Genomic DNA, 144,179 nt, shown 5'->3' with positions numbered 1-144,179 from the left:
CAGGAAGAATCCTTCAATTTGATATTCCTGGTAGACAACCACACAAAGTCATTCACACTTAGGTCCGGACCTGGCAAACGTTTCCTGTCAGCCATACGTATCTGTCTCCCATTATCTTCAAATTACTTTGAACCCCTCGCCACACAGAAGAGAGCGATGAAGCAAAACGTTCCTCTTCAGGATCTCCCGAAGCCCCTCCCCCACTAAAGGACCAAATTGTGGATGGAAACCGTATGCACCAAAGAAAGGTGACCTGCCAGTAGACTCTTGGCGATGGTTATTAATAGAAAACTCGGCCAACGGTAAGTTACCCAATCCTCCTGGTTCTCGGAGGCAAAACACCTGAGGTAAGTCTCCAAATTCTGAAAAAATGAGCTCGGTCTGTCCATTCGACTGAGGATGGAAGGCAGAAGAAAAAGACAACTGCACCCCCAGTCGAGTACAGAAAGCTTTCCAGAATTTAGAAACACACTGGGTCCCCCGATCTGACACCACATCGGAAGGAACCCTGTGAAGCTTCACAATCTCATTAATGAATACCTGAGCAAGAGTCTTGGCATTCAGAAGTGCTGGTAATGCGATGTAATAAACCATCTTACTGAACCTATCTACAGCCACCAGAACCACAGTCTAGCCTGCAGATACCAGTAGGTCAGTGTGAAGACCCGGGGTCTTCCATGGGCGTAACACCACTCAGACAGGGTGAGGGTAAAACAGCGTGGCAATACTTTATTGAACCATGAAGTGGACAATAAACACATAGAACAGTCCCAGCAAATACCCAAGATGGTACAACATTACACAGTCTCACCGTTCCTTCTCCGCCCGCCTGGGATAGAACAGCTGCGACTTTGGAGACTTCCAGGGCTGACTACCTCAACCAGTGGTCCCCCGCTTCTGGCGAGCCCCCACAGAGAGAAGGTAGTGGCAAGCTTAGGAAGCTAGCAGTCCATCGAGGTACAAGGCCAGGAGCCCCCAGGATCCCAACCTGACCTCTCCGAGAGCTTCCTTGGTGCCAGATGACCAGTGGGTCCCAATCTGGCTTCTCTGAAAGTCTCCATGGGATCCAGGCGACCGGTGGGTCCCTCCTGGCAACCCCAAACAACATATCCATGGGGCCAGGTGACTTCCTCGTTCCAACCTGATCTTCCCAAAATGTATCCATGGTCTCTCTAATGGTCAATGGAGCAGATCTGTATCTTTCCAGTCAGGGCCATACCCTTAGGCCGGAATCATGTAGAATCCAGATCTGTGTCTCTTTGGATGCCATGTTATCCATCTACTTCCCTGAAGGATGTCTCTCATTCTCCTTGTAAAGTCTTTCTGATGCTCCTTGATTCTCCTTGCAGCACTACAGACATCCCTGTTTAAAGTCTCTCTACTACAGAAGCACATGTCCTTTTTAAGTACACATCCACAGGTCATTGGTCACAGGTAAGAGGTAAAGGTGCAAGGCTCACCTATCATTGTTTGAGCTAATCTATTTACATAGTTGGTATCACAGGGGCTATTGTAAATACACATCTAGCTGACTTTTAGTACAATTTATCATTAGCATAGTAAACATGATTGTTTCCAAAGGAATAGAATTCAACACTCAGGGTTATACAAATACTGGTCTGTTCTTATTGTCACACACAAATACACAGAGATTATAATAGAGTATTTCTCTTGGATTAACAAACCTAAATGTCTGGCTTATTAAGATTTTAGGTTGTATCGTCACAGTCAGTAATAAAATCCATGCACAAGTGTGTCCATGGTCTGCTAGGGATAGGCAGCGACAGAAGAGGAACAGATGGACAGGCATGTGATACTTTAGAACGTGTGCAAATACTGCAAGTTGACACATGTTCAACCACATCCTGATGCAACCCCGGCCACCAAAAGCGATGAGAAAGGAGGTTTGCAGTTGCCTTACCACCTGGATGACCAGCTAGCACAGAGTGTTGATGTTCCCTAATTACTTTACGGTGAAGATTATATGGTACAAATATCCTCCCGAAGGGCAGGGGGCAGGGGCATCCCCTTGAGCCTCCAACACCTCACCCTCTAGGTCAGGGTACAAAGCCAAAGTGACTACCCCCTTCTGCAAAATAGGGGCAGGGTTCTCATGGTCACCACCACCAGGGAAGCTCCAGTATAAAGCATCAGCCTGATGTTTTTAACCCTTGGACGGTGGACGGAAAGTGACAACAAAATTTAACCTCGTAAAAAATAGAGACCATCTAGCCTGCCTAGGGTTGAGACGTTTAGCAGACTGAAGATATGACAGGTTCTTATGGTCCGTGATAACAGTAATAGAATAGACTGCCACCTCTAACTAATGTCACCATTCTTCAAAAGCCAATTTAATCACCAAAAGCTCCCTATTATCCACGTCATAATTTCTCTCGGCCGAAGACAATTTTTTGGAAAAGAAAGCGCATGGACGCCATTTACCAGGGGACTGACCATGAGACAACACAGCCCCAACCCCCACCTCCGACGCATCAACTTCTACGATGAAAGATTGAGAAACAAGTGCTGTGGCAAAACATCTCTTTAAGGAGGAAACCGCCTGCTGGGCGACATTCGATCATTTACAAAGATCAGACCCTTTTCTTGTCATGTCAGTAAGGAGTTTCACAAATACCGAATAATTTTGGATAAATTTCGGGTAAAAATTAGTAAAGCAGAGAAAGCGCTGTAATGCCTTCAGGTTCTTGGGGTGGTCCGAATGAAATACAGCACGGATCTTCTCCGGATCCATCCAAAACCCGATGATGACAACAGGTACCCCAAAAATTGCACCTCCTGGACAGCGAAAACCCATTTCTCTAGTTTGGCATATAGTTTGTTATCTCTTAATATCTGTAGTACCTGTTTAACATGACCCTGATGCGTCTCAAAATCAGGTGAGTAAAACAAAATATCAGCCAGATAGACCACCACAAACCTGCCCACTAAATGATGGAAAATATAGTTCATGAAATGCTGGAATACCACAGGTGTTCTGGTCAGACCAAAAGGCATAACCAGACTCTCGGAATGCCCCTCGGGGTATTGAACGCCTTTTTCCATTCATCCCCCTCTCTGATTCTAACCAGATTATAGGCTCCCCTTAAATCCAGCTTGGAGAATACCTTAACTCCCACAACCTGGTTGAATAAATCTGGAATCAGAGGAAGAGGATAAGGACCTCGGACGGTAATTTAATTCAATTCCCAGAAATCTTAACAGGTACGGAGAACCCCATCTTTCTTCTAACAAAGAAGAACCCTGGCACCACGGGCGAAGATGAGGGTCTGATATGTCCCTTCTCCAGACTCTCTCCAATTAAATCGTTCATGGCTTGTATCTCAGGGCCAGAAAGATTATACAGTCTGGACTTGGGTAGTTTAGTTCCGGGAATCAGGTTAATAGGACAGTCATATGCATGATGAGGAGGCAAATCCTGACACCCCTTCTTGGAAAATACGTCCTCAAAACCAGACAAAAATGCAGGTAAGGTCTCCGAAGAGACTGCAGAAAGGGAAACGTTTAAGCAGCTCTCATGACAGTAATCTCCCCATTAAACAATTTCCCTACATTGCCAATCCACTATGGGATTATGTTTCACCTAGCAGGGTAGACCCAGAACAATCAGAGTGGGAAGGGCCTCCAGGACATAACAAGGAATTACTTCATAATGAAAAGACCCTCAGTCTTATATTATATACAAACTGAGTCAGAGATCTCTGTGAAAGTGGCGCTGAGTCGATGGCATAAATAGGGATGGGCTTAGTTAACGTACAGCAAATAAGTCCATGAGTTCTCACAAATCCATCATCAACCATGCTGACTCCAACTCTGCTGTCCACAAACACAGAAATTTTCTCAGTCCTGCTCTCTAGCACCACCTCTGCCATCAGGACAAACCGAGAACTGCATTTTGAAGACAAACAAACTCTTTGATTAGCCAACTCCACACTACCAAAGGTTATTCGAGTTTCTTTCTGCTTAGGAACCGAGGAACAGACCCCAATAAAATGTCCCTTTTTGCCACAGAAAAACACACCCTCCCTTTCTCTTGCAGATTTAAGGGGAAATATGCAACGCAGTATCTCCTCCTAACTGCATGGTTCCTCCAACTCCATAAGTATAAGTTCACCCCCAGACCGCCTCCCTGGAAAAAGGCGTTGCCCCGAAACTCATGAGGAGGTGGTCTCACCCAACTATCGCCAAGGCGTCTATCCATGCATATAGCCAATGACATGGCAGCCTCCAAGGACCCCGGGGTTTCGTAAACTGCCAAGGCATCCTTTCTGAAAAGCCCTGACAAAATTGGCTTCTAAGAGCCGGGTCATTCCATTTGGTATCGTTTGCCCATCTACGGAATTCAGAACTATAAGTCTCCAATGACCGATTCCCCTGCTGAAGGCGACGCAGCCTGGATTCAGCCAAGGAGATTCGGTCAGGATCATCATATATGAGGGTCAGAGCCCTGAAAAATCCTTCAACTGACTGGAGACAAACAGAGCCCTGTGGCAAAGAGAAAGCCCAGGATTGAGGATCTCCTTGCAACAGTGAGATCACAGTCCCCACTTGCTGCTCCTCATCTCCAGAGCAGTAAGTTCGAAACTTAAAATACAACTTACAAGCTTCTATAAATACAAAAAACTTGTCTCTACCTCCTGAAAACCTGTCCAGGAGGGCAATTTTGGGTTCAAGCTGGACCTGCATACCCGCAGCGTCCCCATCATTAGGAGTCTGCGGCCTCTGCCATTGCTGCTGAACCTCTAATCGAAGGTCAGTCACCTCCAGTGACAAACTCCGGAGCTGCTCTACCAGCACCGAAATTTGATCCCTAAACCAGGAGAAAAAAAAACACAAAAAAAACATCCAAAAGTCAGTTTTGTTTTTTTCTTTTCTTAAATGGCTGGTGATAATGTCATGCTAGGTATGGGAAGCACCCAGCGTATGATGACGGGAAAAGGGGAGAGCCCAGCAACTAGAGAAAGGGGAAGTGTAGACCCCCAAGTAGAACTAAACAACACCTTGACTCCCTTATCGTCCCTAAATACGTTGCGCACCTATCGCCGAGCAGGATACCTTAGCCCTGGCTGACCCTAGAGCTAGGCCCTAGGTAGGAAGGAGGGAAGGGTCAGCACTTGTCAGTCCCACTGCAACTAAAGACAAACAAGGGAAACAGACAAGGGGATACATTTAGCTTTGAGAAGACACCAGAGAGATCATGACTACAATCCACAAAGGAACTCCAAGGAGAATCTAGCCGGCTGCTAAAATTCCAGACCTGAATAGAGGAATTAACTCTATCACCTGCAACTCTCTGGAGAAACTGAGTGTATTTAAAGATCCAGCAAGGGTGTGTTTATTAGCAGCAGAAGGTGGACATCACCGCTGGGTCCTAGAGAGGGAAGGATGATGAAAGGATCAAGAAGGTGTCTGCAGGGCCAAAGCGCAGCAACCTTCTTCAGCCAGATCCAGAATGACTGTCTGTCAAACCTGACACAACCGTGACACTTCTACAGTTAAGACTCTATGGGCTCATTCAGTTCTTCGGTTAACTGCAGGTATTAAAATTGCAGTCATGAGGACTGGCAACTGAAAGAAAGCAATCTCAGAAGTACTACCCTTGTCCCTGCATGTGATATAGTGAAAAGACTAAGGCTATGTTCAAACATGTTGTGTTTTTTTCCTGCAGCTAAATCTGCTGACAACTTGTCTCTGGCAGGAAAACAGCTGCGTCAAAAAATTAGGTTTTCCTGCGTTTTTTGCTGCGTTTTTACAGCATTTTTTCATTGTCTTTCTGTCTCTATTTAGGCATGTACATAAAGTTCCGTGAAAAAAAAGAATCCTATTCTATTATTCCATCAAAAACGCTGCAAATACACACCAAAAAAATGCTGAAAGAAGTGACATGCTCTATTTTCCAAGAACGCAACCAAGGCACAAAATACGCAGCAAAAAAAACACAAGATGTGGGAGCAGAGAATTCTGGTTTCGCATAGACTTTGCTGGTACTGCTAGATGCAGCTGAAAATTTGCATAAAAATCTGCTGCAAAATATGCAGCAAAAAATGCTGAAAGAAGTGACATGCTCTATTTTCCAAATATGTAAACAAGGCAGCCAATACGCAGCAAAACACATCGTGTGTGAACATAGCCTAAGAAGGAATGGGAGAAGTATATTTGCAATTGGGAAGGATTACAGAAAGATACAGTCATATGAAAAAGTTTGGGCACCCCTATTATTCTTAAGCTTAATGTTTTCTAAAAATTGGTGTTTTTGCAACAGCTATTTCAGTTTGATATATGTAATAACTGTTGGACACAGTAATGTTTCTGCCTTGAAATGAGGTTTATTGTACTAACAGAAAATGTGCAATCTGCATTCAAACAAAATTTGACAGGTGCATAAGTATGGGCACCCTTATCATTTTCTTGTTTTAAATACTCCTACCTACTTTTTACTGACTTACTAAAGCACTTTTTTTGGTTTTGTAACCTCATGGAGCTTTGAACATCATAGCCAGGTGTATGCAATCATGAGAAAAGCTACTTAAAGTGGCCACTTGCAAGTTGTTCTCCTGTTTGAATCTCCTCTGAAGAGTGGCATCATGGGCTCCTCAAAACAACTGTCAAATGATCTGAAAACAAAGATTATTCAACATAGTTGTTCAGGGGAAGGATACAAAAAGCTGTCTCAGATTTAACCTGTCAGTTTCCACTGTGAGGAACATAGTAAGGAAATGGAAGAACACAGGGACAGTTCTTGTTAAGGCCAGAAGTGGCAGGCCAAGAAAAACTTCAGAAAGGCAGAGAAGAAGAATGGTGAGATCAGTCAAGGACAATCCTCAGACCACCTCCAGAGAGCTGCAGCATCAACTTGCTGCAGATGGTGTCACTTTGCATCGGTCAACTATACAACGCACTTTGCACAAGGAGAAGCTGTATGGGAGAGTGATGCGAAAGAAGCCGTTTCTGCAAGCACGCCACAAACAGAGTCGGCTGAGGTATGCAAAAGCACATTTGGAGAAGCCAATTTCTTTTTGGAAGAAGGTCCTATGGACTGATGAAACCAAGATTGAGTTGTTTGGTCATACAAAAAGGCGTTATGCATGGTGGCAAAGAAACACAGCATTCCAAGAAAAACACTTGCTACCCACAGTAAAATTTGGTGGAGGTTCCATCATGCTTTGGGGCTGTGTGGCCAATGCCGGCACCGGGAATCTTGTTAAAGTTGAGGGACGCATGGATTCCACTCAGTATCAGCAGATTCTTGACAATAATTTTCAAGAATCAGTGATAAAGTTGAAGTTACGCAGGGGATGGATCTTTCAGCAAGACAATGATCCAAAACACCGCTCCAAATCTACTCAGGCATTCATGCAGAGGAACAATTACAATGTTCTGGAATGGCCATCCCAGTCCCCAGACCTGAATATCATTGAACATCTGTGGGATCATTTGAAGAGGGCTGTCCATGCTCGGCGACCATCAAACTTAACTGAACTGGAATTGTTTTGTAAAGAGGAATGGTCAAAAATACCTTCATCCAGGATCCAGGAACTCATTAAAAGCTACAGGAAGCGACTAGAGGCTGTTATTTTTGCAAAAGGAGGATCTACTAAATATTAATGTCACTTTTCTGGTGAGGTGCCCATACTTATGCACCTGTCAAATTTTGTTTGAATACAGATTGCACATTTTCTGTTAGTACAATAAACCTCATTTCAAGGCAGAAACATTACTGTGTCCAACAGTTATTACATATATCAAACTGAAATAGCTGTTGCAAAAACACCAATTTTTATAAAACATTAAGCTTAAGATTAATAGGGGTGCCCAAACTTTTTCATATGACTGTAGATAAGAGCAGACTTGAGCTGCATAGGATGTGGTTAGATGTAGTTAAAGTATCTCTCAATGAGTGAACATAAATCAGAGGAAATAGAAATAGAACTGTGTATTTAATCTACGATACATGAAAACACAGAGACCCATGTAGTCTCTGTACTTGATGTGAAACTTGCATTCTTTGTGACACACCTGCCTTATGCAGGAACAATAGGGTGGGTCCTGTGGGTCCCCATGTTCAAGGATGCCCAAGGTGTCTCTTCTCCCCATTAGGACCACGAGACATGTACACTACCTCCTAGGATAGAAAATAATCTGCTGGTACATGATCCAACATAGGTATAGCCAACAGCATAACAATGGTCCTGGTCCCCTAGTGAGCTCATCGCTCTCATTACCCAGCTGTCATAGCCCCTAACATTTAGAATGCGTCTCCATGGTGTTGAGGAGGTATATCGGGCCACACTGGATGATCTAGTCTCAGTCATTTTACAGTGTCCCCTTATTATTGCTGCAGTGTTTCAGAACGGCATTAGACCTATAGTCCAGACTGAAATACGCACTAATTACCCAGGGTGGCGCAATATGCAATGGGTTGATCTGAAGGAAATAGCCCAGGGTGCTGAAGTAGAAAGCATGTCAAAGAAAGAGTTAATTGGGACCCTGCAGCAAGAAAGGGAAGAGGGAGGATGGAGATATTTCCCTGTGCAGGGACAAAACTGTTACATTCATGATAGATACTGGAGCAGACTGTACAGTATTAATGCAAGCACACAAAGCAGAAGACATAGTGTCCCCCAAATATGTAACTTGTGAAGGGGTAGGGGATGAGCTACTAAATTAGAAATGACGCAGCCCCTCCGACTGAATTTGCATGATTCAATTTCAATTGTAATCCAGGTTTTAGTTTCCCCTGATGTATCTTTTGATTTATTAGGGACAGAAGTGTTGCAGAAAATTGGAGCCTGCATATGGCCACAAGATAACTACCTCCTTAGATGAAGGCACCCTGTGTAGTCTCTTGTCCCTGACGCTTCCTACAGCCCTGGACAGCACACGTGCTGAACCCCATTCCCTAAATACTTGGTTCGAAAACATAACCAGCCAGCTGTGGGCACGTAGCAAACTTCATTTGGGAGAACAACCCATTCCCTAGTGACAGTAAAACTTAAACCAAGTGTCCATCTCCTGCATAAAGTAGTACCCTAAAAGTACTGTCCAGAATGCAGCAATACATGATAATGTCCGACAACTCCAGAGAGGAGGTCTTATTATTCCTATAATCTCTCAGTTTATTACATACCCATATAACTATTAAAGGCTGTAATGTTCTAAATCCAGCTACACTATTACCAGTGGATTTAGAAAAGGGAGGAGAATATCAGGGTGGGGCAGAGGGGTGGACTGTGAGCCAAAACCTGCCTTTTAACCCCTTTACACCCTGGGACATATTAGTACGCACCAGGCTGTAACCCCTGGTTCAGTGAGGGCTCCGGCGCTGAGCCCGCACTGAATTGGGCAGTACATGTCAGCTGATTATTACAGCTGACGTGCCCGCAACAGCCGTGGGTAGAATCGCGATCCACCCGCGGCTGTTAAGATGTTAAATGCCGCTGTCAATCTCTGACAGCAGCATTTAACATTGCTGCGCCGGAAGCGTGTCACTTACCCCCCCCATCGATGACCCCGTCATGTGATTGCGGGTCACCGATGCGTGGGCATGACAACCCTGGGTCTGCAGCAGACTCCAGTGGTTGTCATGTACTGCTCGCTATGAGAACAAGGGGAGCAATAAATGAAAATACAAAAACGGAAAATCCCAGGGTTGCGAAGGGGTGTTAAACTAGCAGATGAGTAAGCTCAGTTTGACATTGACACATGAACATGACTGTCAGGCATTGATGGAGGCAGACACATAGAGCTTGTTAAATATCACTGATGTACCCCTCACTAACCCCTCTGCTAAGTATTTTGTAGATAGTTCCAGAGCTTGGTACAATGATCAAGGACGGTTCATCACCGGGTATGCAGTAGTCCACAATAGTAAGGCAATAATACAAGAATCACTCTCCTCCAGCGGCTCTATGACAGAGGCTGAGCTGAAGGCACTCGCTGCAGCGTGCAATCTGGGAAAAAGTAAAGAGATTCATGTATTTTCTGACTCAAGATATGTTTTAAAGCGTCGCACATGACTTTGGGGCCATTTGGCGGATCCGTAATTTTCTGGCCTATGCTGACAAACCTATGAGGTGGTAGAACAGCTACTCACAGCACTCACCCTTCCCGAAGGGCAGCTTTCGGCGCACACAGGAACAAACTCCCCTTGCAGTAGGAATTGCCTTGGCCAACCAGGTGGCTAAGGAAACAGCATGACTACATCTGACTGGAATACTGGCCATAGCAGACACTGCCCTGCTAGGGGACTCTGTGACCGAAAGTGTAGGAGGCCCCCTTTTCACAGAGGAGACTGTCACGGCACCGGCCCCAGTGGCCGTTGATTGTGAACTACTGCTGGTCTTCCAGACCCATGCTTCCCCACACGAACAGAGAGCATGGGACAAAGCGGGTGTTGTACGGTCAGAGTCAGGGGTAAGGCAGGTAAACACCAGGATTTGCGTCCCACGCTGCCTGTTACCCATGAAGGCCACCCTAGCACATTCCCCCGGTGCACAACTCAAAGTGTGTTATGTGTGCAGTGGTGCTACAAAACTGGTGCGCCCCAGGGGTCCAGAATGCGGCTACAAAGCATGCCTAGTTTGCGAAACATAACCCTGGTAGATCTATTAGAGTCTCACAAAATGCACACCAAAACCAGATTACCCGTTTCAGAGACTGCAGGTGGACTACATACAGCTACCTAAGGTGGGTACTTATAATTACGTCCTGGTATGCACCGATCTCTTCCCTTGGTTGCCTGAAGCTTGGACCGTGACCAAAGTTAACACAGAAAAAAATTGATAAGTGAGGGGGTTTGCAGATATGGGGCAACCAAAACCATAGAGAGTGACAGAGGCACACACTTCACTGGAGAACTGATGAAACAGATCATGGCCACTCTGGGGATAGAACAGGTTTTCCATGTTCCTTATCACTCACAAAGTAGTGGGAAGGTGGAACGCCTTAATGGTACTCTGAAGTTAAAAATCCAGAAGTGCATGGAGGACACACACTTATCCTGGGTAGATTGCTTGCCCATTGCATTGCATTCAGTGAGGACCGCCCCAAGGTCTAGAGAGAAGCTGTCCCCGATGAAATACTGTTTGGTAGTGTCCCTAAGACAGGGTTGTATTTCCCACAGCAGCTGCAGCCTCCTACAGTTCCCTCACTGAATATGTCTTAGAGTTGCACAAACATTTGACTATTACTCATAATCGTGTTCTTTCCTCCATCCCAGACCCTAACTGCATAAGCGACACACATACTTTTACCAGCAGACTGGGTCGTAGTCAAGAGACATATGAGGAGACCACTGGATCCCAGATACAGTGAGCCATTTTAAGTACTACTGACCACTGCTATTTGTCAACCTTCAAGGTAAAGATACTTGGATCAACGCCAGCCACTGAAAAAGGTCCTGATCCCCAGCAGCAGCAAATACGATGACCATGCCCCTTTTGTACCATGCTAATGGCAATTGCATCCCTTGCCCTAACTCAATGAGGTACTAAAGGAGGAGAGGACTGGGACAACAAACTGATAAGTATCAACAAGTCCTGCTGTGAAACATAGTTTCTAAAGACATTCCTGAAAGCTGCTGGATATGTACCCACAGACTAATATCCTCTGATACTATGTCATATCTCGCAGTGCCCCTAACCCTATATGATACCTATATGGCTATTTCCACAAAGAGACTTTTGATACTGCCCGTTGCGACGGAAGAAACCTCACCAGCAGCCATGTGGTACCGGTCTAGATTGTGGGGTGGGTGGAGAGTCCATGGTCACAGATAAATCTTACGGGTAGCTTAAAATGTTGGTATGAGCAGGAACTAGTACAAGGTAAATCCTCTCTCCTCCTGTACCAGTTGCTGTTGCATTTTTGTTCAATATTTTTGTAATTGTTTTTGCTATGTATTCCCCCTTTCTCACATGTAAAGCGTCATGGAATAAATGGTGCTATAATAATAAATAATAACAATAATTTATAACACACAGGGCTAAGAAGTTCCCAATAGGTGAGATTCCAGTAAAGCCTGCGATGCCCACACTCTGAGGACTAGGAAAGGTGTGAGAACACTTCTATGAGTCGGGATGATAGATGTTTTCCAGGAAAATAACCATGGATATTTGGACAATATCGAGTTGTAGTTTACAGATTCTGCCCAGACTTGTGAACAATTTGACCCATTTAATTACCATTCTGAGTCTAAGACATCCGAAGAAATGAAGTTGGTTTCCAAAACAACCGAACTTGGTGTGCCGAACCTCCAATGCAAGGACTTTTGACTTATATACATTGTCTTGGGAGACTCACTGACATCATACCCTGCATACTGCCTAAGGATTTATATCTAGTATGTGGTCACCAGGCCTATAAATGGCTTCTCCTGGGTGCAGAAGGAACCTGCACCTTAGCACACTTTACGCCTGCTACCTTCATACTTCTGCGTAGTGAACTAGATATAAATGCTGTCCCAAAACATTCCCTATATACATGAGCTGCAGACAATCGCCCCAGACCAAATGGTGGACCTCATATAGTGGAAATGGAGATAGGAAATAAGAGTATATTTATTTACCATTTCAATACATAAATGTTGGTATTACTAGCGTATGTAACTGCTAGAACTGGTATATTTGTTATGACGACACTATGTAAAGAGATACGTAAGATCAGCCATCATAGACTGTCAGTTAACACATCTGCAAAATATCATAGTGCTCCTCCAGTAAACATATATGACGGATTTATAAACAAGGTATCTGTCGGTGAATGGGACTCATCCCCTCCAGGCTCCCATAGCATGGGGAAGTAGCTGATGGATAAATTGTCTGTAAATAATAAAAAGGGAGGAATTGTTATGGTAAATATTTATACTTTGCTGTTATTATTATTTAGACAATTCATATATCTTTGATAATTTTGTATTTTAGTATTAGCTTTATAAGTGTTATTCATAAAGAAATAACACAGGGTGTTTCCTCTAATGAAGTGTATTTGTGTAAAGCTTTCCTTGTTTTTAAAAATATAGTTAATTGGACAGAGCCATCTTTCAAGGATTTCTGGAGAATCCATGATTTATGACCTTGTTATTTCCAATTAAAATACTTTCTTTGTTAGGTAATGCTAGCCATTCCCCTTTCTTCTGGGGATGTAATAAAATATTTGTTGCTTGGTATCTGAGGGCAGACAAGAATTGTACACTCAGACACTGGCTGTGTGTTATTTTCTTTTCTCCGATGCATCATATTTATTTTATTCATTTAATTTGAACCAAAAATGGCAGATTTGGAGATAATTTGTATCTCAATCCAAATTAGCTCTTCTTGAAGGGTCTAGTGTGACAATACACACAGATGTTTGTGGTCCAATAAGTACTCGAACTCCTGGAAAGAAGAGATATTTTCTCACATTTATCGATGATCATTCAAGATATACAGTTGTTTATCTGCTTCACAGCAAAGATCAAGTTCCAGAGAAACTTGAAATATATCTCGCTGAAGTATATAACAAATTTGGGAGAATGCCAAAAATTCGGCATGCAATATTGTAACTGAATATACAAGTAATGAGACACAAAATGTTTTAAGAAAGAATGGAATTGTGTTTCAGACAATGGTACCATACAACTCTGAACAAAATGGTGTAATGGAGAGAAGGTACTGGACACTTGTGAAAGTGGAAGATGTATGTTATTTGACACAGATTTGCCAACAACATATTGGGGTGAAGCAATCATGACAGCTTGCTATCTTCAAAACAGACTACCAAGTAAAGCTACTGAGAAAACTCAATTTGAGCAATGGAACAGCAAGAGGCCTGAACTACAACACATAGGAATATTCGGAAGTAAAGTACAGTACAGACCAAAAGTTTGGACACACCTTCTCATTTAAAGATTTTTCTGTATTTTCATGACTATGAAAATTGTACATTCTCACTGAAGGCATCAAAACTATGAAATAACACATGTGGAATTATATACTTAACAAAAAAGTGTGAAACAACTGAAAATATGTCTTCTATTCTAGGTTCTTCAAAGTAGCCACCTTTTGCTTTGATGACTGCTTTGCACACTCTTGGCATTCTCTTGATGAGCTTCAAGAGGTAGTCACTGGAAATGGTTTTCACTTCACAGGTGTCCTGGCAGGTTTAATAAGTGGGATTTCTTGCCTTATAAATGGCGTTGGGACCATCAGTTGTGCAGAAGCCTGGTGGATAAACAGCTGATAGTCCTACTGAATAGACTGTTAGAATTTGTATTATGGCAAGGAAAAAGCAGCTAAGTAAAGAAAAACGAGTGGCCATCATTACTTTAAGAAATGAAGATCAGTCAGTGCTAAAAATTGGGAAAGCTTTGAAAGTGTCCCCAAGTGCAGTTGCAAAAACCATCAAGCGCTACAAAGAAACTGGCTCACATGAGGACCGCCCCAGGAAAGGAAGACCAAGAGTCACCTCTGCTTCTGAGGATAAGTTTATCTGAGTCACCAGCCTCAGAAATCGCAGGTTAACAGCAGCTCAGATTAGAGACCAGGTCAATGCCACACAGAGTTCTAGCAGCAGACACATCTCTTCAACAACTGTTAAGAGGAGACTTTGTGCAGCAGGCCTTCATGGAAAAATAGCTGCTAGGAAACCACTGGTAAGGACAGGCAACAAGCAGAAGAGACTTGTTTGGGCTAAAGAACACAAGGAATGGACATTAGACCAGTGGAAATCTGTGCTTTGGTCTGATGAGTCCAAATCTGAGATCTTTGGTTCCAACCACCGTGTCTTTGTGCGACGCAGAAAAGGTGACCGAATGGACTCTACATGCCTGGTTCCCACCGTGAAGCATGGAGGAGGAGGTGTGATGGTGTGGGGGTGCTTTGCTGGTGACACTGTTGGGGATTTATTCAAAATTGAAGGCATACTGAACCAGCATGGCTACCACAGCATCTTGCAGCGGCATGCTATTCCATCCGGTTTGCGCTTAGTTGGACCATCATTTATTTTTCAACAGGACAATGACCCCAAACACACCTCCAGGCTGTGTAAGGGCTATTTGACCAAGAAGGAGAGTGATGGGGTGCTACACCAGATGACCTGGCCTCCACAGTCACCAGACCTGAACCGAATCGAGATGGTTTGGGGTGAGCTGGACCGCAGAGTGAAGGCAAAAGTGCCAACAAGTGCTAAGTGCTAAGCATCTCTGGGAACTCCTTCAAGATTGTTGGAAGACCATTTCCGGTGACTACCTCTTGAAGCTCATCAAGAGAATGCCAAGAGTGTGCAAAGCAGTCATCAAAGGAAAAGGTGGCTACTTTTAAGAACCTAGAAAATAAGACATATTTTCAGTTGTTTCACACTTTTTTGTTAAGTATATAATTCCACATGTGTTAATTCATAGTTTTGATGCCTTCAGTGTGAATGTACAATTTCCATAGTCATGAAAATACAGAAAAATCTTTAAATGAGAAGGTGTGTCCAAACTTTTGGTCTGTACTGTATTTGTACATATTCCCAAAGATAAACATACCAAGTGGGAATCTTATGCAAAAGAAGGTATTTTGGAGGCTTCAGTGAAACCCAGAAAGGATATAGAATCCTGCACCCAGAAAAGGACAAGGTAACAATACGAAGATGTAATGATTGATGAGAACTTTGTGTCGCTCAACTGACATCACACCAGTAGTCCAGCTAAAGCAATAACAATCTCAGTCTCAATTTCAAAATAACAAGGAAAAGGATGTAGAAGTTTGGTTAGGTTCTTCAACCACTGAAGAAGAAACAGAAAAATCAGGTGAACTTGAAGTCAAGAGATTGTCGAGATCAAACAAGGGTATACCAGCTGAGCGTCTATCCTACTTTGTGAAAACACTACTTGAGTCAGAGTCGCAGTCATGGGATGAGATGCAACAACTACCTGTCCATAAAAAACTGAAGTGGATTAATGCTGCTAATGAGGAAATGAAGTCCCTTCAACTAGTTCAAACTTGGAAACTCACCAAACTACCACAAGGCAACAAGGCATCAAATGTAAATGTTTTTTTAAGACTCTGAAGGCAAGGTTCACAGATTTAAAGCAAGATTAGTTGCAACGGGGTATTTTCAGAAATATGGTGAAGATTATGATGCCACATTTTTTCCAGTTGCTAAGCAGACCACATTCAGGACTCTGATGCCTATAGCTGCTGTAGAAAAGATGTTTGTCAGACATTTGGACATCAAAACTGCCTTTTTAAATGGTGACATTCAAATGGACTTGTATATGACTTAACCTGAGGGTTATTTCAAAGAGGGTGAAAAGAATCTCCTTTGCAAACTACAAAATGAACAAAGTCTTATTGGAAGAAAGATCTAAAAGAGTTCAAGCAGATCCGTGTTTACACACAAGATGTACCGATGGAAAGTGGATGTATATTCTCTTATATGTGGATGATGTGATTATGGTCCATCAAGAAGAAACAGAAATTGCAAAGATGACTAAAATTCTGAATCAGCATTTTAAAACTAAAGACCTTGGAAATGTAACATATTATCGAGGAATCCAGGTCCAAAAAAAAGAAGATGGCAGCTTTCTTCTAACCAGAGTGCAAAAATCAACTACCGTATTTTTCGGACTATAAGACGCACCGGACCATAAGACGCACCTAGGTTTTAGAGGAGGAGAATAAGAAAAATAAATGTGGTCTTGATGCACTGTTATGGAGGGAGGGGATCTGCTGCTAACACTGTTATAGGGGTAATGTCCCCCAGTTCTGTACTAATATCTCCCATCCTGGTATATATGGCCCCCCATCCTGATATACATGTCCCCATCCTGGTATATATGGCTCCCAATCCAGGTATACATAGACCCCCACCCCCCATCCAGGTATACATAGCACCTCATCCTGGTATACATGGCACCCCCATCCTGGTATACATCGCACCCCCATCCTGGTATACATGATCCTCCTTCCTGGTATACATGGCACCCTATCTTGGCATACATGGCCCTCGTCCCATCCCCATCCTGGTAAACATGGCCTCCATCCCATTCCCATCCTAGTTCATACATGGCAGAGAACCATAGACAGAAAAAATACCCAATAAAAATTAACTTTTAATAATTATTCTTAAAAGTGTACTCTATAGTACAAGTGAGAAAAAACTACACATATATCTCAAAAACAGGATACCATGTAAGGAGAATGTAATATGAAATTAGCAATTAATTCAGACAAACTTACCCTGGATAGCACCTAATAAGATTGCTCTCCCTACCTAACAGCGGAGTGTTTTTCACCCTAAGGTTCAGATGGTGTCCCCGCTCCTCGGAGGCTGTCCCTCTCCTTTCCCTAGGTATCCCTACACAGTCAAAAGATGCCACACACATACATATAAATGGACCAATTGTAGACTATTCATGTCATAATTGACATGCTCAATATAAAAAATTACAACAATACCATATCAGTGGGGAGTGGGCAAAAATAGATATAGTTGCACAAATAGAAGGTTTTTGATTTACAGTAGCCCACTAATATAAATAGATAGAAATGTGTACCAGTCAGAGCAAGTCCGAAAAAAATATTAAGAATATTTTCATCCCCAATCAAACTAAGATTCAAGCGATGCCATAAATGATATCAATTAGTTGGCATTTAGTACAATAACTAAATGTAGTCAATCCACAATACAAAATTTCCCAAAGCTATAATAGCAATATTCCAGACATCAATATTATAAGATTCCTCAGACTGGTGTAAAGTCATCCGCAAATAAGGTTATAATTAATCCCTTCGTCCCAACCCACTGGAATAGGTAGAAATGTGTACTAGTCAGACCAAATAAGAAGTAGTAAACTTATCTTAATCTCTAGTCCATCTGAGATTCACACAGTGCCTTGAGTGGTGTCCATTAGATGTCCTTTTTTGTACATCACTGAATATAGTCAATCCACAATTCAGAGCTCCCCAAAATAGTAACAGCACTCCAGGCATCAATTTTTCAAGGTCCCTCAGACTGGTGTAAAATCATCAGCAGTAAAGTTATTCCTTAGGATAAGTCCCTTCGTCCCTACGCGTTTCACCCCCTCCTCAATGTGGGGCTCATCAGGGGACAAGAAATATTAGAGGAGATGAGCCATAATAGATGCCCGCATAATAGCTCCTTGTATACCGGAGTCCAACCGCATGTTCAATGGTGGGATTCATCCCTATATATCTGTGGAATGCCATGTGCCACGAGATTAATTTCACCTGTGATCAATCCCAGCGTTACCCTGACTACGAGACGCAAGCTTTAAGGAACTAGCGTACCACCGTGTTTAACGTCACTTCCGGTCCCAACGTAATACGTCATTTCCGATTGCGTAGCCCAGGGTATTAGCTAAGGGATCGTACGAAGAATGCGTACGCAAAGTACGTATCCTCCCGCTTTTTACTTCACTTCCTTCTACCACCAGGTGGAACGCAGACTGCGTTTCACTATCTGCATGGAGGATACCGCTACTCTCAGTTCAATGTGAACATGCAAGAAACAATCACTACCACAAAACAATAGACCCGGAAAATCACAAGATGAGCTGAATATTGCACCATAATTAAAAAGATGTGCATCCATCCCCAAAGAAAAGGGGGGGTAATAGGTAGCATATTATCCACTTATGTGTGAGTAACTAAGCCAGTATTAAAGTCCACCAGTATGGTGAATACACACACCGGGACTATCTATAGATATATAAAAAAGGCTGATCATGATTTTTGTCCGTAAGGCTAATTGAAACAACAGTAAGGCTATACAAAGCTAGAAAAGCTTAACTGTTCATTAATACCCCCGGGATTCAGAGATTCGAGCCAGAAAATCCATCTGGACTCCCGCTGCAGAATTCTTTTATCCCAGTCCCCCTGTCGCACTGAAGGACTCACCACTTCAATAGAACGAAATGTAATAGAATTTAAATCACCTCCATGGTGTGTATTGGCATGTTTCGCTAGAGGAGTATCTCGCTTGTTTCGGATGTCACCTAAGTGTTCACCAATACGTACTTTAAATTGTCTTCTGGTTTTTCCCACATAGTCTTTTGGGCAAGTGCACGTACATACATAGACGACACCTATTGTTTTACAATTAGCAAAATGTTTGTTCCTATAGGTGCGTCCAGTTACAGAGCTCACAAATGTATCTGAGATGGAGACATAACGACAATAAGTGCACTGTCCACATCTAAAAGTACCAGTAGACCTCCTATCCAACCAGGTCCCCTCCTTCTTGGGGGGCACAAAGTGACTATGTACTAAGTGATCTTTGACAGATCTGCCTCTCCTAAAGGTGACAGAGGGATAGTCAGCAATCCATTTGGAAACATCCGGATCTGTCCTCAAGATACCCCAATATTTTCTCAGGATTGTCATAATCCTAGGATGTTGATCATCATATGTTCCAATTAGCCTAGTAAGGGAGGTCTGTTCGGGCCTGGAGTGAGACACCAGTAATTTAGATCTATCCTGTTTAAAGGCATGATTAAATGCTCTATTGATCACCCTTGTTGGATAGTCCCGATCAGAAAAACGGTCCTTAAGGTCCCTAGCCTTATGAAAATAGTCAGAGGTAGAGGAGCAATTTCTCCTTAATCTTAAAAACTGGCCTTTAGGGATCCCTTGTTTCAAAGGAACCGGATGATAACTATCCCATTTTAATAGGCTATTTGCTGCTGATGGTTTTCTAAAGATAGATGATCTCAATGAGCCAGATTCTTCAATTGATATTATAACATCCAAAAAGGCAATCTTTTTACCTCCTATCTCATAAGTAAATTTAAGGCCCAAATCATTTTCATTGAGGCGCTGTATGAACCCAATGAAGGACTCCTCCTCTCCAGTCCAGAGGACGAGGATGTCGTCAATGTATCGGCCCCAAAATTGAATGTGGGGGCCCCCGACGACATCCCCGTCCCCAAAGACTATGTTGTCCTCCCACCAGCCAAGGAGCAAATTAGCATAAGTGGGGGCACAGGGGCTCCCCATCGCTGTGCCCCTAAGCTGGTGGTAGAATCTCCCATGAAAAAGAAAAAAATTATGCGTAAGAACATAATCAAGCAACCGAAGAATGAATTTGTTGTGTGGGATCAAGTGGTTTCCCCTTGTTTTCAAAAAGGACTCCACTGCCATCAGACCAGCCGTATGGTGGATACTAGAATACAATGCCTCCACGTCTATGGAAACCAAAATAGTACCAGGATCAACTGTAATGTCATCCAATTTTGTTAATAAATCTGTTGTGTCTCTCAGATAGGACGGGAGAGCTGTAACAAAAGATCTAAGCATCTGATCAAGATAGATGCTCGAGTTTTGACTCAATGCATCCACACCTGAAACTATTGGCCTCCCTTTCAATGGTGGATAGCCCTTATGAACCTTAGGAAGGGCATAAAAAGTTGCAATCACAGGAAATTTTGGAAGCAGAAAATTCAGTTCACTCAATGAAATCAGATTATTTTGTCTAGCTTGTTGCAGAATGTCAGATAAGGTCCTCATAAAAGCAGATGTAGGATCACCTTGTAATACCTGATATGTCATGGTATCTGAAAGAATACTCATACACATAGAAACATATTGATCACAATCTAGAAGCACTATGTTCCCTCCCTTATCGGAGGGTTTTATGATAAGGGAGGTGTCACCACTCAAATCCTGTAATGCTCTCCGTTCATCAAATGTAAGATTGGGGTTCACCCTATGTGTCCTTGGATTTATTCTCCTGATTTCCTCCGTGACTAACGACGAAAAGATATCTATACTACCAATATCTCCTACAGGTGGCATTTTACTACTTTTAGGTTTTAAATCCGAGAAAGGGCCCTCTCCTAATCCACGAGTGCCCTCGTTTTCAAGTTCAGCTAAGAGATGAACATCCTGGAGATCCTCCATTGAGATGCCCAATTGTAAACATTTATTTTTGTCATTGAGTGCAAAAAACTTTCTCCATCTCAACTTCCTCAAGAATAGGTGAATATCTTTAACCCACGAAAAAGGGTCAAAGCGAGTCGTTGGTACAAAGGACAGTCCTGTCCCTAAGACCCTTCGTTCAGTCTCTGTAAGAGTGTGTGAGGACAAATTTATCACATTCCTATCATTACCTGCGTGTAATCGATGTGGTATTATCTTATTGGCTAACGATTGTAATTCACCATTCTTTCCCACAAATGGTAGCGTGCTTCCCTGTTCTCTAAAAAAGAGGGTGCTGAAGAAGAGGATAATCCCATAGATGGTGATGTGGAGAAAGATGGACCCTGGCCTGAATAACCTCGATTTTGCCATCTTCTACCAAACCCTCTCCTTCCTTGCCCCCTAGATCTACTAGACAGTCTAGGAGTTTCCTTCGGAGTACGTTCAGTATCAGAGGACTCCAGATCAGAGGAGGAGATGTCCGTCGTTGGGCCACCCTTACTATTTAGGGCATGATATGCTCATTTTTACCTAAAATCAGTCAAATCTCTAGTGAACCGTTTATGTTTTCTATCTTTCAGAACGAGTTGATATTTTTCTACTGACACCCTCAGTGCTTCTTCTCTTGTGGAGAAGTCCAATGCGGACTTGAAGTTAAGGGCCCTATCTATCTGCTCTTTAAGGGTGGCTGCAGACTTCTCAAAAGTGACCTTTTCTTCCTCTAGTAGGATTTGCATAAACCTCAAAGATGAGGCTGTAGATTCTTTCTCCCACTTAGATAAAAGTGAAACTGACCTGCTCCTATGTGCTGGTAACAAGTTAATCCTTAGGCCACGTGGCACTATCCCTTGTTTTATATAATTGTCCAGTGATTGGACCTCCCACCATGACTTGATATTTTCCTTATAGACTTCTAATAAATCCGCAAAAACATTCTTAATACTGGGCTCTGTTGAAATATTGACCCCACACTCAGTCCTTGAAAAAACTTCCTTAGCCTCGTCCAACCATCTGTTAGTGCTTAAAGGTCCCGACAAAAATCCAGCCATAATATCTGAAGTAAAACCAGAAAAATATTCACCAAACTAAATTGGTAATAGGGTATATATATTTACCAGAGAACTATAGACAGAAAAAATACCCAATAAAAATTAACTTTTAATAATTATCCTTAAAAGTGTACTCTATAGTACAAGTGAGAAAAAACTACCCATATATATCAAAAACAGGATACCATGTAAGGAGAATGTAATATGAAAGTTATTCACTTTTGAGAAGTCTGCAGCCACCCTTAAAGAGCAGATAGATAGGGCCCTTAACTTCAAGTCCGCATTGGACTTCTCCACAAGAGAAGAAGCACTGAGGGTGTCAGTAGAAAAATATCAACTCGTTCTGAAAGATAGAAAACATAAACGGTTCACTAGAGATTTGACTGATTTTAGGGAAAAACAAGCATATTCTGCCCTAAATAGTAAGGGTGGCCCAACGACGGACATCTCCTCCTCTGATCTGGAGTCCTCTGATACTGAACGTACTCCGAAGTAAACTCCTAGACTGTCTAGTAGATCTAGGGGGCAAGGAAGGAGAGGGTTTGGTAGAAGATGGCAAAATCGAGGTTATTCAGGCCAGGGTCCATCTTTCTCCACATCACCATCTATGGGATTATCCTCTACTTCAACTCCCTCTTTTTTAGAGAAAAGGGAAGCACGCTACCATTTGCGGGAAAGAATGGTGAATTACAATCGTTAGCCAATAAGATAATACCACATCGATTACACGCAGGTAATGATAGGAATGTGATAAATTTGTCCTCACACACTCTTACAGAGACTGAACGAAGGGTCTTAGGGACAGGACTGTCCTTTGTACCAACGACTCGCTTTGACCCTTTTTCGTGGGTTAAAGATATTCACCTATTCTTGAGGAAGTTGAGATGGAGAAAGTTTTTTGCACTCAATGACAAAAATAAATGTTTACAATTGGGCATCTCAATGGAGGATCTCCAGGATGTTCATCTCTTAGCTGAACTTGAAAACGAGGGCACTCGTGGATTAGGAGAGGGCCCTTTCTCGGATTTAAAACCTAAAAGTAGTAAAATGCCACCTGTAGGAGATATTGGTAGTATAGATATCTTTTCGTCGTTAGTCACGGAGGAAATCAGGAGAATAAATCCAAGGACACATAGGGTGAACCCCAATCTTACATTTGATGAACGGAGAGCATTACAGGATTTGAGTGGTGACACCTCCCTTATCATAAAACCCTCCGATAAGGGAGGGAACATAGTGCTTCTAGATTGTGATCAATATGTTTCTATGTGTATGAGTATTCTTTCAGATACCATGACATATCAGGTATTACAAGGTGATCCTACATCTGCTTTTATGAGGACCTTATCTGACATTCTGCAACAAGCTAGACAAAATAATCTGATTTCATTGAGTGAACTGAATTTTCTGCTTCCAAAATTTCCTGTGATTGCAACTTTTTATGCCCTTCCTAAGGTTCATAAGGGCTATCCACCATTGAAAGGGAGGTCAATAGTTTCAGGTGTGGATGCATTGAGTCAAAACTCGAGCATCTATCTTGATCAGATGCTTAGATCTTTTGTTACAGCTCTCCCGTCCTATCTGAGAGACACAACAGATTTATTAACAAAATTGGATGACATTACAGTTGATCCTGGTACTATTTTGGTTTCCATAGACGTGGAGGCATTGTATTCTAGTATCCACCATACGGCTGGTCTGATGGCAGTGGAGTCCTTTTTGAAAACAAGGGGAAACCACTTGATCCCACACAACAAATTCATTCTTCGGTTGCTTGATTATGTTCTTACGCATAATTTTTTTCTTTTTCATGGGAGATTCTACCACCAGCTTAGGGGCACAGCGATGGGGAGCCCCTGTGCCCCCACTTATGCTAATTTGCTCCTTGGCTGGTGGGAGGACAACATAGTCTTTGGGAACGGGGATGTCGTCGGGGGCCCCCACATTCAATTTTGGGGCCGATACATTGACGACATCCTCGTCCTCTGGACTGGAGATGAGGAGTCCTTCATTGGGTTCATACAGCGCCTCAATGAAAATGATTTGGGCCTTAAATTTACTTATGAGATAGGAGGTAAAAAGATTGCCTTTTTGGATGTTATAATATCAATTGATGAATCTGGCTCATTGAGATCATCTATCTTTAGAAAACCATCAGCAGCAAATAGCCTATTAAAATGGGATAGTTATCATCCGGTTCCTTTGAAACAAGGGATCCCTAAAGGCCAATTTTTAAGATTAAGGAGAAATTGCTCCTCTACCTCTGACTATTTTCATAAGGCTAGGGACCTTAAGGACCGTTTTTCTGATCGGGACTATCCAACAAGGGTGATCAATAGAGCATTTAATCATGCCTTTAAACAGGATAGATCTAAATTACTGGTGTCTCACTCCAGGCCCGAACAGACCTCCCTTACTAGGCTAATTGGAACATATGATGATCAACATCCTAGGATTATGACAATCCTGAGAAAATATTGGGGTATCTTGAGGACAGATCCGGATGTTTCCAAATGGATTGCTGACTTACCCTCTGTAACCTTTAGGAGAGGCAGATCTGTCAAAGATCACTTAGTACATAGTCACTTTGTGCCCCCCAAGAAGGAGGGGACCTGGTTGGATAGGAGGTCTACTGGTACTTTTAGATGTGGACAGTGCACTTATTGTCGTTATGTCTCCATCTCAGATACATTTGTGAGCTCTGTAACTGGACGCACCTATAGGAACAAACATTTTGCTAATTGTAAAACAATAGATGTCGTCTATGTATGTACGTGCACTTGCCCAAAAGACTATGTGGGAAAAAACAGAAGACAATTTAAAGTACGTATTGGTGAACACTTAGGTGACATCCGAAACAAGCGAGATACTCCTCTAGCGAAACACGCCAATACACACCATGGAGGTGATTTAAATTCTATTACATTTCGTTCTATTGAAGTGGTGAGTCCCTCAGTGTGACAGGGGGACTGGGATAAAAGAATTCTGCAGCGGGAGTCCAGATGGATTTTCTGGCTCGAATCTCTGAATCCCGGGGGTATTAATGAACAGTTAAGCTTTTCTAGCTTTGTATAGCCTTACTGTTGTTTCAATTAGCCTTACGGACAAAAATCATGATCAGCCTTTTTTATATATCTATAGATAGTCCCGGTGTGTGTATTCACCATACTGGTGGACTTTAATACTGGCTTAGTTACTCACACATAAGTGGATAATATGCTACCTATTACCCCCCCTTTTCTTTGGGGATGGATGCACATCTTTTTAATTATGGTGGAATATTCAGCTCATCTTGTGATTTTCCGGGTCTATTGTTTTGTGGTAGTGATTGTTTCTTGCATGTTCACATTGAACTGAGAGTAGCGGTATCCTCCATGCAGATAGTGAAACGCAGTCTGCGTTCCACCTGGTGGTTGAAGGAAGTGACGTAAAAAGCGGGAGGATACGTACTTTGCGTGCGCATTCTTCGTACGATCCCTTAGCTAATACCCTGGGCTACGCAATCGGAAATGACGTATTACGTTGGGACCGGAAGTGACGTTAAACACGGTGGTACGCTAGTTCCTTAAAGCTTGCGTCTCGTAGTCAGGGTAACGCTGGGATTGATCACAGGTGAAATTAATCTCGTGGCACATGGCATTCCACAGATATATAGGGATGAATTCCACCATTGAACATGCGGTTGGACTCCGGTATACAAGGAGCTATTATGCGGGCATCTATTATGGCTCATCTCCTCTAATATTTCTTGTCCCCTGATGAGCCCCACATTGAGGAGGGGGTGAAACGCGTAGGGACGAAGGGACTAATCCTAAGGAATAACTTTACTGCTGATGATTTCACACCAGTCTGAGGGACCTTGAAAAATTGATGCCTGGAGTGCTGTTACTATTTTGGGGAGTTCTGAATTGTGGATTGACTATATTCAGTGATGTACAAAAAAGGACATCTAATGGACACCACTCAAGGCACTGTGTGAATCTCAGATGGACAAGATATTAAGATAAGTTTACTACTTCTTATTTGGTCTGACTAGTACACATTTCTACCTATTCCAGTGGGTTGGGACGAAGGGATTAATTATAACCTTATTTGCGGATGACTTTACACCAGTCTGAGGAATCTTATAATACTGATGTCTGGAATATTGCTATTATAGCTTTGGGAAATTTTGTATTGTGGATTGACTACATTTAGTTATTGTACTAAATGCCAACTAATTGATATCATTTATGGCATCGCTTGAATCTTAGTTTGATTGGGGATGAAAATATTCTTAATATTTTTTTCGGACTTGCTCTGACTGGTACACATTTCTATCTATTTATATTAGTGGGCTACTGTAAATCAAAAACCTTCTATTTGTGCAACTATATCTATTTTTGCCCACTCCCCACTGATATGGTATTGTTGTAATTTTTTATATTGAGCATGTCAATTATGACATGAATAGTCTACAATTGGTCCATTTATATGTATGTGTGTGGCATCTTTTGACTGTGTAGGGATACCTAGGGAAAGGAGAGGGACAGCCTCCGAGGAGCGGGGACACCATCTGAACCTTAGGGTGAAAAACACTCCGCTGTTAGGTAGGGAGAGCAATCTTATTAGGTGCTATCCAGGGTAAGTTTGTCTGAATTAATTGCTAATTTCATATTACATTCTCCTTACATGGTATCCTGTTTTTGAGATATATGTGTAGTTTTTTCTCACTTGTACTATAGAGTACACTTTTAAGGATAATTATTAAAAGTTAATTTTTATTGGGTATTTTTTCTGTCTATGGTTCCCTGGTAAATATATATACCCTATTACCAATTTAGTTTGGTGAATATTTTTCTGGTTTTACTTTCGTTTATACGTGGCCTACATCCCATTCCCATCCTGGTATACATGGCCTCCAACCCATCTCCATCCTGGTATACATGGTCTCCATACCATCCCCATCCTGGTATACATGGCCTCCATCCCATCCACATCCTGGTATACATTACTATACACACAAGCTCAAGCTGTATCGGCTCAGCTTTAAAGGAAGAAACATAAAACTATGGCTACAAATTAATTATTTATTTCAAGTCTTAAAACCAACAATAACGAAAATTAAAAAGCAGAGACCTTCCGGTTCCATCCATCGAATATTACATGAAATATAAAGAACACAGCTCGGTCACAGACCTGAGTGAGGTTCCCAAAGTAGCATGAATATACAGAGCCCCATAATTTACCTCATCAATCGAAAAGGATATGTCAGCAAAGAAATCTCCAAAACGGAAAAGGAGAGTGACTCTTGCTAATAAGGCCAAATGAATCTAAAGTAGCATGAATATACAGAGCCCCATAATTTACCTCATCAATTGAAAATATCCTTTTCAACTTGCTCAGCGATTGACATCTTTACCAAAATGGTCACTGCTGAGATAGAAAAACTTCCACATAGCCCCAAGAATAGGCTGAACTTAAACCAGGAAGAGAAATTGGCCCTTGAACATTTAAGAAAGCTACCCAATGTTGTCATAAAGCCAGCTGATAAGGGTGGCAACTTGGTAATTTGGCAGATCCACCTTTATGAGAAACAGGCGCACAAAATACTAAACTATCCTGGGTGTTATCAAAAATTGACGTACAACCCATTGACCAAATTCCAGTCTCAGCTGGTTATAATTCTCGAAAGAGCATTTGAAGCCAATATCAGTCCCAAAAGATTGGTAGATTTAGTGAAAAAAAACTCGACCTAAATTGGCAGCCCTGTACCTATTGCCCAAATTACATAAAGATCAATTTGACCCCCCTGGAAGACCAATAATTTCCGGGAATGGGAATCTCTGCGAAAGTATCTGTACCATAATAGAATTCTATCTACAGCCTCTGGTACGCAATCTTCCCTCTTTCATTAAAGATACCACTGAAGCCTTGAGGAGAATAAACTCAATACAAATGGAACCTGGATTAGTGATGGTTACAGCTGATGTGGAGGCCCTATACTCCTCTATCAGGCATGAGAATGGCCTCAGGGCTGTAACACTCTTTTTGGAGGAAAGTAGCATAGATGAATCTACTACCAAGTTGATTGTGACATTATTGAGATTTGTCTTGTTTTCATCTTTAACAAACAAATTTTTTTACAGAAACAGGGGACTGCCATGGGAGCCTCCTGTGCTCCTTCTTATGCCAACTTATTTTTGGGAGCATGGGAAAGGTACCTCTTCCAGGGGGATGTCATCGATGACATCCATCTCGTACAGGGGTGGATGAGGTTCATCGATGACATCTGGTTCATCTGGGAGGGTACTGCTGTGCAGTTGGAAAGATTTATACAACAGCTAAATAGGAATGACTTGAACATCAAGCTTACATTCCAGAAGGGTATGGAGGTCAATTTTTTGGACCTACACATGTGGGCCACTGGTAACGGCCACATTATGACTGATGTCTATAGAAAAGATACTGCGACCAACTCCCTGCTGCACAGTACTTCCTCTCATCTCCCATCCACAATCAGGGGCATCCCGACAGGACAGTTTCTTAGATTGAGGAGGATATGCTCTGACAATGAGTCCTTTCTTCAACACTCTCAGGACCTCATTAGACGTTTTAAGGACCGTGGCTATAGCCATAGGATTATTAAAGCTGGATACAAGAAAGCAGCAAACTCTAACAGAGAACAATTATTGTTTGGTATGAAAGACAAAAGGATGGGTGTCCAACAGGTAGTCAGATTTATATCCGATTACAATGTCCAATGGCCGGAGCTTACGGACATTCTGAAAAAACATTGGGATGTACTTCTTACCGATCCCATCCTACAAAAAATTCTACCTTCAAAGCCCATTATGGTAGCAAGACGATCAAGGAATCTTAAAGATTCCTTGGTACATAGCTACTATGAGAGGGACCAATTTGCCACTGTATCCGGTAGGAAGAGGTTTGGTTTTGCCAAATGTGACAGGTGTAAGGCCTGTAAAAATATGATCAATGGTACAGAATTCTCTAATTACGATAACAGTAGGACCTATGAAATTAGAAAAACCCTCTCTTGTGACTCCAAAGGCGTCATCTACTATGCTGAGTGCCCATGCAATAAAATCTACATTGGTCTCACTACTCGGGAATTAAAGGTAAGGACCCGGGAACATGTGTTGGATATCGAGAAATCTATCCACATGGAGGAGGTGTCTGGTTTGAGAACCCTCCCTAGACATTTTTAAAATTTACCATAACAGTGACCCTAAAGGGCTGAAAATTAAAGGCATTGACCAGATCGATATGGGGAGTAGGGGTGGTGACTTGGGTCAGGCCCTGGCGAGACTAGAAAGCAAGTGGATCTTTAGATTGGGTACGGTTTCACCTCAGGGCTTAAATGAACAATTTGGTTTTTCGGCCTTTCTATAATATACTGGTTCTGTGGGCAACATCTTCACCTTCTTTCACATTATTCCGTCCGTTTATCGGTTTAATATAATATCATATACTGTTTGTTCTAATCCTTTACTCTACCTAGCGAGGTATCATTTTATTGTGTCTGTTTTCTATGTGGTTTTAATTTATTTATTTTTAGTACCTGTTGGCGGTCTCTCGCTGTGATCATGTCTCTTGAATGGATCCTTTGGGGATGGCGTGTGGAGGTGCAGCAAGGCGGCAGGTGTGTCTTCATCTTGAGCCGGACTGTCTTTAACATGAATATAAAGAGAAAGTGCAAGAAAGTATGAAGCATAATATATGGACTTTATAATTCATAATTTACATGTTATTTATGTATCAGTATTTTGTATTATTTAATGATGTGGGTATTTATCAGTGTACATTGATTACCTAATACTGCCGGATCATGTTCCGGCTTTTATCACTTTCTTATCTTCATTTTATTTTTTTTGGGCATCTCTTATTGAATTTATAGCATATATTTTAATTTTATATACACAGTATGTCATATGGGTATACCAGTAATTTACTGGATAGGTAGGTCAACATTTCACTGAATACAATGCATTCACATAATTTTTCACCTCACATTGCATGTCACTTTACTATAACACACTGTCACTTAGTTTTGTTTCTTATACAGTAATTTAGCACTGTGCATTGGTCCTATATATCTGTAACATATTTATACATTGGTATTTAATATACTTATGATTCTTAAACACTATATGTATAACTTGGTGTTATTAAGTAAATTTTGTAAATTGAGAATCGTTTGTTACCTTTTTAATAATAATCTCTATCACCATTTTTTACTATACTGCGGGCATCCCACATCAAACCAGTTTTTACACTTAACGTCACTCGCATATTTTATTTTTACTTCTTCTTTCTTTTTATCTATAATATCTACATACTTTTGCCTTGCGACACGCCCCGTTGAATCTACCCCACCTCTATATGGGGATCCTATTATGGAGAGCGCTTGCGCATGAACGGACCCGTCTGACTTCCGGTTATGCGCAATAGACACGTCATGCGTTCCACCACATGCGTGCCAAGCGCTATACCCCGGAAGTCACTTTTACTAAAAACGGAAGTCCTAGTAGTGAGCGCACGCGCCGTACCACTCCACCAATGATTCTTGATCCTTGCCATGCGTGCCAAGCGCTTTACCTCGGAAGTCACTTTTACTAACAAACGGAAGTCCTAGTAATGAGCGCACGCGCCGTACCACTCCACCAATGATTCTTGATCCTTATCAGCTGACTGCCATCACATATAAACGGGACACTGTGTACATGTATACACGCCCCCTTGGAAGAAGCACTTGCGAAACGGCGTCGTCGGGGCAGGTTCCATACCAATCATACTTATTATACCAGTCCTTCTCATGTAAGTATATATGCATAGCCCTCATTAACCCATTGTTTACTATAGTGCACCTTATTGTCCCTATATAATATAGAGATTTCGTTCATAAATGCACTTTGCACTTTACATATTTATTTGGGGGATAATTAAATTCATTTGGCCTTATTAGCAAGAGTCACTCTCCTTTTCCGTTTTGGAGATTTCTTTGCTGACATATCCTTTTTGATTGATGAGGTAAATTATGGGGCTCTGTATATTCATGCTACTTTGGGAACCTCACTCAGGTCTGTGACCGAGCTGTGTTCTTTATATTTCATGTAATATTCGATGGATGGAACCGGAAGGTCTCTGCTTTTTAATTTTCGTTATTGTTGGTTTTAAGACTTGAAATAAATAATTAATTTTTAGCCATAGTTTTATGTTTCTTCCTTTAAAGCTGAGCCGATACAGCTTGAGCTTGTGTGTATAGCGACTCACCCCCTGGGCCGTGGGGCACTCGGAACCGGGCAATAGGGAGACGATGGGGGTAGTAGTGGCGACCCGGTCCCGTGGCTCAGGGTGGTCAGAACAGAGGCAGTCTTTTAGATGTTTTAGATAATGTCCGACTACGCCACCCGTGGATTGCGGTTATTAGGAACCACCGCTGCAGGGCAGACCGCTGGGGCCGATGATGGATGCAGCTGGGATGGTGTGACTCCCCACAGGGAGAGTGCGGCCCCAGGGCAGTGTAGTGGATGGTGGGAGTGATGGTGGTGGAAGTCCCAGTACCGTTAGTGCTGGAGGGGCGAAAGAGCACACCGACAACGTACTGCAGTCCAATGTCTTTTACTCACAGTTCAGGTGCTCCGGTTCACTTCTGCGCAAGCAGTGACCACCCAAGCCGTGCAGCGTCCACCAGGTGAGGGGCTCGGTCAACCCCCAGGCAGTTCAAGAGCATGGCACAGGGGGCTTCAATCCTTTCTCTGACCTGCCTCACCAGTGACCCACTTTTGTCCAGCTGCCGCGGACTTGCGCGGGTAAACGTGGGCCCCGTTCTCCGCTGTCCTATATGGTGCCTTCCTAGCAGGTTTGATGAGGTGCTGCACCAATAAATGGTCACAGCCTCCGGTCTTTGGCTGAGGGTTGTTTCTCCTCCACCAGCTTGGGATCCGGTACCCTTAATCTGCCTGACCCTGCACCCTGGATTCTCGTGGGTTCTTAGGGTCCCTTCCACCTTTTTGTTCCTGAGCCCTTCTGTTCCTCTGTCTCTTCTTCTCCTTTTCTGTTCTGTCTTCTCCTCCTTCCCTTGGCCTCTTCTCCAGGCCCACTTCCCCTTCTCCTCTCAGGCTCCAGCCTTTTCTCTAGGCCTGCCTCTGAGCAGAGCTCCTACAGAGCCTCTGCTCCCTGTCTTCTTCTCTCTGGACAGAACCCTGAACTAAGATGGTGCCCACCTTTTATACCTCCCTCTGACCATGAGCCCAGGTGACCAGCAACCAATGGGCTCCTTCCTACACTCAGGAGCCAACCCCTATCTGCCCCTACAGCACTGGGTATTCCACCCCCCTCCCCACTCCAGTCAGGGACATAGTCGGTCGTGCCTGCACTTCTGTCTAGTGGGAGCACCGTTGAGCTGTCCCTCGGAAATGGGGTGTGTGTGCTGTATGCAGCTAACTGAGCCCTGGTCCATACTCCATCTTTACCTGGGAGTGGAATACCACACCTCTGGCAGAGGTGCAATACCCCTGTAGCGGCCGAACCCTCGGGGCGCTACATTCCCCCCTGGTAAACCACAGCACGTCCTCGGGCTGGAAAAGAGCAAAAACAATTAAATACAGGACATGCAAACCTTTTCAAAACTTTTCACATCAGAAAACAGGCAATACGGTTCAATTCCCTTTATGGGAAACGCTTTTCTTTTCTTGTTACACTATTTTAAAACACATACTAATACTTCTGGAACTCTTTTGACATATAAACATTATAGAAAACATTCACAACACTATGTAGCAGCATATAAAACTTATTCATATAAAGCATTTTTAGGCAAAACACATTCTTGTATTCTTGGATCATGGCCGCGGTGCAACTTGCGACCAGGTGTGCATTCTTCTTGTAAGTGCAGGAACTTTGGCAAACTTGTAAACACGAGGGACTTGCTGTCCCGAGGTAGACGTGGTAGTCTTTTTATAAAACCAGTAGGGGGCGCTTTAGGAAGCGCAACTATTTACAGGGGGTTGGCCGTTCCCAGTGCTCGGCCGGTTGAAAAGGGGGAATGGCTGCTCACAGTCCTCAGCCTGTTAGGGGATGTAGGGGGTAACTTTCACACAGTTCCATAACAGTTCTATAACAGTTCCGAACAGTAAACAGTTCTCTGTATCCTGACGGGTAACTATGTACACCGGTACGTGGCTACTTACTAGTAGCGGTGTCCTCCATATGCTCCTTCCTCCTCCTCATACTGTTCTTCAGACCCGTCCGGGTCCTCTTGGCTCTCCTCATAGCCGTAGTGCTGCAGCTCCTCCTCGGTGAGCTGATGGACATGTAGGGCATATGGTCCTTTTGCGCCCTCGTGGCGGGTGAAGGTGACCACATCACCAGGGTACAAGTCACGGCCACGGTGTCCCTCAGGTAGATGACTCTCAACGTCCCAGCGGGTCACAAAGACGTCGCCTCCGGTTTCTGGTCCCCTGATAAAGCCCCAGTCATTCTCCATATGAAATTTGATTATGGTCCCGGTGATGCGGGGACCGCGGGCTGCTCGGGGGTCTTGGCGGGCCTTACGTTTCTGTTCGGCACTCTGGGCCTGGAGCCGTTCCTCTCTGACGCGCCTCTCCTGCCGTTCCCGTTCTTTATGCAACCTTGAGTTGCGCAAAAAAAATTGTGACTTATCGAAGTGTTTTAAGCCAGATTTCTGGCAAAAACACTTTGATAAATTGGGGCCCGTATATTACTGAAATGATGCAAACCAATGACCGAGAGATGAACCTTCTCTAGACCATACTGAATGGATCTTTTTAAATTTTCAGATACAACCCAAATTTATAACAGAGGTGATAGCTTTTATTGTAATCCTGCCTCTTATTTTAACCAAGGACACAGAGACCAGGGAACAGGCGAAGAACAGAGCAGCATGAGCCAGGATCCACAAGAACAGAAATTAGAAAGAACAATATCGGGAACTAGAGTTTTACAATACATTGACACTTAAGCCATGAATGAGAGACAGTACTGGGTTTTAATAGCTGGCCTGGTATATTAGATACAGCCCACTGCACTGTTTAGCAATAGAGCTCAGATCCAGGAAGAGTTAAAGGGTCATTCCTAGAATCAAAGATTATTCTCTGGAATAACTTACTGCATTCAGTCCTAGCAATCAGGCCCTCAGCGATGCTGAGAACAGGACTCTGGATCCTGGGAACTGGCTCTGTAGCCCCGTTTTGAAAGGAGAAGATGAGCATAATCGACCTCCACTCAATTTATTGTCTATGGGACTGCTGGATATTGCTGAGCGCTATACTTAGTTTTCTCCAGCATTCCCATAGACAATGAATGGAATGGAGGTAGAGCATGTTCACCTTTGCTTCATTCAAGATTGGGCTCTGCAGAGCTGGGTTCCTGGGATTCAGAGTCCCAATCTGGGAGTCTCGTTGATTGGACCCCCAGAGATCAGTAAAGGATCCACTATTTTATTGATAGGGGTTAACTTTTGATTCTGGGAATAACCCTTTTTCACGGCTGCGTAATCTGAGATTGTTTGTTGTCTAATAATGCCAACTACCAAGATGTGGGACCGGGCTGAAACATGGAGCTGTGAGTAGCACTCTTTTTTTTCGCTCTTTGTGGTTAACCTAATCTGTATTTCGCCTGACATCATACTGTATACCCTTTGGTTAATTAAGGTCTTCTTCACATCAATTCCATCAAATACTTTTAGTATGATTATGAGCCCCACTTGTAGGCCAAACCTTCTCTTCTAACATCAGTGCTTGTCCTCAAAAGGGCCGAATGGGCACAGATTACTGCAGATACGAAATTCTGTGCCTCAGAAGAGTGGAGGCTCTTAAAGCCACAAAAGGTGGTCAAAAACCATAATGTCTGTGGTTTTAGAGTGGTATGGTTAAGTGTCCTCATACCTTTAACCATGTAATGAAGATAAGGATGACCTGTCATACAATGGGGTAAATCTATTAATGTGGACTGGCTATGAATACGTTCTATACATTATAAATAAGAAGAGCAAGGTGCTGGTCACATGTCCCATCCCTAATCTCTTTAAACTCTTTAACATGGCTCAGAACAAGTTGATGTTATTAGATTACTGGTAATCCTTTGTGTGCTCTACTGGTCTGAATAACACTCTCACAGGAAGCTACCAACTGTCCATCTAAAACCATCTTATGTCTCACAGCACCGGAGCCAAGACATCTAGCACCCCGGAAAAAGACGTGGCAAAAAGCCACACTGGGGCAAAAAACAAAAGTGAAGGAGATGCTAGCAGCAAGAAGGGAGCAACTGGAGGTCATGAAGGAGACCAGAAGACTATAACAGGAGGAGGTCATGAGAAAAAGAGCCCTCACCATGGCCACGATAGTAAAGGTCAACACAAAGGCAAGAGGGTGAGCGACGCTCAAAGCCTCACAACTACGACATATTCTCCATTCTTAAATGCACTTTTCAGCAAGGTAGGTGAATTGGGTGTCTTTAGGTTAAGTACATGAATGAAAACCAGATATGTAATATGAGACCCCTAGGAAAACAAGCACATTTTGCCATGAAAGTCTACCAGAGAGGCCTGAGTTCCCCAGAGTGAGAGCAGCTGCTGTTAGTGGCTTGCCATGGCACCCTGGCTGGTAGAGGGTCCCCTCTATGACGTCTTTCTGCTCATGTAGGGTGTATAGACAGGGGGTTGGTCTGATTGTACAACACCTTTCAAAAGGATGTATTTATTTTTTCCTCCATCTTGTCTGATATCAACGTATATAGTAAGTGTCTTGTATGTAAATGTATCGTGTCTGTGATTAATGCATAGCTATGTTTTCCCTACATACCTTTAAGAATTATTATCATATATGAGATTCGTTAAAGCTCCCCCATATTAAAGAAGGACTCTCATGAACTTTATTTTTTTTTTCACAAAATCTGTGAAAGGCCTCCTTCGTATGTCCTGATACTTCCGGTACTGGAAAAAACAGTACCGTTGTTATCTGTGCCGGTGTGTACGTGTGTGTAATCAGTGTGCCGTCCGTGTGCACCATCCGTGTGACATATACTGGAATGGAATACAGAATAGAAATGACAGATGTTTAGGTGTTAAAGATGTGCAAATATAGAGATAGACAGATAGATAGTTAGATAACACTGGTATACAGTGATTTTGGTGCCAACGATGTCTGAACGGTTTTATATTTATACGTTTATGGTGCTGATTAAGAATATGAATTCAGTTTTGCCAGATTGGCATTAATTTCTGAGATGTTTAATTGCTTTTATAGAAATTGAAAGCCTAAAAATTGAAATACACAATAATTATAAAGGATATTTCATTACCTAAGACACTGTTAAGGAGTCAAAAAACAGACCAAAAGACCGAAGTCTATTGCATTTGTTATCACACACAAGTTGCATTGGGGGAATGCATTATTTTCATGGATGAATTATCTCAAAAACTATAACCAATTCAATAAAAGTAATAGGATTTTTTAATTCAGCACCCTCAAGATACCCTAAATCCATTCAAAAAACCTTGGCACCTGACATTTTTTTTTTGTATAGACCTGTGTAATTAAGTAGATAGATAAATAGATAGATATGGGGTAGATGGATAGTTAGATATCTGTGAGAAATATAATTAGTGCCTTGCGTGTGTAGCTTACTGTGTATGTATTAACCTAATAAATAAACCAAAGAAAATGATTATTTTTGATAACCAGAAAAGGTAAAGCAGACAGTTGTGGTCTTATATTATCAGGCTGGGAAGGTACCTTACCTGGTTATTGGGCCCTTCCCAGCCTGAAAATACTAGCCCGCAGCCGCCACAGAATTTATGCATCACATCAGAGGCGCCAATTCTGGTGCTTTGCCTCACTTTTCCCAATTGCCCTGGTGCGCTGGCAATGATCATATCAGCCCTCAGCTGTCAGCTTTACCTTTGCTGGTTATCAAAAATAGGGGGAACCCCACGTCATTTTTTCATTTATTTATTAGCTTATAATTAGTGCTTCGCATGTCTAGCTTACTGTACTTGTACAGTAAGCTAGACATGCGAAGCACTAATTATACAGTATATCTCACGGATATCTATCTATCTATCTATCTATCTGTCTGTCTGTTTATATATCTATCTATCTCTATCTTTGCACATCTTTAACACCTAAACATCTGTCATTTCTATTCTGAATTCTTATCAGGTACGTGGCACACAGATGACACACTTTATGCCATCTTTGTGCACGTGTACAGGATGTATTGACATCCATGCTGCCGGGAAAAAAATGGATATCTCCACGTGTAGGTCACATGGACACACGGTCCGTGTGAACACACAGACATGTGTGCAGCCCCATAGATTATAATGGGTATGTGTGTGTGTGTGTAAGTGAGAACTGTCACCAAACATCCTGGACACACTGACATATGAAGGAGGCCTAAGACAAATGGAATTTAAAAATGAGGAAAGACACATTCTAAAGATCGGTTGCACTTCCTAAATTTAAACAATGTAAATATTCATTATGTAACAAACACAAACCTTGACAAATTAAAACATTTAAAATACTGCATATTGCAGCAGAACCTGTTTCCTAAGCCAAAAATTGACACTGGGATGCAACCCTTATGAATGGCATGATAACCAATAGACCCATGTAAATGTACTTGATATCTGAGATAAGTATGCATGGATGATACCCCTACAGTGATGTCAAGTAGTATTTAGTAGAGAAGAAAGGTGCAATGCACATGTGCAGATAGTAGATAATGTAGTAGGGTCTCAGAGGGTCCTCTTTCCCATATTCTGGGAAATTATCATTATCTCAGTAAACTAGAATAATTAACAAAAAACACCTGCAAAGGCTTCAGATGTGTTTAAAAAGGTTCCCTAGTCTGTTTCAGTAGGCTCCACAATCATGGGGAAGACTGCTGAGTTCACAGATGTCCAGAAGGCAGTCATTGACACTCTCCACAAGGAGGGTAAGTCACAAAAGGTCATTGCTAAAGAAGCTGGCTGTTCACAGAGTGCTGTATCCAAGCATATTAATGGAAAGTTGAGTGGAAGGAAAAACGATGGTAGAAAAAGGTGCAAAAGCAACCGGGATAACCGCAGCCTTGAAAGGATTGTTAAGAAAAGGCCATTCAAAAATTTGGGGGAGATTCATAAGGAGTGGACTGCTGCTGGAGTCATTGCTTCAAGAGCCACCACACACAGACGTATCCAGGACATGGGCTACAAGTGTCGCATTCCTTGTGTCAAGCCACTCATGATCAATAGACAACGCCAGAAGCGTCTTACCTGGGCCAAGGAGAAAAAGACCTGGACTGTTGCTGAGTGTTCCAAGGTGTCGTTTTCAGATGAAAGTAAATTTTGCATTTCATTTGGAAATCAAGGTCCCAGAGTCTGGAGGAGGAGTGGAGAAGCCACAATCCAAGCTGCTTGAGGTCTAGTGTGAAGTTTCCACAAGTGATGGTTTGGGGAGCCATGTCATCTGCTGGTGTAGGTCCACTGTGTTTTATCAAGACCAAAGTCAGCGCAGCCATCTACCAGGAAATTTTAGAGCACTTCATGCTTCCCTCTGCCAACAAGCTTTTTGGAGATGGAAATTTCATTCTCCAGCAGGACTTGGCACCTGTCCACACTGCCAGAAGTACCAATATCTGGTTTAAAAACAACAGTATCACTGTGCTTGATTGGCCAGCAAACTCGCCTGACCTTAACCCCATAGAGAATCTATGGGGTATTGTCAGGAGGAAAATAGCAGCTATTTTCCATTTCCCTCCTGCCCATATCTTGTCTATTTTTACAATTCTTGTACTAAACTAACTATATGTATTAATAAAGTTGAATTTATCTTTATAGAAAAATTGAAAAAGACTCCCTGTTGTTCGCTTTTTGTAATTACATAATGTCTGTACGTGTGCATTAAACCTTTCTTCTTTATTGGCATCTTTTTAAGAGTAGTGCTCATGCCACCAAATTTACATGGCTCTGTTGGTTACCATGCTGGTCATATGGCTGTATCCCAGTGCCAATTTTTGGCCTAGGAAACAGATTTTGGCACACTTTGCAAAATTTTAAATGCTTTTATTTGTGTTCTCTAGGTTTGTGTTTCTTAGATAATGAATAATTACATTGTTTTATGTCTTTGGTCTTTCCACCTTTTTGAATTTTATGTGTGCTAATACTGTATACTCCCATTCCAGTCCTCTTCTGAGTGATGTCACCGCTATTCAGACTCTCTGGGTTACACTGCGCTCTGCGTGAGCTGGAAGTCTCTTTTACAATGTAAGTCTATGGGGCCTAAAAGCCATTTCCGTGCCACACATAAATCACATCGTGACTAGTGTTGAGCATTCCGATACTGAAATATCGGGTATCGGCCGATATTCGCGGTATCGGAATTCCGATACTTAATTCCGATACTTTTACAATATCGAATACCGAAATCGGAAGTTCCCATAATGCCTGCGCTCTGCAGTGTCTCTGAAGGATGACAAGCTGGATGGCAGAGCTCAGCTGCGATCCAGCCTGTCATCAGAATGCCATCCCAGCGTGGGAGAATTCTCCTGATTGTTTAAAAGCCGGCGCGCGGTAAAAAGCCGCCGACTTTTAAACAATCACACAGCCCCATACTGCTTCCCCGCAGCCTCCCACCCCGATCCTCCGCTCCCCTCGCCACCTCCCATCCCAATCGTAAGTTAGGACCGGGCGGGGAGCGCAGCACCAAGGAGCGGGGAGCGAAGGACCCGGGCGGGGAAGCCGGCAGTGAAAAGACTTCACCGCCGGCTTTCCCGTTCTGTGCTGCGCTTTCCCGCCGGTTATTTCAAATGAACAGCTGAGGTATCTTGTGATGCCGATCAGCTGTTCATTTGAAGTCGCCGCGGTGCCCTCGGAGGGTTCATGTGAGTTCATGCTTCACTGCATTGCATGAACTCACATGAACTTTCCCACGGTCGCACAGGTCAGCCTCACCTCCCAGACCGGTCATGATTGGTGTGTGTGGGTGTCTGTGCGGGTGTGCGGGGTGTCTGTGCGGTGTCTGCGGGTGTGTGCGGTGTCTGTGCGGTGTCTGCGGGTGTGTGCGGTGTCTGTGCGGTGTCTGCGAGTGTGTGCGGTGTCTGCGGGTGTGTGCGATGTGTGCGGGGATGTGTGCAGGTGTGTGCGCGGTGTCTGTGCGATGTCTGCGGGTGTGCGCGGTGTCTGCGCGATGTCTGGGGGTGTGTGCGTGCAGGCAGACATAGGCCGATGTGACACTACTACTCCCATTGGCCTATGTCTGTCCCCCGTCCACTCGTGCTAGCAGGATCAGCTCGATGGGAGCAGTAGTTCCCATCAGCCTGATCCTGCTATTTAAATTGCCCTACTGTGTCCCCAATAAATTTTAAATACATGTCATTGGTGGCCAGTGGTTACCTACAATAAATTAGTTCATACATTACCTGTCCCCGCCGATCGCCACCTAAAATAAAGTAAAAAATAAAAAACGACACCTATACTCACCTAGACACCTAATTCCCCGAAGCCATCGATCTCCTGTAATAAAATATAAAATAATAAACCGCAACCTTATCCTTACCCCTCCGTAGCAGTCCACGAGTGTCCCACGATGATCTCCAGTTCAGAGCAGCCACATAGAATGTGACCGCTCTGAACCGCTGCCGCCGCTAGAATGATGGGGCCGTAAAGCAACCCCGTCATTGCATAAGCGGGTTCGCCGGAGTTCAGGCAGCGCTGCTCCGGTCAGCTCCTTTACGGCTCTGCTGTATCGTGAGAAATTCCCACGGTACAGCAGTGCCGTAAAGGAGGTCTCCGGAGCTGCGCTGTCTGAATGCACTCCGGTGACCTCAGTCAGTGGCTCACGCTGCCGGGAGCGGACGTGTTCCCGGCAGCGTGAGCTTACAGCAGCCATGCACAGCTGTCACCATCTCCAGATGTGACAGCTGTGCATGGGAGATCAGCGCAGGAACGTGGACAGGTAACTATTTTTTTTTAGTAAACTAAGAATTAAATAAAATGGTGTGTTTTATTTCAAATAAATTATTTTTTTCTGGGTGTAGTGTGTTTTTTATTTTTAACACTTTGTAGGTTAGTAATGGGGGTGTCTTATAGACGCCCATCATTACTTACCTGGGCTTCATGGCAGCTGGCGCTGACATGAACCCCAACCCTATTACCCCCTGCCACCGCACCAGGGCAGCGTGGAAGAGCGAGGCTAAGTGCCAGAATTGGCGCATCCTATGGATGCGCCATTTCTGGGGCGGCTGACGGCTGGTGTTTCTAGCCTGGGAGGGGGCCAATATTCATGGCACCCTTCCTGGGCTATTAATATCAGCCCCCAGCTGTCTGCCTAGCCTTTGCTAGCTATTAAAATAGGGGGGACCCCACGTCACTTTTTTTGGGGGGTCCCCCATTTTAATAGCTAGTAAAGGCTAGGTATTCAGCTGGGGGCTGATATTAGTAGTCTGGGAAGCTCCGTGGGTATTACCCCCTTCCCAGGCTTCAAACATCTGCCCCAGTCGTCTGCTTAACCTCCGCTAGAGACTAAAATTATGGGGCATCCCACGCCAATTTTTTTTTAAATAAATCCTTTATTTTAACACTAAATGACATTTGAGGAGTTAATAAAGATGCAGTCCCTAAATTATTATTTATTTTTTAATTAATTTTTCCCAAAAATTTTGACGTGGGCTTTGCCATATTTTTGTATGCCAGCCAGGTACAGCATCCAGCTTCTATGAACGCGCCATTTTCTGGGGTGGCTGCGGACTGCAATTTGCAGTGGGGGGGAGGCCCAGAAAGCTTGGGCCTCCCTGCGCTGCAGATTCCATCCCCCAGCTGCCTAGTTGTACCTGGCTGGACACAAAAATAGGGAGAAGCCCCACGTATTTTTTTTTTAAATTATTTCATGAAATATTTTTTTTAAAAAGGGCTTCCCGATATTGTTGTGTCCGGCCAGGTACAAATAGGCAGCTGGTGGTTGGGGGCAGCCCGTTCCTGCCTGCTGTATCTGGCTGGACACAAATATAGTGCGAAGCCCCACGTCAATTTTTTTTTAATTATTTCAGGAAATTCATGAAATAGTTAAAAAAAAATTGACGTGGGGCTTCGCACTATATTTGTGTCCAGCCAGGTACAACTAGGCAGCTGGGGGCTGGAATCTGCAGCGCAGGGAGGCCCAAGCTTTCTGGGCCCCACCCGCTGCAAATTGCAGTCCGCAGCCGCCCCGGAAAATGGCGCGTTCATAGAAGCGCCATCTTCTGGCGCTGTACCCAACTCATCCAGGGCCCTGGTGCGGTGGCTCACTGGGTAATAAAGGGGTTAGGGCCAGCTTGGCATTATCAGCTGGCCCTAAGCCCGAAATTCATGGGGTCACGCCAATATTAGACATGACCACCATGAATTTCTAGTAAAGTATTTAAAAAAAACACAACACCCAGAATAAAGTTCTTCAATTGAAATAAAGACACAATTCTTTATTGTTCTAAATTAAACCATACCTACCATCACGCCCATTCCAGCTGAAGCCAACGATCTCCTGCAATAAAAGAAAACTAATAAACCAACCTCATCCTTATCTTCCCATGGATCCCACGACAGCTTCAGCTCTGGTACATTGAGATGACAGGCTGGACCGCAGCAGAACGCTGCCATCCAGCCTGTCATCCCGCAGACACTGAGAAGCGCAGGCATGCTTGCGCTCCTCAGTGTCTCTCTGTGACGTCATCCAGATGAGCCGAGTTCATGTCCAATGAACTCAGCTCACCTCATGCACGTCACTGACAGCGTGGGAAAATTCTCACGCTGAAGCGCTGAGTGCAGGAGAATTTTCCCACGCTGTCAGTGACGTACATGAGGTGAGGTCATGTCCAATGAACTCGGCTCACCTCATGCACGTCACTGACAGCGTGGGAAAATTCTCCTGCACTCAGCACTTCAGCGTGAGAATTCTCCCACGCTGTCAGTGACGTGCATGAGGTGAGCTGAGTTCATTGGACATGACCTCGGCTCATCTTTATGCCGTCACAGAGAGACACTGAGGAGCGCAAGCATGCCTGCGCTTCTCAGTGTCTGCGGGACGACAGGCTGGATGGCAGCGTTCTGCTGCGGTCCAGCCTGTCATCTCGATGTAGCAGAGCTGAAGCTGTCGTGGGAACCATGGAAAGGTAAGGATGAGGTTGCTTTATTATTTTTCTTTTATTGCAGGAGATCATTGGCTTCAGCTGGAATGGGCGTGACGGTAAGTATGGTTTAATTTAGAACAATAAAGAATTGTGTGTTTATTTCAATTAAAGGACTTTATTCTGGGTGTTTGTGTTTTTTTTTTTAACTTTGACTATGGGGTTAGTAATGGGGGTGTCTTATAGACGCCTCTCCATTACTAACCTGGGCTTGATGTCAGCTGGTATTATAAGCTGACATCAACCCCAACCCTATTACCCCACTGCCACCGCTACAGGGCAGTGGGAAGAGCGAGGCTAAGTGCCAGAGTTGGCGCATCCTATGGATGCGCCATTTCTGGGGCGGCTGACGGCTGGTGTTTCTAGCCTGGGAGGGGGCCAATATTCATGGCACCCTTCCTGGGCTATTAATATCAGCCCCCAGCTGTCTGCCTAGCCTTTGCTAGCTATTAAATTAGGGGGAACCCCACGTCATTTATTTGGGGGGGTCCCCCATTTTAATAGCTAGTAAAGGCTAAGTATTCCGCTGGGGGCTGATATTAGCAGCTTGGGAAGCTCCGTGGGTATTACCCCCTTCCCAGGCTTCAAACATCTGCCCCAGCTGTCTGCTTAACCTCCGCTAGAGACTAAAATTAAGGGGAACCCCACGCCAATTTTTTTTTAAATAAATCCTTTATTTTAACACTAAATGACAAGTACAGTAAGCAACACTGTCACTGTACTTCATATATATGTGACTGACATGTTTCTATCTATCTAATCTATGTGTGAAGCTCTATTCTGTCTGTTATAAATTGTCGGGTACAGATGCTGAATTGCTGGCCGGCTTTCTTAAAGAGACGGTGCATGAAAACACTATTATTTTTTTAAATAAATCCTTTACACTAAATGACAAGTACAGTAAGCAACACTGTCACTGTACTTCATATATATGTGACTGACATGTTTCTATCTATCTAATCTATGTGTGAAGCTCTATTCTTTCTATTCTAAAGTGTCGGGTACCGGTGTATGCGCTGATGAATTGCCGGCTTTTCGCATAATACATTCTACATTATTCTTAGTTGTTTTACTTCATGTAGAATTAACCTACAAGGAAAGAAAGGGTTTATTTTCATTCCGATATTTCTGTCCCATTGACTTGCATTGGTTTCCGGTATCGGAATCGGCGATATCCGATACTTTTTGAGTATCGGTCCGATCCAATCCGATACGATATTTCCTGATATCGGAAGGTATCGCTCAACACTAATCGTGACCCAAAGAGTCTGTAGAGTGGTGACGTCACGTAGAGGAGGAGCGGAGCTGCACTGGATACCAGAGAAGAAGGCTGTAGGTGAGTATATTAATACACGCACACTACACTACATGCATATATACACACATTTAGTGAAAAAAAAATCATTGGAAGGCTTATTTAAAGGGAATCTGTCATCCCCTGGGAGATATCAGACCTCTAATATGGGCATACAGGTGATAGAAATGTAAATCTATACATACCTGTATGGCCATAGTAGAGGTCTACTTGCAGAGAAATGTAGTTTTATAAAACCAGTTTTCACATGCTTGGCGTCCCCTGGACACCAAGAAATCCCTACCTATCTGTTTAGGAAGGCAAGAAATCCCCACTTATCTGATTTTTTTGCATTTTCCCCCTTCCCCTGCACGTCACAGATCCATAGGGCGTTTGCCAGCACCACTTTCTCTGGATTAATCCACTTGGTCCGAGGCACAGAGGGCAGAGGTGCTGATCTCCTGCGATCCTCATAGAGCCTCCATGGCCACGATGAGCTACAGAGGCGCCCCACAATAATACGGTCCTTCTGCCGCCGTCAGCTGCTTCTGGAGGAGGGGAGGAGATGTGGACCACCTCCTGATGTTAGCGGCATGAGCGCTCAGTGACCCGTGAGCGCTGGGATCTGTGTGGACATCCAGTGACCGGAGGTCCCCGTCTCCTCCCCTCCTCCAGGAGCAGCTGGAGGCTCTATGAGGATCACAGCAGGTCAGCAACTCTGCCCTCTGTGCCTCGGACCATGTGGATTAATCCCGAGGAAGTGCTGCTGGCAAACGCCCTATGGATCTGTGACGTGCAGGGGAGTGGGGGGGATGCAAAATAAGCAGATAGGCGGGGATTTCCGGTCTTACTAAACAGATAGGCGGGGATTTCTGGGCTTACTAATCAGATAGGCAGGGATTTCTGGGTTTACTAATCAGATAGGCGGGGATTTCTGGGCTTACTAATCAGATAGGCGGGGATTTCTGGGCTTACTAATCAGATAGGCGGGGATTTCTGGGCTTACTAAACAGATAGTCGGGGATTTCTGGGCTTACTAATCAGATAGGCAGGGATTTCTGGGCTTACTAATCAGATAGGCGGGGATTTCCGGTCTTACTAAACAGATAGGCGGGGATTTCTGGTCTTACTAATCAGATAGGCAGGGATTTCTGGGCTTACTAATCAGATAGGCGGGGATTTCTGGGCTTACTAACCAGATAGGCGGGGATTTCTGGGCTTACTAATCAGATAGGCGGGGATTTTTGGGCTTACTAAACAGATAGTCGGGGATTTCTGGGCTTACTAATCAGATAGGCGGGGATTTCTGGGCTTACTAATCAGATAGGCGGGGATTTCTGGGCTTACTAATCAGATAGGCGGGGATTTCTTGGCGTGCGGGGGACGCTAGGCATGTGAAAATAGATTTTTTAAAACCACATTTCTCTGTAAGCAGACCTCTACTATGGCCATACAGGTATGTATAGATTTACATTTCTATCACCTGTATGTCCATATTAGAGGTCTGATATCTCCTAGGGAGTGACAGATTCCCCTTAAATGTGACATTACATTTCTAATGTATAGAATGTATCCTCATATTTAATATGGGGATGAGAGGTCTTTTTAAAACTTACACACAACAATTTTACCCCAACAGATCAATATATGCAAAGTCTATCCATTATGAAACTTTCCTATTCCCCAGTATGGTGGCTCAGTGGTTAGCATTGTTGCTTTGTAGCGCTGGGGTCCTGGATTTAAATCCCACCAAGCACAACATCTACAAGGATTTTGTATATTCTCCTTGTGTTTGCCCCTGCTCCACTTATTATGGATGGCCCATAAAAGAGAAACCTGACATACCCATGACAAGTCAATTGCAGTTATCATAAATGTCATGGCTAGAGCAATAATAGCCCTGTCCTGATGCCAATGTGAGCATCGCCTAAAAGCTTCACTAACACAACGCTCTATGTAAGTAGTTTCTGGACGTTCATCTTAAAAGGGTTTTCCATGATTATTTTTTTCTATTTCTCTGGTTTGTCCATTGTAAAAATAATAAAATAAGGTTTACTCTCCCACTATTGTAAAATTTTGTATTGTGGATTGACTACATTTAGTCATTGTACTAAAGGCCAACTAATTGATATCATTTATGGCATTGCTTGAATCCTAGTTTGATTGGGGATGAAAATATTCTTAATATTTTTTTCGGACTTGCTCTGACTGGTACACATTTCTATCTATTTATATTAGTGGGCTACTGTAAATCAAAAACCTTCTATTTGTGCAACTATAACTATTTTTGCCCACTCCCCACTGATATGGTATTGTTGTAATTTTTTATATTGAGCATGTCAATTATGACATGAATAGTCTACAATTGGTCCATTTATATGTATGTGTGTGGCATCTTTTGACTGTGTAGGGATACCTAGGGAAAGGAGAGGGACAGCCTCCGAGGAGCGGGGACACCATCTGAACCTTAGGGTGAAAAACACTCCGCTGTTAGGTAGGGAGAGCAATCTTATTAGGTGCTATCCAGGGTAAGTTTGTCTGAATTAATTGCTAATTTCATATTATATTCTCCTTACATGGTATCCTGTTTTTGAGATATATGTGTATTTTTTTTTCTCACTTGTACTATAGAGTACACTTTTAAGGATAATTATTAAAAGTTAACTTTTATTGGGTATTTTTTCTGTCTATGGTTCTCTGGTAAATATATATACCCTATTACCAATTTAGTTTGGTGAATATTTTTCTGGTTTTTCTTACTCTCCCACTATACAGTACAGACCAAAAGTTTGGACACACCATCTCATTTAAAGATTTTTCTGTATTTTCTTGACTATGAAAATTGTACATTCACACTGAAGGCATCAAACTATGAATTAACACATGTGGAATTATATACTTAACAAAAAAGTGTGAAACAACTGAAAATATGTCTGATATTTTAGGTTCTTCAAAGTAGCCACCTTTTGCTTTGATGACTGCTTTGAACACTCTTGGCATTCTCTTGATGAGCTTCAAGAGGTAGTCACTATGAGCACAGGACTGCTGAACCTAGTGATTGGCTGCAGTGATGATGTGTACTTGGAAAACCTTTTAAATAGGACCTCTTGCTCAAAAATTTAGTAAAATACCTTGTATAAAAATCTCTGAGCTCCCCTTATTCTGCCGCTATGTTCCGTTTTACTCTGAGTCACTCCATTGCAGAGATATTCATATTTGTTTCTTCTGGAGTGCACTATGTGAAATTTCCTCATGCAGACCAACTGGGTGTTTGCTGTACCCCTCCTTCCCAGATGTTGCCAATCACAGCTCAGCAGCTCACACCTCAGACACTGCAGAGCTGTGATTGGCAGTATCTAGGAGTGAGTAGTGACAGCGCAAGCACTCAAAGCAAAATCTGCAGAAACACCCAGTTGCCTTCAAAGCAGAAATTTCTCATTAGATAATGCGCTGAAAAAGCGACAAATGTGAATATCTCTGCAATGGAGTGAAGCAGATCAAAATGGAAAAGAGAGGCAAAATCAGGGGAGCTTGAAGAATTTTACAAGGTATTTAGCTCATTTTTTTGAGCATGTGACAGGTGATAAGCCTTAAAGGAGATTTTTGTTCCAGATCAGCAGCACCCCTTTTGTCCATGGCTCTGTCTGGTATTGCGACTGCGATTTGCTATGAAGATACTATAATATTTGGTCATGATTAGCATGTTATCTAGTAAAAAGCTGTACTATACATAATGCTCGGATGTACAGTATCCTACGCTGAAGCAGGCAGTCTCTAATGGTTTCCTCTTTTTTTACAATGTAGGAGAGGGATTTGGCCCCAGAAGAAATGGACGGTGAGTCTCAGGATGAGAAGCTTATGATTAACTTGTTATGTAACCCTAGGGGCTCTTTGGTGATTCTTTGCTTAATACTGTGATCCTTGATAAGCAGATCAGTCCGAAGTCAATGCATTTCACTTTTAAATTACAATTTTTTTTATTATTTTAATCTTTTTGTTTTCACCTGAAAAAAGCAACAACAAAAACATGGTTTATGCAAGAGATTAAATAAGGTCTTGCAGGTTCAGTAATCTAAATGATCTGCGCTTTTATTTTTACAGAAGAGAAAAAAATGTAGACTCTTTGTCGTAGGTTGGGTCTGATCTTGCAGCTCGTTTTCGTATCATTCTTAGATATGTTCAGCTCTATAATGCACTCTACCCTGTACATCTGACTCTATACATTGGCAGAAGAAGAGTGTAGTTAGTAAATGCTGTAACCATTCTCTGCTGTCATTGTATTATACAACCTTTCAGCAGAATTTTTGCTAAGTAAACTACATGCAGTGTCATGTCGGTGCTGTTATACTGATTAAAATGATACCTGCAGTGAAGAAATCTGTTTTGTGGTTCTTGTGTAATCAGTGTTTGAAATTTTCAGTTAATGATATGTTCTTGCTTCGGGGTGGGCCTGTGGGCAGGTCTTTTCTTGGTGATCTGGGACTTTCATCAATGGGCACAATAAAAGGAATCCATTAATTCTTTACATAAATAGAGCTGCTTATCCATATTGTCCCATTCACCGCAATGTTCTGATCTAGGGTCATGGATTTTGAGTCCCCAATAATCAAGCACTGAGGGCTTATTCTGAGAATAGGCCTTCAATGTTATGATCCATATTTACATATGAACTTGATTTCTATCTTGCAATCTCATCAACAAGAGGGGGTCACCTGCTTGGGATTATCTCTAAGAGGTGGAGTTGAGAGACACTAAACAGGATGAGTTGATTCAACATTTGGATATGGCCAATGGGACCATTGCCAGTAGAGCTGGTGGTTCCAATGTTATGATCTGCAACATGTACTAAGGAAAGATAGGAGAAAGCTGTCCCTACAGTAAGACTAAGCTGAATCCCTACGATGTAGCGGGCTGTTCCTAGCGAACAGACCCGCCTTAGTCCTCGGCTAGTCTGAACGAAGACCTATAGCATAAGGGGAGGGGTCCCTAAAAGAACTAAGGACTGGGACAAAAATGGGACACCTCCTAAACAGAGAAGTTGTTGCAGAACACAAAAAGACAAACTGACAAAAAGGTACTAGAGGTCCCAGAAGGACGAAGCGAACTGACAGAGAAAGGCACCGAAGCACCTGGCTAGAGAAACAGTCAAACACTGAAGTCCAGCACAGCCAAAAGGGCGGAGCTGGAATATAAAGGCAGATGGTCACGTGACCGCAAAACATAAGATTGAAAAAAACGAACAGGAGGGTTCTACCATCCATGAGTCGGACCGGACCCTTAACTGTCATTAAAGGGAGGTTTTTTTGCTACTTAATCTGAAAGCAACCTAATGTAGGAGCTGACAACCTGGTTACAGTGATGTGTCACTTATTAGGCAGTGTGCTGTAGTTTCAATAGATTCAGTATTTTATCAGCAGGAGATTATCACTACAGGACTAGGTCTCACGTGCGGACCAGTCAGGCAAATCGGTATAACCCTGCTCCCACCACTTATTAGCAGCTTGCTGGCAATTTACAGTGTACACAGGAAGCTGCCAGTCAGGAGTGTGGGCGAGTTACACACAGCCCAAAAGTCTTAGCTCTGTTACATCTACATCAGACAAAACATGGATTCTATCAAAACTGCACCAAGCAGCCCAGTAAGTAATACATCCCTGGAATCAGGGTCTCTGCTATCAGATTCCATAGCAAAAACCTGCTGAGAGATTCCCTTTAAAGATAGAGTAGTCTTCATGTTTCTTGTATTTAGTTCATAAATGTTACATCATCTGATAATTAAATGTTTCTCTTCAGAATTACATGCTGCCTTTTTGGAGTTTGATGCTGATCAAGATGGATTCATTGGGTACAAGGAACTGGGCGAGTGCATGAGGACAATGGGATACATGCCAACTGAAATGGAATTGATTGAGATCTCTCAGCATATAAAAATGAGGAGTAAGTGGATATATTTTACATTGTACATTTCTGCTCCACTTAGGGCTTCCATTGGGGTAGTGAGGGACCCACATTCACCTGTTGGCCCCAGTTTTCCCTCTCCTGAAGCACTGGGTAAAACTGGTACTCTGTATTATGGCCAGTACTGGAACTGAGGGGACACTTTCTAGTTACTTTTACAATTATGCAGAAACATACAATTGGTTATATAATGTTCTTACCAGAGCAGCGCTAAACTGAGCCTTTGTAAAGTGCCGCTTCTTGAGTATAATCAGTACAGTACGGGGATCCTGTGAAGAACATGGCCACTGATTTAGCAGCATGTGACCAGATCCATCCTTACACAGCCACCATCAATAACCTTGTACACAGCATTTGAAATCAGCACATGCACAGTACTGTGGGCTGTGTTATTCAAGGGAGGCCACTGAAGGACTGGTCTGGGCACATGCCCCTTCTGTAGTGGCCATGGTCTGGGCAGGAGTACCATACTGTGTGTGAACTACATTGTACTCAAGGAGCGGCAACAATTTACATTGAGGACATCAGTGCTGCTTTAGTAATGAAGGTATAAAAGTAAGTGGAGACCCGACCCGCTTATGACCTTCTGCAGCTGGTAAAGAGGTGGCTCCAGCCTGAGACTTTGACACCAGCCCAGATGGTGGAGAGGGTGGTGGTCGACCAGCTGGTGACTATGCCGGCCGCTATCCAGCGTTGGGTGGGGCAAGGGGACCCCGGCATCCTCGACTAGGTGGTCAGCCTGATCGAGTGCTACTCGGTCACTCAGGACTTTATCCGGGACTCTACCCCCTCGCGGCTGTCACGCCGATCCCTGCCAACCCAGGAACTAGGAAAGGGGTCGCGTCCCTCTGCTGAGGACAGTCAGCGCCGTACCCGTGCTGAAGGGGTAACCCGGGGTGAGAGTGGCGGGAGACGGGTTCCCTCCCAAACGGTCACAAGAACTAACAGTGCCTCCGCCATTAGGTGCCGGCGGTGTCAGGGGCAAGGACATGTGGTTGCTAACTGCCCTCTGACTACAGAGCCCATGGACTGCGGGTATAACCGCCGGGTCTCAATGTACGCCCAGACCGTCTGCACTGCGAGTGCCGACATCTCGGACAGTGAACCCCAACTGTGCCAGGTACTGGTTAATGGGTACCCCACCGAGGCCCTCCTAGCCTAGTGACTTTGGTACATGGGTCGCTGGTGGCAGGAGACAACCCCAGTGGACGGACAGTCGGGGTTGTGTGTATCCATGGGGACCTCCGAGAATACCCAACCGCGGAGGTAATTTTGTTCACGCTATGTGGCGACATGAAAGATGTGGTTGGGGTGGTAAAAACTCATCCCTATGGGACTGTGTTGGGAAGAGACCTGCCCCTGTTTTGGACTCTATGGAAAAACAAAATCTACTCTCCCCCGATAAAATTTATTACAGGCGCTGTGCCCGAAGAACCCGAGTCAGGGGTACCTGCTGTAGGGGTGTCCAACCTAGGGACAGAGTGTGACCCCAATAGGTTTCCCCTAGAGGTGCTGGCAGGAGAGGTCGAGGAGACCCCGTCGATCCCTGAGCTGGAAGTGCCCCGGGGCACGTTTGGAACGGGGCACGTTTGGAACGGCTCAGTTACAGGATCCCACCCTGACTCGGGTGAGGGAAAGGGTGTGAGAGGTAAATGGAGTAGCTTAACAGCCCGGTGCAGATATTGTGTTTCCCCGCATGGTGGTTAACGGTGAGTTGCTCTATAGGGTAGACAAAATCAGGGACGAGGTCGTGGAGCAGTTAGCAGTACCTCAGTCGTACCGTTGGGCGGTTCTGGAGATGGCACACACACACCTGCTGGGTGGACACTTAGGGGTTAAAAAGATGCAAGAGAGTATCTTGCAGGGTTTTTTTTTGGCTGGGGATTTAAGCAGAGGTCCAAAAGCAATGCAAATCCTGCCCCAAATGTCAGCTGACCACACCCACCGCAAGCTTCCGTAGCCCATTGGTACCTCTGCCAGTGATAGAGGTACCTTTTGAACAGATTGCAATGGACTTGGTAGGGCCCATTGTAAAATCCGCTCATGGCCACCAACATATACTTGTGGTCGTCGACTATGCCACCAAGTACCCGGAGGCTATACCGCTACGCCACACCTCGGCGAAACTGATTGCACGGGAGCTGTTTACCATGTTCTGTCGCCTTGGGCTACCTAAGGAGATACTGACGGATCAAGGGACCCCTTTTATGTCCAAGGTGACGAGGGAACTGTGCAAACTGCTAAAAATAAAACAATTGCGTACCTCGGTGTACCAGCCTCAAACCGACGGGCTAGTAGAACGGTTCAATAAAACCCTCAAGTCCATGTTAAAAAAGGTGGTTTCTAAGGACGGAAGGGATTGGGACATGTTGCTACCCTATTTGATGTTCGCCGTCCGTGAGGGACCCCATGCTTCCACAGGGTTCTTTCCCTTTGAGTTATTGTACGGCAGACACCCCAGGGGTCTGTTGGACGAAGCCAAAGAGACGTGGGAACAAGAGCCGACTCCACATAGGAGTATAATTGAACACGTAGCTAATATGCAGGACTGGATCGCGGCGGTCATGCCCATCGTGATAGAACATCTGTTAGATGCCCAGGCAGCACAGAGGTGCACATATAATAAAAGAGCCACGGTCAGGGTTTTTAACAAGGGCAATCGAGTGTTAGTACTGGTACCCAAAGCCGAGAGTAAACTCATGGCCAAGTGGCAAAGGCCATATGAAGTTAGAGAAAAGGTGGGGGAGGTAAATTACCAGGTGTATCAGCCTGGAAGGGGGAAACTGGAGCAGCTTTATCATGTAAACCTGCTAAAACCTTGGAAAGGTCGCCAGAGAGTTCTCTACCTTCAGCCAGGGATGCGTCCGGGGGAGAGGTCAGGATAAGTGATGCTCTCACTAAACAGCGACAGGAGGCTCGCTCGCTGGTGCAGCCGAATACCGACGTGTTCTCAGAGCTACCGGGTAGGACTACAGTTCTCCAACATGACATGGTCACCGAACCTGGGGTAAGGGTACGAATAAGACCGTACCGGGTACCCGAAGCCCGGAGGCAAGCTATCACGGCTGAGGTAAAACAAATGCTCCAGTTAGGCGTCATCGAGGAATCACGGAGTGAGTGGGCTAGACCCATCGTACTGATTCCGAAACCAGATGGATCGTTACGCTTCTGTATCGATTTCCGGAAATTAAATGAAGTGTCAAAGTTTGACCTTCATCCAATGCCCAGGGTGGACGAGCTGATTGAGATACTGGGGCAGGCCCAGTACTTTACCACGCTCGATCTCACCAAGGATTACTGGCAGGTACCTCTCACGGAATTGGTGAAGGAAAATACCGCCTTCATAACTCCGGAGGGTCTATATCACTATGCGGTCTTACTTTTTGGGTTACATGGGGCCCCGGCTACATTCCAGAGGCTGATGGACATAGTGCTCAAGCCTCATCAGGAGTACGCGTCCGCGTATCTAGATGATATCATCATCTTTAGCACTGAGTTGCATACGCACCTATCCCAGGTACAAGCAGTGCTGGATTCTCTCAGAGCCACGGGGTTAACGACAAACCCCAAAAAAATGTTCGGTAGGGCTAGAGGAAGCCCGATACTTGGGGTATGTGATTGGCCGAGGAGTTATCAAGCCCCAAATCAATAAAGTTGAGGCCATTAAAAACTGGCCTAAACCGTCAAGTACAAAGCAGGTGAGGGCGTTCCTTGGCATCCTTGGGTATTACCGCCAGTTTATACCTAATTTTGCTGGGAGAACGGCGGCCCTGACCGATCTCTTGAAAGGAAAAAAAACAGTAATGGTTCGGTGAAACCCTCAGGCAAAGAAGCGTTTCAGTCCATGAAATTGGCCCTGTGTGGACAGCCGGTCCTCATCAGCCCCAACTTCAAGGAAACCTTCATTGTACAGACAGATGCCTCAGAGGTAGGCCTAGGGGCGGTATTGTCACAAAAAGTGAATGGTGAAAAGCACCTGGACACCTACTTGAGTAGAAAGCTTAACCCGGCAGAGAAAAACTATAGCGTGGTGGAGAAGGAGTGTTTGGCTATCAAGTGGGCCTTGGAATCGCTGCGTTATTATTTGCTCGGGCGTCAGTTCCGCTTGGTGACGGACCACTCACCCTTGGTATGGGTGAGAAATGCCAAGGAGAGGAATGCGCGAGTCACCAGGTGGTTTCTGTCACTGCAAAATTTCAGTTTCTCTGTAGAACATTGCCTTGGGAAGTCGCAGGCAAACGCGGATGCCCTGTCCCGGGCACCCTGTATAGTGACAAATGTTCAACCCCACAAGCTTGAACAGAGGGGGGGGATATGTGAGGCTGTGACTGGGATCGTATATGAGGGATGTTATATATCCCCCAGAATGTGCACAGAGACTTATTAGACCTGTTGGAGTGCATTGCAGTCACAGGCACAGCTGCGGCTGCAATGCTGGAATGAAGGTGAGCATTGACCTGGTCAGGCTATCTGGCTAAGGCAGATTAAGTAAAACCCGGCAGGGCCTTCATTTCTTGGAGGAGGCTACAGGAAGGCAGTGGGGAGGCCTCATCCCTCCAACCCGGGTTTTCCAGTGGCTCTTGCCACAGGTTGTTTAAAAACCCTGCATTAAGGATTAGTGTTGTTCAGTGTTGGGACCTGCTAGGAGCATAGCAGGAAAACTCGGCAGGACTGTGTATAGCTGAACCCATGCCTGGGAAGGCTCTGCACCCGTCAGGCTCTGAGCGACACTTGGAATTTTTTTCCCTTTTTTTCAGTAGATTACTGTATATGGAAAAATGGATGAAGTGACTTAAAACTACAACACGTCCAGCAAAAAACAAGCCCTCATACTGCTATGTCGACTGAAAAATAACAGGAGTAATGACTCTTGGAAGAAGAAGAGGGAAAAACAAAAGCGCATAAAAGAAAAATCAGGCGCTTCCGAAGGGGTTAATTGTGGATGTAAAAAATAGATGTCATATGGATGTCAAAAATAAACATACACATGACAACAGATGAAAAATCATTTTTTGTGGTTTTTTTTTTTAATGAAAAACAGATGATTTTTCATACATTTTAGTTTAAACATAATTGCAGCCAGTGGGACAGATCAGATGAGTGGTAACATGAAAAATCCAGGTGAATTATATACAGTGGTTTTTATTTTAGGAGAAAGGTGCAATCCACAAGCAAACATGCACGAAAAGCCACCCTATTTATAGGATTGCCTTTTTTCCCACCATGGAGTCCCATATTATACACAGGCACCGGTTCATCAAGACTGGGATTGTTGACATCGGTCTTGATGAGGAGATGGGCTGGAGTCAGACCCTCCTGATTCACGAAGAGGCAGTGTCGGACGAGTGGCATGCATCCCAGTGTGCTCGTCGCTGAATATACTCCAGCAGGGACTGAATAAGACAAGCAGTGGTCTCCACCCCCCTATCCTGCCCCAGATCCGTCCACTTTGCTGGGCAAAAATGGCGTGAGAATGCCAAAAGTCGAAAAATTTTACTGCATCCTTGAGTCGTGCCAAAATTTTGCAACTTTTCAAAGGTTTTTATGCTAGAATACTGGTGTAAAAAGCTTTGATGAATCGGCCCTATAATTTTTACAATGTTTATCCTTGAGAACGATCAAGGGATTACCCCCCTATAAATTCCTACCTTTTTTTCCCACCAAATGCAGTAAGGACTTAAAACCATTTGACTGTGTGAAACCTAGATATAAATTTGACAAAAATACTTTGTTTTCCAGAAACAGGTTCACCTTTGCCTTTGGGGGTGTGCGGTGTTGTAGCTCGGCCCCATGAACTTAAACAGGTAAACAAAACAGTCCATACACAAAGGTGACGCCAATTTTGCAAAGTGTACCTTTTTCAGTTTCTGGACAATCCCTTTAATTATGTTTGACAAGTCACATGTATGGCAACCTGCAAGAGAAAGAATAAAATACCAGATCAATTAGCAATTACTGTAGATTAAAGCTTTAGCAGAAAGCTTACTGAAATCAGCAGCCTTAGCTTCTCACTGGGGACAAGAACAACTAAGCCAATCTTATTTCCTGAGGTAGACCTCTGGGAAATGCAGGCCTTGTGGCTTGTCAGACCACTTCAGCTTCCCTCTAATGATTCGCGCCAGCGCAAAATGTATTTTGTTATACTTTACAGGGGCGGACTTACCATTGGTGGAACTTGGGTGACCACACAGGGGCCCAAGAGATGAAGGAGCCCATTTCCATCTTCAAAAGAGCAAGCAGCTTCTATTATAGAAACAGCAAGGGGCCCATGTACTGGTCTTGCACGGGGGCCTTTTTCAGACCACTGATACTTTGTGTGTCATTGCTTGCAAAAGTAATGAAATCCTGAATCCCCATTAACAAATTTGTCTGGTTCACAAATTACTTTAAATCATAAACTAGTATGGTGTTATTTTTAAACTCAAAATGCACAAAAAAATGCTTCAAACTAGTACTTGGTAGAACTCCATTTTGGTCTGTTGGGGCAAGTTTTCGCCAGTTTTATACACTGTACGGGCTCGTTCACACAATCGATTTACTCATCCAAGTGCTATCCATTGTTTTGACAGACAGCACTCGTTGCCATGATATTCTAAGGGGCAGTGCACATGTTCGATGTTTTCCTCGGACCCAGTGGTTCGTGGAGAAAACTGGAGACATGTCCCATTTTGATTTGCATGTCGGATCAAAATCGGGAATGCGTGAAAAAAAAAATCACGGACTGATAAAATAGAGATGCTGGAGAAATTCTTTCTTTTTTTTTCTCTCCACATCCAAGAAAAACTGATGCCACTGTGATCAAACTCTGTCCAGAATAATCGAACCCTTTTTCTTGGATGTACAGAAAAAGGTTGTGTGACCCTACTCTTTGGTTGGGATTTTCACCAATTTTCCCTTGAAAAATTGCTCCAGGTTGTTCAGTTTCCTTGAATGAGGCTTGGACTGAGATTTGGACTTGTTCATACACATTTTGTGGCCAATGCTGTTTTGCACTGACCTTGTTCTTGGAATCATTGTCCTGCTGAAAATTTCTGCCAAGTTTTAATTCTTTCTTTTTTTCCAGATTATAGTGTGACCAAAGCTACCTGAAGTATGATCTAGGCTGGGTTCACACTGCTTCTTTTCTCCCCTTATCATTGCATTTTTAAACACGGGAAAAATGCATTTAAAAAACGTGTATATAAAAATGTGCGTATTTTTAAAAACCCACATGAATTTTTGATCAAAATAATTGTCAACAATTAGACACTTTTTATAGGAAATCTAGAGCTCAAGAGGACTGCACTCATCCAGTAAGACTCTGCTCTGCACTAATTCCCCCAAAACAGTCTGTAGGTAAGTTTCTGGCTTGGCATTTGTCCCTGGTCAGATATTGACTTATAGGGGAGCCACCTGTCCTAGGTGGTACTAGCAAGAGTTTATTTCCCTTTGCGAGAGGGCTAGTTTGCATACTTTTCTCCCGTGGAACATTGCCGGTAAGGCTAGGGTCACATGACTGTATTTTCCCTGATCCGAGAAAATCGGTCCGATTATGCTAATCACACCCTCATCAGAGTTTGATCAGAGTGTGAGCATAATGTGATCTGATTTTCTTGGACGAGGAGAAGATGGAAAACAAACATTTCTCCATCTTCTACAATCTGTCAATCCGTTAAAATTGGACTGCACTAAGATGTCATCCGAGTGCACTCCGATGGTTTCCACAGACTCATTGACTTGCATTGCCGAGTACGATCCGAATATCAAATGTAAATCGTGCATGCTGTGATTTTTCCCTGGACAGGCTCCATACAATAACAGTGGTCCGAGTGCAATCCAATGTTTTGTAGGATCGCAGCCAAACTGAAAATATGGTCTTCTGCATGAGCCCTAAGACTCCATAATTAAGGACTACCAGTACCACAAATAAGCAGTTACCCAAGATAGAAAACACAAAGGGGCCGATTCATTGAGACTGGTGTTGCACATACTAGTCTTAACAAAAGTCGTGCTGGAGTATGAGGAACTGAATTCATTAAGAAGGGCATGCCATTGACAACATGCTCCGAATTCATTGTGGCGTGCACATCTTAATGAATTCAGTGCATTGTACGCCATCATACCTCCGTGCACCTCGCCAGAAGTGCTACTCTGGTCAAACACTGGAGTAGTATTGCTGGCGTAAGAAATGCCAGAACTTTTGGCAGTCGGATGTAGCCACGCCCTGTCCCTCCCCAACTCCGCCCATTTTGACAGAGCTGGTTTAACCTTATGTGAAAACTTTTACAATTTTTCAAAGCATTTTATACCAGTTTTCTGGCATAAAAGCTTTGATGAATCATATCAAAAGTGTGAACCCAGCTATAGCTTACCTTTTTAATAATTTACAGGTAATGGCTGTTAGGCTACATTAACACAATCATATTTATAAATCATCTGATTTTTATCCAAGAAAAAAAAAAGATGATTTTTCATCTGTACTCTCATCCGTATGCATTTTTGGGTTTTGTACCTCATCCACTTAAAGAGATAGATTCCTGGATGGATGTCAGGGTTGTTAAGTAAAGGGATCAACAGCTCGGAAAGAATTTAAAAGATGTCCATGGGAGTGTGGACCAGGTCATAGATTAAAATAAGTGGGCCTCTTTTATGGTCCAAAGTTGGGCTTGTGTACTTGTCGCTACTATGTATTTGCCAGTTGAGGTAACCTATTTCATGATGGTAGGTACAGAGAAGCCCCCTACTCTTTTATGGAGAAATATAGTGGATTGTGATAGTCTAGGGTGTTTATGTTTCCAAATGAACTTTAATATATCCTTTTGTAGAGATAAGATTTCCAGGACCCACCCAGGAGAAAATAGGTGAATCCTGTTGCAACACAGGTTATATTTACACAGGATGATGTGCTGCCGAGAACAATGATATTTTGTGCAGCATTTTGCGTGTGCATCTGGTGATGAGATTGCACCATACAGTGCACCTGTTTAGACTGCACAATATCATGAATGAGCATTCCTAGGAATGCTGATTCATGATAACTCTGCATTACAAATTGACCTTAAAGGGGTTCAGCAACAATATGATAAAATGATCATTATATCTCAAACTGCAGACTGTCATAGTCACGTGTAAGGATGGGTTGTTGTCTGAAGAAACACATCTTGAGACATTTCTCAACTGACTGAAAAGCAGCATGGTAAACCCACATACCTCACTCAGCTGCCACAGCAGTGCTGTGACATGAGAAGAAATAAATCTTCTCCTCGCTTACTGAGCTCAAAGGTTTTTTTCTCCAGCCTCAGTTTCCGTGCCCTGCTATAAAGCAGTCAGTATGATGCAACAGAGCAGGTGTCCAAAAAGGAATGTAGGGGGATGAAGCTGGAGAAAAAACCCTTTATTCTCTTCAAGAAGAAGATATATTTCGTCTCATGTTACAGCCCTGCACCATGGATGACTGTGGTATGTGTATTTACGATGCTGCTCTTCTGTCAGTTTAGATACATTCCTCGAGCAATGAAACTGTTTCTCTTTGGTGCGGCTGTGATGTTAGGTGGTATGGATGATGTTGCTACTTGTATCTGCATTTCTAGATTTGCATCAGTCTGGAGTGCAGTAGACTCTTTGCGATGATAAGTTTTGTAAAGTACTTACAGCGGTGAGTCATGCCAAACACAGACATATATTACACTGCAGGTCTCCTCACAGCAGGAAATTTATCACTGCTCACATAGGGGACACTGAGACTGCCGTATACATATCACATAGGAGACACCAAGACTGCTGTATATACCAAAGGAGACGCTGGGGCACAGACATCACAGAAGACACTGGGGCTGGGACATAGATATCACAGGAGACATGGGACTGCGGCATAGACATCACAGAAAACACTGGGGCTCGGGCATAGATATCACAGGAGACATGGGGCTGCGGCATAGATGACTCGCCCCCTGGGCCGTGGGGTACCCGGAACCGGGCTTCTGTACGATGCTGGGGGTAGTAGTGGCAACCCGATCCCGTGGCTCAGGGTGGTCAGACCAAATTGTGGCAGTCTATCAATCAGTGCTTTAAATGTCCGACTACGCCACCCGTGGATTGCGGTCAGGGATAACCGCCTCTGCGAGGCAGACCGCTGAGGCTGGTGTTGGGGTGCAGCACAGGGGTAGGATAACTCCCCACGGGAAGAGTGTAGCCTCAGGGCAGTGTAGGTGGATGCTGGGGGTGATAGTGCAGGCCACAATAGTAAGAGTTCAGAGTCCGCTTCAAACAGTCCAGGGTCTGTATTGTAGGAATTATTAATGTCCCAACAGTAGTACCGGTTAGGAATGGGCCTGGGTGTCTGAGAGCATTTGGGTGAGCCCCACTGGTCAGGGTGAGTGTGTAGGCCTACCGTTCTCTCTATGCTCTTTCTGACTATCCCCCTCTTCATGGTGTAATAGCCCACATCCCTGAGCTGGCCGTGTACTTCGCCTGTATGGCTTGCGACTCGGGCCTTAGGTACCTTTTGCTTTCTCCTCGCTGTACTGGTCCCTCTGTGTGGCGGAGCCTCCAGGCTTCTTAGGCCAAGGGACCTGAAATCCCTCGCGGGTTGGTTCTCTGCTGCTGGGCTTATAACCCTGACAGCCTCGGACCCCAATGTCCGGTAGATTGGTTCTCTGCCAGGACCGGCTCTCGTCGCCTCTGTCCCTGGCTTGCAGTTTCTCCTCTGCCTCACGGACTCCTCAGCTGCTGCTGACCTGTCCCTCTTCTCTGAGAACCCTTCTGGTCACTTCAGAAGTGGGTTCTGGTCTCTCTAACCCTGCCCCAGTTCCAGCTTTTATAGGGCAGCCAGCTCCCCCTACTGGCCTGGGACAGGAGGTGCTGCATGCTAATGGTCCCTAACCAGGGAACCTCCCTCCTGCTCTCAGACACAGCCTTTAATATTTGTGGCATCCAGACCTAGGGTGACACATAGACATCACAGAAGACATAGGCCTGTGGTATAGACATTACAGGAGATACTTTGGGGCTGTTGTACAAATATTACAGGAGACATGGAGCTGTGGCAAAGACATCACAGGAGAAACTTTGGGGCTGCGGCATAGACATCACAGGAGACACTTTGGGAATGCGGTATACACATCAAAGGAGACACTTTGGGGTTGCAGTATAGACATCACAGGAGACACTTTGGGGCTGTGGATAAACATGACAGGAGACATGAGGCTGCCGTATAGACATGACAGGAGACACTTTGGGGTTGCGGCATAGACATCACAGGAGACATAGGGCTGTGGTATAGACATGACAGGAGACACTTTGGGGCTGCAGCATAGACATCACAGGAGACATAGGGCTGTGGTATAGATATTACAAGAGACACTTTGGGGCTGCGGTACAAACATCACAGGAGACATGGGGCTGCAGCATAGACATCACAGGAGAAACTTTGGGGCTGCAGCATTGACATCACAGGAAACATTGGGCTGTGGTATAGACATAACAAAAGACACTGGGGCTGCGGTACAAACATCACAGGAGACATGGGGCTGCGGCATAGACATCACAGATGACATGGGGCTGCGGCATAGACATCACAGGAGAAACTTTGGGGCAGCAGCATGGACATCACAGGAGACACTTTGGGACTGCCATATAGACATCAAAGGAGACACTCTGGGGTTGCGGCATATACATAACAGGAGACAATTTAGGGGTGCAGCGTAGACATCACAGGAGACACGGGGCTGCAGCATAAACCTCACAGGAGACACTTTGGGGTTGCAGTATAGACATCACAGGAGACACTTTGGGGCTGCAGCATAAACCTCACAGGAGACACTTTGGGGTTGCGGTATAGACATCATAGGAGACACTTTGGGGTTGCAGCATAAACCTCACAGGAGACACTTTGGGGTTGTAGCATAGACATCACAGGAGACACTTTGGGGTTGCAGCATAGACCTCACAGGAGACACTTTGGGGCTACGGTATAGACATCACAGGAGACACTTTGGGTCTGCGGTATAGACATCACAGGAGTCACTTTGGGGTTGCCGCATAGACATCACAGGAGACATGGGATTGTGGCATAGACATCACAGGAGACACTTTGGGGTTGCGGTATAGATATCACAGGAGACACTTTGGAGTTGCAGCATAGAGATCACAGGAGACACTTTGGGGTTGCAAAATAGACATCACAGGAGACATGGGGTTGCGGCATAGACATCACAGGAGACACTTTGGGGCTGCAAAATAGACATCACAGGAGACATGGGGTTGCGGCATAGACATCACAGGAGACACTTTGGGGTTGCGGTATAGATATCACAGGAGACACTTTGGGGTTGCAGCATAAACCTCACAGGAGACACTTTGGGGTTGCAGCATAGACATCACAGGAGACACTTTGGGGTTGCAAAATAGACATCACAGGAGACATGGGGTTGCGGCATAGACATCAGAGGAGACACTTTGGAGTTGCAAAATAGACATCACAGGAGACATGGGGTTGCGGCATAGACATCACAGGAGACACTTTGGGGCTGCAAAATAGACATCACAGGAGACATGGGGTTGCGGCATAGACATCACAGGAGACACTTTGGGGTTGCGGTATAGATATCACAGGAGACACTTTGGGGTTGCGGTATAGATATCACAGGAGACACTTTGGAGTTGCAGCATAGACATCACAGGAGACACTTTGGGGTTGCAAAATAGACATCACAGGAGACATGGGGTTGTGGCATAGACATCACAGGAGTCACTTTGGGGCTGGGGCACAGGCATCAAGGAGACACTTTGAGGCTGCGAGTGTTCAATAGTGAATGAAGCGTTCAAATGCTTGCAAAGTAAGAAGGAATTAAACGGCCGGCAAATTTCAGCTGCTGGCCAGAGCACTGCAGTCCCCGGTAATCTCCCTGGGGGCCGGAGAAAAGGTCATTGCGGGCGTAAAAGGGTCTGAGGTTCTCCACCTGTGGTATATTTGATCACCTGTACAATTTGTAAGGTCCAGTATGTTGGATTGTACGACTTGTGATTTACAATCTAGAATTCACAGACATCTTTCAGGCGTCTGTAATGCCTTTGTTATTGAGAGTAGCAGTATTTGGGGTGTGAAGAGGTATTTATAGTGTGAGTAATGAATAAAGGCTTTTCTTCTTTTTGTGGAGGAGTTAAATCCCTACACATTATACAAGATTACTCTACACATAAAGGACTTGTATTTTGCAAGATAATAGCTGTGGCCAGAGGCAGGGAGATTCAGGCTAGGAGACATAGGCGTGATAGAGTCCTACTAGGTCAGTTTCTCCATCTGTGTTACCCGTGCTCCAGGGGGTACACTGGGGGGTTATTATTCTGAAGGGGCCATGCATGTCGGGAAATCAATGGATATAATCATATAGGGGAATGTGGATTTTTTACACAATGTTATGGGGTTTGGAATTAGTATATATAGGTGGCGTCTGTATCCAGGGGGTAAAGAAGTGCAGTCTGGACTGGAAGGAGATTTGTATATAAGGGAGTTCTGGCCAGGAGTTTGTATTCAGTGGTGGCAGTCTGTATTAAAGGGAATCTGACACCAGTTTTTTTTTCTATGAAATCAGATGACGCATTATGTAGGGACTGAGACCCTGATTCCTGTGATGTGTCACTTGCTGATCTGCATGCGGTGCCCACACCACTGATTGGCTGCTTTCTGTGTACACTGTATATTGATATTGACAGAAAGCAGCTAATCAGTGGTGGGGCACAAGACACCTAGACCTGTAGTAATAATCTCTTGATATACTGGTATGAAAATAATACTGCCTGGAGCATTCGGTTTAAGAGTACATTCAGAAGAACACGTTTAAGTCAATGTGCTGTCTGTGTACACGACGACGGCATACTGACAGCACACTGATCATCTTAGTCAATGTGCAAATGCTTAGGAGTGATTTAAAAACATAAATTGCAGTATATATTAGTTTTGTCCATAGTTTGGATGAGACAGATAGCTCCTGCATGCGTCCATGACCTAGACGAGCCCACGTTCCTGTCTACGACTGTGTGACACTCGCCATAGTGTCATTTGTAATCTAGATAAATGTGATGACTTTTAAGGGGGTTCAATACTTTTTCAAGGGTCTTTAATACTATTTTATAATTTTTTATTATATTCGCTAAGCAACTTGCTTTATCTGAGAGTTCTCCTGGAATCATATCTTCAACGAGAAGTTTAACACCACAGTTTGATGCCTGAGAGCATATTTGTTGGGTTTTCCCTACACAAAACAGATATAACATAGTAATGTTCATCTTTTTCCATCTCACGTATAGAGTAAAAAGGTGCACGGCCTCTATATACCGTTAACTGTATATAGTGCATTTCCATCATGATGGCTACTGACTTTCTATAATTTTTCATTGCTCTTCGTGATTGTTTATAGTGGGTGGTCGTGTGGACTTTGAAGATTTCGTGGAATTGATTGGACCAAAGATGCTGGCAGAAACAGAAAATATGGTGGGAGTACGAGAGCTGAAGATTGCATTTAGAGAAGTGAGAAAAATCTATTATTTGCTTACAAAAAATGTAATGACAATATTAGCTGCCCCAGGGCGTTACTACGGTAGGTTCTTACATATGTGCTGAATCTCACCCGGTCACGCCAATGACACATCTGACATGGCTTTCCTAGAGGCACTCGCTCAGCTGCACCCTGTCCCTGGATGGATATTTTCTGGTCTACAGTACATACAGGAGTACACTACAGTTCCAGGCAATGCAATAATTCCATCCAGTAACTCCTACATGAGGTTTTCTCTGAATTTAGATGTTCTATGTCCTCATCTTCTTAATTCGGCCTAGACTGCCATGAACGCGTCTTTCAGCCGTGTCTCATTTCTGCAGTTTGTCGTCCAGACATTTTATGTTCCTCACCTTTCTTTCTTCCTCCCACATCCAGTGCGGTGTTATCCAGTGCAGAAATCACCTATCCACAAGACAGGTGATAACTTGTACATTGGTGAGGACCCATCGTTGGGACCTGCATCGATCTGCAGAATTGGACACTTTATTTCCTGTTATCCCCATTTAGAATGGAGTACACATGTCTGACCGCCATGTCTCTCCATGGGGCTTCTTGGAAAAAGCTGAGCACATCGCTCAGTAGTCCCATAGCGAATGAATAGAGCGGTGATCGGGCATGTGTAATCCCGCTCCATTCAAAATAGGTTTAACAGGTATAAAAATGTCCAGTTCTGACCATCAATGTAGACACCACTAGTCAGACCGCCACTTATCTACAAGCTCTCACCCATCTTGTGGCTAGGTAATTAACTTCTCTTCACTGTACAACCTCTTTAAGGGTACTTTCACATTGCGTTCCAGCACCCGTTCGGTGGCCCCATTGTGGCATACTTCCGAACCCTCTGCAAAACGGGATTTCGACGTATGCGCCAACTGGACCATAGACTATAATGGTGCCGGCAGAGTGAAAGTACGCTCTGTCGTGCATCATTTTCAGGCTTGTATGCCTACTGGAGGTAGACACCCAGATGTAGTAGACTGTGTCTGGGTGTCCACCTCCAGTAGGCATACCAGCTTGAAAATGCCAGCACCCTTATAGTCTATGGCCCTGACAGCGCATATGTCCGAATCCCGTTTTGCAGGGGTGGGTGGGAGTGGGGGTTTAGACGTAAACCCCGACGGGCCACTGAACGGGTGCCGGAATGCAATGTAAAGGCACCCTAACAATTCCCAATACAGATGTCTTAACATTATCATGCTGTTCATTGTTCCCAAACATAGTGAGACAAAAATATTACTGCCAAGCAGATAGTCCCCATACAATACTCAGGACCCTGAGAACTCATTTTGTCCAGCAAATACTGCCCCTCACAGTAAGGCTACGTTCCCACGATGAGCTTTTGGTGCTCAGTACTGCCCCATAGGCCATGTTCACACGTTCAGTATTTGGTCAGTTTTTTACTTCAGTATTTGTAAGCCTAAACCAGGAGTGGGTGATAAATACAGAACTCCTGGTTTTGGCTTACACATAATGAGGCAAAATACTGACCAAATACTGATAGTGTGAACATGGACACAAAATAACAATGGTCCTAGTGATATTAGAGAAAACATCAGATAGCACTTGTCCGATGTATACGCTCGTGTGAGCGAGCCCTAACAGTAAAAATGTCTACCAAGTGCCCTGAAGATTGATGATTCAAAGTATTAATTTTTCCTCCAAGTCCCCCCTTTAATTAAGTGCTCCCCCACAACGGTTTCAATAATGACAATGGTTTGTAGAATGGCATAATTAGTAATACCATAATACCCCCAAATTTAAGTGTACCATAATGCATAAACAAAACAAACTACTCGGATTCCACCCATTCCATGTTACCTTAAAGCGCACCCGTAAACGGGATTGTGCTCAGTAAACTACATACATTGTCAGGTAGGTGACATTACACTGATTAATATGATACCTTGGCTGATAAAATCTGTCTTGTGGTTCTTGTGTAATCTTTACTTTCAGTTTGGAGATAATGATATGCTCGTGCTTCGGGGCGGGCTGTGGGGGGGGGGCGCTCTATCTGGTGCTCTGCTTATGTACTCATCTGTATGCTCTTATGACAGCTCACTGTGCCTTCACTGACCTACCTCCTATTTTACCTAGCCCCGCACTACTAGATGCATTATGTAAAATAGGAGGCAGCTCAGTGAAGGCACAGTGAACTGTCATAAGAGCATACAGCAGAGCACCAGATAGAGCGCCCCTCACAGGCTGCCCTGGAGCACGAGCATATCATTATCTCCAAACTCAAAGTAACGATTACACAAGAACCACAGGACAGATTTCATCAACCAAGGTATCATTTTAATCAGTGTAACGGCGCCCACCTGACAGTGTATGTAGTTTACTGGGCCCAATCCTGCTGACAGGTGCTCTTTAAGCAGTGTTGGGCCTGCCAGAGGCCTCTTCTGGGGTACTGACTGAGCTACCTGGCAATTGAAGATGGAATTACATCATGGCCTCTGCGCCATCGTTCTGCCCTCCAGAAACAAACAGCACACAAAGTGTTTTCAGTGTTTCATAAAAAAAATGATTCAATACATATCAGATCTTCATAAGGAATATAGTCACTTTTAGACCGTCACCATATTCACCAACTGTGATGTGTCAGTGAAGTCCCCATTTTTTTGCTTGTAAAAGGGGACTATCTCGAAATGCCATTTTTTGTGTATCCGATTGGAGCTTATGGACTAAGAGATATCGTTCTTGGTGAAGTGACATCTTAATTTGGCTGTATTCCACCATAGATGCATTTGGGAATTTTTTAAAAATCATTGAAGATACTTTGTGTGCTAATTGTTTCTGGATGTCAGCTTTACCGGCTGAGAGAAAGCCAGATAGCATATTGTATAAGAGAGGTGTGCCATTCATGCAGGTCTCATTCTTTTAAAGAGAATCTGTCACCAGGCTTTTGCTATGTAATCTGAGAACAGCATGATGTAGGGGCAGAGACCCTGATTCCAATGATGTGTCACTTACTGGGTTGCTTGTTGTAGTTTTGATGAAATCACTGTTTTATCTGCTGCAGATCTAGCAGTTCTCTAAATGCTGAGCTCTGTATAACCCCGCCTACACCAATGATAGGCAGCTTTCTGCCTATGCAGTGTACAGATAAAGCTGCCAATCAGCGTGTGTGTGAGAGGGTTATAGAGAGCTCATGGATATGTAGGTCTACATGGCAGCAGGTGTACTAATCCTCTAGTGATAATCTATTGATAATTTTCTGGTGAGAACTAGTAGGTTGGTTCTCAAGGCCCCACATACAGTGGGGAAAATAAGTATTTGATACACTGCCGATTTTGCAAGTTTTCCCACCTACAGATAATGGAGAGATCTGTAATTTTTATCGAAAACCAAAATAAAAAAACCCCTATAAAATCAGTTTTTATTATATATATATATATATATATATATAAAAAATACTATATACAAAAAAACACATAAATAGACATACACGAAATTTGATACTTTATCATACCAGTGTGGGGTGATGAGTGAGCTAATAGGTCCTTAATAGGACCCTGTCATATACCCTACCTGCCTGAGGGGGTTGGCAACCTAATAAAGATCGAGAGTAATGCCCCCGATCCACTTTGACTGACCCTATTGGTCCCTATTTACCCCTATAGAGTCTATGGATATGGACAGTGAAAAGCTTATGGTGTCAACCACTAGTAGGGCAATCACTTTTTCAGATAGAGTAAAAGAATAAAAATACCCCAAAGTGACATCATTCTAAAAACTGCACCCCTCAAGGTGCTCAAAACCACATTCAAGAAGTTTATTAACCCTTCAGGTGCTTCACAGGAATTTTTTAAATGTGGCAGAAAAAAATGAACATTTATTTTTTTTCACAAAAATGTTACTTTAGACTCCAATTTTTTTTTTTGCAAGGGTATCATTAAAAAATGAACCCCAAAATTTTTTGTGCAATTCCTCCTGAGGAAGCATATACCCCATATGTGGGGGAAAACCACTGTTTGGGTGCACGGCAGGGTTTGGAAGGGAAGGAGCGCCATTTGACTTTTTGAATGTAGTGGAAACCGTGGAAACCCCCCACAAGTGACACTATTTTGGAAACTAGACCCAACAGGGAACTTATCTAGATGTGTGGTGAGCACCCTGAACCCCCAGGTGCTTCACAGAAGTTTATAACGTTGAGCCTTAAAAATAAAATTTTCACATTTTTCCAACAAAAATGTTTCAGCCTCCACTTTTGCATTTTCATAAAGGTAACAGGAGAAATTGCACCATGCAGTTTGTTGTGCAATTTCTCCTCAGTAAGCCGATACCGCATATGTGGGGAAAACCACTGTTTGGGCGCACGGCAAGGTTCGGAAGGGAAGGAGCGCCATTTGGCTTTTTGAATGTAAAATTTGCTTGAATAATTAGCGGACGCCATGTCGCGTTTGGGGAGCCCCTGATGTGCCTAAACAGTGGAAACCCCCCATGAGTAACTCCATTTTGGAAACTACACCCCTCAAGGATTTTATCAAGGGGTATAGTGAACATTTTAAACCCAGAAGTACGACACAGAATTTGATAACATTAGGTCATCATATTGAATAAGTTGTCATTAGTCTTGAGTGCAAGTGCTCGGTACTTGATTTTGCTTCGGGTGCTCAGGTATGCACCATATATCGCGGGTGCTCAAGTGACATGCTCGAGTCCCCGTCAGCATGTTTCACGGTTATTAGGCACCCAAAAAAAACATGCGGGGATCGCTCGTGCATGGCAGGCAATCCCCGTGAGTTTTTTTGGCTGTATAACAGCTGCAAAACATATGGGCTGGGACTCGAGCATGTCACTCGAGCAACCGCTATACTCGGTGCATACCCGAGCACCCGATGCAAACTCAAGTAACAAGCACTTGCACTCAACACTAGTCACCATATCGTCGTCATTTTTTTTTCTTTACTTATGAAAAAATCCCAACCCCAAGATAACCCTAACCCCAACCCTAGTACAACCCCAACCCCAACCTTAATACATCCCCAACCCCAACCCTAACCCAACCCTAACTTTAGCCCAATCCTAACCCTAGCCAAACCCTAACTTTAACCCAACCCTAACCCTAGCACAGCCCTAACCCTAACCCTAGCACAACCCTAACCCTAGAGTTTATTTTTTTACGCCGTTCTTCGTGCGGTATAAGTGATTAGACGACTTTATTCTTCGGGTTGGTGCGATTACAGCGATACCAGATTCATATCGGGGTTTTTTTGATTGACAGCTGTCACACACTAAAAACCCCTTTTTTTTTGCAAAGACTAGTTTTTGCATCGCCATATTTTGAGAGCTATTTTTTCATATTTCGGCCTACAGAGTTATGTGACGGCCTATTTTTTGCGAGACAAGTTGATGTTTTTATTGGTACCATTTTCAGGCACGTGGCATTTTTTGAAAACTTTCAATTCAGATTTTTGGGAGGCATAATAAACAAAAACCAACAATTCAGGAATTGTTTTTTTTTTATGCCGTTTCGCGTGTGGTAAAATTGATAAGGCAGCGTTATTCTTCGGGTCAGTATGTTTACAGCAATACCCCATTTATATCTTTTTTTATGTTTTGCCGCTTTTACACAATAAAAACTATTTTATAGAAAAAATAAATTTTTTTGCATCGCTTTATTCTGAAAGCTATAACTTTTTTATTTTTTGGCTGATAGAGCTGTATGGAGGCTTGTTTTTTTGCGGGACAAGATGACGTTTTCAGCGGTACCATTTTTATTTACATTTGTTTTTTTTTATGGTGTTTTATTCCATTTTTGTTTGGCGGTATGATGATAAAGCACCATTTTTTGCTTAGTTTTTTTTTTTTTACCGTGTTCAATAAAAGGGTTAACTAGCAGGACAGTTTTATAGGTCAGGTCATTCCAGACGCGGCGATACCAAATGTGTACTTTTATTTTTTTTCATAATAATATGTATTGATGGGTACATTATTTTTGGGGGGGATTATTGTTTTCATTTTTTTTTTTCACTTTGTTACACTTTTTGGACTTTTACACATTGTCCCACTATGGGACTTTCACTTTTTACATTCAGATAGCCTGTATAGCACAGAAATGCAGCAGCAGCATCCCTGTACTATACAGGCTGTCACAGCTGCAGAGGGAGAAGTTACTTTGATTGTGCACTGCGCATGACCAAAGTAACTTCCTGCCTCCTGGTGACGCGGATGTTGTCATGACGACATCGGGTCGCCATGACAACATCCGGCACCCGGCTACAGACACCGCGGGTCCCCGGAGAGGATGCAAGTATCGGCGCTTACCTCCCCTTGCCCCCGCAATGCTGCGATCGACTTCGATTGCAGCATAGATGGGGTTAATGTTCCGGGCGCAGTGCAGGACTGTTCCTGGCACATAGCACCGGGTGTCAGCTGTAACTATCAGCTGACACCCGGTGCTATGTGCCAGGAACGGTCCTGCACCACTTGTGTGCGGGCACGATCACATTACGCGCAGTAGTACGTCCCTGGGCCAATAGGCCCAGGGCACAGGGACGTACTATTACTACAAATGTCGGAAAGGGGTTAATGGGCCCCTGGTGCTATCTAATTTGTTTTTTTTGTATTTGCAATTACAGAGTTCAGACGTTTCCTGTAGTTCTTGACCAAGTTTGCACACATTGCGGCAGGGATTTTGGCTTACTCCTCCATACAGATCTTCTCCAGATCTTTCAGGTTTGGGACGGTCGATGGGCAACATTCAATTTTAGATCCGTCCAAAGATTTTGTATTGGGTTCAGGTCTGGAAACTGGCTAGTTGCCCTGGCTGTGTATTTCGGGTCATTATCATGCTGGAAGACCCAGCCATGACCCATCTTCAATGCTCTTACTGAGGTTGGCCAAAATCTCGCGATACCTGACCGCATCCATCCTCCCTTCAATACGGTGCAGTTGTCATGTCCCCTTTGCAGAAAGCACCCCCATACTTCACGGTTGGGACAGTGTTCTTTGGGTTGTACTCATCCTTCTTCTCCCTCCAAACACGGCGAGTGGAGTTGATACCAAAAAGTTCTATTTTGGTCTCATTTGACCACATGACCTTCTCTGGTTCATCCAGATGGTCATTGGTGAACTTCAAACGGGCCTGTACGTGTGCTGGCATGAGCAGGGCTACCTTGCATGCCCTGCAGGATTTTAATCCGTAACGGCATAGTGTGTTACTAACGGTAATGTTTGAGACTGTGGTCCCAGCTCTTTTCAGATCATTGGCCAGGTCCTCCCGTGTAGTTCTGGGCTGATTCCTGACCTTTATCAGAATAATTCTTACCCTACGAGGTGAGATCCTGCATGGAGCCCCAGACCGAGGAAGATTGACAGTCATCTTGTGTTTCTTCCATTTTCTAATAATTGTGCCAACAGTTGTTGCCTTCTCACTAAGCTTATTGTCTATTGTCCAGTAGCCCATCCCAGCCTTGTGCAGGTCTACAATTTTGTCCCTGGTGCCCTTAGACAGCTCTTTGGTGGAGAGGTTGGTTGGCGTGTGATTGATTGTGTGGACAGGTGTCTTTTATATAGGTAACAAGTTCAAACAGGTTCAATTAATATAGAGAATGAGTGCAGAGTAGGAGGGCTTCTTAAAGAAAAACTAACAGGTCTGCGAGAGGCAGAATTCTTGCAGGTTGGTAGGTGATCAAATACTTATTGTGATTTTATGGTTTTTATTTTTAGGTTCTGTCTCTCACTTTTGAAGTGTACCTACGATAAAAATGATAGACCTCTCCATTCTTTGTAGGTAGGAAAACTTGCAAAATCAGCAGTGTATCAAATACTTATTTTCCCCACTGTAAATACATTAATAAATGGAATGAATCTGCTAACACTGGACAATTTGAATCTAAATGTCCAACCCTTTTGTTCTCAGTGATAAGTCGCCACCAGAGCTGTCCATTAACAGCTTTCTCTATTCCCATTTGAAAACACATTAAAGCTCTGCTAAGCCATATGCTCATGTGTACATGGGTGTTGGGAAAGATAGTGATCTCCCGACAACTATTGCATCTGTATGGCCTGATGTAGATTTAGGCAAGTTTGAAGTAGATGCAGTTGATATTGTGACCATGGCTGTCTAATGTGGGACAGCACTGAAGGTATACCTATCAACACACCATCATCATCCTCACCTTAGGGTTTGGGACAGAGATATTGGTTTCGAGGCAACAAGAGCTGCTGCGTAGCACAGAGATAACCAATACTACACTTCACGCTCTACTGCATCAATAACATAAGATAAAATAAAAATGTATCCAATTTGAATTTAGACTCAAAACATGGCTGCTTCCATCACATTGCATAGTTTGGCTGTGTCAGCCTCAAACAAGTGACTGCTGCAATACCAGATACAGCCTATAGGCAAGAGTGGGCAGTTTCTGGAAGAAGCCATGTTTTTCTGCTCTGCATGACCTGGAAGTGGCTTTTACAATGTAAGTAAATGGAGCATCAGATTGAGGCTCCATATGCTTGCATTGTAATAGAGACTTCCGGCTCATTCATAGAGCATAGAGTGACCCGGAGAGTCTGAAGAGTGGGGACGTTTCTGAGAAGATGAGCGGAACAGTGTTGGATCCCAGAGGAGGCAGTAGGTGAGTATATTAACACAATCTACATTATATGCATATATATCTTTATGTGAGTGCTTCTTCAAGGGAAGATCCACCATTTGATTCACCACCAGATGAACCATTGACCTCTTTTTTTTCTGTCTGCCAGTTTGATATGAATGGAGATGGCCATATCAGTGGTCTGGAACTTCAAGATGCTGCGCAGAGTTTCTTAGGACAACCACTGAATCCAAGTGAAGTCCAAGAAATTATTCATGATGTAGATTTGAATGGGGATGGAAGAGTTGACTTTGATGGTAAGGATACAGTCTCTTACAACGGTCTTGTCTCAAATGTTAAAGGAGACCTACTTATGTCAAAACTTTAAACGTGATGGCAAGAAACACAACTGGTTGCCTTGCTTAGGACTCCAGACACCCACTTTCTGGGCCACACCTCTTATTGTAACGGGATGTGGACTTGATCATCATAGTAGTAACCCCTTTAAAATACTTCTACTGTAGAATCACAAAGTGTCAGGCCCAAAGCCTGCACCACCAAGACTTTAATTTACTACTTAAATCTTTATTGGGTGCAGTGTCGCCTTCAACGGGGTGTGTGCAAGGCTGCGTTCTTGTTGTTGCAAGATAGTGGCAAAACCGATGCAGCTTGATGTGAACACAAACCGCTATGTGTGAAGGCAGCCTAAAACACTTGAATCACTTTGGCAAATATGTTTAGATGTGGCGTTTGATGTATATAGGCATTTGGAGCCAGACTCCTTGACAACAGTGTACGTGAGAGAAGACATCTCATCACCATATCATCTTAGTAGGACAACCTAAGGCTTTGTAACTTCAAGTTAAAGGTTCTCATCATAAAATATATTAAAAGATTGCTTACTGAAAGATTTGCAAGTAGTCTACTTCTAATTTATTTTGTGGACAGTGAGTTCATGTGAGACGTTGTGTACAGTGCCTTGAAAAAGTATTCATACCCAGTGAACTTTTCTACGTTACATCCACAAACTTAAATGTATCATACTGGGATTTTTATTTGATATACCAACACAAAGTAGCAAGTATTTGTGAAGTGTAAAGGAAATAAAATATGGTTTACTAATCATTTTAAAAATATAAATCTGAAAATTGTGATGTGCGTTTGTATTCTGCCCACTCACCCCTCCTGTAGTCTGATAACCCTAAATAAAATGCCGAGTGACCAACTTCCTCCAGAAGTCACATAATTAGTCAATTAAGTGCACCTGTGTGTAATATATTCTCAGAATAATTACAGCTGTTTTGTGAAGGCCTCGGAGGTTTCTTTGAGAACATTAGGGATTGAACAGCATCATGAAAACCAAGGAACACACCAGACAGGTCAGGTATAAAGTTGTAGAGAAAAATAAAGCAGGGTTAGGTTATAACAACAACAACAAAAAAAGCAGAAGCCCTGAACAGCTCCCTTTTTGGAAGGAATATTGCTCACTGCAAACCTACCAAGACATGGCTATCCACCTAGACTGACATCCCAAGCAAGGGGAGCACTAATTATAGTCAAGCAGCCAAAAAGGGCCATGGTCCTTCTGGAGAAGCTGCAGGGATCCACAGCTCAGGTGATAGAATTTGTCCACAGGACATCTATTAGTCATATACTTAACAAATCAGGCCTTTAAGGAAGAGCAGCAAGAAGAAAGCCATTTTTTAAAGTACGCCATTAGAAGTCCTGCTTACAGTTTGTAAAAAGCCAGGTAGAGGACACAGCTAGCATGTGGAACAAGGTGCTCTGGTCAGATAAGACCAAAGTAGAAATTTTTGGGCTAAATGCAAAATGTCTGGCAGAGAACTAACACTGCACATCACCCTAAAACACCATCCCATCCCCACAGTCAAACATGGAGGTGACAGCATCATGCTGTGAGAATGCTTTTCTTCAGCAGGGACAGGGAAGAGTTGATAGAGCTAGATACAGGGCAAACCTGTTAGAAGCTGCAAAAGACTTGAGACTGGGGTGTAGATTCACTTTCTAGCTGGACAATGACCCTAATCATATTGCCAGAGCAAAAATAGAATGGTTTACATCAAAGCATATTCATGTGTGTGAATGGCCCAGTCAAATCCCATTGATAATCTGCGATGAGACTTGAAAATTGCTGTTCACAGGCGCTCTCCGACTGAGCTAGAGTGAGTGTGCAAAGAAGAATGGGCAAAATTTTCAGCCTCAATATGTGCAAAGGTGGTAGAGACATACCCCAAAAGACTAGTAGCAGAAATTGCAGTGAAAGGTGGTCCTACAAAGTATTGACTCTATTGGGGCTTTAAATAAATGAACATCATAATTTTCAGATTTATATTTTTGAAATAATTAGAAAACCATGTATCATTTCTAGTGTTGAGCGAGCATGCTCGACACTGCTCGGTACTCGCTCGAGTATCTCACTACTCGGGACGTTCGGCGAGCACCGAGTATTTCAAGGTTACTCGGGCGGGAGCTCGGGTCTCCGCCTTGCATGTTTGGAGCTCTTTACAGAGCCAATGAACATGCAGGGATTGCCAGCCAGTCACTGTAATGCCGCAGCCATGTTGTTTGTGGGCATTACAGTGATTGGCTGGCCGCACAGCGTCACCTCGAGTATTTAAAACCGGGCGCCGCCATCTTGGACACAGTTGCTCCGGATCAGACAGTGTAGGGTCAGTGCTGCTGAGCTAGGGAGAGATTTATACTGCGAAATAGTTAGTTTAGGGTCTCTAAAGCCTGCCAAATCAAACAAACAGTCCTTCTCAGGACTAATATCCATCCCAGATATCAGGCAGGCAGGCTGTATAGGAGACGCAGTGGTTATACCAACAAACTCTGCATTACAGTCCTGTGTGCTCCTGCTGGTCAAATTGCTAGACTTATCCCCAGGTCTCAGGGACCAGGAAAAATCCTTTTTTTTTTTTCATCTAAATCCTGTTTTGTTTTTCCTCAGTCAGACTGTACAAATACCCGTCTTATTAACCTTTTGGTATTCCCCCCCCCCCTAAAAAAAAAATTGAGTCTGTCTGTGAGTGTTCAGACACAAATATATCTGTTTAAAGAGTCTGGTGTAGGCCAGAGAACTAGAACTGTGTTTTTCCTCTTCCACGGTTCAAATCTGGGTGTTATCAACCTGCTTGCCTTTTTTCCCTAAAAAAAAACAGTTTGAGTGTGTCGCTAACTGTTCAGACACAAATATATCTATTTTAACAAGTCTGGTATACACCAGGAAATTATAACTGTGGGTTTGCAGTTCCACAGTTCAAATCTCTGTATTATCCACTTTTTTGTCTTTTTTCCATAAAAAAATACATTTTCAGTGTCTCGCTGACTGCTCAGACAACAATATATCTGTTTAAAAGATTCTGGTGTAGGCCAGAGAACTAGAACTGTGGTTTTCCTCTTCCACGGTTCTAATCTCCTTTTTATTACCCTTTTGCCATTGATAGTGCGAGTGTAAGCTATTTTACTTAATTTACAATGGGCAAGGTGTGTGGCAAGGGACGTGGAACTGGACGTTCTGGTGATGGTGCGTGCAGAGGACGGGGCCGTGGCCAAGGTGAAAATGTGCCACAACCAACAGCCACATCTTCTCGCTCCCACTTCTTGACCAAATTACTAGGGAAGCACACAACAAGACCACTATTGCGAACTGATCAGTGTGAACAGGTTATTAATTGGATAGCAGATAATACTACCAGGCAACTGGGCACCACCACCTCCGGTCTGTCTTCCACACGGTCAAGTGTTAGTAGCCGTGAGTCTCGACCGCATACTCCTCCTCACCCTGATGCTCCTTCTTCCCACCATGCCGAGTGTCGTCAGACAGCAACTGATCCCACAGTTGGACACTCTGAAGAGCTGTTCACTGGTGCATTTCCATATTTGGGCCCCTCGCCTGCTCCGCTTGAAGTGGTGGAAGAGGAGATCCCATGTAGCGATGGCCAAATATTTGAACAGCCACGGCCACAGGAAGGCGGCGCTGGCAATTTGTCACAACAGGTGGACGATGACGAGACACAATTGCCACAAAGTGAGGAGGAGGACCGTGGTGTGGAAGAAGAGGAAGTGGTGGATGATCTAGTAACTGACCCAACGTGGCAGGAGGATACGCAGAGCGAGGCCAGCAGCACACAGGGGGAGGGAGGCAGAGTACCCCAACAGGCAGGAAGAAGCAGTGTGGTGACCGCAGACAGAAGGCGGGCAACCGTTCCCCGTAACACCAACACGAGGGAGGTTGCCAGTACAACCGGTAGGTCTTCCAGAGTCTGGAATTTTTTAAAGACTCTGCTGATAACCCCAAAAAGGCCATTTGTACCACCTGCCAGGCCAGCATCAGCAGGGGTGACAAAACTACCAGCCTGACTACCACCAGCATGATCAGGCACATGGCAGCAAAGCACCCGACTTTGTGGGGCGAACCCCAGGGTCCACGACCAGTGTCAGCGGGTGTCACCACTGCTTTTTCCGCTGTTGTGCGTGTAAGAGAACCCCCTGTTGTGCGTGCAAGGCAATCCCCTGTCCATACTGCATGCAAAGATGCCCCCTCCTCTCAGTCTTCACTTGTTATGGCAGTTTCTCAAGAAACAGCATCAACGTCCACGTCCCACCGCAGTGTTCAATTGTCCATATCCCAGACCTTTGAACGAAAGCGCAAATTCGCAGGCAACACCCCACAGGCCACAGTTCTAAATCCGCACATTTCACGACTGCTTGCGTTGGAAATGCTGCCTTTTAGACTGGTAGAGACGGAATCCTTCTGCAACCTTATGGCGGTGGCCGTCCCTCGGTACTCGGTCCCCAGCCGACACTATTTTGCCCGGTGTGCCATCCCCGCACTACACAAGCACGTGTCCCAAAACATCTGCCATGCCCTCAACAACGCAGTTACTGGGAGAGTCTACCTGACAACGGACACGTGCTTGTGGCCAGGGACGGTACATCTCCCTGACGGCACACTGGGTAAACATAGTGGAAGCCAGGACCCAGTCGGACCTTGGGACGGAACACATCCTCCCCACACCGAGGATTGCGGGCCCTATGTCAGTCAGAGTTGCCCCCACAGTGTACAGCTCCTGCGCATCATCCTCCTCCTCCTCCTCATGTTCAGCCTCCATCTCAGATATCACCACATCAGTTACAAGCTGGAAGCACTGCAGTACTGCCTCCGCCAAGCGGCAACAGGCTGTGCTGAAACTCATAAGCTTAGGTGATAAACCTCACACTGCTTGTGAGTTGTGGACAGCTGTGAAAGAGCAGGCAGATCTGTGGCTGAGACCGTTGAACCTACATCCAGGCATAGTAGTGTGTGACAATGGCCGTAACCTGGGGGCGGCTCTGAGGCGAGATCACACACGTACCATGCCTGGCTCATGTGCTTAACCTCGTGGTTCAGCGGTTTCTTAAATCGTACCCCGAGTTGCCAGATCTGCTCATCAAAGTACGCCGCCTGTCCGCTCATTTTCGGAAGTCGGCTACAGCTTCCACCGCCCTTGCTGTGTTGCAGCAGCATTTGCAACTTCCAGCACACCGACTGGTGTGTGATGTCCCCACACGTTGGAACTCTACCCTCCACATGTTGCAAAGGATTTGTGAGCAGAAGAGAGCAGTTGTGGAGTACCAGCTGCAACAAGGCCGTCGATATTCAGGTCAGACTCCACACATAAGACCTCAGTAGTGGACCTGGATGTCTGACATATGTACCATCCTGACAAACTTTGAGGAGTCCACCAAAATGGTGAGTGGCGATGACGCCATCATTAGCGTCAGCATCCCACTTGTCTGTATTTTGAAACGCTCTCTGCAGAGAATTAAAGAGGAGGCATTGCAGCCAGAGTATGATGAGATGGATCAAGAAGCCGTAGCGGGCGATTACACACAGCCCAGCCTCATCTCATCCCAACGTGCATTGGGGGACAATGAGGGAGAGGAGGAGGAGGAAGAACAGGAGCTGGTATCATGCGCTGTAGACGGTAGTACCTGTACAACTGTCATACCGTCGGTTCAGCGTGGGAGGCCTGAGGACAGGGGGAGGAGGAGGAGGAGAGCATGATCAGTCGTCATCTTGGTGAGGACACGGAAGCCTTGCCCGTTACCAGTCTGGCACGCATGGCTGACTTTATGTTACGCTGCCTTAACCGTGACCCTCGCGTTGTCAAAATGTTGGGTGACAGTCATTACTGGTTGGTGACACTTTTAGACCCCCGCTACAAAGGAGAACTTTCACTCTCTTATTCCTGAGGTGGAGAGGTCTACAAAAATGGGGCAGTACCAGAAGGCCCTTGCTGCAGAACTGTTAAAAAAATTCCCATCTGAACACGCTAGCGGCAGAGGTCACAGTTCGTTGCCCAACCAAGGCATACAGGCGAGAGAGACGCAACTCCAATCCAGCAGAGGCAGGGGAACACTGTCAATGTTCTGGGACAGTTTTCTGAGACCCGCCCAGCTTACAGGTCCTGAGGCGCGGGGTACTCTCACAAGGAGTGGAAAGTTTCAAAAGATGGTGAGGGAGTACCTTGCCGACCATACCAGCATCCACCGTGATTCCTCTGTGCCTTTTAATTATTGGGTATCCAAGCTGGACACTTGGAATGAACTCGCTCTGTACGCCTTGGAGGTCCTGGCCTGGCCTGCCGCTAGCGTGTTATCTGAGCGTGTTTTTAGTGCCGCTGGGGGAATTATAACAGATAAGCACACTCGCCTGTCAACTGACAATGCTGACAAGCTGACCCTTATCAAAATGAGCAAGGGCTGGATTGGGCCAGACTTCTCATCACCACCAAATGACAGCAGAGTAACAAAGTCAAATCCACTGTGTTGTTTCGGGAAGTGTATTCCCATGCACCACTTCACACCCACACATGGTTATACGCTTCCTCATTTCGGTTGTTTTTTGCTCTTCTCCTTATCTTGAGCCTCCACCACCACTATACCACCAGGGTGACCGTGGTCCGTGTTGCCAGCATTGCAAGTTCCTCAGTCCTAATTTTTGACAGCTTTTGCTTGGAAGGCATATGCAAAGACTATGGGAGACCCACTCCCCAATAATGGAAATAATGTTTTTAATATGCTGTACTGCATGGCTCTTGTAAGGGGCATTGATATTGTCATTTTATTCCACTGCGACCTCCACCACTCTTCCAAGGGGCATTGATATTGTCTTTTTATTCCACTGCGACCTCCACCACTCTTCCAAGGGGCATTAAAACCATCTTGTTAAGCTACTGTGACCTCCACGTCTCTTCCACGGGGCATTGATATTGTCTTTTTATTCCACTGCGACCTCCACCACTCTTCCAAGGGGCATTAAAACAGTCTTGTTAAGCTACTGTGACCTCCAAGTCTCTTCCACGGGGCACTGATATTGTCTTTTTATTCCACTGCGACCTCCACCACTCTTCCAAGGGGCATTGATATTGTCTTTTTATTCCACTGCGACCTCCACGTCTCTTCCAAGGGGCATTGATATTGTCTTTTTATTGCACTGCGACCTCCACCACTCTTCCAAGGGGCATTGATATTGTCTTTTTATTCCACTGCGACCTCCACCAATCTTCCAAGGGGCATTGATATTGTCTTTTTATTCCACTGCGACCTCCATCACTCCTCCAAGGGGCATTAAAACCGTCTTGTTAAGCTACTGTGACCTCCACGTCTCTTCCACGGGGCATTGATATTGTTTTTTATTCCACTGCGACCTCCACCACCCTTCCAAGGCGCATTGATATTGTCTTTTTTATTCCACTGCAACCTCCACCACTCTTCCAAGGGGCATTAAAACCGTCTTGTTAAGCTACTGTGACCTCCACCACTCTTCCAAGGGGCATTAAAACAGTCTTGTTAAGCTACTGTGACCTCCACGTCTCTTCCAAGAGGCATTGATATTATCTTTTTATTCCACAGCGACCTCCACGTCTCTTCCAAGGGCATTAAAACCGTCTAGTTAAACCACTCTGAACTCCACAGCTCTTCCAAGGGGCATTGATATTGTCTTTTTATTCCACTGCGACCTCCACCAATCTTCCAAGGGGCATTGATATTGTCTTTTTATTCCACTGCGACCTCCACCAATCTTCAAAGGGGCATTGATATTGTCTTTTTATTCCACTGCGACCGCCACAGCTCTTCCAAGGGGCATTGAAATGTTGTTTTTAAATTATCTCTAACCTCCACGACTCTTCCAACGGGCATTGAATTTCCTCCTAATTTTAGTCAGCTTTTTCTTTTCAATGCATAGGCGAACACTAAGGGAGACCCACTTCCCAATAATGGGTAGGTTTTTAGTACGCTGTAATCCACGTCTGTTTCAAGGGGCATTGCAGTTCCTCATAATTTTTGGAAAGCCTTCCATTCACTGCTTAGGACAACAGTGTACAGGAGACCCAGTTGCTATAAATGGAAAAAACAGTTTAGTTAAGGCCCTCTGACCTCCATGTCACTTCCACGGGGCATTGGAGTGCTTCAACATTTTTGGTAGGCATTGCACGCACTGTATGCACTATAACTGTGTAGCCGAACCGCTCCTTTTGGTACAGAAACATATCCTACAAGACATGTGTGGTTGTCTGGCCTGATATTGATGTGAATGGTCCCTGTTCCTCCTGCTCTTTCTCCTTTACCACCACCTCATCCATCATTCATCACTTGAAGCTTTGTTTTAACGGGAGTCATAGAACTGGGATAGTAGCAGGAAAACATCCAGCAATCCTCGGAGGAGGTAGGATATGCGCCAAAACGCTGACCACCTCAGGCCTAGCCGCTACTACATACATGCGCTTGCATTCCAAGGAACAGAAAGCTAAGGAGATGGATGGCCTCATGATCATGAATAATTTACTCGTTCTGTAGGAGGCCGACCACTGCTGCTGTCTACCTTCTGAACTTTGTGTTGAAGCCTGATTGACCCAGGACCCGCAATCCTCTATATCTGGAGGACATGTTGCATCCCAGTGTCCAACTGTGTCCCGGCTTCCACAATATTAACCCAGTGTGAAGGCGTCAGTGAGATGGACCATACCTGGCCACATTCACTTGTCCACGTGTTTGTGGTTAGGCTGTCCTTCCCACTAAATGCACTGGGAAGGGCACAGGTAATGTTTTGGTATGCGCGCTTGTGTATAAGGCGCACCGGGACAAATAGGGGCGGCTGGGGACCAAGTGTGGACACCCGGCTGCCGGGGACTGAGTATGGATACCAGGCCACCGACGCAGCCATGACATGGTGGCCACCATCTGCCTCCACAAGCCTAAAAAGCCTCATTTCAAGTGCAAGCAAGCTAGCAGTATGGTATTGCAGCCTGGGGGTGGGTGGGTGGCAGGCTGCACACTTACGCTTGCATTCCAAGAAAACAAAGCAGATGCTAACTTCTATCATCATCATCATGCTCCTCACATTGGCACTCTCAACTCCCCTAATGGAGAAGCCAAGGCCCACCGGAGGAGTCTGGTTGTCTGGTGGGCTCGGCCAATGCTGCTCTAAAGCAGGCCAGGCTAAGAAAGATCCTAGTTACTTACCGGTAACGGGATTTTACAGAGCCCATGACAGCACCACCTGAGAGAGGGTATCCGCCCACCAAGGACAGGAACCTACTGAATAAAAAGGCGGTACCTCTCTTCCGCATCAGTTTTGTTTCAGAGCATGAGAGGGCCTCCGAAGACAGGTTAATACATAACCACCACCTCAACATATGTACTAAACACCTTAAAAAAGTGCACACCACAGTGATAAAGGGGAGGGAATTAATAGGGTGCTGTCATGGGCTCTGTAAAATCCCGTTACCGGTAAGTAACTAGGATCTTTTCCCCTTCTCCCATGACAGCACCACCTGAGAGATTTATAGAGATCAAATACCAGAGGGAGGGATCACCGCTTGCAACACCCTTCTACCAAAGGACAGATCAGTAGAAGAGGAAAGGTCAAGACGGTAATGTTTGTAAAATGTAGCGGGGGATGACCAAGTTGCCGCCTTACATATAATGTCGATGGGCACATCCGCCTTCTCAGCCCAGGAAGCAGCTACCGCTCTGGTGGAATGGGCCTTCAGGTTCTCAGGAACCGGCAGATTGCTAGAAGAGTAGGCTAAGGTAATAGTATCCCTGACCCATCTAGCTATGGTCCCCCTTGTAACCTTAAGTCCTTTCCTAGCCCCCTGAAAGGATATAAATAAAGCGTCACTCTTTCTCCAGGCTTTTGTCACTTCCAAATACTGGACTAACACCCTCTTAACATCTAAGGTGTGAAGCTTATGTTCCTCAGAATCCCTAGGATTATGATAGAAGGAAGGGAGAGTGATTACTTGCGTCCTATGGAACTTGGAGGCCACCTTTGGAAGATAGGCCGGGTCTGGTCTTAAGATTACTCTATCCATACATACTTGAGTGACTCTACGAGCTGATGTCAGGGCCACCAATAGAGCAGTCTTTAAAGTTAAGATTTTTTCTGAAACCTTCTCTAAGGGCTCGAAGGGAGGTTTGGTTAATGCTTCCAGAACTAAATTAAGGTCCCAAGGAGGCATTCTTGGAACAGGAATAGGTCTGGATCTATGACAGGCTTTAATAAATCTAATGATCCATCTATTTGCTGCCAAGTCATAATTATACAGTGCCCCCAGAGCCGATACCTGTACCTTAAGAGTACTGGTGGCTAGTCCCATGTTTAACCCCTTCTGGAGGAATTCTAGTATGGCCTCAATAGGAATCCTCCCTTTGGCAGACTGACCCGAGGTAGACAAGAACTTAGCCCAGGTTCTACCATAGATTCTAATTGTTATCGGCTTTCTACTTGCTAGAAGGGTAGTAACAAGATCCGGAGAAAACCCCCTTTGCGTCAATAGCGACCTCTCAAAATCCAAGCCGTCAAATGCAGGCCCGCTCTTTGGGGATGACAGACTGGGCCCTGCCTGAGGAGATCCGGGATGTCCGGAAGAACCCATGGATCTGCTTGGGACATTCTCTTCATCCAAGTGAACCATGGTCTCTTGGGCCAGAACGGGGCGATCAATATAACCCTCGCCCGTTCCTCTCGGATCTTCCTCAGGATAGTAGGGATCAGTACTAAAGGGGGTAAGGCATAAGCTAGAGTGAAATCCCACTGAATCTGCAGCGCGTCCACCGCAAACGCCCCCTCTTTTGGATTCAGGGAGCAAAAGGTTTCGGTCTTCCGATTGTGTCTGTTTGCAAACAGATCTATCTGGGGCTGTCCCCACCGATCCACAATCTGCTGAAAAACGGCTGGATTCAACTCCCACTCTCCTTGTTTCAAGATGTGACGACTCAAGAAATCGGCCTTTATGTTCTCTTCCCCTTTTATATGCAGTGCCGAGAGCGTAACCAGCCGACTCTCGGCAAACCTGAAGATCTGATCCGCTATTAACATCAGAGGGAGAGACCTGGTACCCCCCTGATGATTGATGTAGGCGACTGTTGATCTGTTGTCTGACATTATCCTGACGTGAGGACCCTGAAGAACAGAACTGAATTCTTTTAGCGCGTTTCTGGCTGCCAACAGCTCTTTCATGTTGGAAGAGAGACTTGTCTCGCTGTCCGACCAGAGGCCTTGTACAGAACGATCCCTTAGGTGAGCTCCCCAACCTTCCGCACTTGCGTCTGTTGTAATTGTATCCGACACCTGGAAGGTCCAAGGAACCCCCAAAGATAGGTTGACCGGAGATGTCCACCAGTCCAGGGAGTTGATCACAACATCTGGAAGAGATATTTTCCCATTCAGGCGACCTTTGAGCCGCCTGTCCGCTGCCAGAATCTCCTGTTGAAGACATCTGGAATGGTGCTGGGCCCACTGAACCGCCGGGATGCAAGACGTCATTGTACCCAACAGAGACATTGCACTCCTCAGGGTCATGGTCGGATTGCTGACAACCTGAGATGTTAGGGATCTGATCTTCAGCTTCTTTTCCTCTGGCAGAAGACAGGTTTGGTTTTCTGAGTCCAGAATGAGACCCAGGAAAGACTGAACCCTCTTTGGTTCCAGCCTTGACTTCTCCAGATTTAACAGCCAACCTAGGCGTCTTAGACTGGCCATGACGTCCGCCAGGGCTAGAGCACAGAGTTGACTTGATCTGCCCACTACTAAGAAGTCGTCCAGATAAGGGATGACCAAAATATCTCTTTCCCTCAAGTGCGCTGTGACCTCCAGAATGATTTTAGTGAAGACTCTCGGCGCCATGGAAATGCCAAAGGGAAGAGCTGCGAACTGAAAATGCCTTACGTGCCTGCCGAATTGTACAGCTACTCTTAGAAACTGTTGATGATCTGGCAAAATCGGGAGGTGGTAGTAGGCGTCCTTCAGATCGAGGACGCACATAAAACAGTCCGGAAATAACATCTTTATGGCCGATTTTATTGTTTCCATCTTGAACGGCCTGTAGATTAAATGGTCGTTCAGTCTCTTTAAGTTCGCAATGGTCCTGAATGAGCCGTCCGGCTTCTTTATTAGGAAGAGAGTCGAATAGAATCCTCTTCCTTGCTCGGGTGCAGGTGTTTCCACCAGAACTCCTTTCATGAGCAGAGAGAGAACTTCCTGCTGTAAGGCTATCTGTTCCGCTAAACCTCTGGGGGCTGATATTTTGAGTGTGTTCTTGGGCCTGCTTTTGAACTCTAATGTGAGCCCCCTCCTGATTATCCCTAAGATCCAAGAATTGGATGAAATTTCCTTCCAGGCAGGCAGGAAGTGGGGTGGGACAATCTTCCTCCCACCTGGGGGGAACTGTCACTTAGGGGCTTTCTTATTCTCGGAGGAGGGACCCCCAAACATGAAGCCTCTGTTATACGGCTTTCGGTCTTTCCAGCTACCTTGGTCTCTGGGAGCTTTACTGCGGCTGTATTTTCTCTTCCGAAAGGAACTGTTAAATCGGGAACCAGACACCGTGGGAAATCCATGTTTTTTGTCTGCGGCTTTATCTAGGATGTCATCTAGACCTTTGCCGAACAAGAAGTCCCCCTCACAAGGGATTGAGCACAGTTTAGACTTTGACTGCACATCCCCTGGCCAGCTCTTGAGCCATAGCGCCCTACGGGCTGCATTAGAGAGGTTTGCAGACCGGGCAGCCAGCCTAACTGAATCTGCCGATGCATCTGCCAGGAATGCAGCCGCTCCCTGCACAAGAGGAAGGTCTGATAGAATTTTCTCCCTGGACACATTCCCCCTGATCTGGTCTTCCAATTGTTGAAGCCAGATCATCATAGATCTAGCAGTGCAGGTCGCTGCTACTGCCGGTTTAAGGGCCCCTGCTGACGACTCCCAGATTTGCTTAAGGAAGGACTCCGCTTTTTTATCCAGCGGGTCTTTTAAGGCTCCTAAATCCTCAAAGGGCAGAGTGGATTTTTTTGAAGATTTTGAAATGGCCACGTCAATCTTAGGGGTTTTGTCCCATTTAGCCGCATCCTCACCCTCAAAGGGGTACCTCCGCTTGGAGGATGACGGCAGCTGACCCTTCCTCTCCGGTTTCTTCCATTCCCTTTCTATCAGAGATTTAATCCGGTCATTGACCGGGAATGAGCGTCTCCTCCTTTGGTCTAAGCCCCCGAACATAACATCCTGGACTGTTCTGGGCACTTTGGTATCGGTAATACCCATAGTCCCTCTGACGGCTTTAACTAGTCTCTCAGTATTATCAACCGAAAAACAAGGTCTGCCCCCCCCCCATCATCATCCGAAGACTCCGATGACGATGAGGAGTGATTAGAGGAGGAAGGCAGTTCTCTCGTAAAACGGGACTCCACTGAGTCCTCTGATTCTGAAGAAACTAGTTTTCGCTTCTTCTTTTTGAGTGAGGTTAAGCCTCTTAAAGACTCTCTGACCTCTGTCTGGATTAGATCCTTTAATTCTAAAGAAAACCTGGGGGACTCCTCTGCAATGGTTTTCTGAATACAGTCCGAGCAAAGGTTTTTGGCATAGGAGGTGGGAAGACCGATTTTGCATAAAGCACACTCCCTGTTTTTACTTTTAGCACTACACTTCTTCGCCTCCTGCCCCAAGAAATAAAAGGAGAAGAAGGAGGAAAAGAGAGAGAGAGAGAAGAGCACATTATTCAAGGTGAGACTTTCACGAAGATCACTCAACACACTGCCGTTCAGACTAGGGTACCGGAGGCGGTGGTTGCCGTTCACATGAGGGCTCCCATCTGGCGGAGGTGGACTGACGAAGTCTTTTCTGACCAGTCTTGCCGGAACTCGAACGCCCCTCACTGCTGTGACTTTGTCGATGGGAAGATTCCCGTTCCATTTGTTTGAGCTGCTTTGATGGCTGTGGCTGCTGCTGTACTTCCTGTGGCGGTGACAGCTGCTGCCCAGGTGACTGCGGTTCCTCATCCATCATGGCGGGGATGCAGACACCGCCATCCTGATTGCTCCCCATCCTTAAAAGCAGTAGGGCTCCACCTCCTTTAGGCTCCTCCCCTTCCGGCAGCGTGCTCATCTCAATCTCTTTTTTTTTTTTTTTTTAATTTTAGCCAGCTGGCGCGCTACCCGCAGATCCACTTGCCTCTGCGCGTGCGCAGCCCAGCAGCACCTGGCGCGCTTGCAGCGGGATGACAGCTTCCCACCCGCGCATGCGCAGACCCGGCTTCCGGCGCACTCCGTGATAGGGCGCGTCAGCACCCCGCGCGTGCGCAGCCCTGACTTCCGGTGCGCTCCGTCACAGGGTGCGACGCGACCCCCACGTGCGCAGCCCGGAAGACCTGCCGGCCGGCGCGCTCAGTTCATCTTTGCGAGGCGCAGACCCGGCCGCAGGCCCCGACGCACGCGGGGAGGAATCCAAAAAAAACCAGCACCTCCTCCCCACACGCAGACCCGGGCAGCAGCCAGACGGGCTGGGAACAGGGACCATCTGCTGCTTCCACGGCCTCCAGGCCGCACCGTCCATAATCCAGGTACGTGAGGTACCACCTGGTGAGTCTCCCATCAGGGACAGGAACCAAAACTGATGCGGAGGAGAGGTACCGCCTTTTAATTCAGTAGGTTCCTGTCCTTGGTGGGCGGATACCCTCTCTCAGGTGGTGCTGTCATGGGAGAAGGGGAAAAAGTGTGGGGAAGGTTACCGGGACAAATAGGGGTGGCTGGGTACAGAGTGTGGACACCCGGCCGCCGGGGACTGAGTGTGGATACCAGGCCGCTGACGCAGCCATGACATGGTGGCCGGCGTCTGCCTCCACAAGCCTAAAAGGCCTCATTTCAAGTGCAAGCAAGCTAGCAGTATGGTATTGCAGCCTGGGGGTGGGTGGCAGGCTGCATACTTGCGCTTGCATTGCAAGAAATGGGGGAGGTACAATTGAATACTGCCCTGGGACAAGGAGTTGCACGGGGATAGTTGCAAGTCTGCATCTTCTGATGCGGCAAGAATCACTTCTGATGGGCACACTTTTAGGCAGTGACCTGGGTGTCAGAGATACTTCCAGGGATCTTCCCCATGCTGTTCCCATGTCTTTTCAGCACTGTATGCATGTGTCACACAGCACATGGGCAGATAAGGTTGTAAAATGTTAAAATGACATTTCCCGGTGAATGTATTTGTCACGGTTGAAAGCAATACAAAAGTGCAAAACCGCATAAAAAATGCTACTTGCGAACATAGCCCAAGGTGTGGAGGAGTATTTTTGTTTTTGGTCATTTATTTTACCTTATACACATATTTCACAGGAAAGCAGTTTCAGTTTCGTTTTTGAACGTTTTATTGTGAGCTCGTAAAAGTGGCTTAATACATCTGACCACGTTGTTGACAGCAGTGACCTGGGGGTCAGAAATGCTTCCTGGGATGATCCCCATGTCATTTGAGCACTGTCACTATCGTTTTGGGCACTTTTTAGGCTGTGTGCCCACTATGCGTTTTCCAAGCATTTATGCTGCGGAATTTCCACAGCATAAACGCTTGGGAAACGCTTGGTAATCCGCCCCCCCCCATGATCCCCAATGACAAGCCGCAATGTCAATGACCATGCTGCAGATTTTTCCGCAGCATTTATGCTGCGCTCAAAAATCCGCAGCATGTCCCTTAATTTTGCGGACACGCAGCGTAATCGCCGCCATTGACTTGCATTGTAACGCATAATATCCGTGTCAGTACATTTGTACACACGGATATTATGCGTTTCTATGTGCGGATGGTACCCAAGTCTGGAGGAGAGGAGACTCTCATCCAGACCTGGGTACCATAGAAACTGTAAAAAAAAGAATTTAAAATAAAAAATAAAGTTTATACTCACCTTCTGATGTCCTCCCGGTGTTTTGTCCGCTCCGTCTGGTCTCTTGCAATGCTCGCGCTGTTGTGAAGGACATGCCATGACGTCACTGAGTCATGTGACCCATCACATGGCTCAATGACGTCACCGCAGGTCCTTCACAACAGCGCGAGCCGCCCAACACAGCGGACGCGGCAGAGAAAACAGCGGGAGGACAACGGAAGGGGAGTATAAACTTTATTTTATTTTTTACCATTCTTATTCTTTTTTTTTAACTAACTTGGTCACACTACTATAAATCCATGCCGGTTGCATGGATTTATTTAGTGTGAACAAGTTGTCAAGCACTTTTCCAAGTGATTCTAAAATCGCTTGGAAAAGCGCTTGATAACCCGCATGCAGAAATGCATGCAAAGACGCTTGACAAACGCTTCTACCTGGCAAGAAAAACGCATGTGAAAAAAGCATGCGTTTTTCCTGCCAGGGAGAAGCGTAAAAAATATGCAGCATTTCTGCATCATGGGCACATAGCCTTAGGCTTTCTACAGACTGCCAGGGGGGCTGCCACAAAAATGCTCGGGTCTCCCATAGACTAACATTGGGCTCGTTGCTCGGGTCGAGCACCCGAGTATCACAGTGAGCTTGGCCCGAGCTTCGAGCACCCGAGCATTTTAGTGCTCGCTCAACACTAATCATTTCCTTTACTCTTCACAAATACTTGATCCTTAGTGTTGGTATATCAGATAAAATGCCAATAAAAACATTTAGGTTTGTGGGTGTAATGTGGAAAAGTTCACGGTCTATGAATACTTTTTCACGTCACTGTAGATCCAAGTCACCAAACAGAATAGACCAGGCATAAGGCTGTGTGCCCACTATGCATTTTTCAAGCGTTTTTGATGTGGAATTTCCACAGCAGAAACGCTTTAAAAACGCTTGGTAATCCGTGCCCCATGATCCCCAATGAAAATCTGCATGTTCCGTGCCCATGCTGCGGATTTCTCCGCAACGGATTTTCCTTGCGGAAAAATCCGCAGCATGTCCATTATTTGTGCGTTTCTGCATACGGATTTGAGGTTCCAATAGACTTGAAAAACGCAAGTCAAATCCGCATGTAAAAACGCGTGTAAAATTCGCTGCAGAAATTTTCTGCATCGTGGGCACATAGCCTAAATCTCTCAGCAAGCTTAGGTTTAGATGAGCACTAAATGTGAGGATCAGTCACATCAGCCCCGTGTACCTGACTGCATAGCAGATGGGTACAGCAGTTAGCTGCTATTTCCAGCACTGGTCTGGTCCATAAAATGGACCAATATGGTGCATGCTGCAATTTCTGCCATGCTGACAAAGAGCGAAAGTACTTATGTTCAACCATATCCTAATGCCGATTTACGGCTTGGCTCCAACCCCCAGTAAACATTTCTCACATCTGTAAAGTACACCAAGGAGCCGATTCATCATTTGCAGATTGTTAGGTGACTTTTTCTTTGTGGTATTTATTTACATTTTTTATGTCACATTCTCCAAAATAGTGTACACAGTTTGATGAATTTTGCGCAAAAGTAATATGGGCTGTTCATTGCTCAGACAACCCTTCTCGATCGCTATATTCGCCACCGGAGAATAAAAGCTGCCTGTGCCTGGTCTCTCGTGATGATATGTCATGTGAGCCCTGCAGTCAATCAATGGTTGCTTCAGTCTCACTTCCTTCAGACGTACCGTCTGGAGGAAGACAGCAAGCAGCAGCAGTTCTCATACCTTCCGGATGTCAGTTACGTCTGAAGGCAGTGAGAGAAGTGACCGCTGACTGGCTGCAGGGCTCACGTGACATAACGTCAGGCAAACCCCTGCACAGATGATGCTGGAACTGTTCCACGACCAGAGTTGAGCATAGCATAGTTTACATTTTAAAGGGTGGGGAATATAGTGATTGAGTAGAAGAAGAAGGAGTTGTCCAAAAGAGTGGGAATCCCCTTTATAAAAGTATTTTATTACGGTAAAAAGTTGCTGGCTATTTTTAACTTCATGACTCAAATTAATCTTCGGCTGCGAAATAAAAAAAGAATTGACAGCTTTTGTTCCACATGTATACTGGAGTACAGCTGCGCAAAAATGTAGCAAAATTTTGAAAAGTTGCAAATGATGAATTAGGCTAAACATCTGAATAACCAAAATCACACCCACATTGTAAAACAATAAGAAAAGATTTTCATATGTATGATTAAGGGTAGAGCTACACAGTAACACATCTTAAGTTATATCGAGACCTTAGACATCGTATCTCATGACTTCCTATGGTGTCGCATTGTGACTTAATGCAATTGTAACAGTCACAAATGTACAAAAAGCAATTAAGTTTAGTATATCGTTCCATTACCAACAAGAACACGGTACTTTATTCTGTGGAGCTCTTGTGCCGTTAAATACACCAGAACCCCAGCTGACCCTGTTTTCATCTAAAAAGTCCATTAAGAATTTCTGGGATGCATACAGACAAAGGCACAGGTAATCTCCAGGTGGAAAGTGATATACTAACTTGGCACGCCAATGCTTTGATGACCTGGGGAAGAAGACAGTACATATAGAAACAAATCTCTTTTTATTTTCTTTATTAAAAACATTTAAAAGAAGTCGGAAGTAAGACACTTAGTAATCAGGACTCCCGCGATCCATACAGGTACAGTAGTGTAGGTGATGTGTATGCACCTACAGTGCAGTCTCCAGCCCAGGGCACACTAGAAGTGGACGCGGCTAAAGCAATCATATTTTCCTAAATGTACTAGTTCCCATGCCATTAACAGATCTGAAGGCTTGTCTGGGATTAGAGAAGAAAAATAAATAAATAATTTTGCCCATTTTCTCCCCCACCCCCCCAAAAATACTGCGCCATTCCGGGCTGGAGATGTTTCTTGGGGGGGGGGGAGCATTCTGTCTTTCTTCTCATCATGATGAAAATGGCATCTGATCTGCAGGCCGGATGTTATAGAACAAGAGGAGCGGATAAGAATAATATACATTTTTCAGTAGACTTGCAATTTAGTCATCGAAACCCCGTGTTTGTATGAATGAGTCCAGTGGGCGGTCCTATTTAGAGATTGGTAGTCTTTCCTGTATGATTGACAGCTCTCTCTGCATGGAAAAATCACTAGTACTGGACTCTTTCATACAAATTGCAGGGGTTTCAAGGAAGAAAATACAAGTTATAGTGAAGGTTTTCCCACAAGGCCATACATCATTCTGCTCAGCTTCTCATTCTCTACCCCATGCGGTCCTCAGATCACACTGCATGTACACCTGAGAGGTTCTCTTCAATGTTACAGAGCTGTACAGCACACCCTGAGCAATGTAACCTCCTGCAATACTGATGAGAAGTACTCTTCACACTGTCCATTGATTTTTCCTTTTTTTCAGAGTTTGTCATGATGCTGTCATCCAGATAACTTATGAAGTTCATATGAGAAATGAAATGCTCCGGACATTCATCCTTCCGCAGCGACACTACTATTAAAGTGCATACAATTTTTGTAGTAAAATCTTTTCATGTCTTTATAAATCCATTAAACACTTACAATGTAAAAATTAGCATTTCATTAAATAAAAAAAAAAGCAGAAATCTCCACCTGTGTCACAGAAATATTGGCTTCAGAGAATAGAGATACCCTCATTCCTTCCATGGTGGCAAGATATTTAGAGAGGCAGCGCCCACGGGCTCAGGCATCGCCCTCTAGTGGTACATTCCTGTTGCCCTAAGAGTTTTTAGTGGTTTCCATAGTGTTTGTTTTTTTTTTTCATTCAGTGTTTTGAAGGTCAGAAGTTTTTGGTTGAATCACTTGTCAAAATACGGGAGGTAGAAAAACTGGAAACCATGTCGGCCCCTCACAGCACAATATATAAATATTACATGGTATACTGCAAAGAAAGAGGAAAATGGCCATCATTAACAACTTGTCCAATATACTTCTATCTGATTACAACAGTTTACAAATGGAAATCAAGGGGTCGTCCAGTCCTTTTATATTGATGGCCTATCCTCACGGCCACTATGCAGTTGACAGATGTGCAGCTCCGCAACTGATCAAATCAGACCGGCACCGGAAACAGCTGATCGGAGGAGGTGCCGTACTCCCACCCATCTGATATTCATGGCCTAGAGTAGACTATAGATATGTCATCAATATAAACATATCAGACAACCCCTTTAAATGAATATAACACTTCCACGCAACTTGAATCAGTATAATATTATAAGTTATGTGATATATTTAGAGAGTTACAACTCCAGAGCTGCACTCACTATTCTGCTGTTGGAGTCAATAGGTACACACATTATATTATCTTGTATTGATTCTGAATTACAGTCTGTGATATACTTATTATTGTTTGTAGAGTCACTGGATACATACATAATTTATATTGTACTAAGCCTGAGTTACATCCAGTATTATACTCCAGAGCAGTCATAACTGTGCAAACTCCCAGGATTCCCTGAAATCTTGGTGTTTGCTTTAGTAACTCGTGTTCTGACACCACATACTGTACTGTGATCTTAAGTAGGAAAGACTTGCATTTTAAGGGTACAGCTTAGTCATTGGACACATTTACCAAGCTTGTGACCGACACATCCAGAACAACCAGCAACATTTCGAATGCAGCTCTTGAGCACTAAAGAAAATAATTAGAACGCACAATGCCTCACCTCCTGGAATCAACAGTAGTAAACCAGGCACAAAGAAGATGGCACTGGACACGGCTGTGGAAATAAGAGGAAAACTGGATTAATCACAGTACTTCTGGTGCACAAAACACTACAGTAAAGTGACCTGCATACCTGGTGACGGGCTGACTTGTAGTCCCACACCGACAAACACAAACACTGGAGAGAAAAGAAAAAAAAACAGTTAACAGCTGAGCCAAAAACAAAAAAAAGATGGGCTACACAAGTGACAATGCTCACCCAAGCCTAGGAGAAGGAGCAGAAAGGACGACAGAACAACCTTCTTATTCTTCTGTACAAGAGGATGTCTGGTCCAGCTGAAGGAGACACAGGAATGGTGCATTCATTACAACAAGGACAGTCTCTTTTCAACAAAAAGGGTTCCTCAACATTAGGCTGATCACAGGAAGCCTGCGTCCGAGACCCCAAAGATCAGCTAACCTGTGTCAACATAGGAGAAATTAAATAACACGGTACTCATTGGAGAGAGATGGAGATAGATAGATAGGCCAAACACTAGTTGATCTCAGGAGGTCCCTGAGGAGGAGTGGAGCGGCAGTGCACAAGATCGTCCGCCGCTCCATTCACACGAGACTCTTTAGAGCTCCGGGTCTCGTGAGATCCCAGCGGTCGCCACCCCTCATCCCCTCAGCCATTGGGAAGTTATCCATTATCCCATTTTTAAATCAGTGAGCAGGTAAGTGGGTGACACTATGGAATACTGTATGGTGGCCATCAGAGAAGCAATAAATGGAACCATTATGATGTGGGCATATCACACAGGTGTTATTGCAGTGCTATTACGTCACATCATATAGCAGGAGCAAATACATGTAGATAAAATGGAATTTATATAAGGAGAACTTCTGAAGAACCACTGCTGTTGGCATGGCCATATAGATGTGAGGCTTTTGGAGGTTGTTTCCTTGCAACCATCCACTGCATATTTTTTTATTTAATTGCTACAGGTCCGGATTAGAATCCTGTGTTAACCCTTGAAATTACACGGAAGGGCCGAGTTCACCAGAGTGATACCCCCTCTTGCTGGTGGTTCACTGCCATATTTAATAGGGTTCTACAAAGAAAAGGGCCATCGCTTACCTGAAGCATTCTTGTGTGGATAACTGGGTGCTGTTGCTAATGGTACTGAAGGAACACTGAGAGCTGCGAGAGGAGAGTGTCGGGAGACCCCTATAGGAGAGAAGGTAAGTGTCAATGCACAGACGGGCAAAACTTCCCCTTCAGCAACCCGGACACCATCTACAAATAAAAGGGTGACCGTGCCAGCATCAGGACGTACTTTGTGGGTAGAGTCAGCGTGCTCGGTGCTCGAGTCCCACCAACAAAGACCAAACCCTGGTGTCTCCTGTGATATAGAAGCATCACTTTGCCCTTGAGTCCAACCAATGAAGACTGCAGCGTCTCCCCCGGTGTCTCCTATGATACAGAAGCATCGCTATGCACTCAAGTCCCACCAACGAAGACCGCAGCCCCGGTGTCTCCTGTGATATAAAAACATCATTCTGCGCTCGAGTCCCACCAACGAAGACCGCAGCCCCGGTGTCTCCTGTGATATATATGCATAGGCCACAGTGTCTCATTGATGTACATGCCCTGGCCCCTCCTGTGAGATAGATATAGATATCTATATCTATCTATATATAATCAGTTTTCCCTTATGTGATATATACCACAGTCTGCGTCTCCTATGTGATGTATACTGCAGATCTCCCACTGCTGGCGTTCAGTATATGTAAAGTGAGCAGTGATGAATTTCCCCCAGTGAGGAGGCCTGCAGTGTAATATATCTCTGTGTTCAGAACTTACTGCTGCGAGTTCTTTTCAAAATTCAATGCAAAAGAGTAGCCTGAGCTCCAGAGCGACGCAAATATGGAAAAGGAGTTGCATGTAGTATCATCAATACCACCTAACATCACAGCCGCACCATAGAGAAACAGCTCCAGCCATCACATTAGGGGTGAGTTGATTAAATGTTTGCCCAAATTTAGCAGTATAAATTTCAGGTTGATCACTTTGTAAGACCTGCGAATGAGGTTATAAATATCCAAATGGCCCCTGGCAGAAAAAAACGTTCCCCACCTCTGATTTAGAGTGTTTAGGGTCCACTTTCCTGAAACTGGAAAACCCCCTTTAAGGTCCTTTTACACTAGGCGATGTAGTCTGTATATGGACCATGCAGTTTGCATATAGCATACACAGGAAGATGTGCTGCAGACTACGGTTATTTTATGGTCTGCATAAACAATCCAAACAGCCGACAAAAAAGTCTGATCAATTTACATGGGCCACTGATCAGGAACTGGTGCCGTTATAAGTGCTCTTTCAGACAATTATCGGCCAGTGTATTGTGCCTTAATACAGTCTGCCAAACCAAACAGCCATTTGAGGCCAATTTTGATCTCAACCCTTTCCTGAAATATGATGTACATTATAAAAAAAACAAAAACTAATTTATTATTGCAACCAGGACTGTGGAGTCGGTGAGCCAAACCTCAGACTCATCAATTTCCCTGACTCCCGACTCCGACTCTATGACTCCACAGCCCGGCCTCACTACTGAGCATGTACATAAAGTGCAGCACAGATTCATCTCACTGCCTCACTACTGAGAGTGTACATAAAGTGCAGCACAGATTCATCTCACTACTGAGCATGTACATAAAGTGCAGCACAGATTCATCTCACTACTGAGCGTGTACATAAAGTGCAGCACAGATTCATCTCACTACTGAGCGTGTACATAAAGTGCAGCACAGATTCATCTCACTACTGAGCATGTACATAAAGTGCAGCACAGATTCATCTCACTACTGAGCGTGTACATAAAGTGCAGCACAGATTCATCTCACTGCTTCACTACTGAGCGTGTACATAAAGTGCAGCACAGATTCATCTCACTGCCTCACTACTGAGCGTGTACATAAAGTGCAGCACAGATTCATCTCACTGCCTCACTACTGAGCGTGTACATAAAGTGCATCACAGATTCATCTCACTGCCTCACTACTGAGCATGTACATAAAGTGCAGCACAGATTCATCTCACTGCCTCAATACTGAGCGTGTACATAAAGTGCAGCACAGATTCATCTCACTACTGAGCGTGTACATAAAGTGCAGCACAGATTCATCTCACTACTGAGCGTGTACATAAAGTGCAGCACAGATTCATCTCACTGCCTCACTACTGAGCGTGTACATAAAGTGCAGCACAGATTCATCTCACTGCCTCACTAAAGAGCGTGTACATAAAGTGCAGCACAGATTCATCTCACTGCCTCACTACTGAGCGTGTACATAAAGTGCAGCACAGATTCATCTCACTGCCTCACTACTGAGCATGTACATAAAGTGCAGCACAGATTCATCTCACTGCCTCAATACTGAGCGTGTACATAAAGTGCAGCACAGATTCATCTCACTACTGAGCGTGTACATAAAGTGCAGCACAGATTCATCTCACTACTGAGCGTGTACATAAAGTGCAGCACAGATTCATCTCACTGCCTCACTACTGAGCGTGTACATAAAGTGCAGCACAGATTCATCTCACTGCCTCACTACTGAGCGTGTACATAAAGTGCAGCACAGATTCATCTCACTGCCTCACTACTGAGCGTGTACATAAAGTGCAGCAGATTCATCTCACTGCCTCACTACTGAGTGTGTACATAAAGTGCAGCACAGATTCATCTCACTACTGAGCGTGTACATAAAGTGCAGCACAGATTCATCTCACTGCCTCACTACTGAGCATGTACATAAAGTGCAGCACAGATTCACCTCACTGCCTCACTACTGAGCGTGTACATAAAGTGCAGCACAGATTCATCTCACTACTGAGCGTGTACATAAAGTGCAGCACAGATTCATCTCACTGCCTCACTACTGAGCGTGTACATAAAGTGCAGCACAGATTCACCTCACTACTGAGCGTGTACATAAAGTGCAGCACAGATTCATCTCACTGCCTGACTACTGAGCGTGTACATAAAGTGCAGCACAGATTCATCTCACTGCCTCACTACTGAGCATGTACATAAAGTGCAGCAGAGATTCATCTCACTGCCTCACTACTGAGCGTGTACATAAAGTGCAGCACAGATCCATCTCACTGCCTCACTACTGAGCATGTACATAAAGTGCAGCAAAGATTCATCTCACGGCCTCACCACTGAGAGAGTGTACATAAAGTGCAGCACAGATTCATCTCACTGCCTCACTACTGAGCGTGTACATAAAGTGCAGCACAGAATGATCTCACTGCCTCACTACTGAGCGTGTACATAAAGTGCAGCACAGATTCATCTCACTGCCTCACTACTGAGCGTGTACATAAAGTGCAGCACAGATTCATCTCACTGCCTCACTACTGAGCGTGTACATAAAGTGCAGCACAGATTCATCTCACTACTGAGCGTGTACATAAAGTGCAGCACAGATTCATCTCACTGCCTCACTACTGAGCGTGTACATAAAGTGCAGCACAGATTCATCTCACTACTGAGCGTGTACATAAAGTGCAGCAGAGATTCATCTCACTGCCTCACTACTGAGCATGTACATAAAGTGCAGCACAGATTCATCTCACGGCCTCACCACTGAGAGAGTGTACATAAAGTGCAGCACAGATTCATCTCACTGCCTCACTACTGAGCGTGTACATAAAGTGCAGCACAGATTCATCTCACTGCCTCACTACTGAGCGTGTACATAAAGTGCAGCACAGATTCATCTCACTGCCTCACTACTGAGCGTGTACATAAAGTGCAGCACAGATTCATCTCACTACTAAGCGTGTACATAAACTGCAGCAGATTCATCTCACTACTGAGCGTGTACATAAAGTGCAGCACAGATTCATCTCACTGCCTCACTACTGAGCATGTACATAAAGTGCAGCACAGATTCATCTCACTACTGAGCGTGTAAATAAAGTGCAGCACAGATTCATCTCACTGCCTCAATGAGCGTGTACATAAAGTGCAGCACAGATTCATCTCACCGCCTCACTACTGGGCGTGTACATAAAATGCAGCACAGATTCATCTCACTGCCTCACTACTGAGCGTGTACATAAAGTGTAGCACAAATTCATCTCACTGCCTCAATACTGAGCGTGTACATAAAGTGCAGCACAGATTCATCTCACTACTGAGCATGTACATAAAGTGCAGCACAGATTCATCTCACTACTGAGCGTGTACATAAAGTGCAGCACAGATTCATCTCACTACTGAGCGTGTACATAAAGTGCAGCACAGATTCATCTCACTACTGAGCGTGTACATAAAGTGCAGCACAGATTCATCTCACTGCCTCACTACTGAGCGTGTACATAAAGTGCAGCACAGATTCATCTCACTGCCTCAATGAGCGTGTACATAAAGTGCAGCACAGATTCATCTCACTACTGAGCGTGTACATAAAGTGCAGCACAGATTCATCTCACTGCCTCACTACTGAGCGTGTACATAAAGTGCAGCACAGATTCATCTCACTGCCTCACTACTGGGCGTGTACGTAAAGTGCAGCACAGAATGATCTCACTGCCTCACTACTGAGCGTGTACATAAAGTGCAGCACAGATTCATCTCACTGCCTCACTACTGAGCGTGTACATAAAGTGCAGCACAGATTCATCTCACTGCCTCACTACTGAGCGTGTACATAAAGTGCAGCACAGATTCATCTCACTGCCTCACTACTGAGCGTGTACATAAAGTGCAGCACAGATTCATCTCATTGCCTCAGTACTGAGCATGTACATAAAGTGCAGCACAGATTCATCTCACTGCCTCACTACTGAGCGTGTACATAAAGTGCAGCACAGATTCATCTCACTGCCTCACTACTGAGCATGTACATAAAATGCAGCACAGATTTACCTCACAGCCTCACTACTGAGCGTGTACATAAAGTGCAGCACAGATTCATCTCATTGCCTCAGTACTGAGCATGTACATAAAGTGCAGCACAGATTCATCTCACTACTGAGCGTGTACATAAAGTGCAGAACAGATTTATCTCACTGCCTCACTACTGAGCGTGTACATAAAGTGCAGCACAGATTCATCTCACTGCCTCACTACTGAGCATGTACATAAAGTGCAGCACAGATTCATCTCACTGCCTCACTACTGAGCGTGTACATAAAGTGCAGCACAGATTCATCTCACTGCCTCACTACTGAGCGTGTACATAAAGTGCAGCACAGATTCATCTCACTGCCTCACTACTGGGCGTGTACATAAAGTGCAGCACAGAATGATCTCACTGCCTCACTACTGAGCGTGTACATAAAGTGCAGCACAGATTCATCTCACTGCCTCACTACTGAGCGTGTACATAAAGTGCAGCACAGATTCATCTCACTGCCTCACTACTGAGCATGTACATAAAGTGCAGCACAGATTCACCTCACTGCCTCACTACTGAGCGTGTACATAAAGTGCAGCACAGATTCATCTCACTACTGAGCGTGTACATAAAGTGCAGCACAGATTCATCTCACTGCCTCACTACTGAGCGTGTACATAAAGTGCAGCACAGATTCACCTCACTACTGAGCGTGTACATAAAGTGCAGCACAGATTCATCTCACTGCCTGACTACTGAGCGTGTACATAAAGTGCAGCACAGATTCATCTCACTGCCTCACTACTGAGCATGTACATAAAGTGCAGCAGAGATTCATCTCACTGCCTCACTACTGAGCATGTACATAAAGTGCAGCACAGATTCATCTCACGGACTCACCACTGAGAGAGTGTACATAAAGTGCAGCACAGATTCATCTCACTGCCTCCCTACTGAGCGTGTACATAAAGTGCAGCACAGAATGATCTCACTGCCTCACTACTGAGCGTGTACATAAAGTGCAGCACAGATTCATCTCACTGCCTCACTACTGAGCGTGTACATAAAGTGCAGCACAGATTCATCTCACTGCCTCACTACTGAGCGTGTACATAAAGTGCAGCACAGATTCATCTCACTACTGAGCGTGTACATAAAGTGCAGCACAGATTCATCTCACTGCCTCACTACTGAGCGTGTACATAAAGTGCAGCACAGATTCATCTCACTACTGAGCGTGTACATAAAGTGCAGCAGAGATTCATCTCACTGCCTCATTACTGAGCATGTACATAAAGTGCAGCACAGATTCATCTCACTGCCTCACTACTGAGGGTGTACATAAAGTGCAGCACAGATTCATCTCACTGCCTCACTACTGAGCGTGTACATAAAGTGCAGCACAGAATGATCTCACTGCCTCACTACTGAGCGTGTACATAAAGTGCAGCACAGATTCATCTCACTGCCTCACTACTGAGCGTGTACATAAAGTCCAGCACAGATTCACCTCACAGACTCTCTACTGAGCGTGTACATAAAGTGCAGCACAGATTCATCTCACTACTGAGCGTGTACATAAAGTGCAGCACAGATTCATCTCACTGCCTCACTACTGAGCGTGTACATAAAGTGCAGCACAGATTCATCTCACTGCCTCACTACTGAGCGTGTACATAAAGTGCAGCACAGATTAATCTCACTGCCTCAATGAGCGTGTACATAAAGTGCAGCACAGATTCATCTCACTGCCTCACTACTGAGCGTGTACATAAAGTGCAGCACAGATTCATCTCACTACTGAGCGTGTACATAAACTGCAGCAGATTCATCTCACTACTGAGCGTGTACATAAAGTGCAGCACAGATTCATCTCACTGCCTCACTACTGAGCATGTACATAAAGTGCAGCACAGATTCATCTCACTACTGAGCGTGTACATAAAGTGCAGCACAGATTCATCTCACTACTGAGCGTGTACATAAAGTGCAGCACAGATTCATCTCACTACTGAGCGTGTACATAAAGTGCAGCACAGATTCATCTCACTGCCTCACTACTGAGCGTGTACATAAAGTGCAGCACAGATTCATCTCACTGCCTCAATGAGCGTGTACATAAAGTGCAGCACAGATTCATCTCACTGCCTCACTACTGAGCGTGTACATAAAGTGCAGCACAGATTCATCTCACTGCCTCACTACTGGGCGTGTACGTAAAGTGCAGCACAGAATGATCTCACTGCCTCACTACTGAGCGTGTACATAAAGTGCAGCACAGATTCATCTCACTGCCTCACTACTGAGCGTGTACATAAAGTGCAGCACAGATTCATCTCACTGCCTCACTACTGAGCGTGTACATAAAGTGCAGCACAGATTCATCTCACTGCCTCACTACTGAGCGTGTACATAAAGTGCAGCACAGATTCATCTCACTGCCTCATTACTGAGCATGTACATAAAGTGCAGCACAGATTCATCTCACTGCCTCACTACTGAGCGTGTACATAAAGTGCAGCACAGATTCATCTCACTGCCTCACTACTGAGCATGTACATAAAATGCAGGACAGATTTACCTCACAGCCTCTCTACTGAGAGTGTACATAAAGTGCAGCAGATTCATCTCACTGCCTCACTACTGAGCGTGTACATAAAGTGCAGCACAGATTCATCTCACTGCCTCACTACTGGGCGTGTACATAAAGTGCAGCACAGAATGATCTCACTGCCTCACTACTGAGCGTGTACATAAAGTGCAGCACAGAATGATCTCACTGCCTCACTACTGAGCGTGTACATAAAGTGCAGCACAGATTCATCTCACTACTGAGCGTGTACATAAAGTGCAGCACAGATTCACCTCACTGCCTCACTACTGAGCGTGTACATAAAGTGCAGCACAGATTCATCTCACTAATGAGCGTGTACATAAAGTGCAGCACAGATTCATCTCACTGCCTCACTACTGAGCGTGTACATAAAGTGCAGCACAGATTCATCTCACTACTGAGCGTGTACATAAAGTGCAGCACAGATTCATCTCACTGCCTCACTGAGCGTGTACATAAAGTGCAGCACAGATTCATCTCACTGCCTCAATGAGCGTGTACATAAAGTGCAGCACAGATTCATCTCACTGCCTCACTACTGAGCGTGTACATAAAGTGCAGCACAGATTCATCTCACTGCCTCACTACTGAGCGTGTGCATAAAGTGCAGCACAGATTCATCTCACTGCCTCACTACTGAGCATGTACATAAAGTGCAGCACAGATTCACCTCACTGCCTCACTACTGAGCGTGTACATAAAGTGCAGCACAGATTCATCTCACTACTGGGCGTGTACGTAAAGTGCAGCACAGAATGATCTCACTGCCTCACTACTGAGCGTGTACATAAAGTGCAGCACAGATTCATCTCACTGCCTCACTACTGAGCGTGTACATAAAGTGCAGCACAGATTCATCTCACTGCCTCACTACTGAGCGTGTACATAAAGTGCAGCACAGATTCATCTCACTGCCTCACTACTGAGCGTGTACATAAAGTGCAGCACAGATTCATCTCACTGCCTCACTACTGGGCGTGTACATAAAGTGCAGCACAGAATGATCTCACTGCCTCACTACTGAGCGTGTACATAAAGTGCAGCACAGATTCATCTCACTACTGAGCGTGTACATAAAGTGCAGCACAGATTCATCTCACTGCCTCACTACTGAGCATGTACATAAAGTGCAGCACAGATTCACCTCACTGCCTCACTACTGAGCGTGTACATAAAGTGCAGCACAGATTCACCTCACTGCCTCACTACTGAGCGTGTACATAAAGTGCAGCACAGATTCATCTCACTACTGAGCGTGTACATAAAGTGCAGCACAGATTCACCTCACAGACTCTCTACTGAGCGTGTACATAAAGTGCAGCACAGATTCATCTCACTACTGAGCGTGTACATAAAGTGCAGCACAGATTCATCTCACTGCCTCACTACTGAGCGTGTACATAAAGTGCAGCACAGATTCATCTCACTGCCTCAATGAGCGTGTACATAAAGTGCAGCACAGATTCATCTCACTGCCTCACTACTGAGCGTGTACATAAAGTGCAGCACAGATTCATCTCACTACTGAGCGTGTACATAAACTGCAGCAGATTCATCTCACTACTGAGCGTGTACATAAAGTGCAGCACAGATTCACCTCACTGCCTCACTACTGAGCGTGTACATAAAGTGCAGCACAGATTCATCTCACTAATGAGCGTGTACATAAAGTGCAGCACAGATTCATCTCACTGCCTCACTACTGAGCGTGTACATAAAGTGCAGCACAGATTCATCTCACTACTGAGCGTGTACATAAAGTGCAGCACAGATTCATCTCACTGCCTCACTGAGCGTGTACATAAAGTGCAGCACAGATTCATCTCACTGCCTCAATGAGCGTGTACATAAAGTGCAGCACAGATTCATCTCACTGCCTCACTACTGAGCGTGTACATAAAGTGCAGCACAGATTCATCTCACTGCCTCACTACTGAGCGTGTGCATAAAGTGCAGCACAGATTCATCTCACTGCCTCACTACTGAGCATGTACATAAAGTGCAGCACAGATTCACCTCACTGCCTCACTACTGAGCGTGTACATAAAGTGCAGCACAGATTCATCTCACTACTGGGCGTGTACGTAAAGTGCAGCACAGAATGATCTCACTGCCTCACTACTGAGCGTGTACATAAAGTGCAGCACAGATTCATCTCACTGCCTCACTACTGAGCGTGTACATAAAGTGCAGCACAGATTCATCTCACTGCCTCACTACTGAGCGTGTACATAAAGTGCAGCACAGATTCATCTCACTGCCTCATTACTGAGCATGTACATAAAGTGCAGCACAGATTCATCTCACTGCCTCACTACTGAGCGTGTACATAAAGTGCAGCACAGAATGATCTCACTGCCTCACTACTGAGCGTGTACATAAAGTGCAGCACAGATTCATCTCACTACTGAGCGTGTACATAAAGTGCAGCACAGATTCATCTCACTGCCTCACTACTGAGCATGTACATAAAGTGCAGCACAGATTCACCTCACTGCCTCACTACTGAGCGTGTACATAAAGTGCAGCACAGATTCACCTCACTGCCTCACTACTGAGCGTGTACATAAAGTGCAGCACAGATTCATCTCACTACTGAGCGTGTACATAAAGTGCAGCACAGATTCATCTCACTGCCTCACTACTGAGCGTGTACATAAAGTGCAGCACAGATTCATCTCACTGCCTCACTACTGAGCGTGTACATAAAGTGCAGCACAGATTCATCTCACTGCCTCACTACTGAGCGTGTACATAAAGTGCAGCACAGATTCATCTCACTGCCTCACTACTGAGCGTGTACATAAAGTGCAGCACAAATTCACCTCAACTAAAAGCCCAGATCCTTAGATCAGGAATAGAACATTTCATAACTTTCCCAAATAATTATGAAAACCTATTCAACACATACTGCATTGTACTACTGTACCCAATTTATTATATATTTTAGGAGTCGGTCCGTTTTATACTGTAAAGTTGTTTTTTTTTTTAAATAGAAATTTATGCGATCAAAGCAATTGTGCCCAATAATGATACCAATAGAAACGACAGCTAACCGCAATAAAAACAACCAATTTTCCAAATGTACTGCAGTTCTAAGGAGATTGTGTCCACAAGGTGTAAACGCAGCCTTAGGCTGCGTTCACACATTGCGTATTTTCGCGCGCGCTTTTTGAAAATACGCAATGTGCTTTGTGTCTGTCAGCAAAGTGAATGGGAAATTCACTTTGCCGTTCAGACACTGTGTAATTTTACGCAGTGGGAAAGCGCAGCTGCGTAAAGAATTGACATGTCAATTCTTTACGCAGCTGCGTCCTGCGCTTTCTCTCTATTGTGCCCATTATAAGCGATGGAATTACGCCGCGGTGTTCACACACTGCGTAATTCCATCGCTTTTAACGGAGGCGCAGGATGGATACTCACCTACCCGATGTCAGGGGAGAGGCGTCCGGTCCGGTCCGCTCCAATCCCGCGCTTCCAGCATCTGCTGGTGAGCCGATCAGCTGTTAGCTAACCGGCTTGTAACTGGCCGGTCAGCTGATTACAAGCCGGTCAGCTGACAGTCTGCTGATCGCTTCACAGCAGATGCTGCAAGCGCGGGACGGAGCAGACGCGTCTCTCATCCATCGGGTAGGTGAGTACACACACACACACACACAGGACACATAGACACAGACAGTACACACACGACACAGACATTACACATGTCACCCTTCATTTTTCACACTGCGTTTTTTGCTGCGCTTTTTTACGCAGTGTGTGAATGGAGGTGCTTTTTTTACCTGCGTAAAAAAATGCAGGTAAAAAAACGCAGGAAAATACGCAATGTGTGAACGCAGCCTAAGTGGTTAATCAGTGTCACACTCATGGTCTCAGACAGTGAGAGCATACAATAGACCAGCCCTGGGCAAACTGTGACTGAGACAGTTGAAGGGGGCTCATGTATTCAGACAGCGGTGAATACAGTGGTGGAGGATGGGGCTGCATCTTTGACCAATCAGCGTGTCAGACAGCAGATGTAATGATGTCACTTCATCGCACTGCTGCGGACTCTAGTCAGTGCACAGGAGACAGGAACAGAGAGACAAGGGAATGAGAGCATATGCTATTTATTTTCATAAGTATGGATATTTCAATGTATATATGGAGGCTCACACACTGTATATACGGAGCTGTGTGTGGGTTCATACGGTATATAGGGGGATGTCAGCATACTTAATGCTGCTTAATATTAAGTGATACAATTATTAATATGTTAATATCAATATTGAGCAGAATTTCAGCCTATTGGATTGGCCTCCATAACAGTCTCTCATGTGGCCTCTCGGGAAAATTAATTGCCCACCCCCTGAAGCAGACCATCCTGTGGGAACTACATCCCGTCAGTGGCATACAAGAACATCATTTGCTTTAGGGTTACACGTTCATTCAGTATCAGTACACATGTAAAAGGTTTCATACCTTTCTAGATCCTTGATTTTCACATGCTCTGTTTCTTCGTCATTCTCTAAATTCTAGGAAGACACAGGTCAGAATAGTTAAAGCGTAAAAGAATGTATGAAATGTAAGAGACTGTGATAGTGATGGGGGAAGGGATGTACAACAGATACAGTCACAGATTTCATTCTCAACACATTCACCGTTGAAGTGAAAAGTGAATACACATTCCACTAGCAATACTGCACAAAAATAGTACACTGGTGAATAACCACCCATAGGTGGAAGTAAACTTCCTCAAAGGGAATCTGTCACCAGGTTTTTGCTACCCCATCTAAGAGCAGCATAATGTATGGGCAGAGGCCCTGATTCCAGTGATTATCACTTACTGAGCTGCTTGTTGTAGTTTTGATAAAATCCCTGTGTTATCTTCTTTTAGCAGTTCTCTGTACACTCAGCTCTGTATAACCCCATCTACACCACTGATTGGCAGCTTTTTGGCACACTGTGCATAGGCAGAAAGATACCACTGGCGGGGGCGGTGTTATACAGAGCTCATGATTATGAAGAACTGGAAACAGGTTTACTAGCCCTCTAGTGATAAAATTACTGTTTCCTCACCAGGAGATTATCAAAACTACAGCAAGCTGCCAAGTAAGTAACATGTTGCTGGAATCAGGATCTCTGTCTCTACACTATGCTGCTCTCATATCAGGTGGCATAAAAATCTGGTGACAGATTCCCTTTAAAAAGAAACCAATCTTCAAGAAAGAAGCAAGTGAATGCTATAGAAGGAGGGCCTCCGCTAGGAGCAGAAAGGTAAGACTCCGGCAATTAATGTCCCTTGCTGTGGTGGCCACAGGTCATCCAGAAGAGCTATACTGCTACATACTACATTACCCCTGCAACTCTTTGCTGGGTCAGCTTCAATATTAAGAGGTCTTTATGACATAGGAGCCATTAGTATGTGTGAAGGAATTAAAAGTAAAACCCACCTTGTACTTGTGTCGATTCTGCGGAGTCTCATTATCCCCACCAAAATGTAAAGCCCCAAACCTGGGTCCTGCATCTTCAATGGACATCTCAAATGCATCATCAATAGTGAAGTTACCCATCAAATCTTTGGATCAGTGTAGTTTTACCTGAAAATTATATTTATAGCACGTCATTGAAGTTTCTAGGTACACGCTGACCTCTACTTACATTACATTTTCATCCAAGAATAACATAATATTAAAGGGGTTAATTCAACACCACTGGCATCAGAGGTGCGCGCTGCTGATGAAGTTTTGACCTACAGTATACACTAGCCAAGGTGAGTGCTCAATGCTCAGGTATGGTGCATGTGTCCCATTCTAACAAACACTGCACTGTTGTGTCTTTTGGCATTTTGATGTCAGCTCTGTCAATTTTTTGAAAACTAAATGGCGCTTAGTGGGATAGTCGTGGTTTAGTAACACCCCACAAACTCATAATTTCACCAACGTGGAGTACATTATAGCAGAAGTGTACTCTAGGTCATGACTGGAGTACATTTTAGTATCTGGCACAAGGGCAGCTGAGAGATGTGCCAAAAGGCGCATACTACCCCAGTGGACTCTCCACCTAAACTGAGGTACAAAACGCCAGTGTGATGTTGGCCAAATAAAAGTTTAGAAAGTCTATTTTGTAATTTGACTGAAAACTGGTTCAAAAGACCATATCAAGAGACAACCAGGATCCAGACCGCAGGCCTCGATACAGCTGGATGCTGGTTGTTCCTGTTTGGGGGACCCCACCCCGCACCCTGGATCCCTTTGACCTATATGCAGTGAATATAGCCTATAATTATGATGAAGGGCTTTACACCCGATATGAAATACAATAAATCCTATTTTAAGCACCTCCAAGTGCCTTTCGGTGAGCAGCTCCTTCACTGTCTACTGTTGGTCTACAGGAGCTCAGTAGGTGGCTCCAGAGGGGTAAGGGGGACTAGTACCCATCTCAAGCTGACTAATTCGCTGGGTGCGCCTGTTTGATTACTACATCTCCATAGACTTGTGATTGAGGCTTGCTATTGTGTTTAACCCCCGATTATATGGCGTACCCCAAGGTTCATTGCTTTGTTTCCCATTATTTAAATGACTTATTATGCAGAAGATGAGATTAAGGAAGTTGTCCACTATTTTGATGACTTCTCGTAATAGTAGGTGGGGGGCCGGTCATGTGGCAACCTCGATCAGCTGTTTTCAGCTCCAGTCGGTGAACATTATAGTGCACAAACTGGAGCACCGCAGCTGTAAACTGTTTAGTGGTCTTTCCTAAGAACTGAAGTTCTCGACATAAGTCATTAAAGCAACGTTCCAAAAGGAATTTTTTATTATTATACCGCTGGAGCGGTGCTACTAATCTAAGTTCCCTGCTCCTAGTCTTATACTTACCAGCCGCTGTCTTCATCTTTTATCAGCACCGTTCCAGGTTGTCTTCTGCAAGCTGTGACCTGCTGGATCGCTTCAGTGTTTGTAGTGATTCGGAAGTCCCAACTCAATGTAAGTCTATGAGAGCCAGACCGGAGGCCAGAACGAGGGTCTCAGACTTACACTGAGAGCTTGTGACCATTACCTCTGACTTCCAGCCAGCCAGCCAGTCAGAAGCTGCGGTCACAAAATGGCGGCGCGGGACAGGAGCAGTTCCGAGAAGAGCTGAAGATGGCGGCTTGTGAGTATAATTCTAGGGTCAAGGAATTTAGATTAGTGGCACCTCTCCAGCGCTGGAGTGGTGCTTTAAAGATCAGTGCAGTGGACAGCCCCTTTATTAGCATGGTTTCTATTTGTACAGTTGACACCAAGTTATGTGGTACAGAGGTCTGGAAGATGTCCAAGTTACAAGCCGGTGTAAACATCCACATGGCAGATGCGTTCCAACGTAGATAAATGTCAAGTTATACATCTGATACCCGACTGTGGGGACATTATTGGGAAACGCCTCGTCAGTGAATTCAGGTTTTTTTTAGTCCCATTAACACAAGATATATAAAATCCAGCCCCTCACCTTGCAGCCTGTCTTTATTAACGTGTGAGAGTGGCTCTTTCTAAAGCCATGTTCACACATTCAGTATTTCACATCAGTATTTGTAAACCAAAGCCAGGAGTGAGTGATAAATACAGAAGTGGTGACGTGTTTCTATTATACTTTCCCTCACCTGGTTTTGGCCTACAGATAGTGAGGTTTAATTTGTACAAGTGGACACTCGGGATCAGCAGGAAGTGTTTGACACGTGTGTTGTGAGGAAACTGCTGTAACTCACCTAATTTAAAGCGCCACTCCAGAGTTTTTTTATTCTACCACTGGAGCAATGTCACTAATTAAGTTCTCTGCCCCTAATATTATACTCACCAGCTGCCATCTTCATCTGTTATCGGCACCTCAGGTTGTGACCTGCAGGATCGCTCTGGTATTTGCTGGGCGAACCGGAAGTTACTACTCAATGTAAATTTATGAGAGCCAGAACGAGGGTCTCAGACTTACACTGAGAGCATGTGACCGTTACCTCTGACTTCCGGTCAGTCAGGAGATGCTGTCACAATATGGCGGTGCAGGAGTGGCGCTGGGAACAGCTGAAGATGGCGGCTGGAAAGTATAGGAGTAGGGGCAGGGAACTCACACTAGTGGCAGCACTCCAGCGGTGAAATGGTGCTTTAAGCTTTGAGACCGTCTGGCGCCTTCCCTGCTCTGCTCGGACCCGCTCTCACACACCCGCTCTGCACTGGTTGCTTCACGCTCTGTATTCTCTATGAAATATTTAATGTGAAAATACCAGATCAATCAATTTCCAGTTGGTCACTTGGAAGACATTTCCTCTCCATCGTGTCCCGCTTTTATGTACTGAATTGGTGCCACATGACTGACTGGTTAGATATTTGCTTTAACCCCTTGGCGCCAGATTCCTTCAGGTTTTTTTTTTTTTTTTTTTTTTTTTAAGAATTTGCTATACAATCCTGGAAATAAAATCATCATTTTATGAGCCTAGTTACAGCCATTCTGACTCAGAATTACAAGACAAGTACACCAGCCCCATCAGGTCTAAGATGTCTATTTAATAATGTATGCAATTTGTATAGTGAAGTCTGGTTACATTTTCACTCAAGCTTTTACAATTCTTGTCAGGGAGAATATGTACCCCTATGACAGCCAAATTTTGGGAGAGTTGAAGATTTTTTTCCTCTCTACCCGGTGTGCACAATTATTAGACCATATACTTTTTATGCAGATTTTCCAACTCCAAGCTGTATAAACTCGACTGCTGATTGGGTGAAGCAGATCAGGTGATGTGTATGTGTTTAATGAGGGAGGGTTATTTTCCTCCAGAAAAATGGGCCAAAAGAGAGGGGCAGTTATATTGGTCACTAATATTTTTTTGAAATGTGAGAAAATGTATTTTTGTATATTTTGAGTTATTTGGCAAATATTCACCTTCATAAACAATGGAGATTGAAAAATTCAAGTTTTTCATTTAGTTATATAATAATTCTGCACACACACAGATATTCTGCCAAGAAATACAAAATCTCCCATTTACTTTCTTAAAGAGGTGGACCAAAATACAACTTAATTTTCATCCTAAATCCCCATCTATTTAGTGCCATAATCTAAATTATTTTCTAGTTCACTTGAATTTAAAATTCCCTATCCTTCCCTAACTACCCACACCAACTTCCTTTTTGATGAGGCTTTGTTTGAGAATCTCTGTGTATGCTGGGATACTCAACTAAAGTGCCACGGTGGGGGGCAGAGGCGGTGGTCACTGATACAGCCCCGACCCCCTCCCTTAAACGAAGTGTCAGCGGTGATGCTCGTTTCATGGGCTGGGCTAGTCGCTGCAGGCTGTGCATTGTGAAATGTGCCCAAAGACGGTGCGCTCTCTCACTGGCTTAGATGAGTAGTAACGAGCGTGCCACAGAGCGCACTGTTGGTGTGTGCTGTAAGATGAATAGACCAGCTCTACACCCGCAAGTGACATCAGGTATTTTTTCATATATTAAAAGGGGGTTGTCTAGGTTTGGCACTATGTGACTGCAGAATTGCAAGTCCTCACAGTATGGACAGCGTGCAGTCAGGATTCTCTAGTGCATGGCAGTCATGTGACCACAAGTATGAGATATGTATACACCAGGACACATTCCAACTAGACATGCATGGCCTCACTCAATACACGTGAATTGAGTGAGACTGCACTCGTCTAGTCAGAATGTGGGCAGAAGTGTGCATATCGCATACTTGTGGTCACATGACCACTTGACACCAGAGAATCCGGACTACACACGCTGTGAGGATTCACAAGTCTGCAGTCACATGGTGACTGCAGACTTTCATGCCAAACCTAGACAACCCTTTTAAGTCTGTGGGAAGCAGATCATGGTGGTCATCCATTTAACAGATCTATTTTTAAAGGAGTTAAACCAAGACAGGTATCCATAGGGCACCCACATGAATTTAGCGGTGGTCAATCTCCACCTCCACACCATTCATTTTTAATGGGAATGAAGAAGACCAGCCGAATTCTGCACTCAGCTATCCGCAGCCGTCCCATAGAGAATGAATAGAATGGAGGGGAAGGTGATCAACCACCTCTACATTCATATGGGGCTTGGCGGGGGAGGATTGGGGGGGGGGGGGGGGTCTCAGCGATCGGACCCCCCCATCAATCAGGATTTTATCCCCATCCTGAGGATAGGGGAATAACTCCAATACTTGGTAAACCCCTTTAAGCACTGCTTAGATCTACAAAACTAGAGGTGTTCAGAGACACCTCTAACAACAACTGGTGCAAATGGGTATAAGGCTATGTGCCCACGATGCAGAAATGCTGCATATTTGTTACGCTTCTCCCTGGCAGGAAAAACGTATGCGGATTTTAAATGCGTTTTTCCCGCCAGGTAGAAGCGTTTGTGAAGCGTTTTTGCATGCGGGTTATCAAGCGCTTTTCCAAGCGATTTTAGCATCACTTGGAAAAGTGCTTGACAACTTGTTCACACTATATAAATCCATGCAACCGGCATGGATTTATAGTAGTGTGACCACGTTGGTTAAAAAAAAAAAATAAAGTTTATACTCCTCTTCCGTTGTCCTCCCAGTGTTTCGTCTGCGCCGTCCGGTGTCTTGCAATGCTCGCGGTGGTGTGAAGGACCTGCGGGAGTGTGAAGGACCTGCGGTGACGTCACTGAGCCATGTGATGGGTCACATGACTCAGTGACATCATGGCAGGTCCTTCACACCACCGCGAGCAATGCAAGACACCGGACGGCGCAGACGAAACACTGGGAGGACAACGGAAGGCAAGTATAAACTTTATTTTTTATTTTAAATTCTTTTTTTTTACAGTTTCTATGGTACTCAGGTCTGGATGAGAGTCTCCTCTCCTCCAGACTTGGGTACCATCCGCACATAGAAACGCATAATATCCGTGTGTACAAATGTACTGACACGGATATTATGCGTTTCAATGCAAGTCAATGGCGGCGATTACGCTGCGTGTCCGCAAAATTAATGGACATGCTGCGGATTTTTGAGCGCAGCATAAACGCTGCGGAAAAATGCGCAGCATGGGCACTGACATTGCGGCTTGTCATTGGGGACAATGGGGGGCGGATTACCAAGCGTTTATGCTGCAGAAATTCCGCAGCATATACGCTTGTAAAACGCTACGTGGGCACATACCCTAAAGGAGAAACCATTGTTTCAATGTTAATGTTTCCATTACAGTTCCATTTTATTTCCAAAACTGAGTCACTTAAAAATGGACCCAAACGGGGATTCTACTGGCTGTCTGATATGCTCTGCGATTCATTTGCCACTAAAAGCTCCCAGTGGTTTCCTAATTGGCAGCTACAGTTGCCACTCCGAGCAGGGGAGATAGGCCAGGAAATGTTCTGTGCCGAGAGTCCAGGACACTATACACTACCGTTCAAAAGTTTGGGGTTATTTAGAAATTTCATTATTTTTGAAAGAAAAGCACATTTTTTTTCAATGAAGCTAACATTAAATGAATCAGAAATATACTCTATACATATTCTAGATGCAGACGTCTTGTTTTTATTGCAATATCTACATAGGTGTATAGAGGCCCATTTCCAACAACCACCACTCCAGTGTTTTAATGGTACATTGTGTTTGACCTTCCTTTGAGCTAGTTGAGAATCTGGAGCATTACATTTGTTTGTTCTATGAAACTCTCAAAATGGCCAGAAAAAAAGAACTTTCATGTGAAACTCTACAGTCTATTCTTGTTCTTAGAAATGAAGGCTATTCCATGCGAGAAGTTGCCAAGAAACTGAAGATTTCCTACAACGGTGTGTACTACTCCCTTCAGAGGAGTTCACAAACAGGCTCTAACCAGAGTAGAAAGAGAAGTGGGAGGCCCCGCTGCACAACTGAGCAACAAGACAAGGACATTAGAGTCTCTAGTTTGAGAAATCGACGCCTCACAGCTCCTAAACTGGCAGCTTCATTAAATAGTACAGTGTCAACGCCAGTGTCAGTGTCAACGTCTACAGTGAAGAGGCGACTCCGGGATTCTGGCCTTCAGGGCAAAGTGGCAAAGAAAAAGCCATATCTGAGACTGGCTAAGAAAAGGAAAAGATTAATATGGGCAAAAGAACACAGCCATTGGACAGGGGAAGATTTGAAAAAAGTTTTATGGACAGATGAATCAAAGTTTGAGGTGTTTGGATCACACACACAAGAACATTTGTGAGACGCAGAACAACTGGAAAGATGCTGGAAGAGTGCCTGACGCCATCTGTCAAGCATGGTGGAGGTAATGTGATGGCCTGGGGTTGCTTTGGTGCTGGTAAAGTGGGAGATTTGTACAAGGTAAATGGGATTTTGAATAAGGAAGGCTATCACTCCATTTTGCAACGCCATGCCATACCCTGTGGACAGCGCTTGATTGGAGCCAATTTCATCCTACAACAGGACAATGACCCAAAGCACACCTCCAAATTATGCATGAACTATTCAGGGAAAAAGCAGGCAGCTGGTATTCTATCTGTAATGGAGTGGCCAGCGCAGTCACCAGATCTCAACCCCATTGAGCTGTTGTGGGAGCAGCTTGACTGTATGGTACGCAAAAAGTGCACATCAAGCCAATCCAACTTGTGGGAGGGGCTTCAGGAAGCATGGGGGGGAAATTTCTCAAGATTACCTCAGCAAATTAACAGCTAGAATGCCAAAGGTCTGCAATGCTGTAATTGCTGCAAAGGGAGCATTCTTTGACGAAAGCAAAGTTTGAAGGAGAAAATTATTCTAATAAAAATCATTATTCCTAACCTTGTCAATGTCTGGACTATATTTTCTAATCATTTTGCAACTCACTTGATAAATAAAAGTATGAGTTTTCATGGAAAACACAAAATTGTCTGGGTGACCCCAAACTTTTGAACGGTAGAGTATATAAAGAGGCCGCTCACTGGGCACGTGTTATAGCAGAAGGGTACGAGCATACGGCCAGGAGCCGCCTGAGGCCCTGACGCTGCAGAACAGCCGCACGGCTTCCGCCCTTATGAAAATGAGCGGCGCCATTTTTTTAACAAATTTTTCACATGCTGACTTTCCTCATAGATCTTATGAGGTGCCCACAGACGCATAGTGGACATGGGATTTCTAGAAATCCCATCCACTATGCTGTAACATTTGGACACTGCAGGTTTGACGCATAAATATGCAGCTTCAAACCTGCCGCAGCTCCTGACCGTGGGCACATACCCCAAGGGTTCCTCCATGAACCAACCTGCAAGACCATAAGCATTGTAGGTTTAAAGGAAACCGGTCAGATCGGATGACGCTATTAACCTGCAGATTAATAGCATTATGGAGGTGCCAGGATGCAGTACTGAAAGTGCGCTACCGGGAGAAAATTAACCTTATCCTTCCCAGGAGGAATAGCGTCATCGGACATGACAGGTTCCCTTTAAACTACATTCCCAGTCACTTCTGTAGCACTGTCAGCCATTTAAAGTGGTTTACCAGGACTTTGATATTCATGACCTAGTCTTACAATATGCCATGAATATTAGCTGATAGGGTCAGACACTTAGCACCCCATCAGTCAGCAGTTTGCAGCTCAGTAGCAGCAGGCTGTACATAGTGTACTGAGCCGTAAGAGCGCCATACATTGAGTAGTGGCCGTTCTTTGGAACTGCAGCTGTTTTGTGACTTTCTAAGATTGTGGCAACCTGAGAATGCAGCCCTAGACTGATGGTGGAGTGGGCAGGCAAATATGGGGGCAGTCACTAAGCGAACCTCCTATGTGTCTGCAGCTGTTCTTATTTAGTGCTGGATCCTACCTGCCCATCCAGAATGGGCAAGTTTGGTAGTATAGGTCCTGACCTACAATGGGGTACGCAATGTAGCAGATGGGTACACTAATAGATGAACCATTCCGAAGGAACAAAAAGTGGGATAAAATAACAGCCCAATATACCATGGCAGCTCTGCATGGTTGCTTTGTGGCGCTGGGTGTGAACACCTGCAGGGAGCCTGTTCTTGTGGGTTTTCTCACACACTTTCCTATAAAGCCATCCCCAGTGTGTCTGAGGGCTGAATTTTTCTCCCCAGCTCTTTATTCTATCTGCGCCTATTTTGGAGCCTATTTTAGATCTCCTCACCTGTTTGTTCTTCCCTCTTTGTGGCCGGTGTTTATGGATTTCACATGTTTTCACCTGATTCATTAAATTGAAACTTTTTTAAAAAGCCACAAAATTTGGCACAACTTGACTCCAGCCCCCTCTACCCGCTTGTGTATGCCAAATTTTTGGTGCAGTTTTTTGCAACAAAAGTCCCAAAAGACAGTTCAAGCCAGAAAAAAAACCACCAATTTTTAATTTGCGCCAAAATCATTAATCACGTGCGCCATTTTGATAAATTTGATAACAAAAACAGCAACTAATCCCACAAAATAAAAAAGGATGGGACTTAACCCCCCCCCCCAATGCTGAATAGACCATAGTCACCGAACTTCTGCAGGGTCACAAGTCTGCATTTGGATTTTGGAGCACATTCTGCGACCAAATGCGTCTCCCATTGATCACAATGAGAAATCCAGATAGCTGTTCCATTGGCACTAATTATTTCCAATCCATGTTACAAAGGTTCTTTTTTGTTACACTACAAGAGAAGTAAATGGGTCTTTCAAAGTCCCATTCACACGCTGCAGAAATGACAGCAATATTTCCTATCTGCAGCGCTCGTTCTTGTGTGCATTTTCTTACGCAGCGCTTAGTAATGGAGGAGGGTGAAATCCACAAGCACGTCCGTAAGTAACGGAAAATCCGCAGTGGAAGATTTCCGTAATGTGTGAACATTGCTTAGAGGTCAGCCGCGGATTTCTGCAGCAGATTTATTGCACTTTGTGTTGGATTTCCCCATCTCCTTCCTCTGTGGTGTGAACATACCCTATAAGAGTCTAGGGGGAAAGGAGAAGAGCTCCTGGCAGTCAGAATACAGAGGGGTCATCCAGGGTCCGTGGTGTTACACATGGCTATAGTGATGGAGAGGACATTGCTACACACAACAGGACAGTTCAGACTGTGCGTTCCCGAGAAGCCCTAGAGTGAACCCTCCACAGCTGCCCCCTGTGAGCGCCAGTGTACACCAGGGCACAGTACCCACCTGCGGTTCTCAGCCCTCCACACAGCCCACACCACGGTGCGTTACTTCCACTCTTCCATTACGAGCTGCCTGTTCCTTCCTCCCTGTATCCTGCAAACTTCACCCAAGTTCAGCCTCCCCTGCGGGTCATGTGACTCACCTCCCCCTCCCCCAGTCACACAATGGACGTGCCTCCCACAGTCAGTCACACGGTTGCGGTGACGCACTTTAATTGATAAACCAATAAAATAACGCCCTCCAGGGCAGAAGCGTTGTCACACACCATATACCTGTATACACCAAAGCCCATCCGGCCCATCCGTTCATTATACACTCTGTCATCACATAGTCTCGTCTCTAGTTACTTTTCTACCGTCTGACAAAATGGCCGCCAGCAGCGACGCGCATGCGCAGTGGTCACGGTTAACGAGGAATCTTTGCGCATGCGTATACTTTCTTTACCTCTGTCGTATGGAGGCTTGGACGTCATAACCCGGTGAAGATGGCGACAGGGGTAGTGGCTCTCGGTGAGGGAATTAGGAAACGCATAACGACGCCTAGCAGTGCCTCACTGTCAGAGTTCCGAAATGGCACAAAGGTAAATTGTGTTTTGCATGGCCTCCCGCAGGATGCAGCTGTAAAGCGCAGTGTTCATGGTGCAGACTCGCAAGTCGTTATGGCTGACGTGACGTCACAGCTGGCTGATTATAAGTCTCGGTGGTTGGTGGATGCCTTCAGCTAGGGAGGTCTATATTTGTGATGTTATCTCTATCCATAGACGTGAGAGCCTGCTTCCCCCTCCATAGCTACAGACACCGGCTTCCCCCTCCATAGCTACAGACACCGGCTTCCCCCTCCATAGCTACAGACACCGGCTTCCCCCTCCATAGCTACAGACACCGGCTTCCCCCTCCATAGCTACAGACACCGGCTTCCCCCTCCATAGCTACAGACACCGGCTTCCCCCTCCATAGCTACAGACACCGGCTTCCCCCTCCATAGTTACAGACACCGGCTTCCCCCTCCATAGCTACAGACACCGGCTTCCCCCTCCATAGCTACAGACACCGGCTTCCCCCTCCATAGCTACAGACACCGGCTTCCCCCTCCATAGCTACAGACACCAGGCTTCCCCCTCCATAGCTACAGAAACCGGCTTCCCCCTCCATAGCTACAGAAACCGGCTTCCCCCTCCATAGCTACAGACACCAGGCTTCCCCCTCCATAGCTACAGAAACCGGCTTCCCCCTCCATAGCTACAGACACCGGCTTCCCCCTCCATAGCTACAGACACCGGCTTCCCCCTCCATAGCTACAGACACCGGCTTCCCCCTCCATAGCTACAGACACCGGCTTCCCCCTCCATAGCTACAGACACCGGCTTCCCCCTCCATAGCTACAGACACCGGCTTCCCCCTCCATAGCTACAGACACCGGCTTCCCCCTCCATAGCTACAGACACCGGCTTCCCCCTCCATAGCTACAGACACCGGCTTCCCCCTCCATAGCTACAGAAACCGGCTTCCCCCTCCATAGCTACAGAAACCGGCTTCCCCCTCCATAGCTACAGAAACCGGCTTCCCCCTCCATAGCTACAGACACCAGGCTTCCCCCTCCATAGCTACAGAAACCGGCTTCCCCCTCCATAGCTACAGACACCAGGCTTCCCCCTCCATAGCTACAGACACCGGCTTCCCCCTCCATAGCTACAGACACCGGCTTCCCCCTCCATAGCTACAGACACCGGCTTCCCCCTCCATAGCTACAGACACCGGCTTCCCCCTCCATAGCTACAGACACCGGCTTCCCCCTCCATAGCTACAGACACCGGCTTCCCCCTCCATAGCTACAGACACCGGCTTCCCCCTCCATAGCTACAGACACCGGCTTCCCCCTCCATAGCTACAGACACCGGCTTCCCCCTCCATAGCTACAGACACCGGCTTCCCCCTCCATAGCTACAGACACCGGTTTGCCCCTCCATAGCTACAGACACCGGCTTCCCCCTCCATAGCTACAGAAACCGGCTTCCCCCTCCATAGCTACAGACACCGACTTCTACCCCCATAGCTACAGAAACCGGCTTCCCCCTCCATAGCTACAGAAACCGACTTCTACCCCCATAGCCACAGACACCTTCTTCGCCCTCCGTAGCCACAGACACCTTCTTCGCCCTCCGTAGCCGCGGACCCCGGCTTCGCCCTCCGTAGCCGCGGACCCCGGCTTCGCCCTCCGTAGCCGCGGACCCCGGCTTCGCCCTCCGTAGCCGCGGACCCCGGCTTCGCCCTCCGTAGCCGCGGACCCCGGCTTCGCCCTCCGTAGCCGCGGACCCCGGCTTCGCCCTCCGTAGCCGCGGACCCCGGCTTCGCCCTCCGTAGCCGCGGACCCCGGCTTCGCCCTCCGTAGCCGCGGACCCCGGCTTCGCCCTCCGTAGCCGCGGACCCCGGCTTCGCCCTCCGTAGCCGCGGACCCCGGCTTCCCCCTCCATTATTATTATAGCGCCATTTATTCCATGGCACTTTACATGTGAAAGGGATATACATAGCAAAAACAATTACAATAATTTGAACAATACGAGTTACCGACTGGTTACTGCAGGTTGTAGGCGTGCCGGATGAGGTGGGTCTTCAGGTTCCTTTTGAAAGTTTCACGGTCGGCGACAGTCTGATGTGCTGGGGTCTTGAGTTCCAGAGATGCAGGAGATCTTGTAAGCGATTGTGGGAGGAGGAGATAAGAGGGGAGTAGAGCAGGAGATCTAGTGAGGATTGGAGGTTGCGTGCAGGTATGTAGCGGGAGACTAGGTCACAGATGTATGGAGGAGACAGGTTGTGGATGGCTTTGTATGTCGTGGTTTAGGTTTTGAACTGGAATCTCTGGGCAATGGCGAGCTAGTGAAGGGATTGACAGAGAGGAGAGGCCGGGGAATAGCGGGAGGACAGGTGGATTAGTCTTGCCGCAGAGTTTAGGATAGATTGGAAGGGTGCGAGAGTGTTAGAGGGGAGGCCACAGAGCAGGAGTTTGCAGTAGTCGAGACGGGAGATGAGGGCATGCACTAGTGTTTTTGCAGATTCGTGGTTGAGGAATGTGCGGATCCTGGAGATATTTTTGAGTTGGAGTCGGCAGGAAGTGGAAAGGGCTTGGATATGTGGTTTGAAGGAGAGATCAGAGTCAAGGGTTACCCTGAGGCAGCGAGCTTGCGGGACTGGGGAGAGTGGGCAGCCATTGAATATGATGGATAGGTCAGATGGGGGGGGGGGGTTGAGTGAGACAGTGGAAAGATGATTAATTCAGTTTTATCCATGTTAAAGCGCACCTGTCAGCAGGATTGTGCTTAGTAAACCACATACACTGTCAGGTGGGCGCTGTTACACTGAGTAAAATGATATTTTTGATGTTGAAATACGTCCAGTGATTCTTTTATAATCTTTATTTTCAGTTCTGACATAATGATATGTATGTGCTCTGGTGCTCTCATTATGTATTCATGTATTCCTATCTGTGGCTTGTGACAGGTCACTGTGCTTTCAGTGACCTGCCTACTGTTTTAAATATTGCCTGTGTAATTTCTGTTCAAAAGTGAAAATTTACATCCTCCAATATGGCCGCTGCAGCCCGCGCATGCGCAGTAGCATCTTTTCGTTGCCGAGAGATGCTACATCGCGGGCGCTATTTTGCTAGAGGAAAAAGAAATGTGCCTGCAGGAATATGGCCCCTGCTGCCCGTGCTCATGCAGTAGCATTTCTCGATCGCCGAGAGATGCTACTGCGCATGCACGGCGCCATATTGCTGCATTCAAATTATTTTTCCTGAAGCAAAATGGCGCATGTGCAGTAGCATCTCTCGGCAGCCAAAAGATGCTAGTGCGCATGCGCGGGCCGCGGCGGCCATATTGGGGATGTAAATTTTCACTTTTGAACAGAAATTACACAGGCAATATTTAAAACAGTAGGCAGGTCACTGAAAGCACAGTGACCTGTCACAAGGCACAGATATGAATACATAATGAGAGCACCAGAGCACATGCATATCATTATGGCAGAACTGAAAATAAAGATCATGAAAGAATCACTGGATGGATTTAATCATCAAAGGTATCATTTTACGCAGTGTAACGGCGCCCACCTGACAGTGTATGTGGTTTACTAAGCACAATCCTGCTGACAGGTGCGCTTTAAGTTTTAGAAATCTATCAGAGAAGAAGGATGAAATAGCGGACACACATTGTGGGATTCTGGTTAGTAAGGAGGTGATATCAGGTCCAGAGATGTACAGTATATCTGTGTTTCATCAGCATAGAGATGATACTGAAAGCCGTGGGACTCTATGAGCTGTCCCAGGTCGGAGATGTAGATGGAGAAGTGCAGGGGTCCTAGAACTGAACCTTGGGGGGCACCGACAGATAGGGGGCGAGATGAGGTGTTGTGTGAGTGGGAGACTCTGAATGGTCCGGTCTGTTAGGTATGAGGAGATCCAGGATAGGGCCAAGTCTGTGATGCCAAGAGAAGAGAGAGTCTGTAGTAAGAGGGAATGGTCTACGGTGTTAAAGGCAGATGACAGGTCCAGGAGGAGGAGGACAGAGTAGTGTCTCTTGGATTTGGCAGTTAGTAGGTCATTGGTGACTTTAGTCAGGGCAGTTTCAGTGGAGTGATGTGGTCAGAAGCCTGATTGTAAGCGGTCAAAGAGGGAGCAGGAGGAGAGGTGGGAGGACAATTCAGAATGGACGTGTTGTTCCATTAGTTTTGCGGCTTAGGGGAGAAGTGATATGGGGTGATAGCTAGTCCGAGAGGATGGGTCAATGGAGGGCTTTTTAAGGATGGGTGTGATCGAGGCATGTTTGAGGGGAAGATACCAGTTGTTAGTGACAGGTTGAAAAGGTGGGTTAGGGTTGTGATGAGAATTATGGTAAGGTTAGGGATGAGGTGGACGGGATTGGGTCAAGTTCGCAGGTGGTGAGGTGTGATTTGGAGAGTAAAGAGGAAACTTGATAGTCTGTAATGGTGGAGAAGCTGGTTTTGGAGGAGGAGGGTTGAGTAGATATGAGGAGGTGCTGTGGGGACTTTAGGCAAAAGTTTTGTCTGATGGTGTCAATCTTCTGCTTGAAGAATGAGGCAAAGTCTTCGGTGGAGAGGAGAGGGAGGAGGCGCTGGGGGACGGAGGAGAGAATTGAAAGTGTTGAATAACTGTTTAGGGTTGTGAGTCAGGGAGGATATGAGAGATGAGAAGTATGTTTATTTTGCTGCAGTGAGTGTGGACTTGAAAGAAGTGAGGGACTGTTTGAATGCGATGAAATGCTTGTTTGAGTGGGACCTTTTTGCATCTCCGCCCAGCAACCCTGGAGGCCCTTTGCAGTTCTTTATTCAGGTTGGTGTGCCAGGGTTGCCTGTTGAGTGGGCGAGCTGTGGTATGTGTGAGGGGGGCAACCGAATTGAGAGCTGAAGCTGTTGTGGTGTTATATCTTGTTGATTGTGAGCCCTCGCGGGCAGGGTCCTCTCTTCTCCTGTACCAGTTACCATCACGTTTTGTTCAAGATTATTGTAATTGTTTTTGTATGTATACCCCTTTTTCACATGTAAAGCGCCATGGAATAAATGGCGCTATAACAATAAATAATAACTATTTAAAGCGGCAACAGCATCTGCATCGTGTAATGAACTTATGCCTGTAAGAGGGAGAAGGGATTCAGAGAGTGAGTGTAGGTCAAGGTGTTTGAGATTTTTGCGAGGGTGTGCAAGTTTGTGGAGTGGGGATTGTGCACCTGGAGAGGAGAGGGAAGAGAATGTAAGTAGGTTGAGGTTAGATAGGGAACAGAGGCGGGTGAAGCTGAGGTCCAGTGTGTGGCCATCTTTGTGAGTGGGGGCGGAAGACCATTGAGCAAGGCTGAAGGAGGAAGTGAGGGATAGAAGCTTAAGAGACAGATGAGTGGGACATGTCAGTGGGGATGTTGAAGTCACCCATGATGATAGTGGGGATGTCAGCGGAAAGGAAGTAAAGCACCCAGGTGGTGGTCGAAGAAAGTGGTGGCTGGCCCTGGAGGGCTGTAAATGATGGCCAGTTAGAGGGGGAGTAGATGCGTACAGAATGCACCTCAAAAAAAGGGAGAGCATCGCAGGGCAGCAGTAGGATTTGGGTGAATGAGCAGTTACCTGACAGGAGAAAACCTACTCCTCCACCATGCTTGCCGCTGGAGCAGGGTGTGTGAGAAAGGTGGAATCCACCGTACGAAAGTACAGCTGGAGAAGCTCTGTCAGAGGGGGTGAGCCAGGTTTCGGTGAAGCAGAGGAAGGAAAGTTTGTTAGTAATGAAAAGATCATGGATGTAGGAAAGTTTGTTGCAGACGGTGCGAGCGTTCCTTAGAGCTCCTGTTAGTAGGACTGGGGAAGCGGGGCTGGGCGGATGGATATAAGGTTCAAAAGGTTGCAAGAGTTTGTGACAGATCGTGGAGAGAAGGTGGAAGTGACTGTGGGGATGTGGTGAGGACCAGGATTTGGAGAGATATCGCCGGCAGTCAGAAGGAGCAGGGAAAGTGTTAGCAGGTGGGAGCAGGAGAGAGCATGAGGTGGCTGTCTGTGTTTGGAGACACAGGATTGAATATTGAGGAATAGTTCTGAGGGGGAGGTGAGATGAATGGGGAGGATGGAGGGAGAGATGAAGAGTTCATTACTTGGTGTAGGGATTAGGGGGGGTTAGTAGAAAGTGGAGGACTATAGGGGAGAGAGTGAAAACAAAGACAATCATTGTTTAGTTTGCCTGGGTATCCAGTTTCCTTCTGTTCCCTTCAGATTCAATTCAGGTCTAATTCAATATGTCACACTTGTATGATTCACACTTGTGAATTCACACTGGCTTCTCCCTCAATAGCTGCAGACACCGGCTTCTCCGTCCCTAGATGTGGGGGTCGGTTCTCCCCGATATATACAAAAAACGGCTTCTCCCTCAGTCATTCCAAAAACTGGGAAAAAAAATTCTAGTGGGGTGAAAGTTTGAATCCAATCCCACCATTGTTGCTCTGGTTTTATTTGTGGTGTACACTTTACTCTGCAGTCAGGATGGTTCCGCCAATAGCAATCTCCAGTTTTTTATATATATATATATATATATATATATATATATATATATATATATATATATATATATATATATATATGTTGCTGTTCTTTTTTAAAAAAAAAAAAAAAAAAAAAAAACCAATATTTTTTTCCCCATGGAGCTGTATGAGGCTTGGTTTTTGCAGGGTGAGCTGTACAATGTTACTGGTACTATATTGGGGTGCATCAGTCTTTTTGATTGCTTTGTGATCCATTTTTCAGTGGGGTGTCTGAAAAACTGCAGTTTTGGTGTTTATTTTTTTTTATACCACTTACGGTCTGGGACAAATAATTTAATATTTCAAAAAGGAGTTTAGAAACATCTCCATACTACATTAGCTTTTTTTAAAATTGGATGTGGAATAGAGTAGCTGACAGCTGCTATCTTCTATGGTTCGGGCAGCATGTATCATACGCTAGCTTGATCGTTTCAGCCAGGTTTGTTTCACTCTCGTGCGTTGCATGGGTTCAGAAAAATACATTTAGAGGAGTTGCACACTACGGGATAACCCAAACTTAATCACTTCAGTGACCCACAGAAAATAAAACCAACGTATACCCCTCTGCCGTAGAGGTAACGCTCCTCCGATGTTTGAACGGCTCTTCCTGGTGAGTGACGTGACATTGTTTGGCTGCAGCGGTCATGTGACAAATCAGCTACCGCGTTCTAGCTATAGCCTCTACTACTGTGTCAGAGCGGACGTCCAGTCTGATGGAATATTGATGAGCTGCAGCTGATCAGCGGTCACACGTCACATCACCTGCTAGTAACAGCAGTACCGACATCGGAGGAGCAGTGCCGCTGCGCGAGGTGAGTATACATGGTTTTTATTTTCTCTCTGGCCCTGAAATGTTTAAGCAGGGGTTGTCCAGAAGTGAACTGTCCCTTTAAAACATACATTTAATGTGAAATGCCACAGCGTACCAGAGTAAAACATGCCAGACAGCTGTCAGGTTCCTTTTAAACGTTGGTGATTTTAACATTTGGGGTCATTTTAAATACTTTTTTTTAAGTGAACTATTTTACATATTTTCTTTATTAATGTGGAGTGCGGCACCAAGCAAGCAGTGTCCTAGGTGGTACAGGAGAAATCCTGTGTGAGATGATATAAGAACGGTGCACCTATTGTGTTTCCTGCAGGCCACGTTCCACTATCGTACATTACTGTGTGATGATAAACGCACGCAGCTGGACGACAGCTCTACCAGGGAAAAGCCCATGGAACTGATTATAGGGAAGAAGTTCAAACTGCCCGTCTGGGAGACCATCATCTGCACCATGAAAGAAGGCGAAGTGGCGGAGTTCTTGTGTGACACTCCGGTAAGGCTGGGTGTAGAAAACTTCTAGAACCTGATGTGCCTGTATAATGTATGGGATATATCCAAACATGTAATAAGGAAAAAAAGTGGTGATCAGGTCACAGGAAGACCACATATCGCTTTATGTCCATGGAAGAACTGTTAATTCAGGCTGATATCTCTCATGTTTCCAGCATGTCATCGAGTACCCTCAAGTTTCACGTAGTTTGCGCCGGATTGCAGCAGGAGAAGACCCTCGTGATGGCCAAAGACACTGCTGCGGAGGCATTGCCCAGCTTCACGACCATTCCCTTGGTTATTCAGACCTTGATGTACTACAGAAAGACCCACAACCCCTTATATTTGTCATCACACTTTTAAAGGTAATGTCTTCACTGAAGTATTTTACTAAAATGGCATAATAGTATTTGTGAACTATTAAGGCATAGAACTAACATGTACTGCAGACTTAATATTTTGGTGTCTAGTCCCTTTACATTTACATACAGTGGTGTGAAAAAGTGTTTGCCCCCTTCCTGATTTCTTATTCTTTTGCATATTTCTCACACTTAAATGTTTCAGATCACAAAACAAATTTATATATCAGACAAACTTAACACAAGTAAATGTAAAATGCAGTTTTTAATTGATGGTCTTTATTAAGGGAAAAAGAAATCCAAACCTACAGAGCCCTGTGTGAAAAAGTGATTCCCCACTCCCCTTAAAACAATTTTTTTTCAATTTTGACCAGTGTCATTTGATGAGGTAATAACTCTCTGGTAAAATTTGTTCTATATAACTCGCTTTTATTTCTGAAAATATCGGAAATGTGGCAACCAGAGAGTTATGTCTCACAAAATAGTTAATAACTAACATTTCCCACATGTCTATTTTACATCAGCACAATTTTTTAAAAATAAGAAAAAAAATTAGGAAGTTACACAGGTTAAAAGTTGACCAGCAATTTCTCATTTTTCCAGCAAAACTTACAAAACTATTTTTTTACGGATCAGATCACATTTGAAGTGACTTTGAGGGGCCTTTGACAGAAAATACCCAAACGTGACACCATTCTAAAAACTGCACCCCTCAAAATCACATTCAAGAAGTTTATTAACCCATCAGGTGCTTCACAGGAATTAATGGAATGTGGAAGGGAGTAGTATTTTTAACCTTCAGGCAATACTCATTGGGCTGAGTAAATGAAATATTACTATTTTTTTTCCACTAAAATGTTGCTTTGACCCGAAGTTTGCAATTTTCAAAAGGGGTAATAGGAGAAAATGTTACTCAATTTTTTTTTGAGCACATCAATACCCCATAAGTGGTCGAAAACTACTTTTCAGGCACAGTGCAAAGCTCAGAAGGGAATTAGCGCCATATTACAGTGCAAATTTTACGGTTGTGATTTGCAGGTGCCATGACCCACTGGGAGAGCCCCTTTTGTTCCACAACAGCAGAACCCCCCCCCCCCCCATAAGTGACCCCATTTTACAAACTACACCTCTCAATGAATTTATCTAGGGGTGCAGTAACCTTCTTGACACCACATGTAACTCACTGAAATTTATACCATTGGGCGGTGAAGTAAAAATTATATTTTTACCACAAAAAAAAATTGTTTTAGCCCCAGATTTTACATTGTTACACAGGGCAATGGGTAAAAATGGTGCCAAAAAGTGTCCCACAATTTCTTCTGAACGTGGCAATACGCCATATGTGCTGTACTGTACTTCTTAGCCATACGGCAGGACCCGAGAGGGACGGAGTGCTATTTGACTCTTGGAGAACAAATTATTGTAGAATAGTTTGAGGACTCCATATACAGAGCCCCTAATTGCTACAAGAGCAGAATCCCCCTCAAGTGACCGCATTTTGGAAATTATACCCCTTTGGGAATTTATCTACTGGTGTAGTGATGATTTTGATTTCATGGGTGTTTTCCAGAAACAAGCAGCAGTGGATGTTGCTGAGTGAAAATTGCAAATCTGCCTCTATAGTGACCAGTACACTGTAGTGACCAGTACGTTATGCCCAGCTCATGCTTCTGGAGACATGCACCTGTAAATTAGGCGGGCTCTCATCACTACAGAAATGTCAAACATATGGACCCTAAATGTGGTTTAGGCACACTGTGGGGCTCAGTAAAGAGGGGGGCATTTGGATTTGGGAGCACAGAATTTGCTGAATTTATTTTGGGGGGGGGGGGGGGTGTAAGGGCCATTTTGCTTTTCCAAAGCCTTTGTGCTGTCAGTAATGTGGAAGTCCCCTATATTTCTGTTAACAGATGACAGGTCTGAGTGGGGACTTGCTTTAAAAATAATTTTTAAATTTTTTTTTTCCTTCAGTCACATCAATAAACACTAACGATCTAGTGGCATTTGACCTCATGCATGCCCATGCCATCACACTGCAGCATGTTTTACAGAGGATGTGGTATGCTTTGGTTCATGAGCTGTTCCAAGCCTTTACCATACTTTCTTCTTCCCATCATTCTGGTATAGGTTGATCTTAGTTTAATCTGTCCAAAGGATGCTTTTCCAGAACTGGGCTGGCTTCTCTAAATGTTTTTTGGCAAAATCTAATCTCATCCTTTCTATTCTTTATTAACGGTTTTGGCACCTTGTGGTGAACCCTCTGTATTTGTTCTCATGAAGTCTTCTCTTTATGGTGGCCTCAAATACTGAAACACCTACTTCCTGGAGAGTGTTCTTCACTTGCTTGGATGTTGTAAAGAGATTTTTCTTCACCATGGTAAAGATTCTGCAATCATCCACCACCGTTGTCTTCTGTGGACATCCAGGCCTTTCTGAGTTCCTAAGCTCACCGGTTCACTTTTTTTTTTCTGCAGAATGTACCAAACCATCGAGTTGTCCACTCCTAACATTTCTGCTATCTCTCTGATGAATTTCTTCTTTTTTCAGCTCCAGCTACTTTGACCGCATGTTGTGAGTTCACAGTAACAACTTCCAAATGCAAATGCCACACCTGGAATCCGCTCCAAACATTTTACCTGCTTAATTGATTATAGATTAGCGAGGGAATAGCCCATGCAGCCCATTGAGCTTTTGAGATAACTGTACAATTACTTTTGGTCCATTTAAAGAGGCAGCTACATATTAAAGAGCTGTAATTCCTAAACCCTTACTCCAATTAGGATGTGAATACCGTCAAATCAAAGCTGAGGGCCTGCACATAAGCCCATATTGATATAACTGTATCTTGAATATGTTTTGATAAACAGCTAAACTGCCAAAACATGTCACTGTCCAAATATTTCTGTATCTAACTGTATATGAAGAGTAATCTTATTCTCACAGTATGGGTGGAAAATGCTTAAACGGATAGTTTCCTGTAAATATTTGCTGCACGACATTCAATAAATTATGACAATGTTGCTCCGCCAAAAGACAGCTCTCCCTTTAAGGCCTCATGCGCACACATTAATTCAATGGGGGTTCAATGGTTCTATGGTGCAATGTGGAATAATAATATTCAGCATTATATATATATTATAGTTTTCATTTGGCGGTTAACTTAGCAATACGAGAGCTTTATTTTCTTTTTCTGGGACCAGTTACAGTTTTAATTTCACAACTGAAGTTACCATACTGTTCTTAAATGAAATGAAGTATGACCTGTGACTTCCCCTTTTCCAGAGGGGCAAGCCAGCCTGCAGAAATGAGGAAAAAAACATAATTACCACTGGAATCCAGTCATGACCACTAGTGATCTGACTGCTGAGGCCAGTGAAAGGCTTGGCGGGTCAGGTGATGGTGGGTACATATATACTCTACTGGTCCGTCAGAGACTGCAGTGTTGAGTGGAGCGGATTCCGGTGGCAACTGTGTTTTTTCTTTTTCCAGGCCCGTTTACCACTGTGAAATTAAAGAGGACGTTTATAAAACATTTCATGTTGTCCTGAACATAGGCTGTAATACTGGCTGCAGAGCAGAATAATTTTTTTTCTCTAAATTTTGCCTCTTCTTTACAGAGATATTAACTATCAAAGTATTTGCCACCTAATGAGTTCACTTTTATGTCCAAGTGGGTGTTATTAGATACTTTTCACTGGGGGACTTGTATGAGTTGCTATCTGGTAACCAGGACTGTGGATTCGGTAAGCCGAACCTCCGACTCCACAGCACGGCCTCACTACTGAGCGTGTACATAAAGTGCAGCACAGATTCATCTCACTACTGAGCGTGTACATAAAGTGCAGCACAGATTCATCTCACTGCCTCACTACTGAGCGTGTACATAAAGTGCAGCACAGATTCATCTCACTACTGAGCGTGTACATAAAGTGCAGCACAGATTCATCTCACTGCCTCACTACTGAGCATGTACATAAAGTGCAGCACAGATTCATCTCACTGCCTCACTACTGAGCGTGTACATAAAGTGCAGCACAGATTCATCTCACTGCCTCACTACTGAGCGTGTACATAAAGTGCAGCACAGATTCATCTCACTGCCTCACTACTGAGCGTGTACATAAAGTGCAGCACAGATTCATCTCACTGCCTCACTACTGAGCGTGTACATAAAGTGCAGCACAGATTCATCTCACTACTGAGCGTGTACATAAAGTGCAGCACAGATTCATCTCACTGCCTCACTACTGAGCGTGTACATAAAGTGCAGCACAGATTCATCTCACTGCCTCACTACTGAGAGTGTACATAAAGTGCAGCACAGATTCATCTCACTGCCTCACTACTGAGCATGTACATAAAGTGCAGCACAGATTCATCTCACTACTGAGCGTGTACATAAAGTGCAGCACAGATTCATCTCACTGCCTCACTGAGCGTGTACATTAAGTGCAGCACAGACTCATCTCACTACTGAGCGTGTACATAAAGTGCAGCACAGACTCATCTCACTGCCTCACTACTGAGCGTGTACATAAAGTGCAGCACAGACTCATCTCACTACTGAGCATGTACATATGGTGCAGCACAGACTCATCTCACTACTGAGCGTGTATATAAAGTGCAGCACAGATTCATCTCACTGCCTCACTACTGAGCGTGTACATAAAGTGCAGCACAGATTCATCTCACTACTGAGCGTGTACATAAACTGCAGCAGATTCATCTCACTGCCTCACCACTGAGCGTGTACATAAAGTGCAGCACAGATTCATCTCACTACTGAGCGTGTACCTAAAGTGCAGCACAGATTCGTCTCACTGCCTCACTACTGAGCGTGTACATAAAGTGCAGCACAGATTCGTCTCACTGCTTCACCACTGAGCGTGTACATAAAGTGCAGCACAGATTCATCTCACTGCCTCACTACTGAGCGTGTACATAAAGTGCAGCACAGATTCATCTCACTGCCTCACTACTGAGCGTGTACATAAAGTGCAGCACAGATTCATCTCACTGCCTCACTACTGAGCGTGTACATAAAGTGCAGCACAGATTCATCTCACTACTGAGCGTGTACATAAAGTGCAGCACAGATTCATCTCACTGCATCACTACTGAGCATGTACATAAAGTGCAGCACAGATTCATCTCACTGCCTCACTACTGAGCGTGTACATAAAGTGCAGCACAGAATCATCTCACAGCCTCACTACTGAGCGTGTAAAGTGCAGCACAGATTCATCTCACAGCCTCACTACTGAGCGTGTACATAAAGTGCAGCACAGATTCATCTCACTGCCTCACTACTGAGCGTGTACATAAAGTGCAGCACAGATTCATCTCACAGCCTCACCACTGAGTATGTACATAAAGTGCAGCACAGATTCATCTCACTGCCTCACTGAGCGTGTACATTAAGTGCAGCACAGATTCATCTCACTGCCTCACTGAGCGTGTACATTAAGTGCAGCACAGATTCATCTCACTGCCTCACTGAGCGTGTACATTAAGTGCAGCACAGATTCATCTCACTGCCTCACTGAGCGTGTACATTAAGTGCAGCACAGATTCATCTCACTGCCTCACTGAGCGTGTACATTAAGTGCAGCACAGATTCATCTCACTGCCTCACTACTGAGCGTGTACATAAAGTGCAGCACAGAATCATCTCACAGCCTCACTACTGAGCGTGTAAAGTGCAGCACAGATTCATCTCACAGCCTCACTACTGAGCGTGTACATAAAGTGCAGCACAGATTCATCTCACTGCCTCACTACTGAGCGTGTACATAAAGTGCAGCACAGATTCATCTCACTACTGAGTGTGTACATAAAGTGCAGCACAGATTCATCTCACTACTGAGTGTGTACATAAAGTGCAGCACAGATTCATCTCACTACTGAGTGTACATAAAGTGCAGCACAGATTCATCTCACTACTGAGCATGTACATAAAGTGCAGCACAGATTCATCTCACTGCCTCACTACTGAGCATGTACATAAAGTGCAGCACAGATTCATCTCACTGCCTCACCACTGAGCATGTACATAAAGTGCAGCACAGATTCATCTCACTGCCTCACCACTGAGCGTGTACATAAAGTGCAGCACAGATTCATCTCACTGCCTCACCACTGAGCATGTACATAAAGTGCAGCACAGATTCACCTCAACTAAAAGCAGAGATCAGGAACAGACATTTATTGGACATTTTATAACTTTCCAAAATTCTTATGAAAACATTTACTGCGCATCCTGCATTGTACTACTGTACCCAATTTATTATATATTTTAAGAGTCTGTCCATTTTATACTGACTCCACCAAAATGTACTCAGGCTCCACAGTCTTGTTGATAACACCCCCTTGGACTTTAACTCATTCGGTGCCTAATACTTTGATTGCTAATATCTCTGCAACGGAGAGGCGAAATAAAAGATATAAGTTTTCTTCCATTCTGAAGCCACTATTACATTGTGGCCAGCTCAACATGATCTGGTGAAAGGTCCTCTTTAAAATATATAGTGAAGCAAAACCTTTGCAGGCAGGTGTCATCTGTATATTGATTATGCCAAGGTCCTGACCAAGCTCCATACTTCCTTGATAGCAACTACATAAATACTGTATGTCACTGATTGCTAAAGAGTCAAAACTCCCCATTTTACATGATCATCATCTTCTCTTCTAGATAGAGGAGCCAGGATCATACAGACAAGACGCGTGGGCTATGTCAGATGAAGAGAAGCTTGGTGCAGTGCCACTGCTCCATCAGGAAGGAAATCAGATGTATAAGGAGGGGAACATCCCGGAAGCAGCTGCCAAATACTATGAAGCGATTGCGTGCCTAAAGTCATTACAAATGAAGGTACATTATAGTAGAACACCTCATTTTCTGTTTTGTGGATACGGTTAATTAGCCACAGTCATTTATCAAGTCACTTTTCTTCTGTATTGTGGTATTTTGTTTTTTTTTGCAACAAATTCTTCAAAATGGCACATACTATTTAATAATCCTTTAAAATGTTTACTTTAGCCTTCAACTGTGCAAAAATAAAATTTGATTTTGCACTTTACTAGGGTGCTGGAGTACAATTGCACAAGATTTTTTGCAACATTTCAAAAATTTGCAACTGATAAGTTAGGCTGCATTCACACATCCGCGTGTTATGGTCTGAGCATGGACTGTGATTCAGCCATGAGTCAGAAGACCTGGGATCAGACTGCGACATACGAATGTGTGAATGTAGCGTAAGAAAAACCACACCCACGTTGAACAAAAAAAAAAAAATAATAACTTAAAAGAAAGGCACAAATTAAATATTGACTAAAGCGCAAACTTAATTCACTATTAGAACCAAATTCACTCCAAAAAAGGACTGCTGAACCAGGGCCTTAATATCCAGGTATTTGTGGAAAAAATACTTCCATTCACGCTCAAGCATCAAGTAAAACATCTTCAACATTTTTTTTTATACCCTCTCCTCCCTCTACTGGTTCGCTCCATAAGACTTAGTGGATAAAGCATTAACAATGATCTAAAGAATGGTCCTGTTAATTTAAGAAAACAAATTGCTTTTCATGTATTCAGGCTTTAGAATGCCTTTTAAACAGTATTGGACTCCAGGAACACCGTTGATAATTGCATTTCATCCAGTTATTTTACGTGAATACCTCGCAATTAGTGACTTATTATTTGCAACAAATTCATCAAACAACTTTTTGTTTCCAAGTAGTCTTTTGTGGTTTAGTTTTCTGATTTTTAAGTGTGGCTTTTCCAGGTGTTTATAAACATTCATAAAATGCATTTTGATTTTTTTTTAAATGAGTTAACCCCAGGGGTGGGGAACCTCTTACTGCCAAGGGCCATTTGGATATTTATACCATCCTTCGGGGGGTGTACAAATTGCTCACTAACTCCACCCACAAAATGCATCCTGACACTGCCAATGGTGTGAGGATGTAATCTTTCATTGCACGCCCCTCAGTGTTCAGTAATAAATACGTGCACGTGCTCATAGAGCAAGAAGAAATGAATTGGCTGCCGGCCCAAGCCCAGGGGCCAGATAAAAGGTCTTTGAGGGCTGTAAATGGCCCACGGGCCTGAGGTTCCCCACCCCCGAGTTATATATATATATATATATATATATAATGTGTTTAGTGCAAGTCTACTCCAGTCCTCACCCGGAATAATTTTATGTACACCAGTCATTTTTGCAAGTGTTACCTCTAAAGTGTTGGAAAACCAGTTAAAGTAAAGAAAACAGACATCTATTCTGGCATTTTCCACTAGGAAGATTCTTAGAGGGAATCTGTCAGCAGGTTTTTGCTCTGTACCCTGAGAGCAGCACGATGTGTGCGTTACTAGGCTGTGTGGTGTAAAGACACTTTTTTAATCAGCAGGAGATTAAAGGACCAGGTCTCTGGTGCCTCCTAGTCAACTGCTGTGTAACCCTGTCCCCACCACTGACAGCTTTCTTCCTGTGCACTGTGTACATTGAAATCTGCCAATCATTGGTGTGGGTGGAGTGATACAGGGCTCAGCATTCAAAACTCTGCTGCATCTGCGCAGAGAAAACTGTACCAAAATAACAGCATGCAGATTAGTAAGTGACACAACACTGGAATCAGAGTCTAATGTTGCTGTAAGATTACATAGCAAAAACCTGGTGGTAGATTCCCTTTAATACTTTACAGTGGAAGTCAATGGGAAGGATATAAAGACGCACCAGGTGATTGATTTTTTTGAGCAGCATGTCAGCTGTTTTGCTTTATATTAAAAAAAAACAACACCCTAGTGAGAGGATGCCATAAGAGAAGGAAAAAAAAAAAAATGTTGAAAAATCAGATGGGAAACGACCCAAAAAACACCCACTAGGAAAAGACTTCAGCTTTCCAAGACTCCATTGGAAATTAATGAATCCTGAAACTTCTTTTGCTTGACTAACAGACATTTTTGACCTCTGGAAAGAGATGCAGTGTGAATACACACTTAAAGTAGTTGGGCTATAAGATAGAATATTCTATGTGATGTCACCCAACAGATATTGACAAAGAGGAATTTTTCATGTCAAAAAACGCTATTAACCTGCAGATACGAGGTTAATTTGCATGTCAATAGTGTTCTAAAGCTGCACGGCCAGCACACTAATAGCTCGGCTACTGGGAGGAAATGACCTTTATTCACCCCGGCAGGCTCTGGCTTTGTCTTATGGGGCACGGCTTCAATCACGACTCAGTACATAGTGATCGGCAGCTGTAACCATGCCCCAGCACTTAAGCCCCCGTCACACTAAGCGAGATCGCTGCTGAGTCACAAGTTTTGTGACGCAACAGCGACCTCAGTAGCGATCTCGCTACGTTTGACACTTAGCAGCGACCAGGCCCCTGCTGTGTGATCGCTGGTCGTGTCGGAATGGTCTGGACACTTCTTTGATCGTTGAGGCCCCGCTGGGTAGCATGCATCAGTGTATTTGACACCTTACCAACGACCTTGTTAACGACCCAGACACAGAAACACATAGGCGTGCATCGTTATACAGATCGTTACGGGTTGCCGCATCATTGGGAAGATCTGACTGCTTGACATCTCACCAGCGACGCAGCAATGATCCCTGCCAGGTCGTATCGTTGTCGGGATCGCTGTAGCGTCGCTAAGTGTGACGGGGCCTTTACACTGCTGAGCTGGCTGTCAGTATCAGTGCCGAGCTGGCTGTAACAATGCACCCAACACTTACTGACAGTGCTCACTATTTACTGAGTGGTGACTGAAAGCTGAAGACTGGCTCCCGGTAGTTGGGATTTCAGTACAGGGGCCAGCACAGCTTCATAATGCTATTAACGTCCAGCTTAATAGCATTTTTTTACATTACAGGTTCCCTTTTAAAGCCATGTTCACACTATCAGTATTTGTAAGCCAAAACCAGGTGTGGGTGATAAATCCAGAAGTGGTGACATGTTTCTATTATACTTTTCCTCTCCTGGTTTTAGCTTACAAATATTGATGTGAAATAGTGACAGTGTGACCATAGCCTAAGGCTGAGTATATTCATAAGAGGTTTCTTGATACTTGTAGCATAATGGGTTTTTCTGTAATATTGGGAGCCCATTGTATACCTACACGCTGCCCCTCAACAGTCCTCAGACTGTGACACTAATTTTTAGATCAACTCTATCCCCTGCACTACAAACAAAACCCTGTATAGCTGAAGGCAAAGTTCTCAGTCAAATACTGACTGTTGCATCATAAAGCTTGAATTTTTGACCTGGACCCAGTCCTTGGTGCTGAACATCAGACTCATGCGTGATGTTATATTGAATGCATATTGCTTTGTTGTCTCAGGAGCAGCCTGGATCTCCAGATTGGATCTCTCTTGACACTAAGATCACACCATTGCTTTTAAATTACTGTCAATGCAAATTGTTGGAGGGTGAATACTACCAAGTGCTGGAGCACTGCTCCTCAATATTAAACAAGTACTCAGGTATGTATTGCACTGCATATACTCTTCTCTGCATCTGAGGAGGACCTATCTCTTCTAAAGAAGCTTAAAATGTGTTTCCAATTTTTGAAAACTACTGTCCCCCAGTTTCTTTACTCACTCACCAGTGTCTGATATTGTCTGCAGTGCTGACATGTCAGCAGCTCTGCTTATGTGTACTGCACAAGACCGGGTATTGGGTGGGGTTTTGAGAAACTGGAAAACCCCTTTAGTGGAGTAACTTTTTCAAATAGAATGACATTTTTTAAAAATGTGCTGGTCCTTTTAAGAGCAGAGACAAAGTCCCCCTCTGATCAGATGGTGTGCTGCGTGTATATAGTGAAGATCTCTGCTTGATTCACTGGCTGCAGAATAAGATGAGGCTGCTGCTTACACTGAAGTGTCCCCCCAATCTTCAGATGACATGCAACTGCACAATAAAATTGTCAAGGCAGCTGTCAGACGCTCCTAGTATTGTGGATGGGTCCCATTTTAATTCCTAGAACCTGTGCATGATGCTCGCTGGGTACTTGTACTACCCACCTGCAGTAATGTTGGATGGACACTTTGAAGCAAGGTTACTACTGTAACAGCTTCTCACTTTCTGCTCAAAGTGTATTAAGACATTGATGGTTTATGAAAACTCTTCACAACTTGCCAAGCAGCAGTCTCTTCCTCCCATTACATGTCCTGATGTGTAATAGTGTGATAATGTTATGCCTTGTGCATGGCCTGAGGGGGATGACTTAGTGTGGTGGCTATTAAATCCCTATTGTGCCCCCCTGGATGAGGCACAGCACAATGACAGGTTTTGCAGAACAGTTCATTTAATATAAGGCTTTTTCCTCTACATTCATCTTTGTGTCCCATTTCAGATAACGTAAAGGCTCTGTTTAAGCGAGGACGAGCGCACGCTGCTGTGTGGAACGCATCAGAAGCGGAGCAAGACTTTGCACGGGCTGTTGAACTGGACCCATCCCTTGCACCCCTAGTTGCTAAAGAGTTGAAGAAGCTTGAGGTGCGTTTAAGTGAAAAAGATGAAGAGGACAAAGCCAGGTTTCGAGGCATCTTCAAATGACTGCTCCAGCAGCTCCATCATATCTAGGTCAATGCTCCATTCTCAACATGTGACTTGCACAATATAACTGGCCTTCAAGCCATTCTGTCTGCTGAACCACATCTTCTGCTGAGTAGCAGATAGAAGCATGAATTCTGGTTTGATTGTATTTCTAGATACAATAAGGGCGGTGATCAGGAGTGGCTGCTACTTCAGCCGACAGGAAAGTTGGAAGTATTGCTCTACCATGTTCCAATGACTGCGGGACACCAACTCAGTCCCTTCTATTAGAAACGCGCAATTCAGTCACCAAGAGTAACTTTATTTGCTTACATATATATATATAAAAAGTGGAAAGTGTTAACAAAGTGCTAAGTCGGGGGATGGTCACGTACGTGCGTTGCGCTCTGTTTCAGCAAGGCATTCTCTCACAAGAGCCCTGGCATGAATGATACCTGCGGCGATACAAGATTCGGATTAGTGACCATGACACACTGCTTCCACTGGTTTTACTTTCTACCTTAGTTTTGATACTCACCTCTTTTTAACCTTTCCATTGCACTTTTGCTCCCAGCGTAAGTCGGTCTGATCTCTCTCCCCATCTCTTCAATAACAGACAGCAGATCGCTATAAGTCCCCTGGGAAACTGCCTGTGATACAGCGGGCTTCACTCCCTGGTAATAGAGATTGTATTTTTACATCCTTCCCATGCTAATGTCACGTCACCATGTTCACACATTAATATTTTGTATTGTTTGTATATTGATATCACTGCATGCAAACCCTTGTACTTAATAAATAAAATGTTACATCTCCCTGCAGTACCTACAATTATTTGCCTGCAAATATGGCTACATACTGCTACAGTGTGAACAGAGCCAAATGCTAGAAATGCACACAGGACAACTGTGCATACAGTCGGGTGTTTTTTACTTTCAGATTCTCCACATCTAATGCAATTAAATGAGGAAAATCTGCACATAACTCAGCATACCCGCAAGAGAAAGCAAAATGCAGCACAAAAAGCAGTGGGCATGAGATTTGTAGGAATCCCATCCACTTTGCTGGAACTATAAAAGATGTTTAAAAAAATTCAGTGGGGCGTACGTCTCACTGGTTTATTAACATACTGACTTTTGTGCAGATTTTAATTTTCTGCTGAAGTTTATACAAATTGTAACTCTAACATCCACAGCTATACTATTTTTCAACAATCATTAAGGCACCTTTATTCTACCGTATTGGGTGGCAGAGGTTGTCCTGTGCTGCCCTGAAGTGCTTGGATGTCTAATGGCCAAGACCAGATGAGCCTGCGATCCTAGCTATTTTAACCCTTTAATCACACCATGGTCACTCAAGACTGCAGCAATGAAAGATGACTGATAAATGATCCCGATGCATTCAGCCGTGACTACCACCTGAATAGGACCACAAGGCCAGCAGTACAAATACTTTGCTAGAGCAACACTTAGTGCCTGACAGCAAGCTATGTTGGGTATAAAAATGTAACAAACCCCCATAAGGCATAATGGTCAGAGAATGAAAGGCTCATCTACTTGTAGACCTTCCGTAAAGGTGGTCTATTTCAGGTTAGAACTGAAGCTGGTGACTTTTGTGAACTTTTATGAAAAAGGCGCAGTCTGGTTGTCACAGAAAACACATGAAGAGCATAGCGAGTTCTTCAGATAAGCTACAGCGCCACACCGCCAACTCTCCCCCTCTTACATGCGAGCACCACGGGTCTGAAGCTACAGCCATGTCTCTGGTCAGAATACTGTACTGCTTATTCTGTAGCATTGTTAGTTTATTTGTTGGGTCCTGCCCCTCCTTGTCCATTTTCCTTGCTCCAGGCATATGCACTGCATATATGACATTCGCTCACCTGAATAAAGCCCATAGAAGGGGGTCCAAAGTCACTGAAGATGGGTCGGAAAGAAGAGACTGAAATGGCTCCTGATGGAGAAGAAACTGCGGCTCCTGGCACTGCAAACCACATCAGATGAGGGGATGAGATGTTTATGGCTGCACACAACTATCAATCCACAGTATAAAGCAAGTTACAGGGGGACACAAACAGCGACAATGTTGGCATTCATAGATGTAGATGGAAAAAGATTTGTGACAGAAAGGTAAAAGGATTACTCCAACAGCAGCAAATAGAGACATACATAACAGCCAGGTCAAAAGTAATGTCTGCGCTGAGCCCTATATAAAGGATTGGTCTAAACCAACCCATAAGAGCAATCTAGCGCATAGGAAACAGCAGGAGTCGGGAAGTGCAATTCCCCATGGCTGCTCTTCCCGGCACTGCATTACCCTTATGTAATGAGAATCGGGAAATAACAATACAGGCACCATAAGGGTTAATAGATAATTGCTGGATATGCACAATTAAGAATCAAAAGTCACCTTTACAAACAGGAAGCAGCCCTGGTGCACTCATGATTGTGTATCACATGGACAGCCATTCATCTGCAGGAACACCTGATCACCAAAGGGTTACAGAAGCTGAACCCAGGGTGATAGTTGGGAACAATAACCCACCATCTACTGTTGATAGCTTATGTCCCATGAGCACAGTACATTAGTGGCAAAGTAAGGGCTCGGATCCCTCCACAGATCACAATGGCTTCCCTCTTAGCACACATGACAGACACATTACTCAATGTAAGGGCACAATAGGATCTGCCACAAAGGAAAATCCGTTTATTTATGAGGGAAACCTTTATATATCCATGGTGAGCAGAAACAGAATGACTGTTCAAACCAAGTACAGGCACTTGGTGCACCTTCCCGCTCTCTTCACTCTTTCTCCTTTGACAACTCTGGTCTCAGAGCCAGAGGGCAGATATAGGTGGGATCGTGCACTTAAACATTCATCCCCACCACAGTGCACCGAGTGCATTTACAGTATGAACAGTCATTCTGTGCCGACAGGGTGCCTTTAATAAGAACCTGTCACTTGATTCATGATGACCACACCAGGGGCAGCACAAATCACTTATCTGGCTGCACAATTGCAACCAGGTATGTTTTTTGCTCAAACGTTCAGGCATTTCAGAAAATGCGTAGTTTAAAGATCCAGCTGGGTACCATAGGGAGACGAGACTAGTCCAATGTGGTCCCTGGCCGGCTTCTTCCCACACCTGGCAACTAACTAGAAGGTGCGGGAGAATCCAGCTGGGGACCACATTGGACTAATCTAGTCTCCCTATAGTCCCCAGCTGGATCTTTAAACTACGCTTCCCCTGAAACGCCAGATCTGCAATCCTGCAGCCAGACTATTTCAGGCTCCTGAGGTTTGGGCAGTATGAATTAATTGGCAGGTCCCATCTCACAATTAGGCCATGTAGGTGAGGGTCTCAGAGAGGGGATCCTCGCCTACGGGGAGTGCAGAGGTCAATAGATTGCTGACCTCTATTCTCTAGGGCTCCATCTCAATATGGCAGTGTATAATGTGGGAATCAATGATGGCTGACCATCGGACCCCCAGGCAGGAGAGCCCTACACCTATGTGGCAGAGCAGAGGATAAGCAATAACCCTTTATGGGGATATGAAAGCGCAAACACTGGATCTGCAGTGAGGCAGCAGGTAGACATCACACACCGCCGGGCAGGGCGCCCCCCAGGCAGGCAGATCAGGGCGCCCTTCCCACAGAGGTGGGTGGTCTGTGTGCGGAGATGGCATCCTACAGAGCGGACCGTGGAGGGGACAGTGGTCTCCAGCACCAGGGCACGGCGGGGACACACAGATGCAGGCGGTTACCGGGGGTGACGGGGGTGCCCGGGGCGCTGCTGCTTCCTGACGGTGCCGGGGCGATGGGTTTATACGACATGCTTCCCGGTGACTGGCAGCGGCTGCGGATTGGCTGCTCACAGGATATGAGGTCTCCTCCCCCGGGCGCTGCACGGTGCGGTCTCCCGGAATAGCCCGGCCGGCACGGCTTCACGTCACTCACGGCTTACTAGTTGCCCTCTTACTAGCGGTGACAGCCGCCGACTCGTCGTACAAGTCCGCTCAGCCCTCCCGCGCTCCCGGCCACGTCCCGCCAGACAGCTTCCCTCCCGACGTGCTCTGGTTCCCGGTCCAGAAGATAATGGCGCCGGACCGCTCTCAACCCCCTCACCTCAACTCACCCGGCTTCAGCAGCCCTACGCACCCTGACGTCATGACGCAGCATGCCGGCCGACAAGCCACGCCCCTTAGGGTCGCCGCTGCTGCTGCCGCTAGTCCCCTGACACGGGCGGAGGGCGGGAAAGTGTCCCGGCCATTGTGTGGCCGCTGTCAGTGGGTGTGAGCGCGTCACTGCTTGTCAGTGGCAGAATATTGCTCTACTCACCCCGTCACCTACAAGAATGACGCAACTTTGCAAAACGTCCTTAGTGCAAAAATGTCGGTTTCTATGGTAACAGAGCCCTGTGCAGGCTGCTCAGACTGCAGCTCTGTCTCCTATACTACTGTTTACAGTCTGTTACCATGGAGACACATAGGCCTGCACAGGTGCTGTAAACACAAATGATTTTTAATCACCCCCCCCGTCTTCATTTATATGTTATTTATTCTTCACACCGACTAATAGAAAATGTGCCTGTGCGTTCCCGGTAGGCCGCCATTTCTTACTGGCCTATTGGTAGCCTTTTTCCTTGTGATTTTTGTCTCACATACAAGAACGCTGTGGCCGATGTATTGCGTGGGTAAGGCTAGTGGGCCGGGGACTGGGTGCCACGAGCCGGGCAGCCTTGACCAGGGCCTGATATATGGAATGTGCCCTGGTAAAGAAAGCCCAGATTGGATAAGGCTGGTAGTCGTAGGGGAATCATTTTGATTTCTTTTGTGCATTTTTCTTTTTCTTCTTCAAAAATCCACAAGCTTTTTATTTTTCTGCTGACAGACGTATGAGGGCTTGGTTTTTGTGGGACGGGTTATAGTTGTGAAGGATTCCAATCATTTTACCTATAATGTACTGAAAAAGCTGTGATGGGAAAATAGAAACTGCAGGGCTGCCGTTGTATTTGGGTTTGTTTCTCCGATATTCACATGCAGGAAAAATAACGGTAACTCTGTCCGGTCGGTTTGTTCTGGTGATACCTAATCTAAGTAGCTTATGTGACACGCCCCCAGGGCCGGGGGGTACTCTGCAGCCGGGCCTGTGGATGCCGGTGGGGGATATCATGGTGCCTGGCCCGGTCCGTGGCCCAGGGCGGTCAACAAAAAGGGGATTTGTGAAGTGGTCGTGACGCCACCTGTGGAATGCGGCTAAAGGGAGCAGCCGCTGCGGAGCAGTCCTCTGAGGCAGATGTTAGGGCAGCTTACGATGAAACGGCTCCCCACAGGGCAGTGTGAATAGGGTGGGTTGCGCTGGGCGTTGTAGTGCCGGGAAGCAAGAGGGCGCAGATGAAAGAATGGACGGAGGCAGTACGGTGCAGTCATCCGAGTCTTTACTCACAATTCTTATGACAGTTCCACTGGTGCACTGTATGGGTGTCAGCCTCCCACGTCGCGCTGCGTTCACCAGGCAGGGGTTCAGCTCTTCCTCAGGCAGATTAGGAGCTCCTGATGGAACCCCGCTTTCTTGTGTTCCTAGCTAGACCGTCTTCACGCTGGGTCTTTCTCCCTCCTGCCCTGCGCTTCCCCACTCTCAATCCCACTCCGGTGCTCTGAGGTCCCTCCTGTCTTACTGGAGTTCCCAGACCTGCTTGACCCTCACGGCGATTAGGATAGGGCTTCGGCAACTGGACTCTAAAAGCCAGAAGCCTCCGGTTTTTCCAGCCGAGAAGTTACACGACTGGTCCAGGGGCCGGTCCCCTTCTTGCGGCCTACGATCCCTCTGTCTTCTGACAGATTCGGGGCGCACGGGTGCTGTCCCGTACTCGCCGTACCCCCTGGGATCCCTTCTTTAGATCGGAGCCTACTACTCTGCTCCCCTCCTGGGCCTCAAGG

General features: G+C 44.9%; 4 protein-coding genes across 13 annotated transcripts; 2 read left to right on the top strand and 2 right to left on the bottom strand.

The window, feature by feature from the left end:
* The first annotated feature begins 35,139 nt into the window (after positions 1–35,139).
* CABP4 (calcium binding protein 4) lies at positions 35,140–73,849 on the top strand. Its single transcript, XM_073681601.1, has 5 exons — positions 35,140–35,424; positions 48,231–48,261; positions 50,220–50,363; positions 64,781–64,890; positions 73,631–73,849. Exons 1-5 carry the CDS (start codon positions 35,140–35,142, stop codon positions 73,847–73,849), a joined length of 789 nt encoding a protein of 262 aa, XP_073537702.1.
* Positions 73,850–92,265: 18,416 nt separating this feature from the next.
* On the bottom strand, positions 92,266–118,358 carry TMEM134 (transmembrane protein 134). 3 transcript variants are annotated; one of them, XM_073684321.1, is made up of 8 exons: positions 118,223–118,358; positions 108,309–108,455; positions 107,338–107,390; positions 95,485–95,574; positions 94,624–94,700; positions 94,498–94,542; positions 94,366–94,419; positions 92,266–93,578 (listed from the first exon to the last, which is right to left on the bottom strand). In XM_073684321.1, exons 2-8 carry the CDS (start codon positions 108,426–108,428, stop codon positions 93,496–93,498), a joined length of 522 nt encoding a protein of 173 aa, XP_073540422.1. In that variant the 5' UTR covers positions 108,429–108,455; positions 118,223–118,358; the 3' UTR covers positions 92,266–93,495. The 3 variants fall into 3 exon arrangements, with proteins under 3 accessions (XP_073540422.1, XP_073540421.1, XP_073540420.1); XM_073684320.1 differs by having other exon boundaries at positions 118,230–118,358; XM_073684319.1 differs by lacking the exon at positions 118,223–118,358 and adding an exon at positions 117,961–118,209.
* A 12-nt stretch (positions 118,359–118,370) lies between these two features.
* Positions 118,371–139,059, top strand: AIP (AHR interacting HSP90 co-chaperone). Its single transcript, XM_073684318.1, has 6 exons — positions 118,371–118,537; positions 126,166–126,345; positions 126,518–126,706; positions 133,392–133,568; positions 137,043–137,184; positions 138,057–139,059. The coding sequence occupies exons 1-6, from the start codon at positions 118,442–118,444 to the stop codon at positions 138,257–138,259; spliced, it is 987 nt and encodes a 328-aa protein (XP_073540419.1). The 5' UTR covers positions 118,371–118,441; the 3' UTR covers positions 138,260–139,059.
* On the bottom strand, positions 138,540–142,564 carry CDK2AP2 (cyclin dependent kinase 2 associated protein 2). 8 transcript variants are annotated; one of them, XM_073684323.1, is made up of 4 exons: positions 142,376–142,564; positions 140,121–140,221; positions 138,777–138,912; positions 138,540–138,693 (listed from the first exon to the last, which is right to left on the bottom strand). In XM_073684323.1, the coding sequence occupies exons 1-4, from the start codon at positions 142,407–142,409 to the stop codon at positions 138,626–138,628; spliced, it is 339 nt and encodes a 112-aa protein (XP_073540424.1). In that variant the 5' UTR covers positions 142,410–142,564; the 3' UTR covers positions 138,540–138,625. The 8 variants fall into 8 exon arrangements, with proteins under 8 accessions (XP_073540424.1, XP_073540427.1, XP_073540426.1 ...); XM_073684326.1 differs by having other exon boundaries at positions 140,121–140,270; positions 142,366–142,560; XM_073684325.1 differs by having other exon boundaries at positions 140,121–140,270; positions 142,376–142,560.
* Between the last annotated feature and the right edge of the window lie 1,615 nt (positions 142,565–144,179).

The sequence above is a fragment of the Phyllobates terribilis genome, unplaced genomic scaffold, assembly GCF_046119375.1.
Source record: "Phyllobates terribilis strain yellow unplaced genomic scaffold, ASM4611937v1 Scaffold_5__5_contigs__length_657084704, whole genome shotgun sequence".
In the NCBI taxonomy this organism is placed as follows: Eukaryota; Metazoa; Chordata; class Amphibia; order Anura; family Dendrobatidae; genus Phyllobates; species Phyllobates terribilis.
Note: the sequence above shows the minus strand (reverse complement) of the source record. Positions and strands in the feature narration are given on the sequence as shown.

Bases quoted from the DNA above. Each gene is read 5' to 3' on its own strand.
- CABP4 (XM_073681601.1), top strand. From the start codon at position 35,140: ATGTCTCACAGCACCGGAGCCAAGACATCTAGCACCCCGGAAAAAGAC. The intron at 48,262-50,219 runs GTGAGTCTCAGG...GTTTCTCTTCAG, and splicing joins GGCCCCAGAAGAAATGGACG to AATTACATGCTGCCTTTTTG. The intron at 50,364-64,780 runs GTAAGTGGATAT...GATTGTTTATAG, and splicing joins TCAGCATATAAAAATGAGGA to TGGGTGGTCGTGTGGACTTT.
- TMEM134 (XM_073684321.1), bottom strand. From the start codon at position 108,428: ATGGGTAACTTCACTATTGATGATGCATTTGAGATGTCCATTGAAGAT. The intron at 94,543-94,623 runs GTGAGCATTGTC...TTTTCTCTCCAG, and splicing joins GCTCCTTCTCCTAGGCTTGG to TGTTTGTGTTTGTCGGTGTG. The intron at 93,579-94,365 runs GTGAGGCATTGT...CTTTCTTTGCAG, and splicing joins ACTACTGTTGATTCCAGGAG to TATACCATGTAATATTTATA.
- AIP (XM_073684318.1), top strand. From the start codon at position 118,442: ATGGCGACAGGGGTAGTGGCTCTCGGTGAGGGAATTAGGAAACGCATA. The intron at 118,538-126,165 runs GTAAATTGTGTT...TGTTTCCTGCAG, and splicing joins AGTTCCGAAATGGCACAAAG to GCCACGTTCCACTATCGTAC. The intron at 133,569-137,042 runs GTACATTATAGT...TTGTTGTCTCAG, and splicing joins TAAAGTCATTACAAATGAAG to GAGCAGCCTGGATCTCCAGA.
- CDK2AP2 (XM_073684322.1), bottom strand. From the start codon at position 142,074: ATGTCGTATAAACCCATCGCCCCGGCACCGTCAGGAAGCAGCAGCGCC. The intron at 140,222-142,004 runs GTAACCGCCTGC...TGTGGTTTGCAG, and splicing joins GGGCACCCCCGTCACCCCCG to TGCCAGGAGCCGCAGTTTCT. The intron at 138,913-140,120 runs GTGAGCGAATGT...CTCTATTACCAG, and splicing joins CTTCTATGGGCTTTATTCAG to GGAGTGAAGCCCGCTGTATC.